The 105,536-nt window shown below is 38.2% G+C and overlaps 1 protein-coding gene, 1 long non-coding RNA gene and 1 pseudogene across 24 annotated transcripts; 2 read left to right on the forward strand and 1 right to left on the reverse strand.

The window, feature by feature from the left end:
- Positions 1–616: 616 nt before the first annotated feature.
- On the reverse strand, positions 617–104,594 carry PIAS2 (protein inhibitor of activated STAT 2). Of its 23 annotated transcripts, none has more exons than XR_014808359.1 (16): positions 104,404–104,594; positions 90,351–90,439; positions 74,423–74,897; positions 66,362–66,446; positions 52,336–52,386; positions 52,110–52,200; positions 42,643–42,777; positions 39,828–39,933; positions 37,752–37,825; positions 31,495–31,655; positions 24,059–24,192; positions 21,579–21,750; positions 12,458–12,597; positions 9,979–10,153; positions 6,918–6,955; positions 617–4,292 (listed from the first exon to the last, which is right to left on the reverse strand). XR_014808359.1 is itself a non-coding variant. In XM_084965136.1 (15 exons), exons 3-15 carry the CDS (start codon positions 74,892–74,894, stop codon positions 4,236–4,238), a joined length of 1,716 nt encoding a protein of 571 aa, XP_084821262.1. In that variant the 5' UTR covers positions 74,895–74,897; positions 90,351–90,439; positions 104,404–104,594; the 3' UTR covers positions 617–4,235. The 23 variants fall into 23 exon arrangements, 11 of the variants coding, with proteins under 11 accessions (XP_084821262.1, XP_020948300.1, XP_020948291.1 ...); XR_014808352.1 differs by having other exon boundaries at positions 617–4,318; XR_014808346.1 differs by lacking the exon at positions 90,351–90,439.
- On the forward strand, positions 12,837–13,999 carry LOC110256585 (small ribosomal subunit protein eS25 pseudogene; annotated as a pseudogene).
- On the forward strand, positions 70,199–76,534 carry LOC146406269 (uncharacterized). Its single transcript, XR_014808514.1, has 2 exons — positions 70,199–72,527; positions 73,706–76,534. It is a non-coding gene; the product is annotated as an uncharacterized LOC146406269 (long non-coding RNA).
- Positions 104,595–105,536: the final 942 nt, after the last annotated feature.

Here is a 105,536-nt window from a genome sequence, read left to right on the forward strand (position 1 = left end):
TTGAGACATCCCAGGAAAATCTCTGCTAATTTCTCCAAATCAGTGACATCAGGGTCAGGTGGAGGGCCTTTTGTAGATGCCTGCATAGATATAAATGGCACATATTCTTGGAAAATATGGTTAGACAGTTCTTCCCATACCAAATGGCTGGAGTAGCATAAATTAATAAAACCACTTGGAAAAGTGGTATGAATCAAAAAACTACGAAAGTATTTACACCCTTGACTCAGAAATTCCACCTCTAGGAATATATCCTAAGGAGATAATTTATGCACAATGACATGCACTGCAACACTGCATCCTGAGATGCAGCCTAAAATGTCCAACAGGGAAAGGTAAGAGGAATGCACATCCATACAACACAGTTTTTAATGACACAGGAATAATGCCTATAGATTGAGGGGAAAAAAAGAAAGATACAAATTATACTGAGAATGAATAAAACTATGGAAAATCATACACAAATAGCAAAGAGACTGGCAAGAAATATGAAAAATATTAAAGTGCCTTTTTCAACTTTTCTTATTTGTCTAGATTTCCCACAATAAGCGTGTATTGCTAACAAAAACAGAAAAACAAAAACATTATTGAATCAGGCAAGCATTAAAGAAGAATGGGCGTTTTTGTACAGCTTTATTTGTTTCTGCTAGGAACTGGAGCGTGGTTCCTAACAACAATGACAAAAAAGTGGGGGCGTACAAACAGTCATTCATTTGACAGGAGCATCAGACTCTTTAAAAAGCAGAGAAATTATTAAATTTGTTTCTACAAGTTTCACCATATTCGTGAAGAACTGTAGCAGGAAAAGATGGTGAATCAGGTTCAGTCAATAATCACAATCTAAACAACTTCATCCATGCTCCCATGGATCTAGAGTCACAAAACACCTCACCAGACCTAAATCAAAATGGCGCACGGTTCTACATTTTCCAAGGTGAAAAAGATTAGGAAAATAAAACTGTTTTATCAGAAAAAAAAAAAATGACACTCTTGTTTTTTTTACGCATTGTGGGGCTAGAGAGAAATGAAAAACAGACCTGAAGACTAATGCTTTGTAAAAATCAACTTTACTTGAAAAGGCAAAATGTATCTAATAAATACTTTTTGAGCAGAAGACAAGCAGACTTGGTTACTAAATGATGGATGTCCAGGACGGGTCTGAATTCAAAGTCAGAATGGTCTCTGTTGAATATTATTCATCTAAAATTCAACATCTTACCTTTCTTCCAATTCCTTAAGAGTCTACCCTAGGGAAACTTTGTACCAAGAGTTACAGATCTCTTCATTTACACTCACAATCGTTCACCTAATCATGGTGTTTTCATTCTGGCTTTCCTGAAATACATCATCAAGTAAATGTCATATAACCTAAATTTACCTCTACTGTTTCATGTGGCCTGTATAATTACCCTATGACAGATGCCTAGTATTTATACCTTCTGGGCAGAAATGGAAACAAAATCCTACAGAGGCTCACTTAAGAGTCAGAAAGTTAGTGAATGTCAGCAGACCTTAAGCGTGAAGCTACACTCAGCACCAGTTACATTGTCAGGAGTTACCAAAGCAAGGAAATCTCTTAACATTTCTATGTGAATCACAATGAAAATACACGGTAAGTGTTCGTAGGAGACTAGTAGCTACGGTTTCTTTTCCTTAAACGTTGTCAGTCATTGTTAAAGATGTCACTCGTGGGCTGACATCTAAGTAACAGCTATAGATAACCTCCTCTGAAACTGAATTATACTTGGTTGGGCAGATATCTCGGCTGTAAAAGAAACTGCTACAAAGTCAGGGTCTTAGTAAAAATATTTAGTGACCATACTAAAAAAAGGACAATGGCTTAAAAAGCACGCTATTCCCATAGCGCCAAAAGCATAAAGAAAATTACTCACCTTCAAAGATACACAAAAGTCCCAATTTTAAGATTATAAACTTAAAAGTATATTTTTTAAAATGTTAGTCGCCTGTATGAGATAAATTAAAAATTTATGTGAAATGTATGTAAAGCACCAAAAATGAACAATAAAACTGTTCACATAAAATAGTGAAAAGGAAGCAAAGCACAACTATAAAAGCACAGAGGTATGAGTTACCAGAACCAAGTAAATAAACTAATTTCTATTAATTTGTTCATTTACTTTATAAAACTTTGTTGGTTAAATGGGGGGGAGGGGCTTTGAGAATCTAAAGGGTAACAAAATGGTAACAAATATACAGCATTTCTTTATTAACAAATTATACCACATAAATCAGGTTACTTTTTCTATTAGAGTTAACAGAACTTGCATCCTTATTGAGAGCAGCAACATCAAATTTTACTAGGAAGAAATTCTGCATCTGGACCAAAGGACTATAAAGTAGACTAAGAAGGTACAACTGGCAACTATGATGCAACTATTGGCAAGAAGATTCAGGTTTGTCTTCCATGTTTTTAATAAGCAGCTCTCCAAAAGGGATAATACATTAAGGGGAAGATTCAGCCAAAGGGATGACGTAGAAAATCATATGAAATGAGTCGGTACAAAATAGCACAGAGGCCATGAAAAACTGAGAAGGTGTAGAAAACCAGTGACAAGTCAGCTCCCTGGAGTTGCACAAACCCTGAAGTAATGCATTCCCTTTCCTAACTGAAATTGGGAGGCTCTTCATCTGGCCACTTTCGTTGGAGAAATCAGATTAACCCATTTTAAAAAACGACTGATTTTTAAAGTAGATATAGTTCGGGTAGAGAAAGCTAAACATTAGGGAACTATTAACTCCTTAAGAACTCAGAAATTATTCTGCGGCCAAATGAAGCAAAGGAAAATATTAACATTTGGATAAAAATGTTCCTCTAAGGGTAAAACTCAAGTTTCCTATGAGATTTAAAATCAAATACTCAAGAGAGCAGTCTTCAAAGTGGGTTTCAGGCCCATCCTCTCCCATCCTTTCTTACATTCAAACATTTCTAATTGTTTTGTCCTTCTCAGTTTTAGGAAAAAATTCTTTTTAAAAAAGGAAAAGGAAATTTGATGCCACCCCCTTCCCTTTGGTATTGTTTGTTAAGTCTGAAAACCACTATTATGAGAAATATAAGATCTAACACATCTTTCCTTTGTCAGTGTTACTAAACGGGAAAGTTGCAAGGAAGATTTGTACATTTTTCTATAACATAAAGGAGCAAAAGAAGTCTTCAGGAAGAAATTAGACTTTGTTATTCCCACTGCTCCTAAATCTGTTCTTCGAAGCACTGCCACCAAGCTCTCAGTATTTCTGGACAGCATGAACAAAATTCTAACAAACATTCCAGCCACACCTCACTCCAAAAAATTTCATTCAACAGCTGCAGAGACTTTCTTTTATGAGAAGGTAAGCCCAATTCATAGAAATCTCCAAAATGAGAAATGTACAATTACCAAAAATAACACACATTATGTCAGGGCAGTCGGTGATAGTGTTCTTCAGTACAATCACTTAACAAAGCACAACCAAATCCCAGAACCTCACTCTGCATTCATTAGCACACAGCATCAAATGTAAATGACACGGGGAAAAATGTGTAACACAAGGGCCATTTTTCTTGGATGGAATCAGGAAGGAAAGTGGAACTGCAGGAAGAAAAGTGGAACGAACCCAAGCTTTGGCCACTTATCAAGACTTCATTACTTCAACGAAAGAGAACAAATCTCCATGGAACGGACTCATTCGGCAAACATTAATGTCTTTCCATATATTTTTTCCTTCACATCAGGTTTAACAAAGATTGCTGTCATTTTAGAACCACTGATTACATTCTTTTTAATTAGAAAAACGTTTACTTGAATATTTACATAATTTTATTGCTGTTTATTACAACAAAAAAATTAACTGATTTGTAGAATCCATCCAGTAACGTATGAAATTGAAATCCATCTCTCAAGAAGATACAGTTATGGCTGGATGTGTCTGATGCTCAGAGTACAGCAGGGATAAGAAAAATCCTTGCGTGTCATGTGGTTCTTGCTGCAGTCATCTGTGTTCATCTCTCGAAAGGCAAAAGAATCCATTTGACGTTTCAATAAATATCAAAGTAACTGTTACCAAAAAATAGCTTCCGCGGACCAGGGATCCAAGAAAGCAGCTTTGACGAATGATTCCTAGAATCGAGTGAGTCCTCCTTTTAGTCCAATGAGATGATGTCGGGAATGTTACTTCCACTGCTGGTTATGACCCCTGTCTCACTTCTGCTGCTGGATGAACTAACATGAGTAGTGCTTTCATGGGGGCTGGTGGTGGTGACAGACGTACTGCTTGCGGTTAAGGGTGAGGTGAGACTATCCAAAAACATAGGAGGACAGTACTGCTTGAAACAAACAATGATGCCGATGAGGAAGAGGCTACATTGATTTTAAATAAAGAGACTAGAAACTGTTAAGATATGCACAAGTGATAGCCACATATTTAAACATCAGTGGGATTTAAACATTTCTCAAAACTTCACATCTTTGGATGGAAGGTGGCATGAATTTATTTTACATTACTTAGTGAGTGCAGCATATTCTTGATTCTCTCAAAATTTATAGAATTCGTTCATCAAATATGGAGGTACAAGTACAAAAATGGCAACAATAACTGAAATTATTTAAAACTGAATACTGGTCCCACAATCATGATTCATACTAAATATCAAAAAGAATTTGCTCAGTATTTACACCAGGTTTAAGCACACTGTAAAAGGCTAATAAATACTTATTTCTAATGGTGTTAAGCAAAAATGCTAAAGCAAAATTCAGCAATTCTTTCAAAATTCAGTATTAACCAGACCCTTAAGGACTAATGTTAAGACTGATCAGTAGAAAAGCAGCATCTGACTCCTCTGTACATACATGTAGAAGACAGCATACATTCTAATACAGAGACCATGTGGGTGGGCGCTAACTTCCACAGGATGCTCAGAATGAGAATTCCCTCACTTGTTCACAGAACTTTGGAGTCAATCTTAAAAGAGATCTGTTCTAATCTAATCTTCCTTTGAGATGCTTGCTAACACACCCTCGAGTGTTCATATTTCTGGTTTCTTTAACATCCTAGTTGCTGATTCTCAAACCAAGTCCAATCTGTTAGTACTCCAATACTGACCAGAAGGAACAGAAAGAAACAGGAGCCAGAAGCCTTCTTATCACTGCGGAATATTTTTATGAGGGGAAACAACTGCACTGATTTTAGAGAGATAAGCGAGCTCCAGAATATACCACAAGAGAGGCCCTAAGTTTGTGTTTAGATTGACTGTATGAAAGATCAGTTAGGATATCTGATCAATATTATCAATTCTATATATAATACAGCCTATAATCAAAGATATTAAGAACAGAAATTTAAAACTGAAGTTGTTGAGAGTACATGATCTTCAAAAAGACCATAAAATGGAAACAACAGCCCCAGGTTTAAGGTTGCCAGTTAGTGAAGGAATAACAACTAAAATTCAGGCTGCCTTTCAAAAAAGTAATTTAATGTTTAGGATGGACAACTGTCTTGGTTCACCAATAAAACAAATGCCAGGCACAAAGAGATTCAAGAAACATTGGTTAAGGGGGAGAAGTTCTTAAAGAACTTCTAAGAACCTCTAAAGAGAGTTAGTTACATTGCCAAGTCTTAACTTCTTTAAAGTTAAATCAATTTCTAATTTTCCACTAAAATTGAGGCAAGAATCTGGAAAAATCTCAGAAACTTAACATTTTATTTCTACTACCTCCCAGGCAGTTTTGGACCACCCAGTAGTAAAACGGTGTTCTTTTTCATTTATAAAATGAATGCTAGACACTACAGTCCTGCTATCAATAGCTTCTGTGCCTTGAAATCTTATAATACTCAGGTTGCAGCTAATTTATACCTAACTCTGTACCTCTACATGTAATTCCAACATATCTGCACAAGGAAAAAGTAAAACAAATCTAAGGATTCCAAAGGAAAACCGAAGGCACAACCTAACACTTCATTTGGCTTATCAAACAAGGTAGCCTGATACCAAGCATACTAAATAGTCCCATAAAATTAAAATTCTCTTGGTTCCAAGATCATTTTTTTTTCAAAAAGGGTGGTTCACATAAACATCAGTAATGATTTAAGACTGAAGAATCTATTTCCTAGAAAATATATATAGATGTTTTGCTATAGAATCTACTGATGTATTAAATCAACTCAGGATGAGAAGAAACTCATTCTGTGCCCATGACATTGAGCCCGAATTTCCAGTGCTGTTTGTGTGATCAGATACATAGTGAAGCAAGACGCTAATACGAGACCTGTGGTTAGCTGATTCTGAGCAGCATACAAAGCCGCGGTCCATGGTTCTTCCTCCATCCCTCCCTACTCAACACTTCTCTCAAAGTCCTTCTCTTTTGCTTTCCCCTTCGCCTCTCTCATGCCTTTCTCCCCTCTGCTCTAGGCCTACTGGTGGATTCCATGCTTACTGAAAGGTCTTCGTGTTGGGACACAAAGATTCTAGAGTTCCTGACAGAGAAAACGGGGGCAATTTTAAAATACGGCATCTCCAAAATCTGAATCTGACTGCGTTTAAAACCAAGGAAGAACCAAGCTTCAGCTATTTTCCATGCACAGAATAAGTGTTTTACAAATTATCTCTAAAGTTTTACACTTCCAGCCATCTAGAACTGCGTCCCTTCATTTTAATCACTCAAATGCTTGTAAGAAATGCCAATTGATTATATTAATCTAAATAAAACATAATAAATATTCAAGTATTAAGGCCAATATAGTATAAACTGAAAAACAGCAATTTTATCCTTCCAAATAAAGTTGTGATTTATACTGTACTTCCTTTCCATCAATTTAAGTCACTGAGAGTTTACTGTCCTGATTTTATGCAACTGGTCATTTTTAGTTAGTATGACACAACCAACAATCAATACAAATTAGTTGCTTAAATTCAGGATACATACCTGGGGATCAACTGGAATAAGGGAAAGAAAATCCAAACCTAAAACAAAAATGTTCTGTTAATAGTTGTCTCATATTCTGGAGACAAGAATTATTTCCCAAAATCACTTTTTATTTATCGTTAAGTCATAAAACATCTGGGTTAAGGTCTTACCATTCTGCTGTATGGAAGGTCTATACCACGAACAGGACGTTTGAGGATGCTTAATGTGCATAAAACCTCAAGATGAACATATTTCCTGACAAAGCAACTGGAAAAACCACCTCCCAGAGACTTAAAGGGAGCAGTTCAAAATTTTTCAGATACATAGGACTAGTCAAAACAAATGTCCCCCTCTCATCACTTAGCAGAATGAGAAACAATAAATTGAAGAGATCATGATCTGGATTCAGATCACTAAAAAACACATAGACTCTTAAGATACTTCACATTTATTTTTTTAGAAATACACCACATTGAGCTTTATCTAACACACCACTTCTTAGACAGACAGATGTCTATTTCACGGACAGCTCTCTATCCTCCTGTCCCCACAACAAGAGTAGTACACAGTTCAATGCTCTGCACAAAGCAAGCATTTAATAACTGCTACTCACAAGCTGAATCTTACCAAGGTTTACTGGGTTATGAGTTAATGCAGTTTTCTGAACCAAAGATCTGGGATTCTCCAATTACGCTTCAGAAACAGGAATGTTTGTTCAGTAATACCATTTTGAAATATTAAAAGTTGTAACAATAAAAAATAAAGAACTTGGGAGTTCCCATTGTGGTTCAGTGGTAATGAACCCGACTAGTATCCACAAGGATGCGTGTTTGATCTGTGGCTCTGCTAAGGGGGTTAAGGATCTGGCATGGATGTGAGCTGCAGTGTAGGTCACAGACAAGGCTTGGATCTGGCATCGCTGTGACATAGGCTGGCAGCTACAGCTCCTATTCGACCCCTAGCCTGGGAACTTCCATACACTGCAGGTACAGCCCAAAAAAGACAAAAAATTAAAAAATAAAAACCTTCAGTTCTGTAAAGTCTAGCAATAAACTTCTAGGTCAGGTCCCTAAGACCTGTATGAATAAATTTCAAAACATCAAAAAAATAAAAATCACATACTAGGTATAGGTTATGAAGACAGGCCAATTTCTATTCATTCCATGAATTTTTATATGCTGGTCCTCATGTCACCTCAAATATAACAATCATGCAGAGTGTAGACTGTTACTCTAAATAGAGACTATTAGTGGGAAATGATAATTAAAATTTTTAATAATGAGTATGAATAATTTATAAATCAAAATATTAAAGTATATTTATTCCCTTATAATCGCTAAGGGTATAATAGAAGTACACAGCGAGTAATACAAGCTATAGCACCAATCATCTGAAAGAAATCATTAAATTTCTAAAGCATTATTGAAAATTGCTGGTATGACTTTTCAATTCACATGCCTGTCACTAGGCTGTATGATACAGCGAGGTCTGAGCCAACACACTGGACAAAGAAAAACACAACCACGTTTTCCAAGGAATTCCCCATTGAATTGATAGTAATTAGGTGACATCTCAATAAGCAGAATTTTTCTTCACATTAATGATACTGTCTGATAAATCCTGTTTCAGCTGAACAGTAATTCAAAATTTGTCTAATCCTTATAGTATCTTCTCAGAGCTTTATAAATTATTCAATATTTCTATTGACTAAGTCACAAAAATAATTTACTGTCATGTCATTTAATTCATTGGCTTAATTTTATTAATTTTATTAATTTTGCCTCAAAAGGTACATTTTTCTTTATATAATATCTTGTTTTTAATAGTTCACTTAATTTTATACACTCACTTTTAATGTTTGTCAAACCTCTAAAGCCAATTTTGCTGTATTTCCCTGGGCTAGGGGTCCAATCGGAGCTACAGCTGCCAGCCTACGCCACAGCCACAGCAACGTAGGATCCAAGCTGCATCTGCGACCTACACCACAGCTCACGGCAATGCCAGATCCTTGGCACACTGAGCAAGACCAGGGATTGAACCAGCAACCTCATGGTTCCTAGTTGGATTTGTTTCTGCTGTGCAACAACGGGAACTCCCCAACCGCTCATTTCCTAAATGTCTATTCCCATTTAATAACTTCAATTTAAATAAATACACAGGCTTGATATAATTTTCAAACTGTTTCTGCAGTTCTAGCACTGGAAGCTGTCTATCGAGGTGCCAAGTTTCTCCATATTTTCATTCTTTCAACTCCCAGCTCTTCAGTTGTACTGTAATTCTGATCATTATTTCACATGTGCTAGTAGTTACACACTCTATTGCTAACATATTTTGAGAAATTTACTTGATCTATACCTTTTGACACCTCATCCAGGGATAAATGAATACGGTGACTTACACACTGCCATAATAAAATACCTATAAATTTTCCCAAAGTTTTGGTTGAAACCTACTGTCTCCTGAGCATTACAGAGATGTCCACACAAAATTCAGTAATGTTGTAATGTATATATTTCTTACTGAAACCATTTCTTCTCAAATAGTAACAATGAAGTTTGATAGAGAATTTCAGGTGTTATTCCTTCTATTAAAAAAACTATTATCAACATCTTATGATTCTACTTTCTAAGTATAAGCTATTAAAACTCATACATGAGATAGATGGAAGTTTCATGAATGGTGATTAAATGTCACTGTCTTATTTTGCAAGTTTGGTAGAATGCTTTTTTTCTCAAGTCACTGTAAGTTTCAAAAGCAACGATATGTTGTATTGACATATTTTTAGGCCCTCCTAAGGATGTCATGGTTGAAATTCCCAATTATCTTTAACTGAAAAGCAAGTAGTGTTAAAAATTCTGATGACATATTCTAAATGTGGTTTATAAATATTGATAAAATTGTAGTTTTTAGATTTTAAATACTTCATGTGAAACTGACTTTATGTCTTATTAATGAATAACAACACATTTTCCTTACTTGAGCCATCAACTTTAACAAAACATAAGCGCTACATGATTAAATATGTAAATGTTTCGCACTTTGAAATTTTAATGACACAACTTTTGAGCACCACTCGCACCTGACAATACGGCACGAGCAATAATAAGGCAGTCATATTTTTTTCGTGAAATAATCAAGCTGTTTTCCATTCCATAAATACAAATTATCTGTTTTATTTTGCATTCACTGTTGAACAGTATCAGAAGATGATCCGAGCTGCAGTTCATTATTAATATCATTTCTTCTTCGTCCTCCTGCAGATTCAGAAGATTCATGTTTATGATGTTTAAAAGGAATGTTAAGAAATGTATTAAAAGTCTGTCATCTCTCCATTCTTGGTGTTCTATTTAATATTTTATTATAAATTATTAAATTTATAAATATAAAAACTGTACAGAATGACTAATTACATTAAAATTATGCACAAAAAAACCCCAAAGTAATTACTAATTATAAAAGAGCACACTAACCATATAAAACCAAAATAAAAACTAAACTATTAAGATACATTAACTGCCACATAATTCATAGGTGACAATAAACTGGTAAATCTTTTAAAGTACAAGAGATTCTATTCTATTCAGTTTATCAACTGATAAAGCATCTCAATATTTTAGTAATCAGTCCCTATACTGGCTTAAATTAGCTAAATATCAGCCTTGGATATTATAATGTTTTAGTTCCCTAATATCAGCTTGAAATATATTTTATGAAATACACAGTTAACATTTTACTGCATTTTCTCAAATCTGCAAATTTTATAACATCTCATTTTATGCCCCAAATTTTAAATAATAGCAATTCTCTGAAATTAAAAATTCATCCAAACTCACATAATTTGAAAAGTTCGAAAAAGCGACTTGTACATTGTATCTATTTTACTGCTAAATGGCCAGAATCAGTTAGTAAACAGAGACTGTTCGTTATTTTTTTTTAGGATTAATTTTTTTTTTTTTGGTCGCATTTCTGGCACGTGGAAGTTCCTGGGCCAGGGACTGAACCTGTGCCACAACAGCGACTCAAGCCACAGCAGTGACAATGTTGAATCCTTAATCTACCAAGCCACAGAGGAACTCCCCAGGATTAATTTTTTTTTCCTTTTTAGGGCTACATGTGCAGCACATGGAAGTTCCACGGCTAGGGGTCAAACCGGAGCTTCAGCAGCCAGCCTATGCCACAGCAACACCAGATCCTTAACCTACTGAGTGAGGTCAGGGATCGAACCTGCATCCTCATGGATACTAGTCGGCTGAGCCACAATGGGAACTCCCCAGGATTAACTTTTAATTCACGATCTTTAGGAAACAAATCCTTCAGGAATGCTTGTTTGTAACACATATTAAAATGACATGAATACTCTTCAACTTCATTTAAAAGTAACCATGGTTAAAGCAAAACATGGCAGTTAAGAATTCAGACTCTATGAGTTTCCACCTTTCTTATGGATCATGAAACCTCATCTGCATCTCAGCATCAAGCTTTGTATCAACAAATACTTTATAACTGGTGCTAGCTGGGTTAACAAACAATTTTTTAAAACACCAATTCCCAAAGTACATATGGAATAAACATATTTAAGAAGCAAAAAGTATTCAACATTTTTTTGATGGATACTATTTTTTCCTATTAAATTTTTTTCAAACTGAGTAAATTCTGAACAAATTTCAAGTGACAACATTACACGGGGCCAGAGTACACAGCTATCAACTGTTTTAACAACAGATTTTGCTCAATTGAATACATACTGTGTTTAAAATAAAAACTTTACTAAGAGGGGGCAAGAAGAATAGATCAATAACAGGAAGGGGTAACTGTACTCCAATAAAAAGGCCCTTCAGAGAGAAGGGACGTCATAAATTTAATCAGTCACTGGCTCTAACCTGCTCAAATGACAATGACAATGACCAAAAAAAAAAAAAAAAGTCTGCAAAAACAATGGCAATGGAGGGAGGGGAATAAGAGGGAGGGAAGGAAAGGCTTAAATTGTATAATATGGCCTTGCTTGCATAAGTCTTGGTAGTAAGGTGATTCAAGCAGCCTTGAAGTTTTTAACTGTTTAGTTAATACGCATATATAAAAGATATCCCTAAATATTAAGCAGTGCTGTAGGGAAACAGCAGGCAGACCCTACTTTTAGAGGGTAAAGCTAGGAGGCAACACTGGCCTCAGAGTACACCAGTATAACCTGAAGTTGTGATGGGCCGCCAAGAAGTGTTGGGCAAAGTATGAGAAAATAATCTCCCAAACCCATGAAGTTGCCATGATAAATAAACCAAGAACAAATCTCTGAGTACAAATTCTCTACAAGGGAGAACATAGTCTATACAATTTTCCTATTTTCCTACTATATTTCCTCTCATCCAGAATCTATAGATTGCTCTATGGATAAAAAGACAGGAACTGAATGTGCTGTACTGATAACAGATACTATCTTTAAGTGAACCCTTCAAATTTCCTGAGCATTTCTATTCAAAATATTTCAATCATATTTGCGCCACAGATTAAGACAAAAAATAAATGATACAACTTGATAAAAACCAAAACAACACTTCACATACCTGGCAAATCTGATGACATGCTTGATATTGGCGTGTGGTGGAATGGTACTGAGTAGTCTGTTAATGAAGGCGGAATAGCAGCAGGATCAACCGAAGTCACACTGGGCACCCTTACAGAAGATGGCTGATACATGAGAACCCTGTTTTAAATAGCACGGGAAATTACAAACAATCTGGCTGTTAGTTCACAGGAGAGAAGGGGTGTACCACTGGGCATTCTCAGTCGTAAGTTCACTAGGTTTCAAAACAACTCCAGGGTAGCTACCTACTACACAGGACTCCGCCCCACTCTCCTCTTTCCTAACAGTCTTCACTTTAACATGAACATACATTGGCTCTCAACAGCAGCTGTGACGTTAGAAAAAGGTGGCATTAAAACATGATGTACAGCGCTGGAGTACTACATAAAACTCTGACCCACGAATGCATGAGGAGATTAGTAGTCTCATATATAAAGAAATTTAGAAATAAAATAGAAGACTCCTAAGATTTGATATAAATCAGGGTACCTTTATGAGTGAAGCTACTTTAGCTCAACCATGATTTCTTCCATTCTAACATGAATGGTATTAATTATTAGCAATCTTCTCTGGGAATCACCTGAGCAAAGACAGCCAGTTCTAAAGCCAGCCAGCCTGATAACAGCAGGCAGCAAGCAGAAATTAGAATAAGATGATTACTCCAGATTTAAGACATAATATCCAGAAATAAAAACACTGGCTACCACGTTAACACCTGCTTTTCCAAAAGGGCTTACGACTTTGAAATTAGCTGTTCATGCTACTAAAAAATACAAATTAAATACACAAGATATATTTCATAATTGGTATTTTTATATATGTATATATGTATATGCTACACATATATACATATATAACAACTCTAAATTTCAAGAAGCACTATAATTAAACATATTTTTTTAAAAGTTTAGGGGAAAAATGATTTTATATTCTTTCTACTTAATTTATCATTTTATCTTAGCCCAGGGTAAACAATTAGACATTCTCAAGAAAACATCTTGAATATATTACAAAAAACTAAGCAACATTATGGATCCTATGACTGACAGTAGCCATCTTTTTGTCTGACATCTTAGCGAGGCTGCTCTCCCAGCTTTGTGATGCCTGCCCAAGGATGGCAAGGAAAAGAAAGATGCCGGAAAGTCAGCCGAGAAAGACAAAGACCCAGTGAACAGGTCTGGGGGCAAGGCCAAAAAGAAGTGGTCCAAAGGCAAAATCTGGGACAAGCTCAATAACTAGTCTTGTCTGATAAAGCCATGTAAGACAAACTTTGTACTCAAGTTTCCAACTCCAATAAGCTTATAACCCCAGCTGTTGTCTCTGAGAAACTGAAGAGCCATGGGTCCCTGGCCAGGGCAGCCCTTCAGTAGCTTCTTAGTAAAGGACTCATTAAACTGGTTTCGAAGCACAGAGTTCAAGAAATTTACACCAAAACCAGCAAACATGAAGATGCCCCAGCTATCAGTAAAGATGCATGAACAGATCCCACCATGTACACTTTGAAAAATAAAAAATAAGGGGTGGGGGGAGACAGGGTCACAGGGGACATAAGGGTCAGCATTCCAGAGCACTACTGCTAGCTTAATGAGAGAAGCAGAGACCTCTGTAGCTGGAAGGGACCACGACAAGGATGAAGTACAACTTAAACTTTAAGTACAAACTTAAAGCAGAACCATCAAAGCTAGACTGAGATGACAAGTAGGTCCTCTAGATGTTCTTTCCTATGGTTGGAAATTTTCCTGTTATTGCTCAGATTATTAAATACTAATAAGAAATGATATATTTGCATGACATCCTCCATACTCTAAACTGACAAAACTATTTCATAACCTCAATTTAAATCTCAAACCATTTAAATAATTACACTCTATTTAGTCACTGGAGGCCCTCTAAAAACTAGTCTGCATTATGACATGAGGATCTTGTCATTCTGAACTATTCTGTACCATTTGTCAAAAGTAGAGGTGCCACTGGAAACACAAAATATGAAGTCATCTGCAGTGGACATGCATGGCTGTATTGGCAACTGTCAGTCTCAAAAAAGTAGATAAATAACATAGGTCAGAGTTCAGAAATCTTAAACTGATCCACTTGGGAGGCACAGGAAATATGTCTGAGACATAAGCCTGGTATTTCAAAACACATTTTCCAGACATAGACGACGACAGAAAAAAAGAGCAACCAGGTTTGGTTAGAATCAGGAGGTTTCTTGGCCTCCAATGTTACCTGTCTGACCTAAAACCACAAAGGTGGACTCCAAATGGGGAAAGAGAAACCCTGAGATGAGATCAAATAAGTATACTGTATTAATGCACGTCGTCTTCTGGAGATTTGAAGACACTGGGCCTCTACAAGGATGAAAGAACAGGGAATTACCACAACTGTTTTCAAATTAGACATGATCCTAACTCCCACACAAGGATGTGTATCCAAAATCGGGGGATGGGGCACAGGCAGTAGGAAGGAGAAAGAAATTAACTGGCATGTGTCAGTGCTAAAGAGGGGTTTAAAAAGCAGCTCTCAGGAGTTCCCTGGTGATCTAGTGGCTACAACTCAGCACTTTCACTGCTGTAGCCCAGGGTTCAATCCCTGATCTGGGACCTGAGATACAGCATCAAGTCATTACACGTTGTGGCCAAAAATAAATAAATTATATATATATATAATATTTTAAAGCAGCTCTGATTATTCTGGCTGCCTCATCATATTAATATATCTTAATCATATATACATATTTTTCAGAGGCAAGTTTTTGAAGAACTATACACACACACACAATACACACACACACACGACTTCATTTATTTTAAAAAAAGTGAGAAGTACATTTAATCTCACTTTTCCTCTGACACTTAAAGAAACAAAAAGAAAAATTTCAGGTTTACAAGAAAAAGACAATAGCTACCTTCCTCCTGCTGCCCTCCTTCTCCTCCTTTGGTATCTCACACTGGAGACTATCTTTTGTCTTAATCCTGAATGAACTCTTCAACCTAGATCAGATTTACAGAGAACAGCAAGCCTCACTTTCTTACCCTGGCCCCTCTACTTACATCTGTAGGGGAGAAAGCTCAATGTCCCCACACATGTATGTCACCACAGTAACACCTAACCATTGCCCATCTTCTGTTCTCATAACATTAAACTCTGAATGATTAAATAACTATTCCTTGTTTCTCCAATACAAAACACTGTCATAGCATGTGAAAATATCATAGAGTTAGCATAGGTCAATTCCTATTACCTAAACTTTGCAACCATTAACACAAATTCAACTTTATACAGAATGAGTGAAATTCATCTTTCAGTTAGGATCATCTGGTAGCAGACTGCTGTTTTAATCAGAATCTTCACAAGGACCACATTCAGAAAGGTAAAAGATTCTAATGCCTACACAAAAAAACAGATCTATTTGTAGATATGGAATAACACGGAGAAATGCAAATGGCTATGTCTGGTAGATCTGTGTGTATAAAAATGTGATGCTAGAATAAATCATTTTTAAAAGCTTTTAATATTTGTTACTCCCTCCTCACAGGACTGGCAAATACACACACAGGCATATGTATGTGTACATATATAAATTTTCATAGCTTTATCCGTAATGTCACGGCAAAAAGTTGAACTGCTGTTAGACAGCAAATATTAGTATTCTGGATTGTGTGCTGAATCCATCATACTTGTCTGAAAATTCATTAACTCAAATTTTTATCCACAAACCTGAAATTCACTGAATGTTCCCACTTTCTGATCTTAAAAAATATTAAGAAGATCCAATTTTGCTACCAATTCCTAAAGATTCTTTATCTGTCTCTAATCTTTTGTTTCCTGTCTTTGGAATGTCTCTTTGTTAATGACAAATCAATGATTCAATTCCCAAAAAATTAGGTAGGGGATATCTTATTGAAAATTATCCTTTAATGCAGAAAAACATCCTAAGTTTTCTAAAAGTCTTAGATTAAGGTGCAAGTTTCTTCTGATAGGGTATGCAAGAAAAGAGGCTAGACTTACCATCAAAGTGTTAACAGTGGTTTTTTTCTAGGAAGAATGCTTTTTAATTCCTGGTGCTTTGTAAAACTGTTTATAAGATTGATTTTTCTTTTCTTCCTAAGACAATACCTCTTAAAAAAAAATTAAAAAAAAAAAAAAAACCTGCTTACCTGATTTTTTGAACTGTAACTTTTCTCTCATTTGCTATCACTGACCAAGAAGTCCTACAACAGACTTAGACCTCAGGAAAAAAAACATAAAAATTCTAGATGTTGACACAAAAGAGAGGATTTGACAAGAATGACCAGGAACAAAGCCAGAAAAGAATAAAGAGGTGGAGGGGATTACAGAAATGACATAACCATAGCATGAGTCTCCACTGAGACAGGAGACTCTTAAGTCAGAAAATATGATGTTAGTACAAAACATCAACTTTCCTAGTGATCGGAAAACTCAATGGAAATTTTTCCATTTTTCATTCACTGGACTTGGATCTGCCAAATATTATAACAAAGAATAAACCTAACCCAGTTTATCAATGACTCCCTTTCAAGAACTACAAGATAACTATCCCATATTCTCTTCTCCTGGCTTAACAGCTTCAATCCTTAGACCCGTTCACCCACCAGGCTACAGTTTCCACTATTCACCATCCTGCTCCCCTCCTCTGGCTGCAATCATTCATTAATACCCTTGATGATCGGCTCTGACTAAAATGGTCTAAGTGAAAGCTCTCTAGCTTAGAATGGAATAAAACTGGCATTAGTATGTATCCTAGACACTGCTTCTTTTATTAATGCAGTCTAAGAACAAATCAGCTTGAGTAGTGAATGCTTCAAACCATTAAGAATTTCCACGAGGATACCTCACAAAATCAAATACCTCGGAATACACCTGACCAAGGAGGTAAAGGACCTATATGCCGAGAACTATAAAACTTAAATCAAAGAAATCAAAGAAGATGTAAAGAAATGGAAAGATATTCCATGTTCCTGGATTGGGAAAATCAATATTGTAAAAATGGCCATACGACCCAAAGCAATCTACAGATTCAATGCAATCCCTATCAAATTACCCATGACATTTTTCACAGAACTAGAACAAACAATCCAAACATTTATATGGAACAACAAAAGACCCAGAATCGCCAAAGCAATCCTGAGAAACAAAAACCAAGCAGGAGGCATAACTCTCCCAGACTTCAAGAAACACTACAAAGCCACAGTCATCAAAACAGTGTGGTCCTGGTATCAAAACAGACAGACAGACCAATGGAACAGAACAGAGAATCCGGAAATAAACCCTGACACCTATGGTCAATTAATCTTTGACAAGGGAGGCAAAAACATGAAATGGGAAAAAGAAAGTCTATTCAGCAAGCATTGCTGGGAAACCTGGACAGCTGCATGCAAAGCAATGAAACTAGAACACACCCTCACACCATGCACAAAAATAAACTCCAAATGGCTGCAAGACTTAAATATACGACAGGACACCATCCAACTCCTAGAAGAAAACGTAGGCAAAACACTCTCTGACATCAACATCATGAATATTTTCTCAGGTCAGTCTCCCAAAGCAATAGAAATTAGAGCAAAAATGAACCCATGGGACCTCATCAAACTGAAAAGCTTTTGCACAGCAAAGGAAACCCAAAAGAAAACACAAAGACAACTTTCAGAATGGGAGAAAATAGTTTCAAATGATGCAACCGACAAGGGCTTAATCTCTAGAATATATAAGCAACTTATACAACTCAACAGCAAAAAAACCAATCAATCAATGGAAAAATGGGCAAAAGACCTGAATAGACTGTTCTCCAAAGAAGATATACAGATGGCCAACAAACACATGAAAAAATGCTCAACATCGCTGATTATAAGAGAAATGCAAATCAAAACTACCATGAGATATCACCTCACACCAGTCAGAATGGCCATCCTTAATAAATCCACAAATAACAAGTGCTGGAGGGGCTGTGGAGAAAAGGGAACCCTCCTGCACTGCTGGTGGGAATATAAACTGGTACAGCCACTATGGAGAACAGTTTGGAGATACCTTAGAAATCTATACATAGAACTTCCATATGACCCTGCAATCCCACTCTTGGGCATCTATCCGGACAAAACTCTACTTAAAAGAGACACATGCACCCGCATGTTCATTGCAGCACTATTCACAATAGCCAGGACATGGAAACAAGCCAAATGTCCATCGACAGAGGATTGGATTCGGAAGATGTGGTATACATACACAATGGAATACTACTCAGCCATAAAAAAAGGATGACATAATGCCATTTGCAGCAACATGGATGGAGCTAGAGAATCTCATACTGAGTGAAATGAGCCAGAAAGACAAAGACAAATACCATATGATATCACTTATAACTGGAATCTAATATCCAGCACAAATGAACATCTCCTCAGAAAAGAAAATCATGGACTTGGAGAAGAGACTTGTGGTTGCCTGATGGGAGGAGGAGGGAGTGGGAGGGATCGGGAGCTTGGGCTTATCAGACACAACCTAGAATAGGTTTACAAGGAGATCCTGCTGAATAGCATTGAGAACTATGTCTAGATACTCATGTTGCAACAGAAGAAAGGGTGGGGGAAAAAACTGTAACTGTAATGTATACATCTAAGGATAACCTGACCCCCTTGCTGTACAGTGGGAAAATAAAAAAAAAAAAAAGAAGAAGAAGAATTTCCATGAGGAATGGCCATTAATTTACTGAATGCCTGTCCAGCATCTATTACAATGTCCATATACAGTCACCCCTCAGTACCCACGGATCTCCCTTCCACTCCACCCCCTTCCCATGGATACCAAAACCCACTGATGCTCAAGTCCCTATATAAAATAGTGTGGTGTTTGCATGTCCTCCCATATACTTTAAATTATCTCTAAATTACCTTATACTTTGTAGTATCTAGTACAAGTTAATATGAAAATAGTTGCTGGCAGCAATCAGCAAATTCAAATTTTGCTTTTTGGAACTTAAAATCTGCCCCTCCCAATCCCCAAATACCTGTGATGATCCATGATTGCTTGAATCCATGGACAGGGAGGGCTGACTAGTTGTCCTATGACAAGATTCATTTTACCAATGTACTTCCCAATAATAAAGCAACTTGGTGGTAATGGGTGCCATTTTAATACACAGTTAAAGGAGTTCCTAAGACTGAATTCAGAATTTTCATTGATCTTCCTAATGTGAGCCTGTTTCGTATTAGTTTTTCTGTTTGGCTATGAATGTGTAAGTCTAGTTTTGGTATTAAGAGTCACACTGACTTCATGGAATTAGCGGGGTACCTGAAATTTAGACTTTTTAAACCAAAACTGTCATTATGTTGCTGGTTTAGTCATAAATTTCTACTTTATACTCACAATGGTAGTTGTTGTTTTCTTTTTAACTTAGGTGAGGAGACTTTCATCTGTGTCTATGGTAGCTGATCAGCGGGGTGAACTATTCTGATTCCTCTACATGTTTGAAGTCATTTCAGATTGTCCCTTAATGTACACGCCATTCCTCCAGTTTTGAGTCCTGATAAAAACGTGCTCAATAACATAAAGAGGGTAGATCCTACGGCAAGTCAAAGATCATGGCAATTCATCAGTCTATTCCGTTCTGCATGACCCTTCAACCTGGCATGAATCCATCTAACTGTAACACTGTGGAATCCATCTTTTCCCAGCATCTTCTAAAGGGCATCATTAGAGAGAAAAATCTGGAAATACCACATCTGAGTATTCAGTCCTGTAAGTTTCCAGTAAACATTTCAAAACTATATTTTCATTTTTTATCATTTAAATTCTGTAAGTGCCAATGAAATTGTATGAAACAATGATCAGCATCCCAGGGGGAAAACACCCACCTGAGATACCTATTTCATTTTCTGTTCCACTAAAACAAAACATGTAAATCACATCTGGAAATCTAAGTATTTTATACAGTGAAGAAGGCAGCACAAAAAGTTTGACTCTCCTGGTTTCAAAAGTAACTATAAAAAAGCATGTTGCAAAAGTACACAGAAAATATAAATCCACCTGTATAAAATATCTAGAACAGGCACATTTATAGAGAGGAAAAAAAGATCCATGGTTGCCTAGATTTGGGGTGTGCATGGGGATTAACTGCATACAAACATGAGAGACGCTTACTGGGTATTGAGAATATTCTACAACTGAATTGTTATGATTGTATAACTCCATGAATTTACTAAAATCACTGAACTGTGCAATTGAATACTAAGACAGAAGAACTTCATGGTATATAAATTATACCCAAATAAAGCCATCAGAGAAAACAAACGCACTGAGAGGCCAGAAAGCCAAGACTGGCACACCCAAGTTTGAAACACTAAGCTCATAGGATGTCAAAAGAGCCCTCTGCTACTTTCCTGCAGATTCCAAAATCTCTAACTGCTAAACACCCAAACCTGTCACTTACTATAGGTCAGCAACAGCTTCTGCCAGATGAACAATAAATAAATGCTATACTGCATTTACTTGCCCATATTTTGCCCTGGGGAGTGTGAGAAAGGAAGGCAATTGGTTTTTAATGAGAAAATGACCATGTGCCTGACACTGAGGCTAAGCTCTTTCATTATCTCATTGAAACCTGAATATAATCTTATGAGGTAGGTGTCATTTAACCCCATTTTACAGAACAGGAAAAAGAGACTCAAACAAGCTAAGTATTTCATCTAAGATCACAGAATGACTACGCAATGGTGTCAAATTGGAGTCCACACTTGTCAGAGTCCCAATCCCACCCTCCACACACTCAGCTTCCTCATGTTGGTTTGGTCTGTGATGCCAAATTCACTCCTTACAAGTAGGTTCAAGAAAATGACAAGAAGTATCAAGTATAAAATAAATACTCTGAGAAGATTTCAACTCTCACTTCCCAAAGATGGGAATATTTTCTTCATTAAAATCTGCTTTCTTATAAACAACATGCTCACTTGAAAATATTTCAACTGAACAAAAGGCAAACTAAAAGAGAGCCTTCTCTGGTTATGCAACTTTCAAAGAGATATTTACAATCCTAGTCCAAGAACAGTCAGTTCCAAGTGCAATAAACAATAGTGAACTATAAATTAACAAACCCTTTGGTTGGGCTGCTTTGTGTTTCTGACATAAAGATGCATTTCCTTTTGGCAGGAGGGTCTTCCTCTTCATCAGAAGAGCTTTCTACTGTAAGGTCAATAACATCCACTTTCTTCTTGCTTGCCTCATTGGCTACAGTCACTGAACAAGGTTTGCTGAGGACACTTGAAGCTGCAAGTGGGGATAGAAGAGAAAAAAAAGAAAATCAAAGGTGTAACACAAGCTCTAGCTATGTGCAGTCTTAGCTGTGCAGCACAACCTGGAGAATACACAGCCGGCAAAGCCCTTGCTCTGTCCCACAACAGAGACCAGCACTCTAACTCCCGACACCTTCTATAAATGACTGCTTACCTGGGGGGACAGGGTGAGGGTCTGTGCCTTGTGAGAGGATGGAAAGCCTCTGAGATGGCACACTCCGAGTTATCTTCCCACAACTTCCAGTGGATTTGCACAGATCCTGCCCCTCATGTGTCTCCCCAGGTAATAAGCACTCAAGTTACAGACAGATGATCAGAGTTAAGGGGCTGGTCTCTTGCCAGGGGCAGGAGTGTGTGGCTTTACTAGCTGTATATTCTCAGACATACGGTACTGTTAAGTCAGAATCAAATACTTCCATTCTAGCAAAGCAGCAGTGCTCATATTAAATATATAAGCTCTTCACCATAAGCCAGAACTTGATAAAATTTTCATTTTAATAAGTTGAAAAACAAAAACACCCACCACCTCACTTAAATGACCCAGACATTTAAAGTTTTTCTTACCATCTACTCAGGCTCTCCTTTCTGCCCACTACAACAATCTCACACACCATACGTTAACTCACCATTTCTAAGAAAGTATATTATGCCTTACAATCTATTCAGTAGAAAATGAATAATGGAAAAGCAGCAGCAACGAATTAACTAAATAACTGTTTTTGTCAAAGATGACGGAAACCTTGATCACACCACCCATAGCTTCGGTAACAATCAGAGGAGAATGACTACTACACATAAATCCTTTACTTTTTCCTCTCCTTACTCTGAACACCTATTATTCATGACATTTTCAGAACATTAAGTATAGTCAGCACAAAACTCAAATGCAGTAAGTGGACTGTGTCAGGTGAAAAAATAAGTTCAGCTATGGGTTTCAATTTCTCAAAATGCCCTTAGCTTCCTCACTCAGTGTGGACGGACTGCACAGGGAGTTGAAGGCTGAGTTGAGTATAAATCCTATGTAGCCAAGGCAACAGTGAAATTTCTTTCTACAAAGAAATGGAAACAATCTGTTCACTTTTTTAGCCACTAACCTATGACCATTTTCTCCTACCCTTCATGAATGGATGATGCAGCTTCTCTAACCACACCTCTATGTGGGGTTCCTCCAATAGGCACTCTAAAAACAAAGCTGAAAAACTGTCCCTAGAAATGTCATTTGTAATTTTTCATGCTGTAACAAGCACCATATATTAAAATGATTTTAAAGAACATGAATAACAGATGTTGGTGAGAATGTGGAGAAAAGGGAACTCATACACTGTTGGTGGGAGGATAAACTGGTGCAGCCACAATGGAAAAACAGTATGGTGGTTTCTCAAAAAACTAAGAACAGAACTACCATATGACCCAACAATTCCACTCTGGAGTATATATATCCAAAAAAAAGCAAAATCACTAATTTGAAAATAAACAGGAACCCCAATGTTCATAGGAGCATTATTAACAGTTGCTAACACATGGAAGCAACCTAAGTGTCCATCAACAGATGAATGGTTAAAGACGATGTGGTACATATATACAATGAAATATCATTCAGCCGTTAGACAGAACAAAATTTTGCCACTTGCAGTGACATGGATTGACTTGGAGAGCATTATGATAAGTGAAATAAGTCATACCAAAAAAGACAAATATTGTACAGTATCACTTACATGTGGAATCTAAAAACTACCACAAACTAGTATATATAACAAAAAAGAAATAGACTCACAGACATAGAGAACAAACTAGTGGTTACAGGTGGAGAGAGGGACAGAGAGGGGCATTATAGCGGTGGGGGAGTAGGAGGTACAAACTATTGGGTATAGGACCAGCTATAAAGACATGTCATATAATATGGGGAATATAGCTAATAATTTATAATAACTACAGAGTATAATCTTTAAAAATTGTGAGTCACTATACTATACACCTATAACTGACAAAATACTGTACAGCAACTATAATTCAATAAAAATTAATGAAAAAATGATTTTAGGTGATCATTTTATTTACTTATGAAAAATGTACTATGAAAAGACTGATTATAATATAGTATGAACTTTAGCACACTTCTAAGAATAAAAATAATTTGGGAGAAATTACATATGTAACAGATGATCAAAAGATAAAGTGAGCAAATGGAGTTCCAAATGGTAGTTCTAGTGGCCAAGGTTAACGTTAAGAATAATGCTGCACAAGTCTCATCGCTTTGCTCTCTGCTGCCATTCTGCACATACTTTCTATTTTTGTACACGGTTGGCTGGATACTTTCATAGCTTCCTTCTTCGGTCTCATTGGACACCAAGAACCATCTTCTTGGAATTTGATCTCATCCACATCAGAACAGTCATTGAGAATTTCCATAAAAAGCCTATAAACCAAGTAAGAAATACAGAAATACAATCAAATGGCTTTATTCGAAGGTGAAATAGCCAACATTTACCTTGGAGACAAAAGTTAATGCTTTTTTGTTTGTTTTAGTCTTATAACCTCCTTCCTCCTAGGTGTTAGCTCTCTAACAGGCAACAAAAGTAGTAAGTGACTTACTAGATATCATCTAAAAAAAAATCAGTAATTAAACAATACCTGGAGCCTCCTACCTGGGATTGAGAGTAAAGAACAATCCTCGGAGTTCCCGTCGTGGCGCAGTGGTTAACGAATCCGACTAGGAACCATGAGGTTGCGGGTTCGGTCCCTGCCCTTGCTCAGTGGGTTAACGATCCGGCGTTGCTGTGAGCTGTGGTGTAGGTTGCAGATGCGGCTAGGATCCCGCGTTGCTGTGGCTCTGGCGTAGGCCGGTGGCTACAGCTCCGATTCCACCCCTAGCCTGGGAACCTCCATATGCCGCGGGAGCGGCCCAAGAAATAGCAACAACAACAAAAAAAAAAGACAAAAAGACAAAAAAAAAAAAAAAAAAAAAAAAAAGAACAATCCTCAACATAACACACAAATCAAATGTAAAAGTTATTGTACAAGAGGTAATTTATAGAAGTTCCCGTCGTGGCACAGCGAAAACAAATCCAACTAGGAACCATGAGGTTGCAGGTTTGATCCCCTGGCCTCGCTAAGTGGGTTACACATCCAGCATTGCTGTGAGCTATGGTGTAGATCGAAGATAAGGCTCGGATCTGGCATTGCTGCGACTGTGGCTGTGGCCAGCAGCTGCAGCTCCGATTGGACCCCTACCCTGGGAACCTCCATATGCCACGAGTGTGGCCCTAAAAAGCAAAAAAAAAAAAAAAGGATCATGGGGTAGGAAAAAGAGGTAGAAATAGGAATGGAAAAGAAGTCTCAATAAATTTAAAATAATTCAGAACATACAAATTACGTCCTATGATCAAAATGAAATTAAATTTGACAAATATCTCTTCAGACTTAGGCTCACTCAAAAAGAAAGAGATAACCTAAGGAGCCAAGGTCTATTAAAGAAACTGAATTTGCAAAAACTTTACCACAAAGAAAATTCCAGGCCCAAATACCTACCAAAATATTTGAGGAGACATAATACCACTACTTCCTAGCTCGCTGTAAAAGGCCAGCATTACTCTGATACTAAAGATAGACAAAAACATTATAAGAAAACCAAAGGCCAGTATATCTCATGAACTTGGCAAAACAAACCCAGCAATAAACAAAATATATCATGACCACATGGGGTTTATCCCCAGAATGAAAGGTTACTTTAATATCTGAAAGTCAGTCAATGTAAATCCTATCAGCAGACTAGTCAGCTCAACACAGCAAGACAAAGAAATAAAAGGCATCCAGATTAAAAAGGAAGAAGTAAAACTTGTCTTTATTCATAAAACATTACTATCTATATAGAATATCCTGTTTCACAGTAATGCTATTAGAACTACAACAGGTGTTTAGTAAAGTTTCAAGACACAACATACAAAAATCAACTGTATTTCTACAGACTACAACAGCTAGAAATCAACATAAACAACACCACCACATCAAAAATATGAATGGGATAAATCTAAAGGGTTCCCTTGTGGCTAAGTGGATTAAGAATTTGATGTCGCCACTGCTGTAGCTCAGGTTGCTGCTGTAACGTTGGTTTGATCCCTGGCCGGTGAACTTCCACATGCCACGAATGAGGCCAAAAAGGAAAAATCTGACCTAAGGCATAAGACTTGTATAATGAAAACTGCCAAACATTACTGAGATCTAATTAACTAAACAGACATATATCATGTTCAAGATCAAAAGACTCAATATTGTGAAGTCACCCTTAACTAATCTATAGATTCAACGTGACACAAATTAAAAAAAAAAAAAAAAAAAAAAATCCAGCAGGTTTTTTTCCCCTAATCGACAAGCTGATTCTAAAATTTGCAGTGAAGTGTGAAAGATCTACAATTGCCAACATAATTTTGAAAAAGAACAAAATTCTTTGTTCCTACTGTGGTGCAATAGGTTAAGGATGCAGCAACATGAGTTTTGACCCCCAGCCCAGTGCAGTGGGTTAGGGATATGGTATTGCTGCAACTATGGCATGGGTTGCAGCTGCAGCTCGGATTCGATTGCTGGCCTGGGAACTTCCATATATCGCGTGTGCAGCAAACAAACAAACAAACAAACAAACAAAAAAAAAAAAGAACAAAGTTAGAAAACCCACATTACCCTATATCCAAACAATGCGGTATTAACATAAATATAGACAAATCAATGGAACAGAGATAAATTCACATACATATGGCCAAATGATTTTTGAGAAAAGGTGCAAAGGCAGTTTGATGAGGAAAAGTGTGGCAGAACTGTGTGACCTTATGCCAAAACAAAAATGAAACCTGGATTCTTATCTCATATTACATACAAAAATTAACTTAATATGTAAAACAGGCCTAAATGTAAAATTAAATTACAAAACTTCTAAAGAAAGCAAGGAGAAAATCTTTGTGACAGTGGCTCAGGGAAAAAATGTCTTAATATGATATCAAAAGCACAATACATAAAAGAAAACCTTGATAAAATGGCCTTAATCTGAGAACTTTTGCTCTTTCAAAGATACTGTTAAGAGACAGAAAACATGAAACAGCAGAAAACAGTTGCAAATCACATATCTGATAAGTCTTATAACCACAATAATATAAAGAACTACCAACACTCAATATGAAAACAACCCAATTGAAAAATGGGCAAAAGTTTAAACAGTCACTTCACCAAAGACAACATACAGATGTCAGATAAATACACAAAAAGATGCTCAATACAGTCATAAGGGAAATGCAAATTAAATCCACAATGGGGTACCACTGTATACCACTAGAACACCAAAAATTAAAAAGACTAACAATACCAAATGTTGATGAGAATGTGGAGCAACTGGAACTCTCATATACTGCTAGTGGCAATATAAATTAGTATAAGGACTTGGGAAAACATTTTGGTAACTTATTAAAAGATTAAGCATATATCTAGCATGTGACCAGGAATTCCACTCTTACTTGCCCAAGATAAATTAAAACATCAGTTTAGGAGTTCCCGTCGTGGCGCAGTGGTTAATGAATCCGACTAGGAACCATGCAGTTGAGGGTTCGGTCCCTGGCCTTGCTCAGTGGGTTAACAATCCGGCGTTGCCGTGAGCTGTGGTGTAGGTTGCAGACGCGGCTCGGATCCCGCGTTGCTGTGGCTCTGGCGTAGGCCGGTGGCTACAGCTCCGATTCAACCCCTAGCCTGGGAACCTCCATATGCCGTGGGAGCGGCCCAAGAAATAGCAACAACAACAAAAGACAAAAAAAAAAAAAAAAAAAAAAAAAAAAACCAAAAAAAAACACATCAGTTTACATAGAGATTTGAACATGAATATTCTTAGCTTTGTTTGCAAGAAACCCAAATGAGAAACAACCCATCAACAACTGAATAAATAAACTGTGGAATGTCTAAAAAATGGACTACTACTCAGCAATAAAAATGAATGACTATTGGTACATGCAGCAATGTGGATGAATCTCAAAGTACGCAAGCATACTGAATAAAAATAAGCTAGACAGGAGTTCCTGCTGTGGCACCATGGGATCGATGGCATCTAAGAGCGCTGAGATGCAGGTTTGATCCCCAGCCCAGCACAGTGGGTTAAGGATCTAGCGTTACTGCAGCTGTGGCATAGCTGGCAACTATAGCTTGGATCTGATCCCTGGCCTGAGAACTCCATATGCTGCAGGGCAGCCAAAAAAGAAAAAAAAATAAGCTAGACAAAGGAAGCACATACATTATGATTCCATTCATATATAAATTGTAGAAAATCCAAAACATTTTACAGAAACAGAAAGCACATCAGTGTTTGAGGATATAATGAAAGGAAAATATTAGAAAGATATATGAGAAAACTTTGAGTGTGATAGATAATCTTACCATGATGATATTATAGGTATATATGTTATGTGACAAAATGTAGCAAACTGTATACTTTAAATATGGGCAGTTCTTAAACTTCAATAAGACTGATAAAAAGGAGTAATAAGGGGAAAAATGCTACCTTCATTAGAAGATCTAATTTCGTAAATCTGTATTTTCCCCAATTACATGAAAAGCATAATACCAATCAAAATCCAAACAGGATTTCTTTGTGTAATTTGAGAATACTTTTATTCAAGAGAATATGGCAGAACAAATTGTTTTAATGGGCAAAAAAATTCTGAAACATAGGGCCTAAGAGATGTTAATGCATAACAAAAGTCTAACGATAAAATGGTTTTGGGAGTTCCCATCATGGGTCAGTGGCTGACGAATCTGACTAGGAATCATGAGGTTGCGGGTTGAATCCCCGGTCTCGCTCAATGAGTTAAAGATCCAGTGAGCTGTGGTGTGGGTCGCAGACATGGCTCAGATCCCCCATTGCTGTGGCTGTAGTGTAGACTGGTGGCCACAGCTCCGATTGGACCCCTAGCCTGGGAACCTCCATGTGCCATGGGTACGGCCCTAGAAACACAAAAGACAAAAGACAAAAAAAAAAAAAAAAAAAATGGTTTTGTGCTGGCCAGTACTTTGCTCACGGTCACAGACGCCAGTTCAGAAATGATAGCAGTGTATGAAAAATGTTTTAAATGATAGAGGGAACTATCTTAAACCAATAGGAGAGATGATTTATTAAGTGTTGGTGAGATTACTAATTAACAATAAGAGTGATGAGGTGGGAAGTTCCCTTGTAGCACAGTGGGTAAAGGATCCAGTATTGCTGCAGCTGTGGCACAGGTTGGAACCACAGAACAGGTTCAATCCCTGGCCCAGGAACTTCTACATGCCGGGGTGCAGCCAAAAAGAAAACAGTGGTAAGGTGGAGTTATGAGATAAAGTTTCTTTCCCAAAGTTCCTCCAATAGTTCTACTCTTTACTTTCATAGAACTTACCACTTACTGTGCAATTCTTTCCTGTCTCCCACATGCTCTGTTTACCATTTTAGACCCAGTATCAGACACACAGCAAGTATTTAATAAGTACTGTGCTGAATGAATTAATGAAGGAACCCATGAAGGAATAAAGAACGGCATGAATGAAAGGAAAAAAATAAATAAATAAAACCCAAATCTTAAAAGTACCTGACAAAAAACAAGTAAATGTTCATATAAAATCTCTGGGACTTTCTAAATCACATTAAAGACAGAAACGCAAAATAAAGAGACAGATTTGATGAAATAAGATATAAAGTTTCTGAATGAGCTACAGCTCCGATTAGACCTCTAGCCTGGGAACCTCCATATGCCGTAGGTGAGGCCCTCAAAAGACAAAAAAAAAGACAAAAAAATAAAAATAAGACTTAGGTTGGTAAGAAGACTGAGACGTGGTCTTCCAAAACACTTCTGGCAGGAGAGTGAAATGACTGAACTAGGAGAGTAAAATCATTTACTCCTTCTGAGAGGCATCTTAATAATACACGTCTTAAAATGATATATTTGCTTTTACTCAGCATTTCAATTTCTAACAGCTTAAGGAAAAACCCATAGACATAAGCAAGCAAACAAAAGTTTCAAAAAAATGTTCACATCACAAGGTAAAATAGAAAGAGTGGAAGCAAACAATGTAGGGAATAATATTTAAAAAACGCTTACATGATGAGTCGTGTACCCATAAGGAAACATCAAGTATTTAGGACACATACTCTAAAATATTAATGGGCGAAGGAGCATGACATATGTAACTTATTCTCAAATGGTTCAACAGGTTTTAGAAAATAGTAGTAATAATAGTAATAATCATCCTCTTTCTCTCTACACATGCACATGCACATACCAAAAACATATACATCAAGGACGAATGTGATAAAACAAATATGGCAGTGTTAACACCTGGCACGTCAGGGTCAAAGTTATAGAGAATGCTCTTTGTGCCACTGTTGCAATTTTGTGGCAAGTTTGAAGTTTTCAAAATAAGTCAGAAAGATTTAAAAAGTAAAAACCCAGTAAAGTAAAAGTTTATAGAGAAGTCCCATCACTCTTCATTGTCTCATTCCTCTCTATAATAATACTCTTTCAAAATGTTTAAAAAAAAAACCAACCAAAAAAGCCGTACTAGTATCTTTAAAGATCTAGGATATTTTTCACTCTATACTGAGTGAAAATCACATCATATGTATGTACATACAAATCACTATGTAAAGTGAGCGAGTTCCTGTTGTGACACAGCTAAAACGAATCTCACTAGGAACCATGAGGTTGCGGGTTCTATCCCTGGCCTCGCTCAGTGGGTTAAGGATCTGGCGTTGCCATGAGCTGTGGTGTAGGTCGCAGACGCGGCTCAGATCTGGCATTGCTGTGGCTGTGGCTGTGGCTGTGGTGCAGACCGGCAGCTGCAGCTCCAATTCGACCTTTTGTCTGGGAGCCACCATATGCCTCGGGTGCGGCCCTAAAAAGCAAAAAAAAAAAAAAAAAAAAAATTATGTAAAGTGAGATTTCCATCTCTTTAATATATCAATAATAAAATCATCACCACAGGGATGGGATGTTGATGATTTTAATCTTTTCATTAACTATATTTTCTAAATCTTGGTAGTGCATGGATTATATATGCAATTTTTAAAGTGTTACACAGGAGTTCTCATCGTGGCTCGGTGCAAACGAATCTGACTAGCATCCATGAGGCAGGTTCAATCCCTGGCCTCGCTCAGTGGGTTAAGGATCTGGCATTGCCATGACCTGTAGCACAGGCCAGCAGCTATAGCTCTGATTTGACCCCTAGTGTGGGAACTTTTCCATGTGCCTTGGTGCGGCCCTAAAATAAAAAAAACAAAAATAAAACAAAATGGAAAGTGTTACATAAAAAAGGGGTACCTCACTTACTAGTAATTTGTTTATATCATTTTTCTTAGACACAAGAGACAATGCTCAAGAATCTGGGCTTCAGAGTCAGAAAAACCTGGAAGTGAATTCAAGTTTGAATGTACCAGATGTGTAACACAACTGATACCCTACCCTACCCTACCCCATGCTCTGCATTTTTACATAGACTTAGTTGCTCTTCAAGAAGTTCTAGGTAAACAAAATGACATCACTAAGTGGATTTTACCCTCTTTCTTATGAGCAATGAAATATGATCATCGAAAGGAAAAAGAAAAGGAAACTACTCACCCTCCTGCCCCCAAAACAAATAATATTATCAAGATAAAAGGGCCGCTAACTACAGTTTAAAATAAGATCAAGTATAATTCAGTATTATGTTGGGATATGCTTACCCATCTAAAATTAGACTTTCATAGGCAGCTTTTTTGTCACAAACAGGACAAATCCAGGTGGGCTTCTTCTCATTCATTTGCAGATAAAGGGCAGCATCAAAACACTGTAGGTGTGTACAAGTCACTGCACGGCATGGGATTGTCAGCCTCATTTTCCCTAACTTCGTGGGAAGACAACATGGGAAATCATTTCAGAAAGGAGATCAAAGCCTGAAAAGTCATAAGAGTCTGAAGAAGTTACACAAGACTATCAAAATGAAAAAGAAATTGAAACCAGAATTACTTTCCATCAAGATCACTATGTATCTTTTTATTCTTTGGTAATTTTTAAAAGATTATTTCACTTTTTGAAAGTAGATAACCTGTAAATTCACAAGAGGAAAAAGATACATATACAATGAAAACATGTCTGCTCATCTGTTCCCCCATTTAGAGGCAACCACTGTTATCCAGCATGTCTTGTCATAGATGTCCTATGCATAATCAAATGTGTATTTTAAAAAACATTTTCCTACAAATGGTGGCATGCAATTCACACAATTCTGTACTTTGTCACACAATATACCCTGGTAAGTGTTTCACATATGTCAGTACATAAAAAGCTACCATGAAGGTATCGTAATTGATATGAAGACTCCCTCATCTATTGACCGACATTCAAATTGTTTCCAATCTGTGAGTGCTACAAAAACTGCTGAAATAGCTATAGAATAAATTTCTAGAAGTGAAATTTTTGTGTCAAAAAAAAAAGTGTATTTGTGATTTTTGTCACAATGACAAACCATCTTCCAAAGAGGTTACCTATTGATTTACGCATGTAACATTAATGGGCTCTGCTCCCCTTGACCCTGTCAATCCTTTGACCTCTGCCAAGCTGACAGGTGAAAAAATACCGCATTTTGGTTGTGGAATACACTTCTGTTATTTTAAGTGAAGCTGAGCTTCTTTTTTTATTACTTCTAAGAGTCATTTGTGTTTCCAAGAACTGTCTGTTTATTCATAACCTTTCCTCATTTTTTTTCCACTTGATTATTAATCTTTGGTTACCTATATTAATCAGCCTCATGTATGTTGTATATTTGCAAACACATTTTTCACTTATGAAAATGTTTTACTTTTGTATAATCGCATGTGCTATTTTAATATATACTCTTTAATAACTTGGTGCTCTGTCCAATTCTTATTCCAGTTGGTAGAGAAATACCAAGATTCAGATTAGATCAGATCAAATCTTTCCGTAGAGACTTTCAAACCTCCCTATCTAATTCCTTTATAGAAAATACGTTTATAACCACAGTTCTCTTATTCTGATAGAAAATCTGTTTCTCCCACTACACTCTTAAGTCCCACAAGGACAAGGTCTACGTCACTGTTCACCAATGTATTCCAAGTGTCACAACACTGACCAAGCATATGTTCAGTATTTGTCAGCCAAGTGGTAAAATGAATGAAGAGACTGGATAAGCAGCAAAAGGAAAGAAAAGGAAGGAAGGACTTATTTATACATACTATAAAGTCTAGAAGAAGTCACAGAAAAATTACTTAACACTGTTAACTCTGAAGGGTAGGATTTTTAGGATGTTCTGCTTTGTTTTGATTTATCTGTAATTTCTTTCTTCTAAAATGATTTAAATAGAGGAGTTCCCATTGTGGCTCAGGGGTAATGTATCCAAGAGGATGTGGGTTCGATCCCTGGTTAAGGATCTGGAGTTGCCGTGAGTTGTAGTGTAGGTTGTACACGTGGCTTGGATCTGGCGTTGCTGTGGCTGTGGTATAGGCTGGCAGCTGCAGCTCTGATTTGACCCCTAGCCTGGGGACTTCCATATGTGGCATGTGTGACCCTAAAAAGCAAAATTAATTAATTAAAATTTAAAATTTAAAAAGAAAATAATTTAGCCAACTCATCACTATAGTAGTAACTAATGCTTATATAGTTCTACCTACATGCAAGGTACCAGGCTGAGTACTTTACATTAACCTTTGTGAAACTTTACATTTAAACTACACAGTTTAGGTAAATAATCATCCTTTTATAAATGAGGAAACAGGCACAAAGAAGCGAAGTAACCTAACATCACAAAGTGAGAAAGTGGCAGAGCCAATATCTGAACCAAGATGCTCTAGCTGCAGACTCCACACTGTCTCTAAGTGTCTAAGATTCTCAAAGAGATTTTAGAAGTTACAGTGATTTGTACAAGTATGTAGCACAATTTAACTATTTAAGACAGAAGAAAAGAATGTGAGGCAATCTCCTCTACAATATCTGCTTCTGTATTTTCCCTTCCTTTAATAAACAAACTATCCCTTAAGCGATGTAGACTCTTAACAGTTGTGCTAAAGACTTCTATATAAATTTCAAATAATTCTAATAACCCCGTAACTCCAAAAAGACTAGCATCTGTATTTCTACTTTTGAAATGAAGGTGCAGAGTCTAAAAACAACACACTCACTAAGACACAGCTGGTGGAACTGTAACACAAATACAAATGTTTTTCAGTTTCATGAAAATATTTTTAGTTTTACATTACACCTGGTGGTAGTTCTTGGTTTTAATCATCTACCTTTTCCTATTTTGCTAAAAGATTTTTGTTCTATGAGAAATGGATGTTGACTAAATGCCTACTCAGCACCTAATGAGATGATCAGAAAAATTTTTTTCAATTATTATTACATATAATTTCAATAGATTTTCTAATATCAAACTGTACTTGGCATTCCTAAGGGGCATCCCTTGCTCTTTAATTTTATTCTTTAAAAATAGTACCGGTTTCCATTGGCTAGTGTCTCATTTAGGAATTTTCCATCACTGCTTTTTCTATACAATCCATGTTGAGAAACAACTCAAATAATGACTAAAAAAAGGTTGGAAAAAATAAGCTGCATCATACTCATTCAACAAAATACCTAGAGTGGTTAAAATCAGATCTACACATATTAATACATTTCAGATATACTCTTAATTTAAAAAGAGTAAACCACCAAACAATATATATAGCACAATACAATTTTTTCCAATAAATATACATGATTATAAACACGTTAAATCTAGAAAGAAAGATATATAAAATCTAACCTACCTTCCTTTTCTATCCCCCACCCAGCCTACCTCTGCAGGACGGACTAAAAATTCACTAGCTAACATTACTAAGAGCGAACTCCTATGTAAAATTCAGATTTTGTGTTCAAAAATGTAATTATACACACTGAATCAGACCCCTCTTCAACAATTACTATAAAATTACCTTCCTTAGGTCCCAAGGACAAAGGTTTTGGACTGCGTACTCACTATCCAAATTCACATCAGCTCTCAATCACTTTACAAACCATATTATGAAAGAGAACATTTCTCCAATTTCAGCCCTCATTTTCTCTCATTTTTGCCTAATAAACCCAGAGTTCACCACTTAGCCTTCCAAGCGCCTTGCTAGGATCCTTATTTTCCTTCTCCATTTCCCATCACTACCCTAGATCCCGTTTATTTCCACAGGCAGCTAGCTGTACTCCATTCTGCTATCTTCAACTAACACCAGTACTGGCTCTGCCTCAAAACTATTTTCATCATCTTACTTCTGTCATCTACCTGTTAAGTCTCATCAAAACACCTGTGTTTGGTTTTCTAATAACATATACCACATCCTATAGTTAGCTACCCAACTTTATGTTGACACTAGCAGAGCCTGAAGAGTATCACTCACTCTTTTCTTAGATAGTGCTCTGAAAAAAATAAGGTAGGATGAATACTGAGGAAAAGCTCAAAAAACAGTCTCACAAACAGATCTGTCAGTTTTATTGAAATTGACATATTTGAAAGGAATTTCTTACATAGAAGAAATCCTAACCACTCCAATATACCACTTTCACTATTTTGAAAGTCCAAGAATTCATTACTTGGCTATTGTGTTTTGGTTGTTCTCAGGTAGAATGGCAGTGTTTGACGGAAAAAAGGAAAACAAGTTCCAAGAAAATAAGACTTACAGAAAACAGATTGTGCAACTCCTTGAACTGTGTAGAAGCACCTTCTTCCTGATAGAATAGTTTAACATACTAAAAACATAAAAGTGACTTGAGTTACCTTCCCAAATAGCGGCTGTGCCTAGAATACAGCCAGCAATTTAACATTTGCCAAATATACTAGGCAAACTAGGAAAACTGAGAAACTGTCAATATCCAATTGTTTTTGACCAACAAAATGGCAATTTCATGTGTTTCAATTTAATATGTTTTAACATGAGAGGGAGGAAAAAGGCATTGTGAAGACACTCAAGGAGTTCCTGTTGTGGCTCAGCAGGTTAACAGCCCAACCAGTATCTGTGAGGAGGCTGGTTTTACCCCTGCCCTGGCTCAGTGGGTTAAGGACCCAGCATTGCTGCAGGTGCAGCATAGGATGCAGATGCAGCTTGGATCCTGCATTGTTGTGGCTGTGACATAGGCCAGCAGCTGCAGCTCTGATTTGACCCCTAAGCCTGTGAACTTCCATATGTCTCAGGTGTGGCAGCCCAAAAAAGACACTCAAAAGAACTCACGCCAACTAACACAACATTGTAAATCAACCAAAATCAACTATACTTTGATAAGATTTTTTTTAAGTAAATAAAAAATAAATTTTAAAAATAATAAAAGAACTCATGACTGAGGTCTACACACAACTTGTGAGTAGAAGAGGTTCTGGGGCCACTGCCACTACCTCAGGGTATTAATGTCCTCCTATAGCCCTTCTCTGTTTCATAACCACAAGTTCCCAATTTTGAAGCAATCCCAATTTCACATAGTTCTAGCCCTTTTCAATAATAGGTAAGTTAAACTTAATGATAATTAAAAAATAAAGCTTTAGAAAGAAATATATCTGCAAACACTGCTTTCCAGGATGACAGAAAGGTGGACTTATAACCAGTATATTTATATTTTTGGCAATACGGTACCCTGTTAAGAGAACTAGAATGTCATAAGACCAACATTTTTATCCTTGTTTATAAACTGTGTGGTTTGGGTTAACAAACCCTTTTCAGTCTCAGGTTCCGCATCTGCAAAATAGGAACAACTCCATATAAGCTAGCTCATAAAACAGTATAAGAAGTACATTAAAGAAACACAACAAGGGAGTTCCCGTTGTGGTGCAGTGGTTAGCGAAACCGATTAGGAACCATGAGGTTGTGGGTTCGATCCCTGGCCTTGCTCAGTGGGTTAAGGATCCGGCATTGCCATGAGCTGTGGTGTAGGCTGCAGATGCAGCTCGGATCCCGCATTGCTGTGGCTGTGGTGTAGGTCAGCGGCTACAGCTCCAATTAGACCCCTAGCCTGGGATCTAATATGTCCACGACCTCATATGTCGTGGGAGCGGCCCAAGAAATGGCAAAAAGACAAAAAAGAAAAGAAAAAAAGAAACACAACAAACTATCCCCTTCTCTCTCTCTCTCTCTCCAGAAGAAAAACTGTACATTTCTCACAATGGTAGCTGGTCACCAAATGCCCCCCAAACTACATTATAAATTTCCTCATTCCATGAAATTTCTCTCATCTGCAAAAGGCCTCCTCCAAAAGCACTGATTTTTCAAAAGCTTTCATCTCTATTCCTGACCTCTCCTGTCTAAGAGCACAATTTTTTGTGGTGTCTCTTCTCAGAGGAGTTGGTTTTCTCTCTCAAACTAGACCATTAACTTCCTGACGATTTCTTACCAAGTCTTTGGTATCTCCTCCTACAATAAGCTCAGTACCAAGCACACAGGAGGATCTCAGAGATGCTGATTTCTCCTCCAAAGTTGCTATAGAAGGAAATATAAGTTTTAAAATATGGTGCTAAAAAGTATATTACAAACAGACTAAGATTTCACACATTCTAACTCATTAAACCGGAACTATCAATTAGCATTTATTAGGTCCTAATAATTCTACTGCCATTTTTCAATACTGTTTATATTCTGATAAAAGGAGCCAATTCTCTGTACATGTTTGGCATTAGCTGTAGTTTATCTATAGCATTAACAGTGATAGATTATTCTGAATAGATTATCTCTTTCTTCTCTAACACAATACCCTTTTCACGTCTCTTCTTGCTTCGTCATTGCCTGAAGAAAGTTTGCTTTCTTTGGAATATAATGCTTAATCACTAAGATGCCTGAACAGGATAACAACAACAACAACAACAAAAAAAAAAAGCTCAAAATTCTATCATATCATTCATTCCCATACTTACTATTATAGGAAGATTAGCAATTTATAAAAAACAAAATGCCCTAGAATGTTTTGCTGGTTTACTTACAGGGCACATCAAGGACACGCGAAGGCTAGTAGTAGCAATTTCACTATCAGGATCCGCAGTAAGTTTCTCTTTAACTTTAAAAAGAAGGAAAATTAATAATAAAAAAAGCATAAAAAATCTGATCTATGAACAGAATTACAGAAATATATATCATCTTATTAAAGTTTACCAAACACTTAAAATAGGTCAAGAAACTACAAAAACAAAACAAAGAAATAAAATATTAAGTATCAAAAACACAACCATACTTTCAGTATTAAAGAATTACAAATGTGCAAACTCTACCACATTTAGTTGAAGTTTTAAAAATCTCTTTTTAAAAGTAAAATTGCAGATAAGGAAGAGTTTCAAAACAGAAAGCTATTTAAGACATAAGAACAATAAAACAATTAAGAACTTGGAAGGCAGCTGTACTCTGAGCTTCAATGCTTTCCTAAAACACATTCATGACTGTTTAAGTAGACAGTACTGGTAATTTCCAACAACTGCCAAATTTGAAAACAGAACAGGTAAAATATTTTGACACTTTCTCTGAAAACTGAAAACTATTATGGATGTGGGAAAACGTGATCTTATTCACTATGTAACGTACGCAAGTTACTGAGTACACAGGCCTATATATTTATATATCTCACTTAGCTACCTAATTTTCAACATCATTACAGAGAGAACTGTAATGGAAGTTGGACAGAGTTGAACTGGAGTTAGGGTAAGAAAAACTGGGGAAGAGTTTCCTTGGCTTTTAGCTCTAGGCAGGAAGATCAATAATGGTGCTATTTAAGATGAGGAATGGCTTGAGAATAAGAAAAATATCATTTCAAGGGCCCTACTTGGCTCCCTCTTCAACCTTATAGACCCTCTTCTCCTTTTTGGTTCATTCAGTGATACTGGGAGGTAACTGGGGGAAAGACAGAAAAAAATTGCCCAGAAAACAAAAATGTCTTGTTCAATTAAATTCAGTTACTGACTTAATTACTGGGGTTATCTCTATTTATCCTAACGATATAGAGAACACTACAACTTTACCAAGAGTTATGGTTCTGATGATCATAAGAATTTTAACATTTATATAAAAACTGCAGCACATTGTCTTCTATTTTGAAATCTAAGTATAGTTTATGAGACAATCTTAAGGCAATAGAAAATTAACTACTTTTGCTTACTAAAACGAATTATAAGTAATTTCTAGTTTTAAACTAAGGTCTGTCCTAATGGTCAATAGTGTTTTAGTTATCTTAGGAAAGTGACTGCAATTACAAATTGACATAAATGTACTAGACTCTCTTTCATGAAAGCTTTTATTTCTTTACAGAAATAAGCTATGAAAATATTTTAATGTAAGTTTTTAATAAGCTAGAACATATATACCTGTTTTCAAACAAATTTTCATTTTAAATATAGGGACCTATAAGTAAAATTAATACTCATATATTAGCCATGTATCTTGTGGAGTAGCTAATTCCTCTTACTTGTTACATTAGATGTGTTTGAATTTCTATGCACACTGTAACATTCTCTGTAAATAAAGAAAATTTCACTTCTTCCAAAAAAATAAATAAATAAAAATAAATTCAGTTATTGAACTAAATTATTTAAGGCTTCGGTTAGACTCCCCTCCCCCCCGCCTATTATGATACTGTATAAAAACAAAGTACAAAATTAAACATCTCGGAAAAGCAAATACTGTTGACAGATATCAACATTTCTTCTACAAAAAGACCTTCATAGTTAGAAGTTGTCAAATGTACATTACACTACAAACTAGAGGTTTTGAAGAATTCTATTCCTATTCACAAGTCACCACAGGAATCGAAACTGCCAACAACCTGACATTTACTAAATAACTTCTTATGAAAAGGCAAAAAAATCAGACTAACTAGGATGTAAAATTAATCCTCTTAGCAGTGGTTTCTCGAAGAAAAGAGTTTTTCAACTTTTAGGGCTCTGTTCTGAGAGTATTTTTACCTCATAATTCATTTTAGGTTTCTAATAATTGTTCCTGTAAGGATCTATATTCGAGGCTTTTTTTTCCCATTTTAAGCATCTCATATGTCCAGTTTTACAAACATTACTTACTTAGTGCTCTGGAATGATCAGGGTTTCTAATACCTTTCATTTTTAATCTCTGCAATAACATGGCTGATGTGAGCTGTCGTACAAGATATACAGACATGGAGTAATTCTACAAAGAAAGATAATCTGTGTTAAAGAAGAGAGAAGTCTTTTTATTTACATAAAACACTTGTCTAAGAAACTCTAGTTTCTAAAAATAACATTCAAAATAACTGCCACAGGAAGGTCAATGACTGGGAAAGGAACAAATCAACTCAGCTACCTGAGGGAAGACGAAAGCTTAATCACATTAAAGGGATTTCTCAATCACTTACCACTTTAAAACATCAAATGGTTTAAATCAGTGGTTTTCAAACTCAGTTTCTAACTTAATAAAATTGCTAACTTAGGGGTCCCCATAGAATAAATGAGAATATACCCTCCCATACCCATTTCTAATTAGAATTTTCTGTTTTTATGTAATACGGCTCTCAAAACATTTTAGTTGGAAAATGAGTCCCACTGCAGAAACAAAGTTCAAACACCTGTGGTCTACATTAACACTTCAAAACCAGAGTTCTAATTCTGGCAGACACTTGCTACATGGCCTTGAGCAACTCATCCATATGAACCCCAAATCAGCATTCTTTAGAGAAAAAAATATGACAAATTAATCCCTGTTCCTAAACGGGCATTTTACTGGTGAAGGGGCAGCTATTGTAGTATACATTAAATAAAAAGAAATGATAAAAATCAAAAGGACAAGGCCAAAAAATAAAGGCATCCAATTCTATACCCTCTTAGATCTGGCACAAAGGAAACTTCATTAGCTATTTATAGAGCTATGAAGAGATACAATATAATTTTACCTAAATGCTAAATATCTACCTTACTACTTCACTAGATATATTCATTCATTCAATTTTACAATAAACAAAATACTTTTAATAGTTGCCAAATACTTTAAATATCATTTTTAACATAATGCAACTGTCCTTTCAAATATCTGAATACCCAATATAGTGTGCAAATTTTAAGTTAATTAATCATTATTACAAGAAAAGAATATTATTCTCATTATGTGGACAAAAAAAAACAATAAAACAAACAGAAAAAAACCTGCCAGGCCGTCAAAGTCTGCAATCAGTTACTCAAATTTTTAAGTTAAAATAATACTCTTCTGTTCAAATTTCTCTCACTTAGCTTTAAATCATTAATACTTGCTTATTTAACAATGTCCCGTACATTTGTATGTAACAAGCATTCTCAAGATTTTACTTATTCTTTATTATAAGTAGGCCTCAGGGAATGAAGCAATATTGCCAAAAATCAAACAATGGCCAATTTGGGATTAAGCCAAGATTTCCCGAATCCTTGTCCAATACTTTATCCTGTTACATTCAGTTCATGCAAATTAAAAGATGTTAGAGATTACTTATGATAATACAAGTCAGGAGTTCCCGTCCTGGCGCAGTGGTTAACGAATCCGACTAGGAACCATGAGGTTTCGGGTTCAATCCCTGCCCTTGCTCAGTGGGTTAACGATCCAGCATTGCTGTGAGCTGTGAGGTTGCAGACGTGGCTTGGATCCCGCGTTGCTATGGCTCTGGCCTAGGCAGGCGGCTACAGCTCCAATTCGACCCCTAGCCTGGGAACCTCCATATGCCGCAGGAGCGGCCCAAGCAATGGCAAAAAGACAAAACAAAAAAAAGTCATAGTAAAAATTCAGAAATGAGAGCGCAAGAGAAAAGTCATTAGAGACAATGATTTTTGCTGTTGTTGTCTTTTTTAGGGCCGCACCCACAGCATATGGAGGTTCCCAGGCTAGGGGTCTAATCGGAGCTATAGCTGCAGGCCTACACCAGAGCCACAGCCATACCAGATCCGAGCTGCATCTGTGACCTACACCACAGGTCACGGCAACACCAGATCCTTAACCCAATGAGCAAGGCCAGGGATCGAACCCGCAACCTCTTGGTTCCTAGTCGGATTTGTTTCCACTGCACCACGACGGGAACTCCAAGACAGTGATATTTTTATAGTTCAAAAATTAATACAAAAATATTCTTTAAGTCCAGCTCTGCAATTACCCTGGTGATGAAACCAAATAATTCTGGGTATAAACATGACTCAACTTCTCTGTCCATAAACAGGAATACTATCCTTTATTTCTATGAAACATCAACATTAAAGCTGATGTTCAGAAATTACTTGAAATCTCTTTGCCATTCTATTTTAATTATAGAAAAAAGCAGTTCTAAAATGGAAATCCCTTGCATTAATCAGTATCTCATAATTGACAAAATGCATTTACAGACTAAAAATCAGCAGGAAATCAGGTTCATCAACCTAAAAGTATGGAGGAAATAATGTAAATCCAAGTAAGTATTTCCATATCAGATACCCACATGTTAAGAATCAGCTGTTCCCATAAAGGCTGGAACAGATTATTTCTAATCACAACATAAGTACACTTAACTATTTTCCCCAAAGCCTGTTAAAGCTTTGTTTCTCTTCATAAATACATATCACCACAAATTCCCAGTTTTTTTAAATACTATTTAAACAAAGTGTGATTAATCATTGAGTTAAGAAATACTGTAATTATACTTATTTCCTTTCTAAGAAAATAAAGAGATGATTCTCAAGAAACCTTAAAGTTTAACCTTAAGCAGCTCCACATCTCTACCCTGAATTGAAAATTACTGCTTTTTTTTTTTGGGGGGGGGGGGTTAAAGAGAAAACTGAATGAACTGGAGCTAGCACCTAAGAAAAAACAAAATAACTCAACACCTAGTGGGATCGCTTTCACACTATAGCCAGGGAAAAGAATCTTTACCTTTCCAATTTCTGATGCCCAAGAAATGGAAATCTGGTTTGGCACAGCTGAAGACAACCTAACTAAAGATGTAATATTCAAAGGGCGTCCAGGGCGCTTCTGTTCAATCCCATTTTTGGGTGGTGGTGCATAGCCCTATAACCAGAAGAAATAAAAACAAAAACCTTCACAAATCCAGAAAAATACAAAAAAATCCATGCTCCATTAAAGACAGCTGACATCTTGCTATACTGGCCATCAATTTTTCCCCTTTTTTAAACAATAAAGTTGTATCTCTTTACATTGATTCCTCTTAGGAGTGCTCATTCAAAATGTATTCAAAGACTGGAAACGAAAAAGAAGAAAAACTTTGAAAATTTTTCAAAAAGAACAAACCAATAAACTTCAAAGGAATTATGAAATCCTGTGAGTGATCAAAATGTACTCCACTGGAGCTCCCGTCATGGAGCAGTGGTTAACGAATCGGACCAGGAACCATGAGGTTGCAGTTCGATCCCTGCCCTTGCTCAGTGTGTTAATGATCCAGCGTTGCTGTGAGCTGTGGTGTAGGTTGCAGAATTGGCTCGGATCCCTCGTTGTTGTGGCTCTGGCGTAGGCCAGTGTCTACAGCTCTGACTCGACCCCTGGCCTGGGAACCTCCATATGCCGCGGGAGCAGCCCAAGAAATGGCAAAAAGACCAAAAAAAAAAAAAAAAAAAAAAAAGCATCCACCATCTTCTCTTAGAGTAGAAGAACAAAACCATTTTAAAACCAGATCTAGGAGTTCCCACTGTGGTTCAATGGGTTAAGGACCCAAAGCAATCTCTGTAAGGATGCAGGTTTGATCCCTGGCCTTCCTCAATGGGTTAAGCATTCAGTGTTGCCACAAGCTACGGCATAGGTTGCAGATACAGCTTGGATCCGGTGTTGCCAGGACTGTAGCGTAGGCCTTCGGGTGCAGCTCTGATTTGACCCCTAGCCTGAGAACTTCCACATGCCACAGGTGCAGCTATAAAAATAAAAACAAAAATCAAACAAAAAATAAACAGGTTAACAAAAAAGAATAACCAATATTTCAAATGGCACTGAATTATCTTAAGGGCTATAATAATGCCACTACTTACACATTATTCTATTTTTCTTAGTCATTAAATTATTTGTTTTAAATAGTCAACACACTCATTTTTGATTCACAGTACATCCAATTCTCAACTGCCTCAGGACTTTTCAGTTTCTCATTTTCAAAACCAAATTAAAATTTTTAAAAAAATTTAAATCCCTTAACCGTGAAAATATCTGCATATTGAAAAGCACATACCATACAGCTCACTGAATCTAAGATGCCACTGATTTATGCACCACTGAGAAGGAAAAAACACTAAGGTAATGATACAGTCTAACATATTATTACTTTTTTCCTGTATACATATCAAGAAAATGTAAGCAAAATGAATTCCTAACATATTCCTTTTGGATATACAGAAGAATCTTCTGAATCACTTTTTTACTCAGTGATCAGTACATGTTTTCTAAATAATACTCTCCCATAGGCCACCAAAAACTCTCAAAAGCACTTCTTAAAATTATATTCTCCAATAATTATACTCCACCATTATTTCTGATTTCCCAGCAAGTCACTACCACCCTCAGACTAACTACACATGTCAATGCTGATACACTCTGGATATTAAGAGAAAGTACTGATCAAAGGTTTTCAGAAAACAGCCAGGATTCCTCAGAATGTTAAGTAATTTGTTGACTGAAAAATCGACAGAGGGCAGCTAACCTGTCATGCCATGGGAACAATAACATCAGGGTTGTAAAAGTGCAGGCAACCGACAGCTGTCACCTGGTCATCAGCAATTCTATGACACCTCTGGATTTTAAAGATGTTAAAAACATGTACCGAAGTAACAATGAAATACAGTACTGATGGTATTACACAGCAGAGCCTAGGACAACATTCTGTCACAAGGAACAACACCCTTCAGTGCCTTGTAGGTAGGACAGTAAACACTGTGTGTGAATTCACATGATAACATGTAATCTACAATTTGCAACAGGACTTTAAAAATCATTAAACACTGAGGAGGGAAATAGAAGACAGAGAAGAATATAAATAACTTCCATCATGCTATAGAAAAGGGAAGCGCACGCATGTTGGTGCGTGTAAAGAGGAGGTTTATGTCATCTAAAGTTGTTCAAGTGAAATAAAACAAAGAAACAAATTCATAAGAAAGTTTTCTTGGAGTTCCCACTGCGGCTCCGCAGGTTAAGAACCCAACTAGTATCCGTGAGGATGCAAGTTTGATCCCTGGCCTTGCTCAGTGGGTTAAGGATCTGGTGTTACCTTAAACCTTGAACTATGGTGTAGGTTGCAGATGTAGCTCAGATGCTGCACAGCTACGGCTGTGGTGTAGGCTGGCAACTGCAGCTCCAATTCAACTTCTAGCCTGGGAACTTCTATATGCCACAGGCATGGCCCTAAAAAGACCAAAAAAAAAAAGATTTTTTTTTTTTTTACAAAGGCTCTAGGAATTGGTTCAGTGAGCAACACATAGAAGGAATATCAACACGAATATCTGGATAATTGTGAATGAAACCTTGTTTTGTCTGGTTTTGGTCTGAAAGATAACTCCGGCTTCTGGTATGTCCGCTGCTAAGTTAAATAAAGAAAAAAACAGGCACAGGGTGTGCCAAAATGATAAAAATAACTCATCAACTAGTTAGACAATGAACTCTGTAAACTGGAATTTGAGACACCTAGCAACAATGTTTTAAGTTAGTTGGATAGAATAAAAGAGGAAAAGAAGGGAGGAGAGTAACAGGGAATGTAAGAATGAGGTGTCAGCAAATTCAAAATCAAGTATGGTACTAGTCTTATTCACCTAAAGTATTTAAACTCTATTCTCTACCCCATGCGACTATGTTGATTTCATTGGTAATTCTGTGTAACCTCTCTCCAGTCAGCCATCAGTTATTAAGAACAGGATATCCAGCTGACCCTTGAACAACACGACCATAGGGGCACTGACCCTCCACACAGTTGAAAACTCGAGCATAATTTCTGATCTGCCCTCTGAATATTCAGTTCTGGTGAGGATCATGCAGTATTTACCACTGAAAATATCATAATATTTGGACCCAGGGAGTTCCCGTCGTGGCGCAGTGGTTAACAAATCCGACTAGGAACCATGAGGTTGCGGGTTTGGTCCCTGCCCTTGCTCAGTGGGTTAACGATCCGGCGTTGCTGTGAGCTGTGGTGTAGATTGCAGACGCAGCTCGGATCCAGCGTTGCTGTGGCTCTGGCGTAGGCTGGCAGCTACAGCTCCGATTGGACCCCTAGACTGGGAACCTCCATATGCCGCAGAAGCGGCCCAAAGAAATAGCAAAAAGACAAAAAAAAAAAAAAAAAAAAGGTATTTGGACCCAGGCAGTTCAAACCCATGTTGTTCAAGGGTCAACTGTAGTTAGAATTTTATAAAATAAAAATGGTTAGCCTTCACATATTTCTAAAGATTTCCCATATCTAAAGCAAAAATAAAATTAAGTTCATCTTACAGGAGATATCTGTGGTGTATCTGAAAGCTTTCTAAATAAAGGCTGCTGGAAAACCAGTTAAAGAGATTTTTTTTACCAGTCTCAATCTAACATTTCAGTAAAAGGGATACTCAATCTTTTCTGTTACAGGCTATGACAACTTCCCATCCCACTTATAATTGTGACAGAAGTTGATAGTGTTGCTCCTTTAACATTTTCCTACCATATTTCTAATTTTCACTACTACTTTAATACTACCCATACAGATTTATTTTTTTACTTTGTATTATAAAAATTTTTAAATATACACAAGAGTAGAAAGAAGAGTAAGTACCCACCAACCTGCTTCATTTGCCTCTGGCCACCAAAATCCATCCCAAAACACACACCTCACACATATACAGATTTATTTCTGCCCAAGTACTTAAATGCAAATTCTAGATATGCCATTTGACCCATACTTTTATACATATCTTTAATAACTCTTTTTTAAAAAAACAGTATCACAACCTTACAAAATTAACTATAACTTAATATACTGTTTAATCTAGTTTATATTCCAACTTCTCAAGTGCTGCAAAGATGTCTTTTATCTTTCAATTATTGAAACTTCAAATACATACAAAAATAGAGGAAAAAGTCAAACTCCCATAAACCATCATCAAATTCAGTAACTTATTTACTCATAAGCAGTATTTACCCCACCTCAGATTATTACAAAATGTATCCCAGACACATTATTTGATCCATAGTCTGGTATGTAAGATGTCCTCTTACAGTTAGAATCCAAACTAGAGCCTCAGAGTGTGTTTAGTTGTCCCTGAAGTTTCTTTTATTCTGTAATAAAGAGTAATTTTTATTCTCTCTCACCCCCTGGCCCCATCCCCAACTACTTTTCCAATGCCATTTCTGTTGGAGATACTAGGGATTTTGACCTAAAGAAATGACTTCATCTTCTGGATTAGTAGGCTACTTCCTCATGGTGTAACAGCATGGACGCTCCCATATGTTTCAGGTTGGTAATTAGGTGTACAGGCTTTGACTAGATTCACACAAAGTTTTCAAAAACAAAAACATCGGGAACGTTACATACTTCCTATTGTATTGGATCACAAGACACATGTCTGCCTGCCCCATTTTCAGTGAGGTCAAGACCGAAGGGAAGGTCTGCTGATATCAGCCTGATCCCTCCACTACAGAGTCCCCATCCAGCTTTGAGCTAATGGTTTTAGTATCCCCTGAAGATGGCTGCCTGGATCCATTATATGAGTACGGATTGCAAAAAAAAAAAAAAAAAAAAAAAAAAAAAAAAGTTTTCTAATCCACTCTTCCTTCTGCTTGTATTAGTTGAAATCATTCCATAAAGAACTTGACATATCAACATCTGGTTATCTTGAAATCAATGACTCTCTCCCTTTATCAATTTTTAGTATAAGTTGGTGTGACCGCCAATGGTTTATTTTAGCATTAATTACAAACTCATATATTTGATGGGTTTGAGTCCACTGGAGGATTACTTTTTAGATGCCAATATTACCCCATCTCAGGCCAAAGGAATCTCTTTAAATGGATGGGGGGGAGGGGTTGTGTGTGTAATTAAAGAAGAAAATCCTGACTTGACTTCAGTCCACATTTACCGTGAGGTAGACCAGAGGTGTAATTAATATATAGAGGAAAAAATAATATATCAGGAAAAAGAAATTCACAAACTCAGAAAAAGAATACATTAGGATAATGGCACTAGTACTGATAAGTCTTCTGCTGTATCAAGAGGAAATACTTAGAACATTTTTGCCATCTGAACTGTTAACACACATCTTCTCCATTCTTTGGAATCTTTCAAAGAAACACTCCCCCATGTCAACTCGCCTCCACATGCCCCAACCTTAAAGCTCCTCAGGTTTACAGAAATCTCTCAAAATCTGTTTAAAAAGGAAAATAATTCAGCTTCTCAAAATAACTCTCCAAGCAAAAAGGGTCTTTTTTCCTCTCTTTTGCCATTAAAAACATGTAATTTTCTCATCTGGCTGTCAGTCTATACACTGGCAGCGCCTGAGTCAAAGACGGAGGTGTGGGGAATACTCTCAGAAGCAGTTTCAATCGAGCCTGTCCAGGCTGCACTTATCATTCTACAAGTCCTACTTTGAGCCGCTTACTGTCATCCCTGGATCGAGGATGGAGGTGTCTTACGTAACTCATCACCCTGCTGCAGGTAAGACAGCACATAAACTGCCTTCAGCACTCTCTGACCCTTAAAAATCCAGGGACATGTTGCAGTTATCAAGGCAATACCACTTCCCATTCAGTTTACTCTTTGTTTTACAGTATAAGAGCCAACCAGCACAGTTCCATAGTGACTGGATACTGCAGAGATTCATTCCAGGACAAAAATTTGAATGTATTCAGAGCTCTAATGGGAAATCCCATGACTGTGTCAAGCTTATTCCTCCAAGATCTGTTGTGTAATAAACCAGGATCATGGGCAAGGACCACATGTCAAACTTTGTGGCCTGTTGATGCTTCTAACAATGGGACTAAAGTCCCTGAAGATTGCCAATATTAACGCCCTCGAGGTCACTGGAGTTTCTTCTTCTGAGGCTGCGGTGTACTCACATGGCTCTCATAAACCTGCCTCACGCTAGTTAAAGCTCCATGTTTCATTATCCCAATTAACAGCAATTGGGGATGGGGGTGGGGGTGTCTCAGCAGATACCTGTAAATTTATGTCAGTTGTTTCATAGGAGTTCACAGAGCTGAAGATGAAAAACCCCTTTGGGATGTTTCTGGCATGTGATCCTTGGGATAGTCCTGCGAAGATCAGGCAAGCTCCCCCCTGCCCCCAGTGCCACTCCATTGTCTTCCGTTTGTTTTTTTGTCTTTTTAGCTTTTTGCCATTTCTTGGGCCGCTCCTGCAGCATATGGAGGTTCCCAGGCTAGGGGTCAAATAGGAGCTGTAGCCACCGGCCTATGCCAGAGCCACAGCAACACAGGACCCAAGCCGCGTCTGCGAGCTACACCACAGCTCACGGCAGTGCCGGATCCTTAACCCACTGAGCAAGGCCAGGGATCAAACCCGAAACCTCATGGTTCCTAGTCGGATTCGTTAACCCCTGAGCCACGACGGGAACTCCTATCTTCTGTTTTTGAAACCTGTTTTTTCCTTTGTCCTAATGCTGTTTTTTCGCCACCCTCAGAAGTGCCCTTGGAGCCACTGCGGGACCCAGAGGTGAGTGCCAGCCTCACCAGACAAGGACTACTCCACACAGCAGTTGATATGTCCACAAACAGTCTAGAATAACTTCGCCAGGGTTGGTTAGCACTTCCAGAAAGAAACCAGCATGACTGAGTAACAATGACCCAGAAGAAGTGTACAACTGCCTAACTGCTTCTCTCCCCAAAGCCCTGGAAGAGTGACAAATTCACAGCTATCCACAGAGGTGCTGCAGATCTCATGGATGAAAATAACATATCAAAGCATGACACTGACTTGGAAAGTTTTGTGGAACTTGTGTGCATACGTATCTGTAACCACCGTATGTTCTGCAGCAATGAGAGTTTAAGAAGAACCTCACATATTTCAGACAGTCCCCCATCACTGACACAGGCATATAATACTGGATAGATCTTCGAGGTGTGTCCATACAGATACTGAGAAATTGTCATAGATCTTTCTTCAAGAAAGTAATAGGGTTAAATAGCAATGAAAGTCAAAGGTCAAAAGAGATCCTGGAGCACAGTGAGTTAAGGATCAGGTGTTGTCTCTGCAGCAGTTCAATCCTGGCCCAGTGCAGTGGGCATTGCCACAGCTGTGGTGTAGGTCGGAGCGGCGGCTCAGACTCAATCTCTGGTCCAGGAACTTCCATATACCACAGATGTGGCCAAAAAGGAGAAAAAAAAAATCTTAGCACATTCTGGACAAAGAAAATTGGCTAAGAAAAGCCAGAGAAAATGTGCAGAGTCATTCCAAAATCCCATGTTTCCTCTGCCACAGATCTGGCCACCCACCCACCCTACGTAAGCACCCTCCAAGTAAGGCTGCTTCTTCCCTTGGTTAAGATCTTTGCATGATCCATCCAGATAAAAGACAGCACACTGAGATCTCCTGTTGCTTTTAGCCAGAAACCCAAAAGGAAAAATGCCCCACCTAGGTTTTGAACATGCATGAGTGCATGTAAGCATTCCCAACTATATCTACTCAGGCTCTGAAACTTCCCTTCATCCCCAGAGACTATCTCAAATGATTTCAGCTTCACAGATATCTTTCAAAGAGACAGGCAGTGGTGCAATGATGCTCAAGCCCTATAAAATTCATGAAACAGGAGTTTCCGTTGTGGCGCAGTGGTTAACGAATCCGACTAGGAACTATGAGGTTGCAGGTTCGATCCCTGGCCTCGCTCAGTGGGTTAAAGGATCCGGCGTTGCTGTGAGCTGTGGTGTAGGTTGCAGACTCGGCTCGGATCCCACGTTGCTGTGGATCTGGCGCAGGCTGGTGGCTACAGCTCGGATTAGACCCCTAGCCTGGGAACCTCCATATGCCAAGGGAGCAGCCCTACAAAAAGGCAAAAAACAAACAAACAAACAAAATTCATGAAACAGGTTATTTCTCAGGTCTCTAAATCCATAGGCTACATATGAGTCAAATGAGACTCCTGACGACCAGCAAGTCAGACCAGTGACTACAAGGGTTGGCCATAGACCTTCTTCTCTTTGGCGTTCACCTAAAACCACTTGGCCCCAGTAGAGCCTAGAGTCCTAGACTACGTTGTCTCACTTGCTCATTTGCTCATGCTGTTGCTCATATACTTATTCCACAGCCAAGTCTTGTACTCAGCAGGGATGCTAAACAGCTGCCCCCATCTCCATCTCAACAGTCAATGGCAGACGTGATGGTGTCTGCTTTGCTGAAACGGCAACTTACCATAAAGGTGGAATCACTGTCCTCACTAACTGCTTCTTCAGTTAGATACACCTTCACTCTGCAGTGCTTAAAAAACAGGCCATGCTCTACTACTGTATTTTTTTTCTAAGGAAATATGTTTATTGTAGCATTATATGAGTGGCAAAAATAAATCTGCAAACTATATTGTCCTTTAAGAGAAAAGCTGAATATGACACACTCATGGTGTGAAATGCTATGCAATCATAAAAAAGGAATGAGCTTATTCACTATTCATTCAACAAACACAACATACACACCTACAATGTTCATGTCTTAATCTAAATGTTTATGCTACTATTTTGATTATGGCTTCTCTGGCCTTCCACACAGCTCTACCAAATTAGTAACTTAATCCAGACAGACGCATAGTCCATTTCAACAATTAAGTGTTACTTTAAGATTTGATTAACAAGACGTGAAGAGTCCAGAGGTATCTATCAGGCCAGAAACAGGTTATACATGTTAAGTATGTGTATGTATGTATGTATGCGTGTGTGTGTCTGTGTCTGTGTGTGTATACTCCCAGATGTTGAAGCTCATATACTACTTCAGAGCTTAAACATGCTGTCAATCAAATACCACTGCATCCATCCCCCAAGTGTGTGGATCATCAAGGCCCAAGCTTGGAATCCTTAATCTCCACTGTCCAGTTGCTCTCAGTAGCCTCTATCACCATCTGATCCATGGCTGAGACCCAGCTAATCCAGACATCCACCACAACATGCTGCCCTATATACGTAGGTCCTGCTCTGCTATTATGCCATCTGATATGATCCTAAGTCTTTCACAGCTTTCTCGCTTCCTGGAACAAGCAAGATGCTTCAGGCTCAACTTCTCCATCTCCCCAGACCTGGAATCAGCCATTTCTCCAATGAACATTAATCTCTCTAGTAGAATACAGTATTTAATCTGGATACTAAGAGTATTCACTAGAACTAAGTTGCCTCTATTTCTAGGCCTTGTTTATACTAAACTTACATGCAAGACTGGTGAATAAAAAGCAACTTACAGGCAAAGGAAACAGCTTCCCATTTACTTTTATGCAGAGACTATTAGGATAGTTATCTTCTTGAGGGCAACTTGTCTCTGCCAGGCAAAGTCTGCATTAAAGAAAAAGAAAGAACTATTCTTAAATAATATACTCAAAACATGTTTGTATATTTTCAAATTCAGGACCATATGTACATAGTTATTAGCAAGAATAATACGAACGTAACAGAAAATTTCAAACTTGCCTCAGCTGAACTTGAACTGTATAATCTCTCCTACCACCTGGCAAAAAATCCCTGTGGGAAAAAGAGAAAAAAACTGAGTTAAGAAAACACAGCTAGAATTCACAGAAAGCATTCTCACCAGAAAAAGCCATTATTGGCATTTCTTATTTATTAAAAAATGAACACTAACCTACCAATAGCACAAGCCTTAGTTAAAACACTGTAGTGATGACAGCCCTCATTTACTTTACATTTTGCCTTTATGGCAATTTTTTAAGGTATTTTCAATTCATGGGAACTTTCACAGTACAATTTTTATTTTAACAGGCAACAGATCTGGTTAACACGAAAAGGAGCACTCTAGGGTTCAAAAAGAGTTTATATAAATTAATTTATTTGCTTACAGTGGTTCTTAAACCTTGCAATTTTTTTTAAATATAAAGTCCCATTCACCAGATGTTCTTACTGGTTCTGAAGCACAGCCTGAGTATTAGCAGTTTATACAGCTACTTGAGTGATTTTAATATAGACCCTGGATGACGAACAGGTGCCTAGAGTCTCAAGAGTCTCTACAGCATGCCAACTCCATAATTATGTCCCCATTTAAGGACACAGAATCTCTTAGAATTTCTAGACGAGAACCTAACAGAGTCCTATATAAAATATCTTCGGCACTGAACCTTCCAAAACCTTGCCACTCAAAATGGAGGCTGCAATGAAGCTGCTTTGTTACTGCGTCGGAGCTTGTCAGAAAGCAGAATCTCAGGCCCTAGACATCTAGGCAATAGAATGAGAATCTGAATTTTAACAAGATTCCCCAAGTAACATGCAATGGCTGTACAGTTTAAGAAGTCTTGTCCTTAGCCATCATCATAAATCTTGGACCATGTCAGAGAGACATCAGCCTTTTCTTGAGAATACTATAGCCCTCCATCTTGCTCCAATGGGGGCAGTCTTCTTCCTGCTTTCAATTCTCTGTGCTCACTGGAAGGCAATAAAGTACAGCAATGTCCAGCCTGAGTTCTACAGTCCCAAGCTGTATGACCTTGGACAAATTACTTAAACCTTTCTGTGTCTCAGTTACATCTGTTAAAGGTGGAAAATTACTATACCTTCTTCGTAGAGTTGTTGTGACAATTAAACATGTTAATAATACATGTAAAGTGCCTGAATATAAGTGCTCAACAAGTGTGAGCAGCTGGCTGCTATTACTGTTAATTCTGCCCTGTTTCCTTTGCCCGTAGTTGCCTCCTTTCTTCTGAAATGTCTATTGAAAATATCCTCGACAACACTGACCTCTTGTGAGTAACCCATTTCATTCTACTCATTAAAATCAAGAAACATTTCAAAGTCGGGGCACTGAGGCATCAAAGATAAATAAGACACAATATTCACTCTCCAAGGTTTCATATACTAGTAGGTATCAAATATATACAACTAAAATAATACATGGTAAGTGCTATAGTACATTATGAAAATTAAGTGTTACAGAAACGAGAGAAATTCAATTTTGTCATGAAAGTTCAAGCCAATTACCACAATTAGTCCTAAAATTAGAAAACAGGGTTTGTATCACATTGCTTTTCTCATTTCTACTTAGTAACATCAGTAACAGTGGTTTCACTAGCACTGGAAAGGGTGAGGATCAACCAGAGATACATGGCAGAAACCTGTTAGGTTGGGAAGATAATTTTAAAAAAGAGAAACGACAAAAGACGAACCTAGAAAAATAGATGGGAGAATGTTATAAAGAGCTTTTAATGGTTCACTAAGGATTTATACTTTATTCCAATAAGAGAAATTAACCTAAAAGGGGAAGTGCAATGTACTCTATATCTTCACAAACATGATGAGTAATAAGCAAGCATCTTCTGCCAGTCACTGTTCTAGGAACTTTCTGCATGTTGATCTCATTCATCAGACATAAGGTCAACATTTACTCTATGTCAGACACTGTGACAGACTTTGAGAATATAAAAATGAGTAAGAGATTTTGGTCTCATCAAGAAGCTGTAAATTTAAGTCGTTAAATAAACGCAGAAGGGGAGTTCCCTGGTGGCGTAATGGTCTAGTGCTTTCACCACTGTGGTCCGGATTCAATCCCTGGTCTGGGAACTCACATCTCATTGAGCCACTGCACGCAAAGGCCCCCAAAACAACCCAAAAAATGGAGTTCCTGGAGGCCTAGTGGTTAAAAATCTGGCATTGTCACTGCTGTGGCACAGGTTCAATCCCTGGCCTAGGAACTTCTGCACACTGAGGGCACAGCCAAAAATAAAAATATAAAAATAAAATAAATAAATAAGGAGTTCCCACTGTGACTCAGTGGTAAAGAACCTGACCAAGATCCATGAGGATACGGGTTCAATCCCTGGCCCTGCTCAGTGGGTTAAGGATCCAGAGTTGCCATGAGCTGCAGTGTAGGTCAAAGACACAGATTGGATCTGGCATTGCTATGGCTATGGCATAGGCTGGCAGCTGTAGCTCCAATTTGACCTCTAGTCTGGGAACTTCCATGTGCCATGTGTATGGCCCTAAATAAAAAAATAAATAAACGCAGGAATGCTTTAATAGAAAATAAGTATAGAGATCAGAAACAAGACAAGGATGTCTGCTCTCGCCACTACTATTCAACATAGTTTTGGAAGCCCTAGCCATGGCAATCAGAGAAGAAAAATAAAAGGAATCCAAATTGGAAAGGAAGAAGTTAAACTATCACTATTTGCAGATGACATGATACTACACCTAGAAAATCCTAAGGACACTACCAGGAAACTGTTAGAGCTCAACAATGAAGTTGGTAAAGTCGCAGGATACAAAATTAAAACAAAGAAATCAACTACATTTCTATATATTAACAACAAAAGATCAGAAAGAGAAGTTAGGGAAACAATCCCATTTACCATCACATCAAAAAGAATAAAATACTTAGGAATAAACCTACCTAAAGAGACAAAAGACCTGTGTACTCTGAAAACTCTAAGACACTGATGAATGAAATCAAAGATGACACAAACAGATGGAAAAACATACCATGCTCTTGGATTGGAAGAATCAACATTACCAAATGACTATACAGACCAAGGCAATCTACAGATTCAATGCAATCCCCATCAAGTTACCAAGGACATTTTTCACAGCAATAGAACAAAGTATTTTAAAGTTTGTTTGGAAGAACAAAAGACCCAGAATAGCCAAAGCCATCCTGAGAAAGAAAAATGTAGCTGGAGGAATCAGGCTCCTGGACCTCAGTCATGGACACCGTATAGTACCGGCAAAAAGTCAGAAATACAGATCAGTGGAACACGATAGAAAGCCCAGAATTAAACCCACACACCTACAGCCAACTAATCTAGGACAAAGGAGGCAAGAATATACAATGGAGAAAAGACAGTCCTTTCAATAAGTGGTGCTGGGAAAACTGCACAGTCACATGTGAAAGAATGAAATTAGAACACTTCCTAACAACATACACAAAAATACACTCAAAATTGATCAAAGACCTAAATATAAGACCAGATACTATAAAACTCTTAGAGGAAAACGCAGGACAAACATTCTCTGATGTAAACCACAGCAATATCTTCTCAGATCCACCTCTTAGAGTAATAACAATAAAAACAAAAATAAACAAATGGGACTTAAAAGTTTCTGCACAGCAAAGGAAACCCTACACAAAACAAAAAGACAATCCACAGAATGGGAGAAAATATTGGCAAATGAAGCTATTGACAAGGGATAATCTCCAAAATTTATAAATACCTCCTGCAGCCCAATACCAAAAAAAAAAGAAAAAAAAAAAAAACAAATGACCCCATCAAAAAATGGGCAGATCTAAACAGACAATTCTCCAAAGAAGACATACAGATGCAAAAAACACATGAAAAGATGTTCAGCATCACTAATTATTAGAGAAATGCAAATCAAAACCACTATGAGGTAACACATTACACCAGCCAGAATGGCCATCATCAGAAAGTCTACAAACAATAAATGCTAGAGAGGGTATGGAGAAAAGGGAACCCTATCACACTGTCAGTGGGAATGTAAATTGGTGCAATCACTGTGGAAAACAGTATGGAGATTGCTCAGAAAATTAAAAATAGAATTACCATTTGATTCAGCAATCCCACTCCTGGGCATCTATCCAGAGAAAATCAGGACTCAAAAAGACACATGTACTCCAATGTTCATTGCAACACTACATACAAGAGTCAAAACATGAAAACAACCTAAATGTCCATCGACAGAGGAGTGGATAAAGAAGATGTGGTACATATACACAATGGAATATTACTCAGCCATTAAAAGGAAAAAAATACCAACATTTTTAGCAACATGGATGAACCTAGAAATTATCATGATAAGTGAAGTCAGTCAGTCAGTGAGACACCAACATCAAATATAATCACTTACATGTGGAATCTTAAATAAAAAGGACACAAAGAACTTCTCAGCAGAACAGATAATGACTCACAGACTCTGAAAAACTTATGGTTTCACCAAAAAGAAAACAAAAAGACAACTTACAGAATGGGAGAAAATAGTGTCAAATGATGCAACTGACAAGGGTTTAATCTCTAAAATATACAAACAACTTACACAACTCAACAGGAAAAAAGCCAACCACCCAATGGAAAAATGGGCAAAAGACCTGAATAGACAATTTCTCCAAGGAAGATATACAGATGACCAACAAGCACATGAAAAAAAGCTCAACATCATTGATTATTAGAGAAATGCAAATCAAAACTACCATGAGAGACAAGGGGGGCAGACACCAGAAGTAAGAGAGGTGACAACTCTATTTTCTGTAAAAAGGTCACCACACCAAAAACCTATAAAAATGAAAAGACAGAGAACTATAACTTAGATGAAGGAGAAAGGAAAAACCCTAGAAAATCACCTAAGCGACGAGTAGATTCTTAGCCTCCAGGAAAAAGACTTTAGACTGTTGATGCTGAAGATGATGCAAAATATTGGAAATAAACTGAGGGTAAAGATGGATAACTTACAGGAAACACTGACCAAAGAGATACAAGATACAAAACTTAAGAAGAGATGCAAAATACAATAACTGAAATAACAAATTCACTAGAAGCAGCTAACAGCAGAATACAGGAGGCAGAAGAACGAGGTGGAGGGCAGATTAATGGAAATTACGGATGCAGAACAGAAAAGAGAAAAAATACTGAAAACAAATGAAGAGAGTCTCAGAGAACTCTGGGACAACGTGAAACACACCAACATCCGTATTATAGGGGTGCCAGAAGGAGAAGAGAGAGAGGAGACCGAAAAAATACTCCAAGAGATAATAGCCAAAAACTTCCCTAACATGGGAAAGGAACCACTCACTCAAATCCAGGAAGCACAACAAGTACCATATAAAATAAACCCAAGGAGGAATACACCGAGACACATATTAATCAAACTAACCAAAATTAAAGACAGAGAAAATCTTGAAAGCAGCTAGGGAAAAGAAACAAGTAACATACAAGGGAACCCCAATAAGATTATTGGCAGATTTTTCAGCAGAAATGCTGCAGGCCAGAAGGGAGTGGCATGATATACAAAACATGATGAAAGGAAAAAACCTCCAACCAAGATTACTTTACCCAGCAAGGCTCTCATTCAGATTTGAAGGAGAAAGCAAAACCTTCACAGATAAGCAAAAGTTGAGAATTCAGCAACACTAAACCAGCCTTACAACAAATACTAAAGGAACTTCTCCAGGCAGAAAAGAAAAGACAGCAACAGGAAACAAAAATGCCACAAATGACAAGGTTCACCAGCAAAGGTATATATACAATAAAGATACGAAATCATCCATGCACATTTATACCACCAAATTCAGAAATCATAAGAGGAGGGTACAAATGCAGGACACTGGAGATGAACTTGCGATTAAGAGAACAACTTAAAACAATCTCATATACATATAGACTCATATCAAAACTTCAGAATAACTGCAAACCAAAAATCTACAACTGATACACAAACAAGGAATCTCTGAAGAAGAAATATATCTCATAGTAAGTAAGTGCATTATCCACCATGAATGGGGTCATTTGACATCATTCTTGGAATGTTGAAGTTTTCTTAGAACTGATTCTGATTTCCACTCCATCAAAGAATTTATGATAATTATAATTAAATAATGCAACTGTACAATTAAATAATATAGTTCTACAATTGTATTATTAATAATCATTTCTCTCCATGGTATAATGTAAAGTCTATAATGTCTTCTTCAATGGTGTAATGCCTTTATTGAAGAATCAATTCAAAAAAAAAAAAAAAAAAAAACTACCATGAGAAACCATCTCACACCAGTAAGAATGACCATCATTAATAAGTCCACAAATAACAAATGCTGGAGGGGGTGTGGAGAAAAGGGACCCCTCCTGCACTCTTGGTGGGAATGTAAGCTGGTACAACCACTATGGAGAAGACAGTATGGAGGTACCTTAGAAAACTATACACAGAACTACCATATGACCCAACAACCCCACTCTCGGGCATTATACCCAGACAAAACTTTCCTTAAAAAAGACACAAGCACCTGCATGTTCATTGCAGCACTATTCACAATAGCCAAGACATGGAAACAACCCAAATGTCCATCGACAGATGATTGGATAAGGAAGATGTGGTATATATACACGATGGAATACTACTCAGCCATAAAAAAGAACAAAATAATGCCATCTGCAGCAACATGGATGGAACTAGAGACTCTCATCCTGAGTGAAGTCAGAAAGAGAAAGACAAATACCATATGATATCACTTATATCTGGAATCTAATACACGGCACAAATGAAACTTTCCACAGAAAAGAAACTCATGGACTTGGAAAACAGACTTGTGGTTTGCCTAGGGGGAGGGAGAAGGAGTGGGATGGATTGGGATTAATAGATGCAGACTATTGCCTTTGGAATGAATTAGCAATGAGATCCTGCTGTGTAGCACTGGGAACTCTATCTAGTCACTTATGATAGAGCATGATAACATGAGAAAAAAGAATGTATACATGTATGTATAACTGGGTCACCATGCTATACAACAGGAAAAAAAATAATGCATTGGGGAAATAAAAAAAAATTTTTTAAAGATAAAAGAAAAACATGGTTTCCAAATCAGGCAGGTTGGTGGGTGGGGGGATGCGCTGGGGGTTTGGGATGGAAATGCTGTAAAACTGGGTTGTGATGATTGTTGTACAACTATAAATGTAATAAAATTCATTACAAAATCAAAAAAATTAAAGAAAAAGAAAGTAAGTACACAGTAAGTGAGAGACCAAGAATGTACTGGGGGAAATCTGGAAAGGCATCACAGAAGAGCGAAGACTTGAACTGCCACGAAGACATGACTCAGGTTTGCCAAGAAGAGTAAGGAGGAAGAAGAGATGCAAAGGTTCAGAACTATGAAAACCTAGTAGGAGTACAGACCGCTAGAGATGATATGATTAAGAAGATGAGCAGAGCAACGTGAAGAGATTTGCCAGGGCAATGGAGTGTGGACTTTATTAAGAGGTATCACCGCAGGGCTTCTAAGCACAAGAAAGAAAACACTGAGTGGGCTTTAAGGATCACTTGGTCGGCTGGGAGACAGGAAACCACTACAACTGTACAGGCAAAAGATGAGAACTTCAAAGTCATTTAAACATAAATATCACTGAATAATATTAAGGGACAAAAAGTGATAGGACTCAATGACTGACTAGATACAGGAAGTCAGGATAAAATGAGAGAAGCACTCTGGATGGAGTCCAGGTTTTGGAATAATGCAACTGGACAGGTGGTGATGCCACCCACCACATAAAAGGTAGAGCCAGTTAGAGCATTCAATTTCCGACCACTGAGTGAGGTGGTGATTATTTTTCCAATTTTACACACTGGGTAAAGTAAGACTCAGTGGGCTTTAGTAACCTACTTGGGGGCATACAGGCCTAAATGGGAGAGCAGGAATTCACAGTCCAATTGGTATTACTCTAAGACCATGCTAGCTCCGTCAAAGGTAGAATTGAGTCAAGTTTTAAATCTTCAAAGAGGTGAAAGAAGACTCACTAGAGTGTAGGAAAGTGACAATAGGATGTAGTAGATGAAGTCTGAGATAATGCAAAGAGGCCTCTGTCTAGGAAGATCTCAGGCAATTAGTGAAACTGGCAATGGGAGGAAACATACTAAGCTTAAGCGTCCCTGACGCCAGCTTATTTATCAACTCTGAACCCTTGGTGCCTGGACCATTGTCTGGACCACAGTAGATAGTAAAAAAATATATGCTGTGAGATTAAATGAATAAATAAAAGAACAAAGATGAACACATAGGTTTGGGAGGAAGGCAAGTTTAATTCTAGATGTGCTGGATTTGATGTACCTGTGGGTATTCAAAGTAGAGGCACTAAGAAAGGAAACCAGAGGGAAGTGGTGATTCTGAAGTCATCAATATTTAAAAAAAAAACAAAAAACAAAAAACCAAAGCACACTCATGGATACTTCCACAGCACAGTAAGAAGAAAACCACACACTGATTCTGGGAACATGTAAAAGATGTCAGTATGAGAGGGCATGACTAGAGAGAAAGCAGTGGTACCCAAGGGAAGGAACAGTGCCACAGCCAAGAACAAAGCTGAATTTAGTCATCAGTCTTTGCAAGGTGTACGAGAAAGAACAGAACCATTCAAACCTGAATGTATTCAAGCCTCTGGTTTAGATTTTATCACCATCACAGTCAGAGGGGAGGAGCTAGATGCACAGCAATAGATTTCAAATTTGCTGCACACTGGAAACACTTGGGGAGCTTTATAAACTAGTGTTGTTGGATTCCATCTTCAGAGATTCTAATTAAATTGATATGAATGAAATCTAGGTATCTGGATTCTTAAAATCTCCCCAGTTGATTCCAATACGCAGCAGAGTTTGAGAACTTTAGGGACAGATATTAAATGATACCACAAAAGAAGCATAATCATCCAAATCCAAAATGGGTAAAAAGGTGTAATATGCTAAGATAGTCAAATGAGCCACCTTTTCCTAAGAAAGGGTAGAAAGTACTCTAAGAGCAGAACCAAAGCTCCTGGGAGAAGTCTTCAATTTTGGAACTGCAGCGAAGAAATTATAAGATGAGCCTGGAGCAGTAAAGTAGTGCTTATACATGAGTGGAGACATACCCAAAGGGCACACACCTCAAAGAATGGCCAAAGGGAGAACAGTCTGAGCAATCACATAAATTACTGTAGCACTGGGTATACCCCAGAGTACTCGAGGGCCCACTCAGACAAAAGCTGAATAAACGGAGGGAAAGGGACAGCTCTTCCTTAAAAAGAATAACTCCAAAGTGAAAAAGAGTAAGAACAGAAAATCACAGCATTGGAACGTAAGTGTGAGGAAGTAATTACTGAAGGCAAGATTCATGAGTGAACACTACCTTGGTGGGCAGCAATTTGAAGATAAACAGAGTACATCTCCAAATATACTTTCCTATCTTAATATCTCCAAGATACTTATTAATATCTCAAAGATACTAATATCTCCAAAATATCTCCAAGATACGTATTAATAACCAAAAAAAAGCAACTTTATAGTGCAGAAATCTGGTGGAAAGTACCTTACCCAAGTGATCGAGATTAACATCATCAAAAGTAAGATGTACCTGGAGTTCCCATCATGGCACAGTGGTTAACGAATCTGACTGGGGACCATGAAGTTGCGGGTTCGATCCCTGGCCTTGCTCAGTGGGTTGAGGATCCGGCGTTGCCGTGAGCTGCGGTGCAGGTTGCAGACGGACACGGCTCGGGATCCCGTGTTGCTGTGGCTCTGGCATAGGCCAGTGGCTGCGGCTCTGATTCGACCCCTAGCCTGGGAACCTCCATATGCCGCCAGAGCAGCCCTAGAAAAGGCAAAAAAAAAAAGAAAGTAAGATGTATCAACAATATGTAGCCCCTGACATGACACACTGAGAAGGGCATATAACTTGAGGTATTCTTGCCAAAAATGCATAATCTCAGTCTAGTCATGACAAAACATCAGACAAACCCAAGTTGAGGAACATTCTACAAAATACCTGACCAGTACTCTACAGAAGTATCAGAAGTTATGAGAGACAAGGGAAAAACAAGAATCCATCACAGACTGAAAGAGACTAAAGTAACGTAACTATTAAGTATGATTTGGGATCTTGGATTGGATCCAGGAACAGAAATTAATTAGCAGAAAAACTGGTGAAATGTGAACAAAATCTGTAGTTAAAATAAAGTCTTTAGTTAATATTATTGTACCAAGGTTAATTTCTTCGTTTTTGATAACTGCACTTATAATTATGCAAAATGTTAATATTAAGGAAAGCTGACTAAAGAGTGTATCTACTGTTTCTTCACAGCTTTTCTAAAAACTTATAATTACTTCAAAATAAAAAGGTTTTAGGAGTTCCTCCAGTGGTGCAATGGGATTGGCAGTATCTCTGGAGTGCTGGGATGCAGGTCCAATGCTCAGCATAGTGGGTTAAGGATCTGGCATTGCCACAGCTGTGGTATAGGTCACAACTGTGGCTTGGACCTGACCCCTGGCCTAGAAAGTCCACATGCTGTGGGGCAGCCAAAAAAGAGGAAAAAAAAAAAAAATTTTAATAAAATTTTTTAAAAAATAAAAAGGTTTTAAAAATCTTAGGAGACATAAAAATGAAAAGTAATACATGGGCCATGTTTGAATTCTGAAACAAGAAAATGTGAAGATAGCCTAAGACATTGTTTTATATTCAAGAATTACTAATTTTTAGTATGATTATGTTAAAAATTAGAGATGTATCAAGTTATTTCTCAGTGAAATTAAATGATGAGTGGAATTTGCTTTAAAATATTTCAGGAAAAAAAGTTGGGGGGTGGTCACATAGAGATTCCAAAATGTTGATAATTATTAAAGCTAAGTAATGGGGGGGAGCTAAGTAATGGGTACAAAACTGTTACTTCAACTTCTTAGGAAGGAGATTTCTTACTATTTGATTCCATAGCCCTGAAAAGGTTGGGGTTTGTATGTACATGTTTATGTGATTTATTGCATGTTCAATGGAGGATTACAAATAGCCTTACTTCTATGGCTAATTTTTTTTAATATTTATTGTGGTTAAATATTCATAAGAAAATGTATCTATCATGTTATCTATTCTAAAGCATATAAGTTCTGTGGCTTTAAGTACACTCACATTATAACCATCACAACCATCCATCTCTGGAACATAATGTAAATTTCATTCATTTTTTGAATAGTTGGTATATTCACATAGCTCATATTTAAAAAAGATACATATAAAAGGATTTAAAATGAAAAAACTCCCCCCAACTCTGATCGCAGCCACCTGATTCCCTTCTCCAGAGGTAGTTAATCATATTTGTCCATACATATCTTATGCACTTATGCAAGTTACATACACACACCCACCCACACACCTTTTCGAGGCAAATGGTACATACAATTCACAATTCCATGCTTTGGTTTGTTCATTTAAAAATATATCTTGATGAAAGTTCCCATCGTGGCTCAGCGGTAATGAACCTGACTAGGATCCATGAGGACGTGGGTTCGATCCTTGGCCTTACTCAGTGAGTCAAGGATCTGGCGTAGCCGTGAGCTGTGGTGTAGGTCACACATAAGGCTCGGATCCCATGTTGTTGTGGCTGTGGCGTAGGCCGGCAGCTGTAGCTCCAATTAGACCCCTAGCCTGGGAACTTCCATATGCTGCAGGTGTGGCCCTAAAAAAAACAAAAAAAAAGTATCTTGAATTCCCTATCTTTAAATCTGACTAAAAAATCCCCTTCCTTCAAAGACCCACCCAACACCCTAGAGAAGCTTTCCCAGATCACCAAGGTTAACAGTAATCACCTCCTCCTATAAATCAGCTCTTATTTGTCATTACTAAATTGGCTCTTTTCACATGAAGTCTTGCAATATTAATGATCATTTTACATACACAAATGGGTTCACTAAAAAGACTGCAAGCAATGGAGTTCCCATTTTGGCACAGCAGAAATGAATCCGACTAGTATCCATGAAGACCCAGGTTCGATTCCTGGCCTTGCTCAGTGGGTTAAAGGATCCAGCATTGCCATGAGTTGCAGTGTAGGTCGCAGACACGGCTCAAATCTGGCATTGCTGTGGCTGTTGTCTAGGCCAGCAGCTGTAGCTCCGGTTCGACCCCTAGTCTGGGAACCTCTATATGCCGCTAATGCAGCCCTAAAAAGCAAATAAAATGAAATAAACTGAAGAGGAACAGTATTTGAAAAAAAAAAAAAAAAAGGCTGCATGCAATAATGTTGAAAAGGGTCATGTCATATAATATAGTGCTTTGTACCTAATAAACACTCAGTAAATGTTCTCCAGCGAGAGATCATCAATGAGTAAGAAACAATAATGATATGGATCCTTAACCTGCTGCACCACAAAGGAATTCCTCAGTCTTTAATATGTTAATGTGCACTGTCACTCTCCCAAGATGGTGGATCCAAATTTATGGGTCCCAGGACTCTTTAACAGCCTAACATCTTGAAGGTGCACTGCTGTTATGTACAGGAGTATGGGACACAGCTTTAGATTCTTCTAGTAATCACATCACTGCTCTCAACAAAGTCTCAAAATGTAGTTTTGTAGTTTGACCTGGTAAAGTTTGAGCTCCCAAAATATACTGCTTAGATAGGCTGGCTCTCCCACAAAGGGGAAAAAAGAGTTGAAAAAGAAGATCAAAAGAAAAAAAAGAATACTAAGGATTAGTCCAAAAGACCCAATACTCAAATAACAGGGGTTTCAGAAAAACAGAGAAAATTTAGAGGAGGAAATTATCAAAGTAAAATGAATGTAATAGATACAGTTCAAGTTCACCAGGGGCAAGACACTGCAGCAAGTTTTTATAAATTGGAGGTACTTTCGATCTTGGACACAGTTAATAAATCCAACTAACAAATAAACTAAATAAAAATAAACTAAAAAGTATACTGTATATCTAAAATCGTATCATTATTGTTGTTTTGTTATTCACTGATGATCCCTTGTTTGAGAACAACATTTACAAACTATTTATTAGACACAAAGCACTTTCACTCTAAAAATGCCTCTGTTGGGATGATAATAACATTTATGGTCATCCTATCTTTGGGCTATTCTCACAAGCTCTCTTTTTATGTTGTTATATTTGGAATAAAATTTTCACTTAAAAAAATTACTGCCAGGAGTTCCTGTCGTGGTGCAGTGGTTAATGAATCGACTAGGAACCATGAGGTGGCAGGTTCGATCCCCGATCCCTGGCCTTGCTCAGTGGGTTAAGGACCCAGCGTTGCCGTGAGCTGTGGTGTAGGTTGCAGACGCAGCATTGCTGCGGCTCTGGCGTAGGCTGGCGGCTATGGCTCCGATTGGACCCCTAGCCTGGGAACCTCCATATGCCGCGGGAGCGGCCCTAGAAAAGGGAAAAAGAAGAAAAAAAAAAAAATTACTGCCAAATGTGACAACAAACAATTCAAAGGGGTTTTATTCAAAAGTTAAAATCTTTTTCTAATACAGAATATTTGTTACATATTTAGCTAAAACCTCTGTCAAATTATACTATCCTTCTTAAGGAGAAATGGCCCAACTATCAAAGATTGAATTATGTCCTCCCAAAATTCATATGCCAAAGTCCTAATCCCCAATGCGACTGTTTGTGGAGATGGGGGCTTAATTAGGTAATTAAGAGGTAATTAAGATTAAATGAGGTCATAAGGATGGGGCCTTAATCCACTATGACTGGTGTCCTTATATAAGAGGAAAAGATACCAGGAATACACAGGCACACAGAGGAAAAGCCGTATGAGTACACAGAGCAAGGTGGCAGCTATCAGCGAGCCAAGGAGGCCTCAGAAGAAACCACATCTGTCAACACCCTAGTCTTGGACATCAAGCCTCATGATTTATGAGAAAATAAATTTCGGTTGATTAAGCCACCTAGTCTATGGTACTTTGTTATGGCAGCCTTGGCAGACTAATATTCCAACATTCTGGAGAAATACAGACCAAATATTCCTCTTACCTGGATATGCATATCTCTCTAACTTGTTGAGGTGTCAGAGCAAAAATAAAAAACTTCTCTTGAAATCGCTGAATACTGCTTTGAACTGGGGAAGAGAAAAAAAAAGAAAGATAATGTTCCAATAACAAATCCAAGGATATAAAAACCTGCAATAACCAAGCACTTGTGATAAAGAGCCTGCCAAATTCTGAAATTTTTATCGTTTAAATATGCCAAAATAAAGTACTCAGCTAAGATTCATCTTGGAATTATGACAGTAAAATCACTCTAAAGGAGGTTCAATTTTAAGCATTTATCACTCTTTATTCTAACACTAATTACAGTAAAAATATAATACAACCCTTGGAGATTACATTTTCCTTTTTTTTTTTTTAAAAAAAAAATTACATTTCATCCTGACTATATTATCACCTAACGAAAAATCTGAAGAAGTTGAAAACTCCCCCAGGAGAATTCTATCCAAGGTTCACGTGTCTTTTGTGTTTTCTGTTCGGTTCTTTTCTTTCTTTCTTTGCTGTGTCGTGTTTTCAATGCTTTATATTCAATTACATAGAACATTCATATAAGAGAAAATTTAAAACGCACTTCTGAGTTGATAGTTATTAAGATACAAAATAATTATTTCTATATAGAAGAACATCTACTTTAAAAAGATTACCTAATGAAGTCATCCCTCAGAATATTATTAAAAAACGGAAATTATTTTCTTCTCAAAGAACTTTAACAGATTTACACTGACCCATTATTCAATGATGTTCTAGTATTCATTAAAACAATAAATGCTGGGGAGTTCCTGTTGTGGCGCAGTGGTTAACAAATCCGACTAGGAACCATGAGGTTGCGGGTTCGGTCCCTGCCCTTGCTCAGTGGGTTAATGATCCGGCGTTGCCGTGAGCTGTGGTGTAGGTTGCAGACGCAGCTCGGATCCTGCATTGCTGTGACTCTGGCGCAGGCCGGGGGCTACAGCTCCGATTGGACCCCTAGCCTGGGAATCTCCATATGCCGCAGGAGCGGCCCAAGAAATAGCAAAAAGACAAAAAAACAAACAAACAAACAAAAAAAAAACAATAAATGCTTTCAATAAACACTTGACTGAATATGTGTCTATATTTCAATATTCAAGTTTTTAGTTGTCTTTGAGCATTGCTTTATGTGAACATTTAAAAATGACTATCCTCCTAGTTCCAAAATCTCCCTAATTTTATGAGATTTAAACAGAATATAGCCAACTTGAATCATCTGAAAGAATTTTATCTATTCAGAAAAAATCACTATTAATAATCATCAATAAGGAATTCCCACTGTGGCTCAGAGGGTTAAGAACCCAATTATTATCCATGAGGATGAGGGTTCAATCCCTGCCTCGCTCAGTGGGTTAAAAGATCCATTGTAGCCGCAAGCTGCATCGCAAGTCACAGACACGGCTCAGATCTGGCATGGCTGTGGCAGCTGCAGCTCTGATTCGACCTCTAGCCTGGGAACTTTCATATGCCGCAGGTGCAGCCCTAAAAAGACCAAAAACAGCGACATTTAATACTAAAATATTTTTTTTCCCTGTACAACAGCTGCAAAAATCATTTGGGGAAGGTAGAGTATTGAGGTTTCACACTTTTTGTAAAACAGTGACTTTAATTCAGAATTATGAAAGAAGAGAATCATTAACAATTGTTCGATCATTAGAAATCATTCATTTCATTTATCTCAAGTCTCATCTTTACCCCCTATATCCAGTTAGGCATTACATTTTCTTTGGCTGCTTGCTCTCCATTTTTACTACCACCACCCTACTCAAAACCTATTAATAAAAAAAAAATTTTAATTTAAAAAAAAAAAACTATTAATACCTTACACAAATGAAGAAGCAACCCTGCCCCTCTGCCGGTCTTCTATCAGAACACAAGTGCAAAGCCTGTCATCCTCAGCATCACTTTCACCATCATCTTCAGCTCAAAAATGCTAAGCAGTGTCCGATCTTTGAATGAACCAAGTCTAAACTCCTTTAACTGTAAGACCCTCCATACAGCAGCTTCAACTCTTTCCTACAATTCCAATGTCTCCCCAAGTCTTACTCATAACTGTACCATTTTTATTTCTAGTCCTGAGGCTACCCACAGTTCTCCTCTTTCTTGATATTTAACTCTCCTATAAATGTAATCAATTCAAAGCAGACACATTCATCCTTCAAAGTTGACTCAGGCCTCACTCCTACTCCAAAAAGTCTTAATTAAGACTTTTCACCTTCATTAGGTCAATATAATATTTGAGCTTTAGTTTCATAAGTTATAGGGCTTCATCATAAGGGCATGTAACTACTTGCTACTTTCTTCTCATGATAACATTATCTCCCCAACTAAATAGCAAACTTCCTAAAGCCCATCCCATCCTCCAACTTCTCCATTAGACTGACTGTATCCAAATTAAATCATTATACTCTTGTTAACTGAATTAACAGAAATAAAACATATAGTGTCCGAATTTCTCCCTGGAAGTAAGAGTCTATTTCAATGGCTTTACATTAATGTGCATATCACTTTAAACCTGTTTAACTGTACCCAGAGGCTTAATGAATATATCCGAATATTCAGGAATTTAAGGATGTGAAAAAATATTGACGCTCATTAATTTTTCACCTATCAGAGTAGCAAATATTAAAAGACCAATAATACAATTTGATGACATGTAGGGAAAATAATACATTCATACATCATTGGGAGTATAAATTGGAGGCGTTCCCACTATGGCTCAGTGGGTTAAGAACCCGACGTAGTCTCTGTGAAGACGAAGGTTCCATCCCTGGCCTGACTCAGTGGGTTAGGGATCCAGCATTGACTCAAGGTGCACTGTAGGTTGCAGACGCAGCTTGGATCCAGTGTTGCTATGGCTGTAGCAGAGGCCTGCAGCTGCAGCTCAGATTCGACTCCCTAGCCTGGAAACTTCTATATGCCACAGGTGCAGCCGTAAAAAAATAAATAAGTACAATGCCTTTGAAGCAACTGCCAAATTTCCCTACAAAAGCTGAATCATCAAAATATTAAACACCCGTAGTCCTGACCCAACAAATTCCTATCTAGGCATTTGTATTTCATAAATATGCATGCAGGTATTCAGTAACACATGCAAAAATGCTCACAGTAGTAATGTCTGTAGGAGTTCAAGAACAGTGCCCAAGACATGTTATATACTAAAATACTTCTGAATACATAATAAAACTGAAACTCACTAAAAATGTATAGCAACAGAATACTGGTTCAGTTAAGGTACACCTACAAAATAACTGATCTACTACAATCCACAGATTTGTAACACATTTCTAAGAAATACAGTTAAGAAAGACTGCCACAGTGCAGAATTCCAGAGGACGCTTTTCACAGTGGATCTAAGCAGAAAAATGTCCTCCCTTCCATTAGAAATGTGCTGAAGTGGCTCTACAGTTGGAAAAAGCTTTTTTAATGAAGGGGAACAGAAAAGAGAGACAACATGCAAAGAAACAATTAGTGATATGACTCTAGCTGCGTAATAAATGAGGTTACAAATGAATTACCCTTTTGTTAATAGTAAAGCCTCAGCTACAGAGCACCTCGTTTAGTATTATTGTGTACACTCACGTTTTCTAGATGCCACCATGTGTCAATTTAAATGCTAAAATATTTTTATTTAAACCATTTGAATGGAAATAATACCAAAACTCAAAACTATATAATAGTATCTTCTTAAGTAGAATACAGTCATTGTGGTTGTTTGGGGGTTTTATTTAGCATCAGTATATGCATCTTGCTGTAACAGTAATTCCCTAAAGGGCTACTGGTTTCAATATTCCCAAGAGGTTCTGGAAGGACATTTTTTATTTTTTGTTTCTGTTTTTTTTCTACCAGGGTTTTTCCAGTCTCTCCTGTGTTGTTAAATAATTCCTGCTTAACCATGTACTGATGGCTTAAAAATCATCTAATCAACTATATATTAAATCAAGAATATATAGTGGCCAACACAATGGCCCACAGACGTCAAGAATGTGTACTCTGAAATATAGATTTGTTATCTCTTTCTTTTTTTTTTTAAGGGCTATACCCTTGGTATATGGAAGTTCCCAGGCTAGGGGTCAAATCAGATCTGTAGGTGCCAGTTTACATCCCAGTCACAGCAATGCCAGATCCTTAACCCACTGAGCGAGGCCGGGGATTGAACCTGCATCCTCATGGATACTATGAGGGGTTCATTCATTCATCATTGGGTTCATTGCCGCTGACCCATGATGGGAACTCCTGTTATCTCTTTCAACTTCTGAGGCTTCCTAATTCTCGGATCCCAAATGTAAATCGGTTTCTCCATAAGAGTGTTCCAAAGAGGTGAATTTACCCATAATTTTTACTTTTATAAGTATTTTCAACATAATTATAACCAAATCATTTAAAAATTAAGGCAATTCTGAATGTCATTACATTGCCTCAGACATTATGGCACTAAAAATTTTCAAGTCAAGTCGTTACTGGAAATGATTAGATTTTTCCGCTTTTATTTGACAGACTATATGGTATTATGCTGATTTTTTAACTTTCTACTTTAAAGTCTTAAGTAGCCTTTCTTAGATCACTGTTTTATCAATCCCAAATAATAAGGCTATAAACATTAAGAAAACTCCTTTTTTCTTTTTTGGGAAGACAGGATAAGGAAATGTTTAAGCCTTGTTTGAAAACAAGAATCAGTTTATAAAGTTTATAAAAACAATGATAGGCAGGACTCTTGAAAAACATGTATTAATCAATTTTTTTTTTTTTTTTTTGCTTTTTTTGGGGCCACACTTGTAGATATGTAAGTCCCCAGGCTAGGGGCTGAATCAGAGCAGTAGGCACCTTACGCCACAGGAACGCTTGATCCAAGCCATGTCTGCCACCTACGTCATGGCTCACAGCAGCGCCAGACCTTAACCCACTGAGCAGGGCTAGGGATCGAAACCGCATCTTCACGGATAATAACCAGGTTTGTTACTATGGCGCCATAACAGGAACTTCTGAATCAACAATTTTTTAGCTCAGGATAAAAAGGTTACTTTATAAGCCCTGAGATTATATGTACTTCTTACAGTCTAATGTAAACGATAAGCAAAAGGCAGGTATTTCTTAACCACTCTTCAACACTCTCCAACCTTATCTTATTTAAGCCAAATGAGAGACACAAGTTTTATTTTAGTAAACTTATCAAAGGCCTACTACTTTCCTTCAACCTTCTCAAAGTTAACGAAAGAGAAACTCTATGATGAATACAGACAAGTAAGAAAATTCCTATTTCTACTTCTGAACAAAGGAAAGTATGGAAAGAAAAAAACAAAGCCTCTTCAGAGTTCACTAGCACACCATGATCCTAATAAGGAGCAGAGAAGAAGCTGCTGTATCTCTTGCTGCATCTTCTCTCCATCAGCAGTCATCTTCCTTCTAGGCACTCAACCTGGCTCTGAAACACCTCCCACTGTAACCAGGAGCCCACACAGCCTCTTATTCTCAGTCCTGCCTTAGCCATATTCCTGAGGAGTTCCATGAGGTAGGGTCACCTAAGCACATTACTGGTCTGAATCTTTCTGAAAACACATACAGAGAAATAAATTTGCAATAATCTCTAAGAAACACGGGAATGAGCCATGATACTGTACACTGGTATCAACCAAAAACCACAAAAAATGGGGAAAAATTAAGAAATGCATTATGGAGTCACTTTAACCAGATAAATGAACCAATTTAAAAAAAAAAGTAAAAAATGAAAGTAAAATTGTAAAGGAAAAGCAACTGGGTAATAAACATTTTATTTATTTATTTTTTTTTTTTTACTTTTTTGCCTTTTTGTCTTTTGTTGTTGTTGTTGCTATTTCTTGGGCTGCTCCCGCGGCATATGGAGGTTCCCAGGCTAGGGGTTGAATCGGAGCTGTAGCCACCGGCCTACGCCAGAGCCACAGCAACGCAGGATCCGAGCCACGTCTGCAACCTACACCACAGCTCACGGCAACGCCGGATCCTTAACCCACTGAGCAAGGGCAGGGACCGAACCCGCAACCTCATGGTTCCTAGTCGGATTCGTTAACCACTGCGCCACGACGGGAACTCCTATTTTTTTTATAAATTTGTACTTATTTATTTTTGTCTTTTTGCCATTTCTTGGGCCGCTCCCGCGGCATACGGAGGTTCCCAGGCTAGGGGTCCAATTGGAGCTGTAGCTGCCAGCCTACGCCAGAGCCACAGCAACGCAGGATCCGAGCTGTGTCTGCGACCTACACCACAGCTCACGACAACACCGGATCGTTAACCCACTGAGCAAGGGCAGGGATTGAACCCACAACCTCATGGTTCTTAGTCGGATTAGTTAACCACTGCGCCACAACAGGAACTCCAGGTAATAAACATTTCAAATGTTTGCTCCTATTACTAATTTTTTAAAAATCTAAAAAATATCTAAATAAATAAAAAATCTAAACAAGATACAAGTTTTCATCTATCGAAATTGCAAAGATCAATAAACGCAGGAAGTCAGAGCGCAATTAGAAAAATTTTCTCACTTTGTGGCACTTAAACACACTTTGTGGAATTTAAACTCACACAGCTATTCTGGAAACTAGCAATATGTTTCAAGAGTTCTCATTCTTTGATGCAGTAATTCAGCTCACAGGGCTTTGTACAAATAATAAAATGCAAACAAACACAGAACCTTTACTTCAGAATGAATGTAATGAAGGCATAAAATGCAGTGCTGTACCTGCCTGGCTCAGTTTTGCTCAACAAAAACAAAGCAAGGAGAAAGGGACTGGGATAGGCACAGCCATCAGGCCATACTGACTGACCCCATTACTCAGCCTTGCTCCCTTAAAACTTCCTTCTAGCTCAACCACAGTGTACAAGTATAATCCTATACAAAACCAAGAAAGTATGCTGACAGACTTGAGAGTTTTCAAATGACTTGAAACAAAAGGGTTCTTCTTCAAATACTTCTGTAAATAGTTTCATTAGACAGTAAGAAATTATGTCATTACAACACAGAAGTCATCAACCTAGGTAAAAATTTGTTAAAGTCACATGTATCAAAATCTACTAACATAAAACTTATTACATTTTCTGAGCAATGGCTATTAAAACATGTATCAAGTGAAGTTCCCATTGTGGCTTAGTGGAAATGAATCCAACTAGGAACCATGAGGTTGCAGGTTCGATCCCTGGCCTCGCTCAGTGGGTTAAGAATCTGGCATTGCCATAAGCTGTGGTGTAGGTCACAGATGCAGTTGAGATCCTGCATTGCTGTGGCTGTGGCACAGGCTGGTGGCTACAACTCCAATTAGACCCCTAACCTGGGAACCTCCATATGTTGCAGGTGCAGCCCTAGAAAAGACAAAAAGACAAAAATAAATAAATAAATAAAAAATAAAGCATGTCTCAAACGCTGTCACTTTAGGAAAAAGTATAAAAGGATTATTTCTTAGGAAAACAGTTTAAAAGCAGAAACTGTTAAACAGAAACTAAGTCTTTTTGTAAAAATATCAAAAGTATCAAAAGGTGGAAATCATAGGCAATAAATAAGATTTGCATCTGTCCATAAACACACAGAAGCAATTTGAGTTCTAAGCTATAAAAAGAAAGCTTGATCAATAAAAGTTTTATATTAGATTTCTGTCATGGTTGCCTTTTTTTTTTTTTTTTTTTTTTTTTTTTGGGTCTTTTTATGGCCGCACCTATGGCACATGGAAGTTCCCAGGATAGGGGTCTAATCAGAGCTACAGCCGCCAGCCACAGCCACAGCCACACCAGATCTGAGCCACGTCTGCCACCTATACCACAGCTAACAGCAACACCTGATCCTTAACCAACGGAGCAACACCAGGGATTGAACCCTGGCCCTCATGGATGCTAGTTGGGTTCGTTAACCACTAAGCCATGATGGGAACTCCCAATTTTTTTAAATCTATACATTTAGACATTTGGCATTTTAATGCCTCAATTTTATACTATTAATAGCAAACCATTAATAGTTGAAGGCCTCTTGCTTTATTTACTCGCTTGTCCAGAAGAAACTGATTTCTCTACCACTTACCTAAACTTGTGGGCTTGATAAGAACATCAAGGACATCATAAAAGGGCAAGTTTTTTAACTGCACGTCAGGATGGACAGGAGGAATTGGGGGAGATGGCTGCTGCATCTCAAAGGTGGGTTTAGTATCTTGAAGCAGCACTGAACCAACAGGAGAGGGCGGTGAGTGAGGTGTAACTGAAGTGGAAGGCAACGAGTGGATTCCAGCCACAGCCAAGTCAGGTTCTACAGGCGATGAGCTACCATCCAAACTGAAGACCGATGATTTGATTGTGGATAAATCAGAAAGGCCTTCAAGAGTCCGTGGGTATCGGCGTCTATACAGTTCTCGGATTTTAATCTGAACCGCAGGGCTGCAGCCGCTCTTCAATAAATGCAGCGCCCTCATCAGGAGGTCATGCTTGCGTCCACTTTTATTCCGTCCAGCAAAGCCTAGTAACACTTGTAGTTCAGAAACCCTAAAACTAGAAACCATATTCTAAAAGGAAAGGAAAAAAAAAGGGATATAAGCCAAGTCAGCCTCAAGCATTATAAAAACCCTATCTAAAACATACTGTAAAATCTGATTTTTTATCCAGCATTCATCCACAGGCATGTGCTAGTAACCAGCATTTTCACATATTACTTAAAATTGTTACTCTTTATAAAGCCATACCCTCTCCCAATTACTTCAAGTTATCGTGTTAATTATGTTTTGCTGTACTCAATTTTGGTATACTATGATCTATTGGTTTCTATTAACCACCTCATTATCTGATTATGCTCAAGTGTTAACCCATATTTGCTTTATGACTATGAAATCTATAACCAATGAAAATGTTCCTCGTCAAAACTAAGCCCTATCAATACACAATGTAATGTCTGTTACAGTATTAACACAATAAACTAAACAAAAATTAGGTTTCTGCAACCCTATTATCTGTAACTTCTGATACTAAACAGGAAATCTACAAAATCAAGGCAGAATTGTAATCCAAAAATCCAATTTTCACCCCAATTCAATTCTTAAGGAACAGATAACTTCAGTAGGATATTTTTAAGTATTAAAGCTAAAAATCACATCCATCTTATTTAGCAAACTTCTAAACTGACTGAAATTCCCAGCCAAGTATCCAATGTGAAAAACACCTTGAAGAGAAAGAATATGAGTGGTTGTAAATCTTAAAGGGCAAGATTCCCTCCTTGCCACTCTACCGACTTGTTCTCAGACATAAAAGATCATAAGTGGTTCTTGCTTTACGTTCTCACCTTCTATTTATTCAACAAAACCTAGTAAATTCTTCCGACCACTTGTTGCCTCATAAATCCCTCTCAAGTCACTTTCAGTCAACTCTGAACGTGGAGGTAAACTACACTGGGGTCAGAGTGAACTGTACCACACAGGCATCACCTGGCCAGAAAGAGTAAGATCTGGATCTGACCAAAAGCTCTTTCAGAAACTGACATTAGGGAGACCTTCCCTGTCCCCTCCCTTGGCGTTGCACACCCTACAGCTGGCTGGGATTCCTTTTCAACCTGCTAAGTATGGAGGAGCAGTACCTACAGTTGCCAGTGATTCACAATAATCTTCCCTTCTGCACTTTCAAGTTTCACTGACAGCCCAGGCGCACCTGTTAAAACTCTGACTGGCTTTTAAAATAGTTGTTGAGAACACTTGCTAGTTTTCCAAAATGCAAATAAATTTAAATAAATCAGAGTAATCTGCATGGACATGCTGAATTATAATTCTACTTCATATACTACGTCTCCAAATTTCATACTGTACAAGTCAGAGAATATTAAGTTGTAATTCTAGCAAACCACTTTATACTCTTGATAGAGCTATCCAATAGAAACAGGGACCAGAGGGAGTTCCCTTCATGGCTCAGCAGTTAATGAACCCAACTAGGATCCATGAGAATGTGGGTTCAATCCCTGGCCTCGTTCAGTGGGTTATGGATCTGGCATTGCCTGAGTTCTGGTGTAGGTCGCAGACGCAGCTCGGATCCCACGTTGCTGTGGCTATGGTGTAGGCCGGCAGCTGCAGCTCCAATTAGATCCCTAGCCTGGGAACCTCCACATCCTGCAGGTGCGGCCCTAAAAAAAAAAAAAAAAAAAAAAAAAGGAAGAAAGAAACAGGAACCATCTATATAATTCTAAATTTTCCAGTAGCCACATGAAAATAAATTTTAAATTAATTTGAATAATATGCTTTATTTAACCCAAAATATCAAAAGTATTATTTCAACATGTAAGCAATTTCTGTGATTTAAAAAGTCATTTTTAAATGCCCATGAGATATTTTTCATACTAAGACTTCAATATCCACTGTGTATTTTATACTGAGAGCATAACTCAATTCAGACTAACCCATTTCAAGAGCTTAGGGAGTCACATGTGGCTAGTAGCTACCACACTGGACAGTATGGCTCTAAATCACACTCTAATAGCAGCGTATGTCACAAATACCAAGATCACTATACTTTAACTCGCTTCATTCCCCACATGTGTAAGTGGAAGATTTTATTTATCTTAGCCCTATGCTATGGAAAATGAAGAAGGAAAACAAGAAAATCTGGGGTCTATCTCATGACACACCAGTCACAGTCAAGGTTTCATACATAATAAGGACTATGACGACTATGACAACTTTTCAGGAAGTTTCCTCCCAAGCAAGAAATGCAATGCATCTTTCCCAAAGTCCTCAATCCTAAAAGATACCTCAACTGAAATTTGCTTACATTACAGTAGCATAAATGACATTAAAACATGGAGAACACTAACAATAACAACGGCAGTCACAAAAGATACACGCTATCTGGGATTCCTTCCAAAGAAATCAAACTAACTCAGAACTCACTATTTTGCTTCTTCCTCCTTATATTTTCCAGTATTCTTCATTTTAAGGATGCTTGTTTTTACTTGAATGACAAAGTAGAGCACAAGGTCACCCTAAGCTTGACTTTCAAAAAGGAATTTCTGGGAGGCCTCATACTACTTATTTCCAATGGTAACTTTATTTGGCAAAGAATGCTTTATTTACCAAAGAATGTAATTGGTCTAATAGCTATTATAAACATACAAATGAAAAGGAAGAAATAGAGAAAGACTAACAACTATGACTGCAGTACCGCAGGATTCTGAAGCAAAACAGAAATCCCTTGATTTGGGGAGGGGCAAAGGAAGGTCTTTGCATTGCAAAAGGCTGCAAAGATAAAGCACTGACAGGCACTTGCTCAGAGGATGGCTCTGAGAGTCAGTGGTATCCTGTGGAAAACTTCACACCAGCAATCAGTAGGTGAAGGTCAAGTGCTGGCATCAAGACTAGGACCTTGGCAGAGTCACATCAACTTGCTGGTCTTCAATTCTATTTTAAGACAACAGCGACAAAATGCTCCTTTATTTAGCTTTACTATTAGATATTCTCTAAGGAGCTTACTAAGTCAGATTCTACGAATTATGTAATTGGCAAACCTTATTGGATCCTACTTCCTAAAGTGATGCCTATCTTTATTTAACTCTGTCTTCAACCAATTTCAAGAGTCACCAGGAAAGGTGAGCATGCTATGAATACTACCAAGAAGGGATTTCAGCTATTGTTTTCCACCAACCTCTATATGTCTACCTTTTCAGTACAATTTTTTTTTCAAGTGCGTTTTATCCAGACTATCCTGATGCCTCCCAAAGTCTGCTCTCTAATACTTCAGTTATAACTGCTATATGCTCTACGCGGAGGAATTTCTCAATAACTATTTGCTAACTGACTTTAAGGAAATTCATAAACTACAGAGAATTATATTAGCACAACTGATTCTTAAAAAGATAAACAATCTGATTTTTTTTTTTTTTTTTTTTTTTGCCACTTCTAGGGCCACTTTTTTTTTCGCCACTTCCGCGGCATATGGAGGTTCCCAGGCTACGGGTGGAATCGGAGCTATGGCTGCCAGCCTACACCAGAGCCACAGCAACACCAGATCCAAGCCGTGTCTGCGACCTACACTACAGCTCACGGCAACACCGGATCCTTAACCCGCTGAGCAAGGCCAGGGATCGAACCCGCAACCTCATGGTTCCTAGTTGGATTCATTAACCCCTGAGCCACGACGGGAATGCCCAACAATCTGATTTCTAAAAGAAAAGCTAAATAAGACTAACTTTAAATCAACAGTTTTCTTTATCAAATGTAAGGAACACAAAATTACTTAAAAATGTTAAAGCTAGGACTTTATATTGTAGGAGAAAACATCCCAATAAAATGTAGAAAGGAGAGACCCCAGCCATGATGACTAAGCAAAGTCTAGCCAACTGCCCCAACCAGTCCTCCCCCATGCATCTGCTTCTGTAAATTTGTTTCCGCATCTACTACCTTGCCTGACGTCACTCCAGTCCAACTAGCCAAGCTTGGACCCGGAAGACATAGCCCATAAAAGCCTTGTGAAACCCTTCTTCCGGGCTCAGACTCTGGAGAGCGATCTCCTCTGAGCCCGCCAGCGTAATAAACCTGAGTTCTCCAACTCTCCGAGTGCTCGCTTGGTTTCTCGCCGGGTAAAAGAGCTGATCCACTATAGCCACAGAGCTGCTGGAGCTGGTACGCTACAGCCACGGGGCTGTCGCCAGAGCTGATACGCTGCCACACAGGGCTGCTGGGTATCTGCTGTAACAATATAATAATTGAAACACAGAACTGAAGGCAAGATGAAGGTGCTATGAAAACTGCCAAAAAGAGGAGTTCCCATTGTGGCTCAGTGGCTAACAAATCTGACTAGGAACCAGGAGGTTAAGGGTTCGATCCCTGCCTCGCTCAGTGGGTTAAGGATCTGGCGTGCCGTGAGCTGTGCTGTAGGCTGCAGATGTGGCTCGGATCTCGAGGTGCTGTGGCTCTGGCATAGGGCAGTGGCTATAGCTGTGATTAGACCCCTAGACTGAGAACCTCCATATGCTGCGGGAGCAGCCCTAGAAAGATAAAAAGACAAAAAAAAAAAAAAAGACAAAAAAAAAGAAAATTGCCAAAAAGAGCACAGAATTTGAGGACACTCTGGTAGGTTAGAAGTCATGGTAAAGATCAATACAATTTCGTATATTCTCCATCTGCTATGATGTATAATATGGGGAAAGGAGAGGAGCTGCCAAGTGAAACTGACAACTTCTGTTATTAACATTGCCTATCCCAGTTACAACATTAAAACAATCTGTACCTTCATTTGTAAGTACAAGCTGATTTCAAAAAACATCAGATATATAATCAACACATCTAATGTGTGACTGAGCTGATGCCATAAGAGAAACTATGTGGCAAATTAGATATTCCAATTTCAGCAGTCATAAGAGGCCCCAATTCCAAGCCCTGTATTCCTGTGAAATCCAGTATTCCCTATAACTAAAATCCCTTTTTATTTGAAAGACTTGGCATGGGGAGTTCTTGTCGTGGCTCAGTGGTTAACAAATCCGACTAGGAACCATGAGGTTGCAGGTTCGATCCCTGGCTTCACTCAGTGGGTTAAGAATCCGGCGTTGCCAAGAGCTGTGGTGTAGGCCAGCAGCTATGGCTGTAACTGGACCCCTAGCCTAAGAAGCTCCATATGCTGCAGGTGCGGCCCTAAAAAGACAAAGAAGAAAAAAAAAAGAAAGAAAAAGAAAACTTGACTTAGAAAACAAAATTCAAAAAGCCTGAAATGTCGGACCAAAAAAAAAAAGAAAACAAATACAGTCCTGAGAATGAGAAAAGGAACAAAAAGATCACAAATACTAAGCAAATTTCTTTAAACAAAGAGAACAGCACATGCCTCTATAATCTAATAAATGAAAGATACAGATAAGGAGTTACTCTTGTCACTCAGTGAAAACTAACCTGACTAGTAACCATGAGGTTGCGGGTTCAATCCCTGGCCTTGCTCAATGGGTTAAGGATCCAGCACTGCTGTGAGCTGTGGTGTAGATCAAGACACAGCTTGGATCCCGCGTGCTGTGGCTGTGGTGTAGGCAGGCCCTGTAGCTCTGATTTGACCCCTAGCCTGGGAACCTCCATATGCCGAGGGTGCAGTCCTAAAAAGCAATGGCAAAAAAAAAAAAAAAAAAAAAAAAAGATACAGATAACAGTTATTTGCTAAAAAAATAAATTACTCAATCTGATTCAAGAGGTATATTATCTTTGTCCCTGACCACTTCCAAAAGTATCTGCCCAGCCAAGATAGCTTAATAAATTCTACTAAATCTTGAAGGAAAAGATGGAATTCTGTTCTTTAAACTGTGCAAGAGGATATGAGTCAGAAAATTAAATACATGTTAGAAGAGAAACATGGAAAAAAACTGTTGAACACAAAACATAAATTTCTTAAATATGGCAATTATTGTTTTAAAACTTCAGCAGGGGAGTCCACTCATTCAACTTTGAAAGTTTATGCAAAAGCCTGATGAAAGCGGGGGACCCCCCAGAGCACTACCTATTCTTTCTCATTTCCCAAAACAGGTGATAATGAATCTTTTTGTAACACGCCAATGTTTCTTTGGGGGGGGGGGAGGTGATGTGCCCGCTGTATAAAGAATTTCCTAGGCCAAGAATCAAACCTGAGCTGTGGCAGTGACAAACTGAGTTATTAACCACTAGGCCACAAAGGAACTATGGACACATCAATGTTTCTTAAGAGTACAGAAACAGGAGTTCCCGTCGTGGCGCAGTGGTTAACGAATCCGACTAGGAACCACGAGGTTGCGGGTTGGATCCCTGCCCTTGCTCGGTGGGTTAACGTTCCGGCGTTGCCGTGTGCTGTGGTGTAGGTCGCAGATGTGGCTCGGATCCCGTGTTGCTGTGGCTCTGGTGTAGGCCGGTGGCTCCAGCTCCGATTCGACCCCTAGCCTGCAAACCTCCATATGCCACAGGAGCGGCCCAAAGAAATAGCAAAAAGACAAAAAAAAAAAAAAAAAAAAAAAGAAAAGAAAAGTACAGAAACAGATGCCCTCAAAGTACCCAAATATAGTTTAATCTACAAAAATAAAAATGACTTAACATAAATTTAATAAATTACTTAAGATGACTTCTGCCCTTATAGTGACATACTGAAATATTTATGGATAAAACTATAAAATACATGAAATTTCCTTTAAAATCATTTGGGAGAGTAGGTAGGGACATACAAGAAAAAAGACCAGAGTTGATAACTGCTGAAGTTGGGTATTGGGTACATGGGGAATTCTCTCCCTTTGTTAAATTAGAATGTTTCCATAATAAAAAGTTCGTTGAATAGGGAAAACTGGTTGTGGGGGATATGGCATTTGTACTACTTTCCCAACTTTTCTATTCTATATTAATTAAACAAAAAAATGTCAACTTGTTTGAAGCTAAGATTAAAAAGACTGTGATCTAAATAGCATTTCCGGAGTTCCCGTCGTGGCGCAGTGGTTAACGAATCCAACTAGGAACCATGAAGTTGAGGGTTCGGTCCCTGCCCTTGCTCGGTGGGTTAACGATCCGGCGTTGCCCTGAGCTGTGGTGTAGGTTGCAGACGCGGCTCGGATCCAGCGTTGCTGTGGCTCTGGTGTAGGCCGGCGGCTCCAGCTCCGATTTGACCCCTAGCCTGGGAATCTCCATATGCCGCGGGAGCGGCCCAAAGAAATAGCAAAAAGACCGAAAAATAAATAAATAAATAAATACATAAATAGCATTTCCCACAAATGGAACTCAAGCTCCTTGAGGAATGGCTAACTGAAAGTCTAGGGCAGAAAATGCACAAGATGAGCCTAGAACATTTTATCCATAAAATAAATTATCTAAGATGACTGCAATCTTGTCCAAGGACACAGAAAACAACCCAGTAGCCCAAGACAAGCCAATCTGAGCAGCAAAACGAAGAGTTAACTGCATCAGATTCAAACACATCAAATACATTAAAATCATCTGTACATAATGACACTTAAAAAAATATCACTGAAAGTACTGGGAGACCAACTTATTAATATTCTGAAAATTGATAAAGAAGAAAAACAACATAAAAAAACTTATTGGTTCAAAAAAAAAAGCCATATGATTACTTCAAAAAATGCTAAAAACATATCTGATATAATCCTATCCATTCCTGACAAAACTTAATAAACAGTAAACAGAAACTTTTTTTTTTTCTTTTTCAGAAACTCTTAACATAAAAAAGCATATCTATCAGAAATAGACAGCAATATACTTAAAGATGAAACACTGGATCACAAAGACCTATAAAACATACATTATGCTTTGTCATTTAAAAGTATTCCAGGAGCACCCATCATGGCTGGGCAGAAATGAATCAAGGTTCAATCCCTCGCCTCACTCAGGGAGGAGTTAAGGATCCGGCATTGCAGTGAGCTGCAGTGTAGGTCGAAGACGCAGATCGGATCTGCTGTTGCTGTGGCTCTGGCGTAGGCCAGTGGCTACAGCATCAATTAGACCCCTAGCCTGGGAACTTCCACATGCCAAGGTGCCGCCCTAAAAAGACAAGAAAAAAAAAAGTACTCCAAAAAATCTTGACAATAAAAATTTTAAAAGTAACAACAATTTTCAAATGACAGGACTTTTTATATTTAAAATATAAGAGAATCCATTGGGTCTGATAAATTAGACCCAATAATAATTAAGTCAACAAAATCTGTTGAAATTTCTGTGTCAAACAGGTTTTCAAATGACTTATCAGGAAAAAAAGTATTTTTAAAAATGAACCTAAATAAAAAAAGATATATAAAATACAAAGGCATAAATTTAAAAAACCTGCAAGAGCTACATTTAAAATATAATAACCCAGGAGTTCCCTGGTGGTTCAGTGGGCTAAGCCAGTATTGTCACTGCTGTGGCTCAGGTTGCTGCTATGGCAAAAGTTTGATCTCTGGCCCAGGAACATTTGCATGCCATGGGGGCAGCCAAAAAGGGAAAAAAAAACACACAAAACTACAGGACATTAAAAAATATTTTTCTTGAGGGCAATCTTATCTAATACTGCCTGTTTAATATTTTCAATATGTTTTTATTGGCAGATTTCATTCTGAATACGAAACTATCAGGAAGTTAAATTAACTGTGAGCTTTTGGTTAACTGCATGCTATTCAAATACCTACGCCTTGTCGGAGCCCTCTATGAGATAACGAGATAATGCAGTGATGTCTGCATTTCAATTTCCTGGCATTGCTTTCCCTTTTAAATTCCTGTACATCTTAAAAAATACAAAATGCATGCTTGACTATTTGCTTTACCCACGGAAGCGATTAAAAAGCATGAAAACAAAAAAAAAAAATTTTTTTTTACTAAATCAGAATAAATTAAGGAATATGTCACTGGGTAAAAACAGAAAAAGCTGAAAAGATGTCAACCTCCCCAACTTAAGTTATAAACAGAATAAATTCCAGGGAATCTTGACAGATCAAACTAACAATAAAGAATTAAATGAAATATATAATATGGCTCATGACAATGAATACAATGGACAAAAATAAAAGAGAAACGGAAACAAAGGAGAGATAGAGGATTTGCAATTTTAAACAAGGAAGATCTCCTTGAAAAAGTAACTGAGTAAGCAAGTGAAGGAGTAACAAAGCAGCCAAAGGATTATCAGATGAAAAGCATTTCAAGGCACAGGACACAGTAGGTACAAAAATCCTGAGAAGGAAAGCATGCCTAACAAACTGAAGGGAAAGTAAGAGCTCATCACTGCTGAACCAGAGTAATCTAGACAAGTATTAAGGTAAAATGATGGGTAAAGAAAATGACAAACCTGGGGAGGGAGGTAATTAGCTTAGACAAACATGTACTAGATACAATTATAAAATGAAATCTGTGAGGCTAAGAAAAGATAGAACAGAAGTGCTGGGCAAAATGGCACACAGGTAAGTTGGGAGAGTAGTAAGCAGTTTAAGGCATTCTACGGAAAATGAAGAATATGTAATTTGTATACATATATTAGAGTTTCAAGAGAAAATTCAAGAAAACTTCAAGAGTCTGTGAAAAAGCAAAAAAAAAAAACAGTACTAATTTCCCAACTAGTAAAATGGTGAAAACATGAAAAAGAGGGAAGGGGAAAAAAAACAACCAAAAGACATTAAGAAAACAGGTGAGGAGACAAAATGCATAAATAAATATATCAACAATCCCAACAAATAAAAATGAAATAAATGCTCCAATTAAAACAGCAAATTAGGGGATACCATCACAGAAAGCACAGCATCAAAAAGATAACTAAGGAGTTCCCGTCGTGGCACAATGGTTAACGAATCCGACTAGGAACCATGAGATTGCGGGTTCGGTCCCTGCCCTTGCTCAGTGGGTTAACGATCCGGCGTTGCCATGAGCTGTGGTGAAGGTTGCAGACGCGGCTCGGATCCTGAGTTGCTGTGGCTCTGGCGTAGGCCGGTGGCTACAGCTCCGATTCAACCCCTAGCCTGGGAACCTCCATATGCCGAGGGAGAGGCCCAAGAAATAGCAACAACAACAAAAGACAAAAAGACAAAAAGACAAAAAAAAAAAAAAAAAAACGATAACTAAGAACAACTCTATACACATGAATTTGGCAACTTAGTTGAAATGGACCAATTCCTTGAAAAAACTACCAAAACTTACACAAGATAAAATAGATAATTTGCATATCCCTCAAACTATTCAGTAAATTTAATTTTCAATTTTAAAACTCAAAAAGAGGAGTTCCCGTCGTGGCTCAGTGGTTAACGAATCCAACCAGGAACCATGAGGTTGCAGGTTCGATCCCTGGCCTTGCTCAGTGGGTTAAGGATCTGGCACTGCCGTGAGCTGTGTAGGTCGCAGATGTGGCTCGGATCTGGCATTGCTGTGGCTGTGGCATAGGCCGGCTGCTGTAGCTCCAACTGGACCCCTAGCCTGGGAACTGGGAACCTCCATATGCCGTGGTCACGGCCCTAGAAAAGGCAAAAAGACAAAAAAAATAAAATAAAATAAAACTCAAAAAGAAAAAAAAAAAAGGGAATTAGCACGCCCAGTTCATTTTACTGGAGAATCCCACACAACATTTAAGGAAGAATTAACATCAAGTCTACAAAACTTCTTCCAAAATATGAGAGAAGACTTCCAAATTCATTTTATGAAGCTGCCATTACCCTGATACCAAAATCAAAGACAGTACAAAAACATAATACTACAAAACAACATCCTTCACAGATAAAGATACTAAAATAAAGTATTAGCAAACAAAATTAAGCTATACATATAAAAAGAATTAACACTAAGACCAAGTGAGGTTTTTATTCCAGGGATACAAGATTGGGTCAATGTTTGAAATCAATGAAGTACACCATATTAACAGCTAAAAAAGAAAATCATACGACCATATACAGCAATGAAGAAAAAGAGCATTTGACAAATTGAACACCCACTCACTATAAAAAAAAAAATTCTCAGAAAGTTAGAAATGGAGGGGAACCTCCTCAACTTGACACTACAAAAAATCTAGAGCTAACATACTTAATGGTGAAAGACTGAATCCTTCCCCCTACAACTGGGAATGAGGTAAGAATGTGCTGGAAATTCTAGCTAGTGGAATAAGAAAAGAAAAAGAAAAGACATACAAGTTGAAAAGAAAAAAACAAAACAGCCTGCATTTGGAGATCCCAATGAACCTTCAAAACAACTGCTAGAACTAACAGTAACTGAGTTCAGCAATGTCATAGGATACAAAACCAACACACCAATTACAGCTCTATATACTTAAAAACAACATGTGGAAACAAGTTAAAAACATAATACTATTTATAATCACTTCACAGAAAATGAAAATACATATGTTCAAAAATATTACAAAACACATATATGACTTGTATGCTGAAAACTACAAAACACTAATAAAAGAAGTCTAAAAAGATCTAAATATATGGATTCTTCATGGACTGGAAGACAACAAATAATATCAATTTTTTCTAGACTGATATATATATTTAACACAATTCCTACCAAAATCTCACCAAAACTTTTTATAGATATACATGAGATTATTCTAAAATTTTCATGGAAAGACAAAGGAACTAGAAGAACTGAAACAATTTTGAAAAAGAACAGAGGAATCAGTCTATCCCATTTCACAACTCAGCTCAGTAATCAAGACTGTAGTATTAGCAGAGGGATAGATATAGAGGTAATGGAACAGAACAGAGAACCCAGAAAGAGACCTGCACAAATATGCCCAAATAGTTTTTGACAAAGGTGCAAAAATAACTCAATGAAGACAGCGTTTCAACAACTGGTACTGCAGCAACTGCACATTCATAGGAAAAAGAACTTCCACCTAAGTCTCACATTTTTTAGAGTAACTCCAAATGAATCACACACTTAAATATGAGAATAAAGCTATAAAACTTTTAGGAAAAAAACACAGAAATCTTCAAAATCTAGGGCTAAGTTCTTAGACTTGACACTCAGAGCAAGATCCACAAAAGGAATAATGATAATATAGTGAACGTCAACAAAATTTAAAACTTGTGCTCTATAAGACCCTATTAAAAAGATGAAAAGATAATCAACAAGCTTGGAGGAAATATTTGTGTAACAAATATGTAACAAAGGACTAGTATCTAGAATAGAAAACTCAATAGAAAAAAATTCCAATTAGGAAAAAGGACAAAACATACAAAGAGACATTTCATCAATGGGGATATACAGATGAAAAATAAGCACAAGAAAATATATTCAGTATCATTAGCCATTGGGGGAGTACAAATTAAAACCTAAGATATCACTATATAAACCAGAATGGCTAAAATCAAAAACAGTGATAACAGGAGTTCCTGTCGTGGCTCAGTGGTTAACGAATCCAGCTAGGAACCATGATGTTTGATCCCTGGCCTCTCTCAGTGGGTTAAGGATCCAGCATTGCTGTGAGCTGCAGTGTAGGTCACAGAAGCGGCTCGGATCCCGTGTTGCTGTGGCTCTGGTGTAGGCCAGCGGCTACAGCTGCTTTAGACCCCTAGCCTGGGAACCTCCATACGCCACGAGAGCGGCCCTAGAAAAGGCAGAAAGACCAAAAAAAAAAAAAAACCAGTGATAACAAATGCTGGCAAGGATGCACAGAAAGTGGATCACTTCATACATTTCCAGCAGTTTGGCAAATTCTTTAAAAACTATATATTCAATAATCATACAACCCAGCAACTGTACTCCTGGGCATTTATACCAGAGAAATGAAAACTTAGGTCAAAAGGTAAATGGTTAAACAAATCCATATCTTCTACTCAGCAATTAAAAAAGGATGAACTACTGATACATTTAACAACCTGGATGAATTTCCAGAGAATTATGCTGAGTGGAGGGAAAAAAAAAAACCAAAAGATGACAAACTGTATATAAATGATCCCATGTATGTAACATTTTTGAAAATATAAAATCACGGAAATGAAGAACAAATGTGTTTGTCCCAGAGATTAAGGGGATGGAAAGGAAATGAGAATGGCTATAAAAATAATATGAGGGATCCTTATGGTGATGGAAACAGTCTGTTTCTTTTGTCAATACCAGTAATACTCTGGTTGTGATGTTATACTACAGTTTCACAAGATGTTACCTCTAGATTAAAAAGTTCCAATGTAATACAGAAGTTGTATTACTTCTTACAACTATAAGTGAATTCACAATTTATTTATTTATTTATTTAATTTTTTGCTTTTTAGAGCCACACTTGTGGCATATGGAAGTTCCCAGGCTTGGGGTCAAATTGGAGCTGGAGCTGCAGCTGCCAGCCTAGCTGGCCTGCTTGTGGCCACGGCTACAGGGGATCTGAGTTGCATCTGTAGCCTACACCACAGAGCTCACAGCAACACCAGATCCTTAACCCACTGACAAGGCCAAGGATCAAACACCCAATCCTCATGGTAACTGCTGAACCACAACAGGAACTCCCCCACTGTTTTCTTAACAAAAAGTTTAATTTAAAATTACAAAGTCCTGGAGTTCCCATCAGGGCTCAGCAGAAACACTAGCATCCATGAGGACAGGATGCAGGTTTGATCCCTGGCCTCATTCAGTGGGTTAAGGATCCAGCGTTGCCATGAGCTGTGGTATATAAGTTTGCAGACACGGCTGGGATCTGGTGTTGCTGTGGCTGTGGTGTAGGCCCAGCCTGGGAACCTCCATAGCCACAAGGTATGGCCCTAAAAAAAACCAAAGAATAAAAAATAAAATAAAAATTACAAAGACCAAGTCTATTACAGTAGATTAATTTTTTTTAATTCAATAGCATGACATTCCCAAGAGATAACACTAAAATAAAAGAACACAAAAATGTAGGGGGAAGGAGAATTTTAAAAATCACGCGAAATTAGCTAACCAAAAGAAAAATAATAGGTATGTTAATGCTAAACAGTAGTATGCAATACAAAAAGCATTACTAAAAACAAGGAGTCACTACACAGAGTAAAAAGTTTCAATTCAACAGCAATATATAATAAATTTACTTTTTTTTTTTTTTTTTTGCTTTTTCAGGGCACACCTGTGGCATATGAAATTCCCAGGCTAGGGGTGGAATCTGAGCTACAGGGCCAGCATATGCCACAGCAACAGCAACGTGAGATTCAAACCGTATCTGTGACCTACACCACAGCTCACAGCAATGTGGAATCCTCAACCCATTGAGCAAAGCCAGGGATCAAACCGGCATCCTCATGGATACTAGTTGGATTCATTTCCACTGTGTCACCCTGGGAAATCCCAATAAATTCAGACTTTCATGTACTAGTAACAATTTTAAAATATATTTTGAAACTGATAGAAACTACAAGAAAAACTGAAAAAATAATTCTAGTAAAAGAGTAACATACATCTGCTCTCTAAAACAATGAGATCTAAACAACAGAATTAACAAGCCTAATGGACAGATACAAAACTTTGCAACAACTGAAAAATACAAATCCTCTTCAAATGCAAAAAAACTGACCAGTCTCAACAGATTTCAAAGTTCTGTATCATACAGATCATTGTGCCTAACCACAACACAATTACAAATCAATAACCTAATTAACTAAAGGAATTTCAATATGCATGGAAACAAAACTTTTAAATAACTCATAAAGAATGCATCCCTTGTGTGATGCACAGAAAACAAATACACAGAAATTCACTGTCTCAAGTGCCTATTAAAATGCTGAAAATAAGCATGGTATCCAACTTAAGAAATAAGAAAAACAGAAATAAACCTAAAGAAAGTATTAGCGTAAGAAATTAAGAGCAGAAATTAATAGGGGGAGCATACATTCAAGAGCATTAAAGAGACAAAAACTTGAGTCTTTGAAAAATTTTTTGAAATTTGGCACTTTTAGCTTTTAAAACTCATAAACAAAAAGGCATTTGAAAAAAAGAGAAAGGACATTAACTACAAAATAAGAGATTAACAACGTAATGCCATAAATTCAAGAATATAGATGAAATGGACAACTTTCTATCAAAGTCTAACCTACCAACACTGGTTTGAAAATTGAAAATATGAGCAATCCTATAACCAAAGCAATTGAATCAGTGATTAAGAAGTGTACCACAAAGAAAATAACAGTAACAATTCTACAAAGGAGTTCTACCAGTCAGGAAACAGATCATTCTAATCTTATAAAAACTCCTCTGGAAGAAAAACTGAAATTTTTAAAAATTATAGGTCAATATTCATTATTAGAGGCAAAACGCCTACATTAACTATATTCAAACTGAGTCCAATAACGTAAAAAAGGGACAGACTAGGGTTGACTTTATACTTCGAACACATATATTACTAATACTAAGCATTAAATGTAAGTATTAAATATTAGAAAATCAATGTATTTCATGTTAATAGGTTACAGAAGAAAAATATATGATCCTCTCAAAAGATGTAAAAAAAAGCTTTGATCAAATTCAACATCCATTCTTTTTTTTTAATTAGCAAACTAGTAGTAGAAAGAACATCCTTAACCTGAAAAGATTATCTACAATAAACCTACAGCAAGCATCATACTTAACTGTGAAACTCTGAAAGCATTCCCTTTAAAATCAGGAACAAGATCAGGATGCCCCCATCACCGCTTCTATTCAACATTGTACTGGAGATCCTAGCCAGCACATTAAGACAAGAAAAAGAAAGAAAAAAAAGCATAAGAATTGGAAAGGAGGAAACAAAGAGGTCATTATTCACAGACAGATCTGTCTACACAGAAAATCCAAAAGAATTCTATACACAATTTATCACAATTAGAAGGACAGCAAGGTTGTTAAACAAAGTCAAATTGTACTTCTACACACCAGGCAAGGCAGAAAATATAATTTTTAAAGATACAATTAATGATCTGACACAAAAATAACGTACCCAGAAATAAAACTAACAAAATATTTGCAATAGTTTAGTTGAAGAAAATTATAAAACTTTATTGACATTGTAAAAGACCTAAATAAATGGATATTGCCATGTTCATGGTTAAGATATTATTTAATAACAAAATGTTAGTTCACTTCAAACTGCTTTACAAATTCAAGGCATTGACCCATCAAAATCCCAACTGGTTGTGTATGTGCATTTACATAACTTTAAAAAATGATTCTAAAGTTATCTGGAGGAGCAAACCACTAAGAAGTTCCTTGAAGAAGAACACAAGGCCAACATCTGTGTCCTTCAATGACTGACTAGATGGTTTCAGACCAACCCTCTCTATGAAAATTTTAAAAATTGTGGGAACCTCCATATGCTGCAGGTGTGGCCCTAAAAAGTTTACAAAAGACAAAAAGAAAAGGAGAGAAAAATTTTTTTAATTGAACATAATATAAAAATATCTGTTTGAAGGCAAGAGGCACTATAAAGGCAGCAAGAACCAAGATTGTGGAAAGAAGGGAAGCCTAGAAAACATAGTTCAACATCTGATGCATCTTCTCCCCTGGAGATATTTGCCAGTGGAAAAGTGCAATGGATAAGTTGAGAAAAGTCAAACAAATTTGAACATACTTAAAGAGCTGGGAAAACAAGAATATAATTGCAAAATACAACCTACAAGTCCTGCTATCTGGGATGCACAATAAAATCCTACGAGTAAGTATGAAAAAAGACAGCTCAATACAAAACTGGGCAAAAGATTTGGCAAGCTACCGCACAAAAGACATCCAAATGGTTAATAAGTATATTAAAAGGGGCCTAATATCATTATTCACTAGAGTAGTGCAAATTAAAACCACCAAAGGTCTAAAATTAAAAGCGTAGATGAGAAAGGAATGAAGAGAAACTGGAACTCTAATTTTGATAGTGGAAGGGAATGAACAAACCACAACTACATACAATATAGATGAAAATCTTGTAAACAAAATTGAAAGGAAAAAAAAGTCAAACAAAAAATATATACACTGGAAAGTTCCACTTGCATAAAGTTCAAAAAAACAGGCAAAACTAATTTAAGATGTTAACATCTGGCCAGTAGGTATCTTCAAGGAGGAGGAGGTTAGTCACTGGGAGAGGACTCAAAGAAAGCCTCTACGGTGCTAGTGATGTTCTATTTCTTGACCCACAAATGGTTATATTGAGAAAATTCATCCAGAAAAGTTTCATGATCTGCGTACTTTCTATGTGTATGCCCCACAGCAAAAGAAGTTTGTTTTTATGGAAGCTGGTATAAAGTTATAGTAATTAAAACTATGTGATCGTGCTATTAGACTAAGAGACCAGAGTCCAGAAAGTATAGATAGATCCAATTGTAGAACTATTACAAATAAGTAAGAAATAAAATTTTTTTAAAAAATCTACTACAAAGATGGAGAAAAGACATGAATAGACTCTCAGAAGAGAGAACACATTAATCAGCACAGTAAAAAATGCTCAAGCTCATCAGCAAAAGGAAACAACTGAAAACTAAAAGATGATACTTTACACTCCCTGGCAGAAACTTCTATTAAAGTCTGATAAGGGTATTTAGCAAAAAGCAGAGCGAATACTGTTACAATCCTTTTTGGAAAATAATCTGACATTATCCAGTGTTATTGAAGATGCAAACATCCTCAAGTCTCAGCAAAGTTTCTCCTAGAATTTCTACAGTGAAATATACTGTGTTAAATAGTCACATTACATGACATCAACAAAGACTATAAATAGCATCATATCAATGCAGGTTAAGTTTGTTCACAAAGTTAGTTTTTTGTTGTTGCTGTTGTTGTTTTGCATTTTCAGAGTTGTTTGGATTTCAGCAGTGTAGATAAGGGATCTACAGACCTGTAGTGGGGAAAAAAAGGAAACCAAAAATTTCCAACAAGAATGGCTAAGATGGGAGTTCCCGTTGTGGCTCAACTGTTAATGAACCCAACTAGTATCCACAGGGATGTGGGTTTGACCCCTGGCCTTGCTCAGTGGGTTAAGGATCCAGCGTTGCAGTGAGCTGTGGTGGAGGTGGCAGATGTGACTCAGATCCGTGTTGCTGTGGTGCAGGCCAGCAGCTGTAGCTCCAATTCCAACCCTAGCCCGGGAACTTCCATATCCTGCAGGTGTTGTCCTAAAACAAGCAAAAAATTTAAAAAAAAAGAGAGATATACAATGGAAACTCAAAAACAATGACAGAACAAAAAAAAAACAAAAAACAAAAAAACACAAACATACAACATTATTTAATTTGTATAAAATTTTAAGACACACAAACCCATAAATATACATAAAATATCTGAATGTGTAATTTAATATATCTATATACTGTGGATATGTTCAGGGCACCCTGCTGACCTAAGAAACTATTTAACTTGGGTGATGAGTACATGCATGTTTATGTACCTATATCTTACCTGCTATAAACAATCTTTTGTACCTATTAAATAAGTTAATATTTAAAAATTGTTAATTAGCATGATAAACCCAAATACATAAACCTCTATTACCATTATCAATTCAGACAACTGTCTCAACAGAACTTTTTAAAGGAATTAGTATTCTCAGAGTGTTCAAGGTATTTTTGCACATAAATTAAGGACATATTGCTCTAAGGAAGGAACGAGAAAGAAAGAAAGAAAGAAGAAGAAAGAAAAGAAGCTCTTATAAATCAAAATAAAAATGTAATTACTAAATTCAATTCTATGGAAGAGTTCTAAGACAAAGTCAAGGAAATCTTTCAGAAGGTAAACAAATAAAACATCAAGTCCAATATTCACCTGTCAGGAGTCCCAGAGAAAACAGGAAAGAATTTGTCAAAAAAAATAGAAGATAATTCCCTAGACCTGAAGAGCCTTAGAACTGAAAAGGTCCCACCATAAGGAATGAAAAAAGCCCATACCTAGACACATTTCACAACACCAAGGATAAGGAGATCACCCTAAAGACTGCAAACAAGGTTACCACAAAAAAAAAGGATAACCATCAGATTTGCAACAGATCTCTATTAGCAACACTGAGTGTTTTAAATTCCTAAAGCAAAGCTTTCAAAATTTAGAAGGACAGAGTTCCCATTTAGAGGTCAGCGGCTACAGCTTGTTTATAAATAACAATTTTATGTATTTAAGGAGTACAACATGATGTTTTGATATACATATATAACACACTAAAGCTAATTAACATATCCACTTCCTCATATTTACCATTTTTTTGTTTTTGGAGTGAGAGCAGTTTAAAATATAGTTAACACAGAGTTCCCGTTGTGGCTCAGTGGTTAACGAACCCAACTAGTATCCATGAGGGTTTGGGTTTGATTCCTGGCCTTGCTCAGTGGATTAAGGATCTGGCATTGCCATGAGCTGTGGTGTAGAATACAGACTTGGCTCGGATCCCACGTTGCTGTGGCTGTGACACAGGCTGGCGGTTACAGCTCCGATTTGACCCCTAGCCTAGGAACTTCCATATGCCATAAGTGTGGCCCTAAAATTTAAAAAAAAAAAAAAAAAAAGAAAGAAAATTTAGAGGGAGAAACTGCATCACCAACTTATAATTCTGTATCTAAACTCAATTAGGAACAAAAGCAAGCCATTTTCAAACATTCAAGAAATCAGTAAGTTTATCACCAGTATAACCTTTCTAAAACAACTACTCAAGACTATATTCCAGGGGGTTCCCGTCATGGCTCAGTGGTTGACGAATCCGACTAGAAAGCATGAGGTAGCGGGTTCGATCCCTGGCCTTGCTCAGTGGGTAAAGGATCCAGCATTACTGTGAGCTGTGGTGTAGGTTGCAGACGTGGCTAGGATCTGGCATTGCTGCGGTTGTGGTGTAGGCCAGCAGCTGTAGCTCCAATTGGACCCCTAGCCTGAGAACCTCCATATGCCATGGTCACGGCCCTAGAAAAGGCAAAAAGACAAAAAAAAAAAAAAAAAGATTATATTCCAGTAAAATCAAAAAGGATTCTAAATAAAGAGAAAGACATGAAATGCAAATAACAACAGACCTAACGAAGGAGTACAATGTAATCTCAGGATGACAAATGTATAGCTGATCTAGAAAGCAAGCTGTCCAAATTAGAAAAGAAAGGTTGAGAGCTCCAGAAAGCCCATCTTCAAGAAAAGCTGAAAGGTCACAGGATGAAACCACAGTATAATATTAAAGTTTAAAAATAATTTCCATAAGCTCTCCATAATCAAGCAGGACTTTTCTATTTCTCCTTTTAGGAGCCCAGGTTTATTAACACATTAAGTTCCTCTACACCTCCACACTATCTGGTTCTACAGTAACTAATACTCATATTAGCATACAGATTACCATGGCTGGTTATTAGTACTCAATTTCTAGAATCTTCCTATAGGAGCACAGAGAAGTTTATAACATAAATGCTGTAAATCTTGACAACCTAATAGAAAATGAAGGCTAGAAAGGGAAGAAGGGTGGAGGAAGGAGAGAAAAAGGGAAAAGGATGAGTGTTAAATCCTCTGAAAGACCGGGAACTAAAGAGATACTGTCTAAAACTGGTTAAGTCAGAGTTCCCTGGTGGCTCAGCAGGTTAATGAGCCAGTGGTTTTTATTGCTGTGGCATGGGTTTGATCCCTGGCCTGGGATTGTCCGAGTGCCACAAGTGTGGCCAAATAAATAAATAAATAATAAAACTGACAGGTCAATAAAGAGAAATTTAACTATTACAAAAAGTTTAAAATAACAGCAAAATTAGGAACAAAATGTAACTGGTAGAAATCAAAGTGCAGGTGGAAAACACAATGACCTAAATATCTTATCTACTAAGTCAAGCAACAGATATGGTTTAGAGCTGAAAGAAAAATCAAGATGTAGAAAGATAGGCTTTATTTTTGAGTTTTGGAATTAACCTAAAAAACTTAAGGGAGTCCCCTGGTGGTCTATCAGTTAAGGATCTGGCATTGTCACTGCTGTGGCTCAGATTCAGTCCCTGACCTGGGAACTTCTGGATGCCACAAGTGCAGGCAAAAAAAAAAAAAAAAAAAAAAAAAAAAAATCTTAAAAAAAAAAAACCTCCACATCATTAAAAGCCATTATATCAGGATTTAGGAAAGGACTTCAACATTTCTTTTTGAATTTTCTGCACTGTCTGCACAAGTATTCTTTCATTTAAAAAACAAAATGAAAGAAAGAAAAAGATGAGCAGAAATAAGTGATTTTAAAATGTTATTAAAGCCATTCTCCAGACTAGAAGGAAAAAGGTCAAATAATTTGTCAGATATCATACAGGTGATAACCATGCATCCCAAATGATAATATCCAAAAAAAAAAAAAAAAAAAAAACTTTCTGTGGTAAAATCTAGATCTGCTTCTTACTGACCTGTATGAATAACCATGGAGAGCTCTGAAGGTCTACATTAAGTTTATATTATTCTCCACAAAGTCACAAAAAAAAAAAAAAAAAAAAAAAAAAAAAAAAAAAAAAAAAAAACCTTTGTTTCAAACCATTTTTCCAAGAAGTCTAGGAAAAAGGCCTTACTAAGTAGATTCACAGTGAACATTCATAGAGAATAATTTGGACTATGATACCAATTGATTCTGCATCACTTTTACTTCATTCAACTGTGCAATTTCTTTTCTTTTTCTTTTTTTTCCCCTGCTTTTTAGGGCCACACCTTCAGCATATGGAAGTTCCCACCCAGGCTAGGGGTCAAATCAGAGCTACAGCTGCCTGCCAATATACCACAGCCACAGGTAGGCCAGATCCAAGCAATGTCTGTGACCTACACAACAGCTCACAGCAACACCAGATCTTTAATCCAGATTGAGGCCAGGGATGGAACCCACATTCTCATGGATACTAGTCAGGCTTATAACCCACTGAGCCACAACAGAACTCCCAACTATGCAATTTCTTAAATTCAGATTCCTGAATAAAACCAGACTAGCTTTCAAGACAACTCAATGGGGAAAATAATTGTCTTTTCAACAAATAGTTCTGGGAAAACTGGATAGTCACATGCAAAGGAATTAGTATCTCTATCTCACATCAAAAACAAACAAATAAAAACCTCAAACTGGATCAACAATCCAAATGTAAAAGTTAGAAGTATAAATATAAGCTCTTAGATGAAAACAGGCATAAATCTTTCATATATAATTTTTTTTTTTTAGGGCTGCACCCACCACATATGGAAGTTCCCAGGCTAGGAGGAGAATCAGAGCTGTAGCCACTGGTCTACGCAACAGCCACAGCAACGTGGGATCCGAGCCACATCCATGATCTACACCATAGCTCACAGCAACGCCGGATCCTTAATGCACTGAGCAAGGCCAGGGATCAAACCTGTGTCCTCCTGGATACTACTAGTCAGATTCATTTCTGCTGAGCTATGACGGTTTCTGCTCAGCTATGACAGAAACTCCAGGCATAAATCTTTGACACTGGATAAGGCAATACTGTCTTAGATTTGACATCAAAAGCAACAGAAAAAAAAAAAAATAGATAAAATGTAAAACATTTGTGCTTCAAAATACACTATCAAAAAAGGGAAAAAAGGAGCAGTGCAGTGGATTAAGACTCTGACTACAGCAGCTCAGATCACTGCAGAGGCTCGAGCTTGATCCCCAGCCGAGTACAGTGGGTTAAAGGACCCAGCATTGCTGCAGCTGGGATGTAGGTCACAGCTGCAGCTCAGATTCAATCCCTGGCCCAAGATTTTCCATATGCTGAGAGTGCAGCCAAAAGAATTATTAAAAAAAAAAAAAAGTGAAAGTCCGAAAAAAGAAAATATCTGCAAATCATATACCCTATAAAGATCTGGAATATATAAAGAACATAAACAATAATTTTTAAAAAACAAATAATTCAATTATAAAATGGGAAAAGGCTGGAATAGACATTTCTCCAAAGAAGATATACAAGTGGCCAACAAGTACATGAAAAGATGCTCAACATCATTAGACATGAGGGAAATGCAAACCAAAACCACAATGAGATACCACTTCACACTCACAAGGACAAGGATGTAGAGAAATTACAACCCTTATACACTGCTGGTGGAAACGAAAAATGGTGAAGCCCCTGGAAAAGAATTAGACAGTTTCTCAAACTTAAACATAATTACCACATGACCCAGCAATTTCACTTCCAGGTATCTATCCAAGAGAATTAAAAACGTATGTCCACGCAAAGCTTATACACTTGTAGATGAACATTCACACTAGTCAAAAAGTGGAAACAACCTAAATGTACATAAACTCATGAATGGATAAACAAAAAGTGGTACAGTCTGTACAAGAGAATATTACTCAGCCATAAAAAATTCAGCATGTCTTGAAACATGCTACAAGAATAAACCTGAAAAGATCATGTAAAATGAAAGAAACTAGGCACAAAAGCTACATAAAAGATTTTATTTCTATGAACTGTTCAGAATACCGAGGTCCACAGAGACAAAATAAATTAGAAGATGCTGAGGGCTGGGAGAAAGAGGGCATGGGGAGTGACTGCTAGTGAGCATGGGTTTCTTCTGGGGTGATAAGAGTGTTCTGGAATTAGATAGTGGTGATGGTTGTACAACTCTGAATAGACCAAAAACCACTGAATTGAATCTCAATTAAAAAAATTTGGAGGAGTTCCCGTCCTGGCGCAGTGGTTAACGAATCCGACTAGGAACCATAAGGTTGCGGGTTCGGTCCCTGCCCTTGCTCAGTGGGTTAACGATCCGGCATTGCCGTGAGCTGTGGTGTAGGTTGCAGACGCGTCTCGGATCCCGCGTTGCTGTGGCTCTGGCGTAGGCCGGTGGCTACAGCTCCGATTCAACCCCTAGCCTGGGAACCTCCATATGCCGTGGGAGTGGCCCAAGAAATAGCAACAACAAAAGACAAAAGACAAAAAAAAAAAAAAAAAATTTGGAGTTCCCATCGTGGCTCAGTGGTTAACAAATCCGACTAGGAACCATGAGGTTGCGGGTTCGATCCCTGCCCTTGCTCAGTGGGTTAACGATCCGACGCTGCCATGAGCTGTGTTGTAGGCTGCAGCCTCGGCTCAGATCTGGCGTTGCTGTGGCTGTGGCGTAGGCTGGCGGCTACAGCTCCAATCGGACCCCTAGCCTGGGAGCCTCCATATGCCACAGGAGCAGCCCAAGAAATGGCAAAAAGACCAAAAAAAAAAAAAAAAAAAAATTTTAGAGGAATTCCTGTCGTGGCGCAGCAGAAAAGAATTTGACTAGGAACCATGAGGTTGCGGGTTAAGGATCCGATGTTGCCGTGAGCTGTGGTGTAAGTCATAGACATGGCTTGGACTCAGCACTGCTGTGGCACAGGTCGGCAGCTACAGCTCCAATTAGACCCCTAGCGTGGGAACCTCCATATGCCGGCAGGTGAGGCCCTAAAAAGACCAAAAAAAAAAAAAAAAAAAAATTGTTTCTGGTGCAGCAGAAACAAATCTGACTAGTATCCATGAGGCTTCAGTTCAATCCCTAGCCTCCATCAGTGGATTAAGGATCCGCTGCTGCTGTGAGCTATGGTGTATGTTCACAGACGCATCTCAGATCTGGTGTGGCTGTGGTGTAGGTCAGCGGCTGTGGCTCTGATTCGATCCCTAGCCTGGGAACTTCCATATGCCTCGGATGCGGCCGTTTAAAAAAAAAAAAAAAAAAGGCAAAAAACAAAAATTTTAAAAATAGACTAGCTAAGATCCAATCCAGCAAAAAAATCAAGGCAAAAATGTAAAGAAAAGAGAAACATCTGGAGAATTTAACAGTTAGAAAAATGTCAGCTTTATCAAAAAAGATTCATGACTACAAGAAAAAGGGCACAGACCTAAGGAGAAAAAAAACACAAAAATGTCTACTATGGCTAAGAATATTTTGGTTTACTATTAAAAATTATCTATTCCAGGAGTTCCCGTCGTGGCGCAGTGGTTAACGAATCTGACTAGGAACCATGAGGTTGCGGGTTCGGTCCCTGCCCTTGCTCAGTGGGTTAACGATCCGGCGTTGCCGTGAGCTGTGGTGTAGGTTGCAGACGCAGCTCGGATCCTGCGTTGCTGTGGCTCTGGCGTAGGCCGGTGGCTACAGCTCCGATTCAACCCCTAGCCTGGGAACCTCCATATGCCACGGGAGCGGCCCAAGAAATAGCAGCAACAACAACAAAAGACAAAAAAAAAAAAAAAAAAATTATCTATTCCATTTAAATACTTTTGAATGTGCCTTCATAGACAAAATCTCAAATGAAGTCCTCCTGGAAATTTTAGCTGTGTCCACTAACGGCAGCTTTGAATTAATTACATGATGAATTGTTACATCTATCATATTTATTAGTCTCTTTCTTCTCCCAATAGTTGGGAGCTCAGCCAGATGAGGACCTCTCACCTCAAACCCCCCACCCATTAACTTCTCATTCTCACCCTGTATTCGAACAGCACCCGAAGCTACCAGGATGGCAAGTAAGGAACCAAACACTCAAGCCTCCGAGGCAGAAAATCTCCTGTTATAAAATTACTTAAGCCTCTTAGTACACCTTCCATGTCTCGTTTACCAGTATCTATTAAGAAAGTTATAATCACTGGCTTTTTCCATAGCCCAAATACATACCTAGACTCTTACACACACATTCTCTCATTCTCTGACATGCACAGAGATAACAAACACTCAATGCACAAAAGAAAGGGTATGAGGAATACAGGAGAGAGCTCCTTAAAAAAAAAGTAATAGAGGAGTTCCCGTCGTGGCGCAGTGGTTGACGAATCTGACTAGGAACCATGAGGTTGCGGGTTCGATCCCTGCCCTTGCTCAGTGGGTCAAGGTTCCGGCGTTGCCGTGAGCCGTGGTGTAGGTCGCAGACGAGGTTCGGATCCTGCGTTGCTGTGGCTCTGGCGTAGGCTGGCGGCTACAGCTCCGGTTCGACCCCTAGCCTGGGAACCTCCATATGCCGCAGGAGCGGCCCAAGAAATGGCAAAAAGACAAAAAAAAAAAAAAAAAAAAAACGGTAATAGAAAAAAGAACACTGGTTACAAAAGACCCCACCACTCCTACACTTGAGAAGAGAAAAATAAGGAGTGTGGATTAACCAGATTAAATTGTAGCAGGGACCTTTTTAAGGACTGCCAAAGGATGGCACCAGGAGCAATATCAAAATTATGCAACTGAAGGAGAGAAGGTAGAAAGGCCTTTGTAGTTGAAGAGGTGAGGGACTTCAGACTCCAGCTACTCTGCCTTTCCATCGCCACCACAGTGCTTGGGACTGCTAGAGACTATGTGGAAGAAAGCAGGGCAGCAGTGACAGAGGTCCAGGCCAGACAGTATGAGCTTGTCTCAAGTTAATTTAAAAACTACTTAATTAATTCACAAACAAGTTAATCACAAACTCCTAACAACATAAATGCTTTAAACGAACAATTGCTGAACTGAATAGTTTCTCCTCTATCATCTATACAAGATGCATCGTTATAATCATTTTGACTACACAGCCCACAATTTCCCTTCACAAAGAACTCACCCCTTTCTTTCCCTCAACCCATCAACATGATCCTGTGAGTCAGGTTCGCATGACTGTAACGGCCTGACTGTAGAGGATCAGAACAGTAGATCTTCATGCCGGTCAGATCCTTTCTCCCAAAAGAACTGAAGGGAGACAGGCTGGTCTTCTGTTGGTCATTTGAACAGAAAGCCACCAAGTGTAGGGGTGCTATATTCTGCTGTGACTGGACAAAATCTCTAGTATTGGCTGGCAAGGCTGTCTCAAAAACTGAATTGTGGGCAGGCTCTTAAGGTTCTGAAGGAGTTGCCTCATCAAATAACTCCACTCCCCAGAGCCTAAAAGGCAAAGGATGACCCATCCCCAAAATTCCCAACCTCCAGTACATGAGATGGCAGCACTAGCCAGAAGTGACTTGCTCTGGTCATACACACCCCTAGGGAGTGGCTCTGGATGATAACGGCCAAAATTAACGGAAATCCTCTTGGTGGCATTATTAGCAACCAAATATGTGGCATCCAAGTCTGCTAGCCATTTCCTCCACTGTCAAGAAGTTAGCCAACAGACCCAGGCCTGTGTTTCTTCCTGGTCCTTTTATGTACTTGACTATCACTCTGATCATCAGAATACATTCTGAAGCAGAGACTATTTAGAAAACCCTTGATGTTTCCTCCCCTTTTCCTTTCTAACTAGATTTTTGGTCAGTTGTCCAGCTTTCCCTATAATATTACATGTCACATAAGAAGCATGTTGTTTACTTATCATTCAATTTAGTTCACAGATTCACAAGATGATAAATAGGAGCACACAGTGGACCTGAAGGAAACTGAACAGAGCAGTACACCATAGATGCTGAGGGGTGCTTTCTCTTAAAGCTAGACCTCTGAGATCAAAAATCCCTAGGTCTTCCAGGATCAAGCTGTGTGGTCTAGATCAGGTTATTCAACCCCTCTATGCCTCAATTTTTCATAGAACTGTTGTGCAAACTAAGTACGTATGTAAAGTGCTTAAACCAGAACTAGGCATGTAATAAGCACTTTATTATAATGGCTATCTGCCATCACCATCATCACTCTTTGCAGTGGGGCACAGCGAGAGAGATACAGCACATCTTTTAATATAGAAGATGCTTGGAGTTCCAGTGGTGGCGCAGCAGAAATGAATCCAACTAGAAATCATGAGGTTCAATCCCTGGCCTCGCTCAGTGGGTTAAGGATCCGGCGTTGCCCTGAGCTGCGGTGTAGGCGTTGCCGTGGCTGTGCTGTGGCTCCGATTCGATCCCTAGCCTGGGAACCTCCATATGCAGGGGTGTAGCCCTAAAAGATGGGAGGGGATGCTACTGAGCAGCTAAGGCAAAGACTGGGGTGGATAACCCTTCTGGCATTCGCACAGTCCATACTCTTATCCAATAAATACAAGGAGAAGTAGAGACAGCTGACTTACAGAAAAAGATGATGAAGCTGACTCACAAAACAAAATGGGAGGTGGGAAAGAGAAGGGAGAAGGGAGGGAGAGAGAAAGGGAGAATATATCTTGGTTTCCAAACACTTTCCAGTTCCTGGTTCCACTACAACTTAAGCACTGAGTGCCCTTTCTGGCCTAAACCAACAAATAAATTCTCCACTTTTTATTAAGCTTTGACCAACAACATTTATAAAGTCTAACACAGGTCTTGGAAAAGTTTTCATCAACAAAATAATCTTAGAGGAGGAAAAGTGGTATGCATCTGTTACTACACAGAAATTAAGACGACATTGCAGATAAAAATAAATTTAACTACAAACCAGTATTCTCAACCCACTGTAAACCTAATGCATGAATTTACACAGGTGAGGCTCAGGCCTGGTTGTTTCAAAAGGTCTACAGGTGTTAAAAGCTCTACAGCTGAGGCTAAGACACTAAAACCCTCACATTTATCAATATGAACTCTCTTTACCTACTATCAGGGTCCTCCGTATATAAACTAGTACAGGCATAAAATTCATTAATATGCTTTTCTCTTTACTGAGAATGAAATAATTTTTGAAACAGCAGGCGGGGAAAGGTAGGCATTATTCAAACCGAAACAATTTCCCTTTAGATCAGAACCATGAATACATTCTTTTGCTGATGTACACCATACCAGCCAGGTAACCAGCCAATATCCTTCCACCGCTTCTCATCGCTCTCCTAAAAACAGTCACAAACATAAACTGAATCTTTTACCTGATTACCCTTTCCTTCTTATTCCGAAAAAGTAACCCTAAAACATGTCTGTATTGTGCAAATTAGTTGTGGTTAACTTAATTTCAAGTTCCTATTCATCTCTTGACACTTTTTTTAAATCAGGGTGTCCGTCCTTAAGTACCCCATTTATGTCGCCAGTAATTCAGCGATCCATAAAAATTCTGGCTCGTTTATGACAGTTTTGTCTCAGTTGAGGACTTTGAAGAAGATTATCAGCCCCAGGAAAAATATCTTTTCCGTTCTAACCCCAACAGCTCATTTCAAACCTCTACTATACAAAGGTATCAACAATAAAGTTATGACCTTGTTCTAGGACTAGGAAGGAAAATTGTTCAAGAGCAAAAAACAAGTTCACAAACAAACCTCATGACAGCACGGACTTCTGCCGATTTCTTACCATAGCACTAAGAAAACAGCAAGGTTTAAGGTCGATTATTGAAGGCAGGGTCCCCAAAAGACCATGCTTCTCTCTATGATGTTGAGGAAGCACTGGTGGGAGGAAGGGGCCTTTCTCGTGACAGATCTGACTGAACGGTAGCATCAGCCATCGATGAGAAAAAATTCCTAAAAGCAACTTCACGTTTCAGAAAACAGCCTCCCACCGAGTAGCCCGTAGACTTAGGAATCACCAGGGACACGTACACCCCTCACGAAGGTGGAAAAGCAAATCCTGCTCCCCACCTCATCCCCTAAAATAAACGGTAAGTCGGGTCCCCAGGAGCGCCTTCCCCAGGGCCCCTGCCCCCGCGTGCAAAGTGTGCGGACCCCTGGCGGGACCCCACTGGCCCGCTTACCCTGGGCCCCAGGCCCGCCGGCCCGGCGCTACGCGGGCGTCCTCCGCCGTCTCTCTCCCCTCCCCCGCCCGCTTGCGCTCTCGCTCCGACGCGGGCCCGGGCCCGGGGCTCCGCCAACCGGTCCCCTCGAAACAAGAAGGTGGCGGCCGGCGACGCTGCGGCTCCCCGGTTTCCCCTCCCCTCCCCCGCGGCCTCCGCACTCCACTCCCGCGCCCCCGCTTACCCTCAACTCCTCGAAATCCGCCATTTTATACCACCCGCGGGCGCCGCCGCCGCTGCCGCCACAGCACCCCCTCCCGCTGCCGCCAACGAAGCCGCCGCCACCACGGCCGCCGCCGCCGCCTCCAGCACCATCCTGCACTGGGCGCCGCTAAAGACGCCGCGGCTGCTGCCGCCGCCGCCGCCGCTGCCGCCGGGCGCGTCACGTGACCTGCGCCGGAGCTCCACCCCCTGCGCAAGCGGCCCCGCCCTCCCGGCGCCCCGCCCACCGGCCCACCGCCTTCCGCCCGGGTCTTCCGCCCGCCTTCCCAGTGAGCTGCGTTAGGCTTGCCTGGATCTTCCCCTTTCCCCCTCAGCGTGTCGGCCTTCCGCAGCCTTTCCGTGCCCCGCCTCAGCGCGTGGATGCTCCTCTTCCCCACGCGAAGGCCCAGCCCGACTACCTGAAGCGCCGTCGCGACTGCAGCATTACCGGCGGGCCTGTAGGAGGGAGTGATGGAGAGAAAGAAGAGGTGTCTTTTCCCACGGTGGCGTGGACTGGGGGAGTACCCACAAATAAAGCCATCCCCCAGAGTAGTTGTGGTGGAACAACCCATGGATGTTGACTAAGCTCTGGTTCTGAGCTAATGGTGCGGGATTGGTGAGACCTCTTTGGGTTGCTAATATCTTCAAAGTACTAACCTGGCTAGTTCTCTCTGACTTTGAAGGGCGACTGAATGTCAAAGACTGCAGAGTCGAGAGGGTTGGGGCAGAGAGGTTGGAGAAGTGAAATAGGAGAGCAACTTGAAAGGCCCTGATAGGAAGTCGAAGGGTCAGGGAAATCAGATAGCTGGGAAAGATGAAATGTCAAAGGCAGAGCGGATGGAAGGAAGTTTCTCACAGCACCCCTGACGTGCTGACAAAGGATGAGAGAAGATGCTGAGGCAAGCTGGTCAAAAAATTCGCTGGACCAAGGACAGAGTTGAAATGTGCTTTGAGAAGTGGCTCCCATTTAAGACACTTAATGTTGATCCCTGGGCCAAGAAGAGTTTCCCACTCTATCTCTTTGCCTAACTCCTAGTCATCCCTCAGGACTCAGTTTTAGTATCATTTCTTCAGGAAGACCTTCCCTAAACCCTCATGCCCCATTTTAATTCAGAG

Source organism: Sus scrofa, chromosome 1 (assembly GCF_054392235.1).
Source record: "Sus scrofa isolate SSC_HxYL_T2T_F1_AM1 chromosome 1, Sscrofa_HxYL_maternal_Yorkshire_Landrace_v2.0, whole genome shotgun sequence".
Lineage (NCBI taxonomy): Eukaryota > Metazoa > Chordata > Mammalia > Artiodactyla > Suidae > Sus > Sus scrofa.

Coding starts and splice junctions, on each gene's coding strand:
- PIAS2 (XM_021092622.2), bottom strand. CDS start 104,427: ATGGCGGATTTCGAGGAGTTGAGG. Junction 52,387..66,361: donor AGAGAGATATGCATATCCAG/GTAAGAGGAATA, acceptor TTTTTCCCACAG/GGATTTTTTGCCAGGTGGTA. Junction 52,201..52,335: donor ACAGTTCAAGTTCAGCTGAG/GCAAGTTTGAAA, acceptor TCTTTAATGCAG/ACTTTGCCTGGCAGAGACAA.